This window comes from Lonchura striata, chromosome 29, assembly GCF_046129695.1.
Source record: "Lonchura striata isolate bLonStr1 chromosome 29, bLonStr1.mat, whole genome shotgun sequence".
Classification (NCBI taxonomy): Eukaryota; Metazoa; Chordata; class Aves; order Passeriformes; family Estrildidae; genus Lonchura; species Lonchura striata.
Window position 1 is genome coordinate 533,663 of NC_134631.1, and position 104,568 is coordinate 638,230.

Below are 104,568 nucleotides of genomic sequence, written 5' to 3' on the forward strand. Positions count from 1 at the left end.
CAAAAATCGGACGAATTTTAGGGATTTTACAATGATTACAATGATTTTACAGATTTTTTTCTGCATATTTTTGTGATTTTTTTCCCGATTTTTTACAAAATTTTTTCCATAGTTTTTTGGGAAAAAATTGGGAAAAAAGAAGAAAGAAGTGGGGAAAAAAAATTCGGAATTTTCCCAAAAAAAACCGCGCGAAAATCGGACGAATTTTAGGGATTTTATGATGATTTTACGGATTTTTTTCTGCATTTTTTGTGATTTTTTCCCGATTTTTTACAATTTTTTTTCCATATTTTCTGGGAAAAATTGGGAAAAAAAGAATAAAAAAAGTGGGGAAAAAATTCCGGAATTTTCCCAAAAAAATACGCGCGAAAATCGGGCGAACTTTGGGATTTTACGACGATTTTACAGATTTTTTTCTGCATATTTTTGTGATTTTTTTTGCGATTTTTTACAAATTTTTTCCATAGTTTTCTGGGAAAAAATTGGGAAAAAAAGAAGAAAGAAGTGGGGAAAAAATTCCGGAATTTTCCCAAAAAAAACCGCGTGGAAATCCGACGAGTTTTGGGGATTTTACGGCAATTTTACGGATGTTTTTCTGCGTTTTTCTGCATTTTTTTGTGATTTTTTTCGCAATTTTTTACAATTTTTTTCCATAGTTTTCTGGGAAAAAATTGGGAAAAAAGAAGAAAGAAGTGGGGAAAAAAATTCCGGAATTTTCCCAAAAAAAACCGCGCAGAAATCCGACGAGTTTTGGGGATTTTACGACGATTTTACGGATTTTTTCTGCATTTTTCTGCATTTTTTCGCGATTTTTTACAAATTTTTCCATAGTTTTTTGGGAAAAATTGGGGAAAAAAGAAGAAAGAAGTGGGGAAAAAAATTCCGGAATTTTCCCAAAAAAAACCGCGCGAAAATCGGGCGAATTTTAGGGATTTTTCGATGATTTTATGGATTTTTTTCTGCGTTTTTCTGCATTTTTTTGTGATTTTTTACAAATTTTTTACAATTTTTTTCCATAGTTTTCTGGGAAAAAATTGGGAAAAAAAGAAGAAAGAAGTGGGGAAAAAAATTCCGGAATTTTCCCAAAAAAAACCGCGCAAAATCGGACGAATTTTAGGGATTTTACGATGATTTTATGGATTTTTTTCTGCGTTTTTCTGCATTTTTTCGCGATTTTTTACAATTTTTTTCCATAGTTTTCTGGGAAAAAATTGGGAAAAAAAGAAGAAAGAAGTGGGGAAAAAAATTCCGGAATTTTCCCAAAAAAACCGCACAAAAATCGGGCGAATTTTGGGGATTTTACACTTTTTTTTTCCCGGTTTTTTCTCCATTTCTCTCCGTGTTTTTGCAATTTTCCCCAATTTATTCCAATTTTTTTTTCCATTTATTTCTTGGAATAAATCTGAAAAGGAGAAGGAAAAATCAAGAAAAAAATTCCGGAATTTTAAAAAAAAACCGCAGGAAAATCGGATGATTTTTGGGGATTTTCCGCCTTTTTTCTTGGTTTTTTTTACCATTTTTTTCCCCATTTTTTGGTTTTTTAAATGATTTTTTTCTCAATTTTTCTGAAAAAATCTGGACAATATTTCCCCATTTTTTCTGGGATTTTTTACATTTTTGGGGGATTTTTTGCCATTTTTTTCTGGGATTTTTGCCATTTTTTTCTGGGATTTTTCCCATTTTTTGGGAGATTTTTTGCCATTTTTTTCTGGGATTTTTTGGGAGATTTTTTGCCATTTTTTTTCTGGGATTTTTTCCCATTTTTTTCTGGGATTTTTTGGGGGATTTTCCCATTTTTTTCTGGGATTTTCTGCATTTTTTTCTGGGATTTTTCCCATTTTTTGGGGGATTTTTTCCCATTTTTTTCTGGGATTTTTCCCATTTTTTTCTGGGATTTTTGGGGGATTTTTCCCAATTTTTTTCTGCCATTTTTTCTTCATTTTTTCACAATATTTTTGCCATTTTTATACAATTCCTTTCCAAGTTTTTCTTGGAAAAAATTTGGTAAAAAAGAAGCAAAAATTGGTAAAAAAATGGCAAATTTTCCCAAAAAAAGCCACGGGAAAATCGCGCATTTTTGGGGGATTTTCCCTCCAAAAATCCCATTTTTTCCGGGGTTTTCCCCAATTTTTCCTGGTTTTTTTGTGTTTCTTTCCCTCCCAGTTCATCCCAGTTCATCCCAGTCCCCATTTCCCATCAATTTTCCCCTAAAAAATCTGATTTTTCCTGTTTTTTTCCCCAATTTTCCCCTTTTTTTCTCATTTTTTTTCCCATTTTTTGCTCCCAGTTTGTCCCAGTCCCCATTTCCCATCCATTTTCCCGCAAAAATCTGATTTTTTTCCCCATTTTCCCCCCGATTTTTCCCATTTTTTCACCGATTTTTTCCCCGTTTTTTGCTCCCAGTTTGTCCCAGTTTATCCCAGTCCCTCCCAGTTTGTCCCAGTTTATCCCAGTCCCTCCCAGTCCATCCCAGTTTGTCCCAGTTCCTCCCAGTCCCTCCCAGTCCATCCCAGTTCCCCCCAGTTCCCTCCCAGTCCCTCCCAGTTCCCTCCCAGTCCATCCCAGTATCCCCCAGTCCCCATTTCCCATCCATTTTCCCCCAAAAAATCTGATTTTTTCCCCATTTTTCCCCCGATTTTTCCCATTTTTTCACCGATTTTCTCCCCGTTTTTTGCTCCCAGTTTATCCCAGTTCATCCCAGTCCATCCCAGTTTGTCCCAGTCCCCATTTCCCATCCATTTCCCCCCAAAAATCTGATTTTTTCCCCATTTTTTCCCCATTTTCCCCCCGATTTTTCCCATTTCTTCACCGATTTTCTCCCCGTTTTTTGCTCCCAGTCCCTCCCAGTTTATCCCAGTTCCTCCCAGTTCCCTCCCAGTCCCTCCCAGTCCCCTCCCAGTCCCTCCCAGTTCATCCCAGTTCCCTCCCAGTCCATCCCAGTCCCTCCCAGTCCCTCCCAGTCCCTCCCAGTATCCCCCAGTTCCCATTTCCCATCCATTTTCCCCCCAAAAATCTGATTTTTTCCCCATTTTCCCCCCGATTTTTTCCCCGTTTTTTGCTCCCAGTTTGTCCCAGTCCGTCCCAGTCCCTCCCAGTTTATCCCAGTTTATCCCAGTTTGTCCCAGTCCCTCCCAGTCCCTCCCAGTCCCTCCCAGTATCTCCCAGTCCCCATTTCCCATCCATTTTCCCCACAAAAATCTGATTTTTTCCCCAATTTTCCCCCGATTTTTCCCATTTTTTCACCGATTTTCTCCCCGTTTTTTGCTCCCAGTTTGTCCCAGTTTGTCCCAGTTCCCTCCCAGTTTGTCCCAGTTTGTCCCAGTCACCCTCTGGTCGCCCTTGGCGGCGGCGTGGGGGACGATGATCGGCGCCTCGAGCTCGCCGGGCCCGATGATGGCGCCGCGGTTGCCCAGGGTGAAGACGGTGTTGCGGCTGCGCAGCGACGGCTTCGAGAAGAACCGTGGCCCCAAAAGTCAAGGAATTCACCCCAAAAATATCCCCAAATATCCCGGAAAAAATCCCGGAAAAAATCCCCAAAAAATCCCCAAAAAAATCCCCAAAAAATCCCATTAAAAACCCCCAAAACCACCCAAAAATACCCCAGAAAAACCATAAAAATCGTCCCAAAAATCCACCAAAATCATCCCAAAAAATCCTACAAAATCATCCCAAAAATCATCTGAAAAATTCCCCAAAATCATCCCAAAAATCATCCCAAAAATTCCCCAAAATTCCCAAAAATTCCCAAAAATCACCCCAAAAATTCCCAGTCCTGGGGCAGCCCCGGTGCTGCGCAGCGCAGCGACGGCTTCAAGAAGAACCGTGGCCCCAAAAGTCAAGGAATTCACCCCAAAAATATCCTCAAAATATCCTGGAAAAAATCCCGGAAAAAATCCCGGAAAAAATCCCCAAAAAATCCCATTAAAAACCCCCAAAACCACCCAAAAATACCCCAGAAAAACCATAAAAATCGTCCCAAAAATCCACCAAAATCATCCCAAAAAATCCCCCAAAATCATCCCAAAAATCATCTGAAAAATTCCCCAAAATCACCCCAAAAATCATCCCAAAAATCATCCCAAAAATTCCCAAAAATTCCCAAAAATCATCCCAAAAATCCCCAATCCTGGGGTACCCCCAGTGCTGCGGCTGCACAGCGACGGCTTCGAGAAGAACCGTGGCCCAAAAGTCAAGGAATTCACCCCAAAAATATCCCCAAAATATCCTGGAAAAAATCCCGGAAAAAATCCCCCAAAAAAATCCCGAAAAAATCCGCAAAAAAATCCACAAAAAATCCCATTAAAAAGTCCCAAAACACCCCCAAAATACCTAAAAATCATGCCAAAAATTCAAAAAAATCCTCCCAAAAATCCCGAAAAAATGTCCCAAAAATCATCCCAAAAATTGTCCCAAATATCCCCAAAAATCCCCAAAAATCATCCCAAAAATCGTCCTAAAAATCATCCCAAAAATCGTCCTAAAAATAATTCCAAAATCACCCCAAAAATCATCCAAAAGTCCCCAAAAATCATCCCAAAAATCATCCAAAAATCCCCAAAAATCATCCCAAAAATCATCCTAAAAATCCTCAAAATCCTCAAAAAAATCCCAAAAAATCCCCAACAAATCCTGAAAATTTCCCAAAAATACATAAAAATCCTCAAAATCATCCCGAAATTCCCAAATAAATCCCCAAAATTCCAAAAATCCTGAAAAATCTCCAGAAAATCCAAAAAAATTCCCAACATTTCCCCAAAAGTGCCAAAAATTTCCCAAGAATCCCCCAAAAAAATCCCAAAAATCCCCCAAAAAATTCCCCCCAAAAATTCCCAAAAATTCCAAAAACAAACCACCCAAAAATTCCCCAAAATTGCCCAAAAATTCCCCAGAAATTCCCATAAACCCAAAAAAAATCCCCAAAAATTCTGAATAATTCCCAAAAAAACCCCCAAAAAATTCCCAAAAAATCCCCAAAAAATCTTGAAAAATTCCCCAAAATCCCCAAATTTCCCAAATTTCCCAAAATTCCCCAAATTTCCCAAAATTCCATGTGGGATATCCTTCCGGGCCGTGTCCTCGAGTCCCATCAGGTCGTCCTTGTCGGCCACTTCCTCGTACTGCGGAAAAATTCCCAAAATTCCCAAAATTCCCCAAAATTCCCACATTTTCCAAGAGTTCCACAACGTTCCCAAAAACTGCCCCAAAATTTCCCCAAAAATTCCCCCAAATTCCCCCCAAAATTCCCAAATTTCCCCAAAATTCCCAAATTTTCCCCAAAAATTCCCACAAAATTCCCCTCAAAATTCCAAAATTCCCAAAATTCCCAATGGTTACCCAAAATTTCCCAAAATTCCCCAAATTTTCCCCAAAATTCCCAACAGTTCTCCCACATTCCCAAAAGTTGTCCCAAAATTCCCCCAAAATTCCCCTCAAAGTTCCCACATTTTCTCAAAAATCCCCAAATTCCCAAATTTCCCCCCAAATTCACAACAATTCCCCAAAATTCCCCAAAAAATTCCCAAAAGTTCCCTCAAAATTCCCAAAAATTTCCCACAAAATTCCCCAAGGTTCCCAAAATTTCCCCCAAAATTTCCCCCAATTTTCATAAAAATCCCCCTCAAAATTCCCAATTTTTCAAAAAATTCCCAAATTTTCCCAAAATTCCCCAAAATTGCCCCAAAATTCCCCTCAAAATTCCCAAATTTTCCCAAAAATTCCCCCAAATTCCCAGAAAATTTGGGGAAATTTGAGGAGAAAATTTGGGGAAAATTGAGGAAAATTGGGAAATAGTTGGGAAAATTTGGGGGAAATTTGGGAAAACTTTGTGAAAAGGTTGGGAAAAGTTGGGAAGAATTGGGAAAATTGAGAAAAAAAGGGAAAATGGTGGGAAAAATGAGGGGAAAAAAGTGAAAATTTGGGAAAAATTTGGAAAAGGTTGGGAAAACTTTGTGAAAAGTTGGCGAAACTTTGGGAAAACTTTGGGAAAATTTGGGAAAAGTTTGGGAAAATTGAGGGAAAAATCTTGGGAAAATGGAGGGAAAATCTTGAGAAAAATGGGGGAAAATGGAGGGAAAATGGCGGGAAAATGGGGAAAACGCTGGGGAAAGTTGGGAAAAGTTGGGAAAAGTTGGGGAAAAAAGGGAATATTGTGGGAAAATTCCGGGAAATTTGGGAAAATTGAGGGAAAATTGAGGGAAAATTGAGGGAAAATGGCGGAAAAATTGGGAAAATCTTGAGAGAAACGAGGGAAAATGGAGGGAAAATGGCGGGAAAATGGGGAAAACACTGGGAAAACGCTGGGAAAACGCTGGGAAAAGTTGGGAAAAGTTGGGGAAAAAAGGGAATATTGTGGGAAAATTCCGTGAAATTTGGGAAAATCTTGGGAAAATGGAGGGAAAATGGAGGGAAAATCTTGAGAAAAATGAGGGAAAATGGAGGGAAAATGGCGGGAAAATGGGGAAAACGTTGGGAGAACGTTGGGAAAACGCTGGGAAAAGTTGGGAAAAGTTGGGAAAAGTTGGGGAAAAAAGGGAATATTGTGGGAAAATTCCGGGAAATTTGGGAAAATGGAGGGAAAATCTTGGGAAAATGGAGGTAAAATGGAGGGAAAATGGAGGGAAAATGGCGGGAAAATGGGGAAAACGCTGGGAAAACGCTGGGAAAATTTGGGAATTTCAGGGAAATGTTGGGAATTGTCGGGAAGTGTCGGGAATTTGGGAAGGCGCACCTGGACCTTCATGAGGCGCGCGCTGTAGGAGCGGAAGTAGGAGAAGTGGACGCGGGCCACGGTGGCCACGTAGTGCTGGCGCAGCTCCTGCGCCGCCGCCCGCTCCTGCCCCAGCAGGAAGCGGTAGAAAAACCTGGAATGGCGCGGATTTCGGGGATTTGGGGGGTTTGGGGGGTTTTTGGGGATTTTATTGGGATTTTTGGGGAGTTTATTGGGATTTTTGGGGATGTTATTGGGATTTTTGGGGATTTTATTGGGATTTTTGGGGATTTTTTAGGAATTTTGGGGATGTTATTGGGATTTTTGGGGATGTTATTGGGATTTTTGGGGATTTTATTGGGATTTTTGGGGGATATTTTAGGAATTTTGGGGATTTTATTGGGATTTTTGGGGATTTTATTGGGATTTTTGGGGAATTTTCCAGGATTTATTGGGATTTTTGGGGATTTTTTGGGGATTTATTGGGACTTTTGGGGATTTTTCGAGATTTTTGGGGATTTTCGGGATTTTTAGGGAATTTTTGGGATTTTTCGAGATTTTTGGGGATTTTATTGGGATTTTTGGGGATTTTATTGGGATTTTTGGGGATTTTATTGGGATTTTTGGGGGTTTTATTGGGATTTTATTGGGATTTTTGGGATTTTTATTGGGATTTTTGGGGATTTTTTCAGGGATTTTGGAGGATTTTTTGAGGATTTATTGGGATTTTTGGGGAATTTTCCAGGATTTATTAGGATTTTTGGGGATTTTTTGGGATTTTTTAGGGATATTTGGGGAATTTTTAGGATTTTTCAGGATTTTTAGGGAATTTTGGGGGATTTTTGGGAATTTTTTGGGATTTTTGGGGATTTTTTGGGATTTTTGGGGAATTTTTGGGATTTTTCAGGATTTTCAGGGAATTTTTCAGGATTTTGGGGAATTTGGGGGATTTTGGGGGGTTTTGGGGGGTTTTTATTGGGATTTTTATTGGGATTTTTGGGGATTTTATTGGGATTTTTGGGGATTTTTTGGGGATTTTGGGGGATTTTATTGGGATTTTGGGGGATTTTTTAGGAATTTTGGGGATTTTATTGGGATTTTGGGGGATTTTTTAGGAATTTTGGGGATTTTATTGGGATTTTGGGGGGTTTTTATTGGGATTTTTGGGGATTTTTTGGGATATTTTGGGGATTTTATTGGGATTTTATTGAGATTTTTGGGGAATTTTCCAGGATTTATTGGGATTTTTGGGGATTTTATTGGGATTTTTGGGGGTTTTATTGGGATTTTATTGGGATTTTTGGGGATTTTTTAGGAATTTTGGGGGATATTTTAGGAATTTTGGGGATTTTTTGGGATTTTTCGAGATTTTTGGGGATTTCATTGGGATTTTTGGGGATTTTTATTGGGATTTTGGGGATTTTATTGGGATTTTATTGGGATTTTTGGGGATTTTATTGGGATTTTTGGAGATTTTATTGGGATTTTGGGGATTTTATTGGGATTTTGGGGATTTTATTGGGATTTTGGGGGATTTTTGGGGGATTTTATTGGGATTTTGGGGGATTTTTTAGGAATTTTGGGGATTTTTATTGGGATTTTTGGGGGATTTTTTAGGAATTTTGGGGATTTTTATTGGGATTTTTGGGGATTTTTTCGGGGATTTTTGGGGATTTTTTGGGATTTTTTGAGATTTTTGGGGATTTTTGGGGATTTATTGGGATTTTATTGGTATTTTTGGGGATTTTATTGGGATTTTTGGGGATTTTTTTCAGGATTTTTTGGGAATTTTCGGGATTTTTAGGGAATTTTCGGGATTTTTCGAGATTTTTGGGGATTTTATTGGGATTTTTGGGAGTTTTATTGGGATTTTATTGGGATTTTTGGGGATTTTTTAGGAATTTTGGGGATTTTATTGGGATTTTATTGGGATTTTTGGGGAATTTTCCAGGATTTATTGGGATTTTTGGGGATTTTTGGGGATTTTTATTGCGATTTTTGGGGATTTTTATTGGGATTTTGGGGATTTTATTGGGATTTTGGGGATTTTATTGGGATTTTATTGGGATTTTTGGGGATTTTATTGGGATTTTTGGAGATTTTATTGGGATTTTGGGGATTTTATTGGGATTTTTTAGGAATTTTGGGGATTTTATTGGGATTTTTTGGGATTTTTTCAGGATTTTTTTGGAATTTTCGGGATTTTTAGGGAATTTTTGGGATTTTTCGAGATTTTTGGGGATTTTATTGGGATTTTTGGGGATTTTATTGGGATTTTTCGGGATTTTTTCAGGATTTTTTGGGAATTTTCGGGATTTTTAGGGAATTTTTGGGATTTTTCGAGATTTTTGGGGATTTTATTGGGATTTTTGGGGGTTTTATTGGGATTTTATTGGGATTTTTGGGGAATTTTCCAGGATTTATTGGGATTTTTGGGGATTTATTGGGATTTTTGGGGATTTTTCGGGGATTTTGGGGGATTTTTTAGGAATTTTGGGGATTTTTATTGGGATTTTTGGGGGATTTTTTAGGGATTTTGGGGATTTTTATTGGGATTTTGGGGATTTTTTCAGGGATTTATTGGGATTTTTGGGGATTTTTGGGGGATTTTGGGGGATTTTTTAGGAATTTTGGGGATTTTTATTGGGATTTTATTGGGATTTTTGGGGAATTTTCCAGGATTTATTGGGATTTTTGGGGATTTTTCGGGGATTTTGGGTGATTTTTTAGGAATTTTGGGGATTTTTATCGGGATTTTTGGGGGATTTTTTAGGAATTTTGTGGATTTTTATTGGGATTTTTGGGGATTTGTTTTGGGATTTTTGGGGATTTTTGAGGATTTTTTGGGATTTTTGGGTATTTTTCTAGATTTTTTGGGATTTTTCGGGATTTTTGGGGAATTTTTTGGGATTTTTGGGGAATTTTGCAGAATTTTTTGGGATTTTTGAGTGGGAATTTTGGGCTTTTTTTTATTTCTTCTGAGAATTTTGGGTTAGAATTTGGGGATTTTTGGGTGGGAATTTGGGGATTTTTTTTTATTATTTCTGGGAATTATTTTGGGGTGGGAATTTGGGGATTTTTTGGGGTAATTCCTGGGGTTTTTGGGTTGGAATTTGGGGATTTTTGGGGTGGGAATTTGGGGATTTTTTGGGGGGGGAATTTGGGGGTTTTTTTGGGTGGTAATTTGGGAATTTTTGGGTGGGAATTTGGGAATTTTTTGGGGTGGAAATTTGAAAATTTTGGGTGGGAATTTGGGGATTTTTTGGGGTAATTTCTTTGATTTTAGGAGTGGGAATTTGGGGATTTTGGATGAGAATTTCGGGATTTTTTTAACGTAATCTCTGGGAATTTGGGGTGGGAATTTGGGGATTTTAGGGGTGGGAATTTGGGGATTTTTTGGGGGAAAATTTTGGGGGATTTTGGGAGAATTTCCTGACTTGGATTTTGGGTTAGAATTTGGGTGGAAATTTGGGGATTTTTGGGGTGGAAATTTGGGCATTTTTTTTTATTATTTCTGGGAATTTTGGGGTGGGAATTTGGGGATTTTGGATGAGAATTTCGGGATTTTTTTAACGTAATCTCTGGGAATTTGGGGTGGGAATTTGGGGATTTTTTGGGGGAAAATTTTGGGGGATTTTGGGGGAATTTCCTGACTTGAACTTGAGCAGGGAGTTCTGCGGGATCTGGTAATTCGTCATCGGCTTCCGGAAGGAGAAAATCTTCTGCAGCACGAACTCGCGGATCTTCGTCACCGCCTGCGGAAATTCGGGAAAAATTCGGGAAAATTCGGGAAAATTTGGGAAAAATTTGGGATTTTGGGAATTTAGAGAATCCCAGTTTGTCCCAGTTTGTCCCAGTTTGTCCCAGTTTGTCCCAGGCCCCATTGGCAGCACGAACTCGCGGATCTTCGTCACCGCCTAAGGAAATTCGGGAAAATTTGGGAAAATTTGGGAAAAATTGGGAAAATTTTGGAATTTTTGTGTGGGAATTTGGGAATTTTTGGGGCAGGAATTTCGGGAATTTTTGGGTGGGAATCTGGGAATTTTTGGGTCAGAATTTTGGGACATTTGAGCGGGAATTTTGGGAATTTTTGGGTGGGAATTTGGGGGTTTTGGGGCAGGAATTTTGGGATTTTTTGGGTGGGAATTTTGGGGAATTTTTTCATTGGAATTTGGGAATTTTTGGGTGGGAATTTGGGGGATTTGGGGCAGGAATTTTGGAATTTTTTTGTGCAATTCCCGGGCCGCGATTTTTGCGATTTTTTTTGCGTAAATTCCCGAATTTTGGGGCCGCGACTTTTGCGATTTTTTTGCGTAAATTCCCGAATTTTGGGGCCGTGATTTTTGCGATTTTTTGCGTAAATTCCCGAATTTTGGGGCCATGATTTTTGCGATGTTTTTGCGTAAATTCCCGAATTTTGGGGCCGTGATTTTTGCGATTTTTTTGCGTAAATTCCCGAATTTTGGGGTCGCGACTATTGCGATTTTTTTGCGTAAATTCCCGAATTTTGGGGCTGTGATTTTCGGGATTTTTGGGCCGGAATTCCCGGGATTTTGGCACCTTGATGCGGAGCTTGTCCAGCACGTGCTGGACGTCGGCGCAGGCCAGCGTGTCGCGGAACGCTTCCTCCTTCACCGCCCCGATCTGCGCGTCCAGCGCCCGCAGCTGCTCCAGGAACTCCGGAGACGTCACCGGCGCCTCCAGGATCACGCTGGGCACGAGAAATGGGGTGAAAATGGCAAAAAATGGGAAAATTCCCATCAAAATCCAGCAAAAAATGGGAATTTTCCATTAAAATCCCATTGAAATCCCATTGAAATCCCATCAAAATCCCGCAGCTGCTCCAGGAACTCCGGAGACGTCACCGGCGCCTCCAGGATCACGCTGGGCACGCAAAATGGGGTGAAAATGGCAAAAAATGGGAAAATTCCCATCAAAATCCAGCAAAAAATGGGAATTTTCCATTAAAATCCCGTTAAAATCCCATCAAATCCCATTGAAATCCCATCAAAATCCTGCAGCTGCTCCAGGAACTCCGGAGACGTCACCGGCGCCTCCAGGATCACGCTGGGCACGAGAAATGGGGTGAAAATGGCAAAAAATGGGAAAATTCCCATCAAAATCCAGAAAAAAATGGGAATTTTCCATCAAAAAATGGGAATTTTCCATTAAAATCCCGTTAAAATCCCGTTAAAATCCCATCGAAATCCTGCAGCTGCTCCAGGAACTCCGGAGACGTCACCGGCGCCTCCAGGATCACGCTGGGCACGAGAAATGGGGTGAAAACGGCCAAAAACGGGAAAATTCCCATCAAAATCCAGCAAAAAATGGGAATTTTCCATTAAAATCCATCAAAAAATGGGAATTTTCCATTGAAATCCATCAAAAAATGGGTTTTTTCTGTCACAATCCCATTGAAATCCCATCAAATTCCATGGAGACTCCATTGAAATCCCGAAACATTCCATGGAAATCCCAAAAAAATCACACGAAAATCCCATGGAAATCCCAGGAAAATTCCATATAATCCTATGGAAATCCTATCAAATCCCATAAAAATCTCATTTAAATCCCATAAAATTCCATGGAAATTCCACTGAAATCCCACAAAATCCCAGGGAAATTCCGGCCTGCAGAAAAATCCCATTTTCCCATCCCAAAATCCCATTTTTTTCTCCCCAAACTCATTTTCTTTAGGAATTTTTTATCCAAAATCCCATTTTTTAAGAATTCTTTACCCAAAAACCCATTTTTGGGGAATTCTTTACCCAAAATCCCATTTTTTGGGAATTTCTCTCCAAAATCCCATTTTTTTTTAGGAATTTTCTCCCCTAAATCCCTTTCTTTGAGAATTCTCTCCCAAAATCCCATTTTTTGGTCCCAAAATCCCATTTCTTTCCCCCAAACCCCATTTCTTGGGATTTTTTTTCCCCAAAATTCCCATTTTTCCCCCCAAACTCCTGGTTATTTTGAATTCTCTCCTCAAATTCCATTTTTTCATCCCCAAACCCCATTTTCCTGTTTTTTTCCCCAAAAAATCCCATTTTTATGTCCCAAAATCCCATTTTTTGCTCCCAAAACCCCAATTTTTCCCCCCAAACCCCAATTTTTTTTCATTTTTCCCCAAAATTCCCATTTTTTTCCCCAAATTCCCATCTTTTTTCGTTTTCACCCCTGATCATGTCGAGGTCACCACCGTCCCGGGCCGCAGAAAAATCCCATTTTTGCTCCCCAAAATCCCATTTTTCTGCCCCAAACCCCCATTTTTTCCCCTGAAATCCCATTTTTTTGGGGGATTTTTTCCCCAAATTCCCGTTTTTTCCCCCAAAATTCCCATTTTCCCCTTTTCACGCCTGATCATGTCGGGGTCACCACCATCCCTGGCCACAGAAAAATCCCATTTTTGCTCCCCAAAATCCCATTTTTGCTCCCCAAAACCCCATTTTTTTTCCCCCAAACCCCATTTTTTTTTTATTTTTTCCCCAAAACTCCCCTTTTTCTCCCCAAAATCCCCGATTTTCCCACCTGATCATCTCGGGGGGCACCACCAGCTGCTCCAGCAGCCCCCAGCCCTGGCTACACAAAAATCCCATTTTTGCTCCCCAAAATCCCATTTTTCTGCCCCAAAACCCCATTTTTTTTCCCACAAATCCCATTTTTTTGGGGGATTTTTTCCCCAAATTCCCGGTTTTTCCCCCAAAATTCCCATTTTTTCCCATTTTCACGCCTGATCATGTCGGGGTCACCACCGACCCCGGCCGCAGAAAAATCCCATTTTTGCTCCCCAAAATCCCATTTTTGCTCCCCAAAACCCCATTTTTTTTCCCCCAAACCCCATTTTTTTTTTATTTTTTCCCCAAAATTCCCCTTTTTCTCCCCAAAATCCCCGATTTTCCCACCTGATCATCTCGGGGGGCACCACCAGCTGCTCCAGCAGCCCCCAGCCCTAGTTACACAAAAATCCTATTTTTGCTCCCCAAAATCCCATTTTTCTGCCCCAAACCCCCATTTTTTTCCCGCAAATCCCTTTTTTTTGGGATTTTTCCCCAAATTCCCGTTTTTTCCCCCAAAATTCCCATTTTTTCCCCTTTTCACGCCTGATCATGTCGGGGTCACCACCGACCCCGGCCGCAGAAAAATCCCATTTTTGCTCCCCAAAATCCCATTTTTTGCTCCCAAAACCCCATTTTTTTTCCCCCAAACCCCATTTTTTTTTTATTTTTTCCCCAAAATTCCCCTTTTTCTCCCCAAAATCCCCGATTTTCCCACCTGATCATCTCGGGGGGCACCACCAGCTGCTCCAGCAGCCCCCAGCCCTAGTTACACAAAAATCCTATTTTTGCTCCCCAAAATCCCATTTTTCTGCCCCAAACCCCCATTTTTTTCCCGCAAATCCCTTTTTTTTGGGATTTTTCCCCAAATTCCCGTTTTTTCCCCCAAAATTCCCATTTTTTCCCCTTTTCACGCCTGATCATGTCGGGGTCACCACTCCGCCCTGGCCGCAGAAAAATCCCATTTTTGCTCCCCAAAATCCCATTTTTTGCTCCCGAAACCCCATTTTTTTTCCCCCAAACCCCATTTTTTTTTTATTTTTTCCCCAAAACTCCCCTTTTTCTCCCCAAAATCCCCGATTTTCCCACCTGATCATCTCGGGGGGCACCACCAGCTGGTCCAGGAGCCCCCCGAGCCGCTCCCGGACCTGGCGCCGGTTCTGCAGCCGCAGGTTCATGGCCCCGGCCTGGCCCTGCAGCGCCCGGATCTCCCAGCTCAGCGAGCTCAGCGAGCTCTGGAAGGAGCCCAGCATCTCCTCCATGCGCTGCCAAAATTTGGGGATTTTTGGGGATTTTTTTCCGGGGGTTTTGGGGCTTTTTTGGGCTATTTTGGGGCTTTTTTTGGCAATTTTAGGGCATTTTTTGGGCAATTTTAGGGCTTTTTTTAGGGGTTTTAGAGCGATTTTTTTGGTGTTTTCTCACTTTTTTCGGGGAGCTTGGGGACATTTGGGGACAGTTTGGGGATTTTTGGGGATTTTTGGGGATTTTTTCCCGGGGTTTTGGGGCTTTTTTTGGCAATTTTAGGGCATTTTTTGGGCAATTTTAGAGCATTTTTTAGGGGTTTTAGAGCGATTTTTTTGGTGTTTTCTCACTTTTTTAGGGGAGTTTGGGGATTTTTGGGGATTTTTGGGGATTTTTTCCAGAGGTTTTGGGGCTTTTTTTGGCAATTTCTGGGCAATTTTGGGGATTTTTAGGGAGTTTTGGAGCCATTTGGAGCCATTTGGGGACAATTTGGGGACAATTTGGGGACATTTGGGGACATTTTGGGGCTGGGCTCTCCCAGCTCAGCGAGCTCTGGAAGGAGCCCAGCATCTCCTCCATGCGCTGCCAAAATTTGGGGATTTTTGGGGATTTTTGGAGATTTTTTTCCGGGGGTTTTGGGGCTTTTTTGGGCTATTTTGGGGCTTTTTTTGGCAATTTTAGGGCATTTTTTCGGCAATTTTAGGGCATTTTTTAGGGGTTTTAGGAGCGATTTTTGGGGTGTTTTCTGGTATTTTGGGGACATTTAGGGACACTTTGGGGACATTTAGGGAAAATTTGGGGATTTTTTGGGGATTTTTTCCCGGGGTTTTGGGGCTTTTTTTGGCATTTTTAGGGCATTTTTTGGGCAATTTTAGAGCATTTTTTAGGGGTTTTAGGAGCGATTTTTTTTGGTGTTTTCTCACTTTTTTAGGGGAGTTTGGGGATTTTTGGGATTTTTGGGGATTTTTTCCAGAGGTTTTGGGGCTTTTTTTGGCAATTTCTGGGCAATTTTGGGGATTTTTAGGGAGTTTTGGAGCCATTTGGAGCCATTTGGGGACAATTTGGGGACAATTTGGGGACATTTGGGGACATTTTGGGGCTGGGCTCTCCCAGCTCAGCGAGCTCTGGAAGGAGCCCAGCATCTCCTCCATGCGCTGCCAAAATTTGGGGACAATTTGGGGATTTTTGGGGATTTTTTTCCGGGGGTTTTGGGGCTTTTTTGGGCAATTTTGGGGCTTTTTTTGGCAATTTTAGGGCATTTTTTGGGCAATTTTAGGGCATTTTTTAGGGGTTTTAGGAGCGATTTTTTGGGTGTTTTGTCACTTTTTTAGGGGAGCTTGGGGACATTTGGGGACAATTTGGGGATTTTTGGGATTTTTGGGGATTTTTTCCCGGGGTTTTGGGGCTTTTTTTGGCAATTTTAGGGCTTTTTTTGGGGGGTTTTGGGAGCATTTTTAGGGGATGTTGGGGCTCCTTTAGGGGGTTTTGGGGACAATTTGAGAATTTTTGGGGATTTCTTGGGATTTTTTTCCCAGGGGTTTTAGGGGTTTTTTTGGCAATTTCTGGGCAATTTTGGGGATTTTTAGGGAGTTTTGGAGCCATTTGGGGACATTCGGGGACAATTTGGGGACATTTTGGGGCTGGGCTCTCCCAGCTCAGCGAGCTCTGGAAGGAGCCCAGCATCTCCTCCATGCGCTGCCAAAATTTGGGGATTTTTGGGGATTTTTGGGGATTTTTTTCGGGGGGTTTTGGGGCTTTTTTGGGCAATTTTTGGGCTTTTTTTGGCAATTTTAGGGCATTTTTTTGGCAATTTTAGGGCATTTTTGGGGCAATTTTAGGGCATTTTTTAGGGGTTTTAGGAGCGATTTTTTTGGTGTTTTCTCACTTTTTTCAGTGAGCTTGGGGACATTTTGGGGACAATTTGGGGACATTTGGGGACAATTTGGGGATTTTTGGGGATTTTTTGGGGATTTTTTCCCGGGGTTTTGGGGCTTTTTTTGGTAATTTTAGGGCTTTTCTGGGGGGTTTTGGGAGCATTTTTAGGAGATGTTTGGGCTCCTTTAGGGGGTTTTGGGGACATTTAGGGACAATTTGGGGACAATTTGAGAATTTTTGGGGATTTCTTGGGATTTTTTTCCCAGGGGTTTTAGGGGTTTTTTTTGGCAATTTCTGGGCAATTTTGGGGATTTTTAGGGAGTTTTGGAGCCATTTGGGGACATCTGGAGACATTTTGGGGACATTTGGGGACATTTTGGGGCTGGGCTCTCCCAGCTCAGCGAGCTCTGGAAGGAGCCCAGCATCTCCTCCATGCGCTGCCAAAATCTGGGGATTTTTGGGGATTTTTGGGGATTTTTTTCCGGGGGTTTTGGGGCTTTTTTGGGCAATTTTGGGGCTTTTTTTGGCAATTTTAGGGCATTTTTTGGGCAATTTTAGGGTATTTTTTAGGGGTTTTAGGAGCGATTTTTTTGGTGTTTTCTCACTTTTTTCGGGGATCTTGAGGACATTTGGGGACAATTTGGGGACATTTGGGGACAATTAGGGGATTTTTGGGGATTTTTGGGGATTTTTTCCAGAGGTTTTGGGGCTTTTTTTGGCAATTTTAGGGCTTTTTTGGGGGGTTTTGGGAGCATTTTTAGGAGATGTTGGGGCTCCTTTAGGGGGTTTTGGGGACAATTTGGGGACATTTGGGGACAATTTGGGAACAATTTGGGGACAATTTGGGGATTTTTGGGGATTTTTTTCCGGGGGTTTTGGGGCTTTTTTGGGCAATTTTGGGGCTTTTTTGGGCAATTTTAGGGCATTTTTGGGGCAATTTTAGGGCATTTTTTAGGGGTTTTAGAGCGATTTTTTTGGTGTTTTCTCACTTTTTTAGGGGAGTTTGGGGATTTTTGGGGATTTTTTGGGGATTTTTTCCAGAGGTTTTGGGGCTTTTTTTGGCAATTTTAGGGCTTTATTGGGGGGTTTTGGGAGCATTTTTAGGAGATGTTGGGGCTCCTTTAGGGGGTTTTGGGGACATTTACGGACAATTTGGGGACAATTTGAGAATTTTTGGGTATTTCTTGGGATTTTTTTCCCAGGGGTTTTAGAGGATTTTTTGGCAATTTCTGGGCAATTTTGGGGATTTTTAGGGAGTTTTGGAGCCATTTGGGGACATTTGGGGACATTTTGGGGCTGGGCTCTCCCAGCTCAGCGAGCTCTGGAAGGAGCCCAGCATCTCCTCCATGCGCTGCCAAAATTTGGGGATTTTTGGGGATTTTTGGGGATTTTTTTCCGGGGGTTTTGGGGCTTTTTTGGGCAATTTTTGGGCTTTTTTTGGCAATTTTAGGGCATTTTTTGGGCATTTTTTAGGGGTTTTAGGAGCGATTTTTTGGGTGTTTTGTCACTTTTTTCGGGGAGCTTGGGGACATTTGGGGACAATTTGGGGATTTTTGGGGATTTTTTGGGATTTTTTCCCAGGGTTTTGGGGCTTTTTTTGGCATTTTTAGGGCATTTTTTGGGCAATTTTAGAGCATTTTTTAGGGGTTTTAGGAGCGATTTTTTTTGGTGTTTTCTCACTTTTTTAGGGGAGTTTGGGGATTTTTGGGGATTTTTTCCCGGGGTTTTGGGGCTTTTTTTGGCAATTTTAGGGCTTTTTTTGGGGGGTTTTGGGAGCATTTTTAGGAGATGTTGGGGCTCCTTTAGGGGGTTTTGGGGACATTTAGGGACAATTTGGGGACAATTTGAGAATTTTTGGGGATTTCTTGGGATTTTTTTCCCAGGGGCTTTAGGGGTTTTTTTGGCAATTTCTGGGCAATTTTGGGGATTTTTAGGGAGTTTTGGAGCCATTTGGGGACATTCGGGGACAATTTGGGGACATTTTGGGGCTGGGCTCTCCCAGCTCAGCGAGCTCTGGAAGGAGCCCAGCATCTCCTCCATGCGCTGCCAAAATTTGGGGATTTTTGGGGATTTTTGGAGATTTTTTTCCGGGGGTTTTGGGGCTTTTTTGGGCAATTTTGGGGCTTTTTTTGGCAATTTTAGGGCATTTTTTGGGCATTTTTTAGGGGTTTTAGGAGCGATTTTTTGGGTGTTTTGTCACTTTTTTCGGGGAGCTTGGGGACATTTGGGGACAATTTGGGGATTTTTGGGGATTTTTTGGGATTTTTTCCCAGGGTTTTGGGGCTTTTTTGGGCAATTTTAGGGCTTTTTTTGGGCAATTTTAGGGCATTTTTTAGGGGTTTTAGGAGCGATTTTTTTTGGTGTTTTCTCACTTTTTTAGGGGAGTTTGGGGATTTTTGGGATTTTTGGGGATTTTTTCCAGAGGTTTTGGGGCTTTTTTTGGCAATTTCTGGGCAATTTTGGGGATTTTTAGGGAGTTTTGGAGCCATTTGGAGCCATTTGGGGACAATTTGGGGACAATTTGGGGACATTTGGGGACAATTTGGGGCTGGGCTCTCCCAGCTCAGCGAGCTCTGGAAGGAGCCCAGCATCTCCTCCATGCGCTGCCAAAATTTGGGGACAATTTGGGGATTTTTGGGGATTTTTTTCCGGGGGTTTTGGGGCTTTTTTGGGCAATTTTGGGGCTTTTTTTGGCAATTTTAGGGCATTTTTTGGGCAATTTTAGGGCATTTTTTAGGGGTTTTAGAGCGATTTTTTTGGTGTTTTCTCACTTTTTTCGGGGAGCTTGGGGACATTTGGGGACAATTTGGGGATTTTCGGGGATTTTTTGGGATTTTTTCCCGGGGTTTTGGGGCTTTTTTTGGCAATTTTACGGCATTTTTTTGGCAATTTTAGGGCATTTTTTAGGGGTTTTAGAGCGATTTTTTGGGTGTTTTGTCACTTTTTTTGGGGAGCTTGGGGACAATTTGGGGATATTTGGGGATTCTTTGGGATTTTTTTCTGGGTGTTTTGGGGCTTTTTTTGGTAATTTTGGGGCTTTCTATGTAGAGGTTTTAGGATCATTTTTCAGGGATTTTTGGGGCTTTTTAAGGGGATTTTGGTGCCTTTGGGGGACATTTTGGGACACTTTGGGGACATTTTGGGGACAATTGGGGCCATTTTGGGGCCATTTGGGAACACCTGGGGACACCTGCGGCCATTTTGGGCCATTTTAGTGACATTTGGGGACATTTTGGTGCCCCTTGGTGCCACTTGAGGACACCTGGGGACATTTGGGGACACCTGGGGCCTCTTGGGGACAATTGAGGCCACTTGGGACAATTTTAGTGACATTTGGGGACGCTTTGGTGACACCTGGGGACATTTGGGGACAATTGAGGCCACTCAGGCACCACTTGGGGCCACTTTGGGGACATTTTGGTGCCGTTTTGGGGCCATTTGGCGACACCTGGAGACCCCTGGGAACACTTGGGGACACCTGGGGACATTTGGGGACACTTCGGAGACATTTTGGGGACATTTGGTGACACCTGGAGACCCCTGGTGACCCTTGGGGACCCCTGGTGCCACTTGGGGACATTTTGGTGCCACTTGGGGACATTTGGTGACACCTGGGGACACCTGGTGACAATTTGGGGACATTTGGTGCCATTTTGGTGCCATTTTGGGGCCATTTGGTGACACCTGGGGACACCTGGTGACAATTTGGGGACATTTGGAGCCACTTGGTGCCATTTTGGGACCATTCTGGGGCCATTTGGTGACCCCTGGTGACCCCTGGGGACCCCTGGTGCCACTTGGGGACATTTTGGGGACATTTGAGGCCATTTTGGGCCATTTTCGGGCCACCTGGGGACACCTGGTGACAATTTGTGCCCATTTGGTGCCATTTTGGTGCCACCTGGGGACATTTGGGGCCATTTTGGGCCATTTTGGGGCCACTTGGGGACACCTGGTGACACCTGGTGACAATTTGGGCCCATTTGGTGCCATTTTGGTGCCATTTGGTGACACCTGGAGACCCCTGGTGACCCTTGGGGACCCCTGGTGCCACTTGGTGCCATTTTGGTGCCACTTGGGGACATTTGGTGACACCTGGGGACACCTGGTGACAATTTGGGGACATTTGGAGCCCCTTGGTGCCATTTCGGTGCCATTTTGGGGACATTTGGCGACACCTGGTGACCCGTGGTGACCCCTGGTGCCACTTGGGGACATTTTGGGGACATTTGAGGCCATTTTGGGCCATTTTCGGGCCACCTGGGGACACCTGGTGACAATTTGGGCCCATTTGGTGCCATTTTGGGGCCATTTGGTGACACCTGGGGACACTTGGTGACAATTTGGGCCCATTTGGTGCCATTTTGGGGCCACTTGGGGACATTTGGGGCCATTTTCGGGCCACTTGGGGACACCTGGTGACACCTGGTGACAATTTGGGGACATTTGGAGCTCCTTGGTGCCATTTTGGTGCCATTTTGGTGCCATTTGGTGACACCTGGAGACCCCTGGAGACCCCTGGTGCCACTTGGGGACATTTTGGTGCCATTTGGGGACATTTTGGGGACATTTGGTGACACCTGGGGACACTTGGTGACAATCTGGGGACATTTGGAGCTCCTTGGTGCCATTTTGGTGCCATTTTGGGGCCATTTGGCGACACCTGGTGACCCGTGGTGACCCCTGGTGCCACTTGGGGACATTTTGGGGACATTTTGGGGACATTTTGGGCCATTTTCGGGCCACCTGGGGACACCTGGTGACAATTTGTGCCCATTTGGTGCCATTTTGGTGCCACTTGGGGACATTTTGGGGACATTTGGGGCCATTTGGGGCCATTTTCGGGACACCTGGGGACACCTGGTGACAATTTGGGGACATTTGGTGCCATTTTGAGGCCATTTGGTGACACCTGGGGACACTTGGTGACAATTTGGGGACATTTGGAGCTCCTTGGTGCCATTTTGGGACCATTCTGGGGCCATTTGGTGACCCCTGGAGACCCCTGGTGACCCTTGGGGACCCGTGGTGCCACTTGGGGACATTTTGGTGCCACTTGGGGACATTCTGGGGACATTTGGTGACACCTGGGGCCATTTTGTTCCCACTTGGTGACACTTCGGGGACATTTGGTGACACCTGGGGACACTTTGGGGACAATTGAGGCCACTCAGGTGCCATTTTGGGCCATTTTGGGCCATTTGGAGACACTTGGGGACACCTGGGGGACACTTGGTGACAATTTGTGCCCATTTGGTGCCATTTTGGTGCCACTTGGGGACATTTTGGGGACATTTGGGGCCATTTTGGGCCATTTTCGGGCCACCTGGGGACACCTGGTGACAATTTGGGCCCATTTGGTGCCATTTTGGTGCCATTCTGGGGCCATTTGGTGACACCTGGGGACACTTGGTGACAATTTGGGGACATTTGGTGCCATTTTGGTGCCACTTGGGGACATTTGGGGCCATTTTCGGGCCACTTGGGGACACCTGGTGACACCTGGTGACAATCTGGGGACATTTGGAGCTCCTTGGTGCCATTTTGGTGCCATTTTGGTGCCATTTGGCAACACCTGGTGACCCGTGGTGACCCCTGGTGCCACTTGGGGACATTTTGGGGACATTTGGGGACATTTGGGGCCATTTTCGGGCCACCTGGGGACACCTGGTGACAATTTGGGCCCATTTGGTGCCATTTTGGTGCCACTTGGGGACATTTGGTGACACCTGGGGACACTTGGTGACAATTTGGGGACATTTGGAGCCCCTTGGTGCCATTTTGGGACCATTCTGGGGCCATTTGGTGACCCCTGGTGACCCCTGGTGCCACTTGGGGACATTTTGGTGCCACTTGGGGACATTTTGGGGACATTTGGTGACACCTGGGGACACCTGGTGACAATTTGGGGACATTTGGAGCCCCTTGGTGCCATTTTGGTGCCATTTTGGTGCCATTTGGTGACACCTGGTGACCCGTGGTGACCCCTGGTGCCACTTGGGGACATTTTGGGGACATTTTGGGGACATTTGGGGACATTTGGGGCCAGCACTGACCTCCAGGATGGCGTCGCAGGCGCTGATCTGGTTGTGGAGCTCCGCGATGTTCTCGCTCTCCCGGATGTCTGAGACGTCAAGGGACACTTGGGGACAAATTTGGGGACATTTGGGGACATTTTGGGGACATTTGGGGACATTTTGGGGATGAATTTTTGGGGATTTGGGGGCGTTTTGGGGCATTTTGAGGCGGTTTTGGGGCATTTTTGGGTGTTTGGTGACACTTTGGGGACATCGGGGACACCCTGGGGACACCTTGGGGACATTTTGGGGACACGTTTTGGAGCCAAATTTGGGGATTTTGGTGCTGAATTTGGGGATTTTGGTGCCAAATTTGGGGATTTTGGTGCCGAATTTGGGGATTTTGGAGCCAAATTTGGGGTATTTGGAGCCAAATTTGGGGATTTTGGAGCCAAATTTGGGGGATTTTGGAGCCAAATTTGGGGAATTTGGAGCCAAATTTGGGGATTTTAGAAATTTGGGGATTTTGGAGCCAAATGTGGGGATTTTGGAGCCAAATTTGGGGATTTTCGGGGATTGCGCCCTTGGGGACATTGGGGACATTTTGGGGACATTTTGGGGACACCTTGGAGACAAATTTTTTGGGATTTTGGGGTGTTTTGGGGCATCTTGAGGCAATTTTGGGTCATTTTGAGGCAATTTTGGGTCATTTTGAGGCAGTTTTGGGTCATTTTGAGGCGGTTTTGGGGAATCTTGAGGCGGTTTTGGGGCATTTTGAGGCAGTTTTGGGGCATTTTTGGGGGTTTGGTGACACTGGGACACTTCTGGGACACTTCGGGGACATTTGGGGACATTTTGGGACAAATTCTGGGGACAATTTTGGGGGATACAGTCCTGGATCGAGGCCCTCTCCACCTCCTGCAGCTCCAGCTCCACCTGCCGGGAATACTGGCGCAGGTCCACGCCCTGAAAGGGAAATTTGGGGAGTTTTGGGACATTTTGGGGACTTTTGGGGATTTTTGGGGATTTTTTTGGGATTTTTGGGGATATTTTGGGGATATTTTGGGGAGGAGCCACTCACGGTCTGCAGCGCCTCCTGCACCAGGGCGTCCTCCAGGTTCTGCTGGATGTGCACTGGGAAAAATGGGAAAAATTGGGAAAAATGGGAAAAAATTGGGGAAAAACGGGAAGAATCGGGGAAAAATTGGGGGAAAATTGGGTAAAATTGGGGAAAAATTGGGGAAAAATTGGGGAAAAATTGGGGACAATGGGAAAAATTGGGGAAAAATGGGAAAAATTGGGGGAAAATAAGAAAAATTGGGGAAATATTGGGAAAAATGGGAAAAATTGGGGGAAAATTGGGAAAAATGGGAAAAAATTGGGGAAAATGAGAAAAAATTGGGGAAAACAGGAAAAATTGGGAGAAATGGGAAAAATTGGGGAGAAACAGGAAAAAATTGGGGTAATGGCCCCGCCCCCTCATTACGCATTAATAACCCTGTCTCCCTAATGACCACACCCCCTCATTAAGCATTAATGACCCTGTCCCCTTAATGGCCACGCCCCCTCATTAAGTATTAACGACCTTTTCCCCATAATGGCCACGCCCCCTCATTAAGCATTAATGACTGTCTCCCTAATAACCACGCCACCTCATTAAGCATTAATGACCCTGTCCCTGTAATGGCCCCGCCCCCTCATTAAGGACTAATGACCCTATCCCCATAATGGCCATGCCCCCTCATTAAGCATTAATGACCTTTTCCCCATAATGGCCATGCCCCCTCATTAAGTATTAATGACCTTTTCCCCATAATGGCCATGCCCCCTCATTAAGCATTAATGACCTTTTCCCCATAATAGCCACGCCCCCTCATTAAGTATTAATGACCCTGTCCCCATAATAGCCATGCCCCCTCATTAAGTATTAACGACCTTTTCCCCATAATAGCCACGCCCCCTCATTAAGTATTAATGACCTTTTCCCCATAATAGCCACGCCCCCTCATTAAGCATTAATGGCCCTGCCCCCTTAATGGCCACGCCCCCTCATTAAGTATTAATGACCTTTTCCCCATAATAGCCACACCCCCTCATTAAGAATTAATGACCTTTTCCCCATAATGGCCACGCCCCCTCATTAAGCATTAATGACTGTCTCCCTAATAACCACGCCACCTCATTAAGAATTAATGACCCTGTCCTGTAATGACCACGCCTCCTCATTAAGCATTAAAGACCCTGTCTCCCTAATAACCACGCCCCCTCATTAAGCATTAATTACCCCATTCCCTGCCATGGCCCCGCCCCTCCCCTTGACCCCGCTCCCTCATTGGCCCGCCCCTCCCTTGGCCCCGCCCCTTTCCTTGACCCCGCTCCCTCATTGGCCCGCCCCTCCCCTTGGCCCCGCCCCTTTTCATTGACCCCGCTCCCTCATTGGCCCGCCCCTCCCTTGGCCCCGCCCCTTTCCCTGGCCCCGCCCCTCTCACCGTCCAGCTCCGCCCCCTCCAGCTCCAGCTCCTCCTCCAGCTCCGCCTCCAGCGGCGCCTCCATCGCCGCCCCCTGCGGCACAGCGGCCCCGGTGAGCGCCTAACGCCGACCCCTGGCGGCTCCTCCCAAAAAACCCCAAAACCGCCCCAAAAAAACCCCCAAAAACCCTCCCGGGATCCCCCCTCCCCTCAAACCTCCCCCGCCGCCGGCGCCACCTCCGCCTGCGCCGCCATCTTGCCGAGGCGCGGCGCGTGACGTCACTTCCGCTTTCTCCCCCTCCTTCTTCCTCTCCGGCACAGCCCCGCGCCGGCCGCAGCCATGGTGAGCTCCGGGCGGCATCCGCCGCCATCGGCGAGCGGGGCGGGCGGCGGGCGGCGAGGAGGGCGCGGGGCGATGGCGGCGGCGCCGGGGGAGGCGGCGGGGCGGGAAGGGCGCGGCGGAGAGCGGCGATGGCGGCGGCAGGGAGGCCAATGTCCGACCCCCCCCCCCCCCCCGCCATCTCTCCTCAGGTGTCATGGCGGCCCTCGCGCCCCTCACGGCGCGCTCGGCGCGAATCGGCCCCAAAATGTCCCACAAAATGTCCCACAAAATGTCCCCAAAGAGGCCGGAATTGTCCCAAACCGCCCCGAAAATGTCCCCGAGCCCTTAAACTGTCCCAAATCCCTTTCCGCGTGTCCTCGATCCCCTCAAAACTGCCCCAAATCCCCTCAAAAGTGGCTCCAAGTCTGGGCAAAGGGACTCAAAATCCCCCAGAATTGTCCCCAAGTCACTAAAAGTGTCCCCAAAATGTCCCCAAATCCCTTTCAAATGTCCCAAATCCCTTTCAAATGTCCCCAAGTTCCTAAAAGTGTCCCCAAAATGTCTCAAATCCCTCTCAAATGTACCCAAATCCCTCAAAATCTCCCCAAAGTGTCCCAAATCCCTTTCAAATGTCCCCAAGTTTGTAAAAGTGTCCCCAAAATGTCCCAAATCCCTTTCCATGTGTCCCTAAGTCCATAAAAGTGTCCCCAAAACCCTTTCAAATGTCCCCAAGTCCCTTAAAGTGTCCCCAAAATGTCACAAATCCCTTTCAAATGTACTCAAATCCCTAAAACTGTCCCCAAAATGTCCCCAATCCCTTTCCAAGTGTTCCTAAATCACTAAAAGTGTCCCCAAAATGTCCCAAATCCCTTTCCAAGTGTCCCCAAATCCCTAAAAATGTCCCCAAAATGTCCCCAAGTCTCTTTTAAATGTCCCCAACTCTCTAAGTGTCTCCAAAATGTCCCAAATCCCTTTCAAATGTACCCAAATCCCTAAAAGTGTCCCCAAAATGTCCCCAATCCCTTTCCAAGTGTCCCTAAATCGCTAAAAGTGTCCCCAAAATGCCCCAAATCTTTTTCAAATGTCCCCAAGTCCCTAGAAGTGTCCCCAAAATGTCCCCAAGTTTCTTTCAAATGTCCCCAAATCCCTTTCAAATGTCCCTAAACCCCTAAAAGTGTCCCCAAAATGCCCCAAATCCCTTTCCAAGCGTCCCAAATCCCCCCGAAAGTGTCCCCAAGGTGTCCCCAAGCCCCTCCAGGTGTCCCCAGCCCCCCCAAATCCGCCTGAAATTCTCCTCGATCCCCCCAAAAACCATCCCGGGGCTGTCCCCAAGTGTCCCCAGATGTCGCCAAGTGTCCCCTCAGTCCCTGGTGATCCCCAGTGTCCCCCTCATGTCCCCACTGTCCCCTCGGTGTCCCCAATGTCCCCTCACTGTCCCCACTGTCCCCTCACTGTCCCCGCAGTCCCTGGTGCTCCCCAATGTCCCCATTGATGTCCCCAATGTCCCCTTGGTGTGATCCCAGTGTCCCCTCGGTCCCTGCTGTCCCCAATGTCCCTGCTGATGTCCCCACCGTCCCCTCGGTGTCCCCAATGTCCCCTCAGTCCCTGCTGTCCCCAATGTCCCCTCACTGTCCTTGATGTCCCCAATGTCCCCTTGATGTCCCCAGTGTCCCCAATGTCCCCTCACTGTCCCCAATGTCCCCTCACTGTCCCCATTGATGTCCCCTCAGTCCCTGCTGTCCCCGATGTCCCCTCACTGTCCCCAATGTCCTTAATGTCCCCTCGGTGTCCCCACAGTCACTCGTGATCCCCTCAGTTCCTGCTGTCCCCGATGTCCCCAATGTCCCCTCACTGTCCCCAATGTCCCCTCACTGTCCCCGATGTCCCCTCACTGTCCCCAATGTCCCATCACTCCCCAGTGTTCCCTCACTGTCCCCACTGTCCCCTCATTGTCCCCTCGCTGTCCCCAATGTCCCCTTGGTGTCCCCTTGGTGTCCCCAATGTCCCCTCACTGTCCCCAGTGTCCCTGATGTCCCCTCACTGTCCCCGATGTCGCCTCGGTGTCCCCAGTGTCCCCAATGTTCCCTCACTGTCCCTGATGTCCCCTCACTGTCCCCAGTGTCCCCAATGTCCCCTCGGTGTCCCCTCACTGTCCCCAATGTCCCCTCGATGTCCCCTCACTGTCCCCAATGTCCCCTCGGTGTCCCCTCGGTGTCCCCAATGTCCCCTCGGTGTCCCCTCGGTGTCCCCGCAGTCTCTGGTGATCCCCTCTGTCCCTGCTGTCCCCGATGTCCCCTCGGTGTCCCCTCGATGTCCCCTCGGTGTCCCCAATGTCCCCTCGGTGTCCCCTCGGTGTCCCCGCAGTCTCTGGTGATCCCCGAGAAGTTCCAGCACATCCTGCGGGTGCTGAACACCAACATCGACGGGCGGCGCAAGATCGCCTTCGCCATCACCGCCATCAAGGTGACACCGCGGGGACACCGCGGGGACAGGGACACAGACACCGTGGGGACAGGGACGGGGACACTGACAGAGACACTGCGGGCACAGGGATGGGGACACCGTGGGGACAGGGATGGGGACACCGTGGGGACAGGGACAGGGACACCGCGGGGACAGGGATGGGGACACTGCGGGGACACTGCGGGGACAGGGACACAGACACCGTGGGGACAGGGACACAGACACCGTGGGGACAGGGATGGGGACACCGCGGGGACAGGGATGGGGACACTGACAGAGACACCGCGGGGACAGGGATGGGGACACCGTGGGGACAGGGATGGGGACAGGGACAGAGACACTGACAGAGACACTGTGGGGACAGGGATGGGGACACTGACAGAGACACCGTGGGGACAGGGACGGGGACAGGGACAGGGGCACTGTGGGGACACTGACGGGGACAGGGACAGGGACACCGTGGGGACAGGGATGGGGACACCATGGGGATAGCGACAGGGACACCGTGGGGACAGTGACACAGACACCACGGGGACACCGTGGGGACAGTGACAGGGACACTGTGGGGACAGTGACACAGACACCATGGGGACACCGTGGGGACAGTGACAGGGACACTGTGGGGACAGGGACGAGGACACTGTGGGGACAGTGACACAGACACCATGGGGACACTGACAGGGGATTGGGGACACTTTGGTGGTAGTCTGAGGGGGTTGGGGACACTGACAGGGGGATGGGGACACTGACAGGGACACCGTGGGGACAGGGATGGGGACACCATGGGGATAGTGACAGGGACACCGTGGGGACAGTGACAGGGACACTGTGGGGACAGTGACAGGGACACTGTGGGGACAGGGACGAGGACACTGTGGGGACAGTGACACAGACACCATGGGGACACTGACAGGGGATTGGGGACACTTTGGTGGTAGTCTGAGGGGGCTGGGGACACTGACAGGGGGATGGGGACACGATTGGGGACACTGCCAGGGACACCGTGGGGACAGGGATGGAGGCACCACGGGGACAGGGACGGGGACAGGGACGGGGACACCGTGGGGACAGGGATGGGGACACTGGCAGGGACACCGTGGGGACACCGACAGGGAATTGGGGACACGATTGGGGACAATGCCAGGGGATGGGGACACTGCCAGGGGGTTGGGGACACGATTGGGGACACTGCCAGGGGGGTGGTGACACTGCCAGGGTGGTGATGACACTGCCACGGGGTTGGGGACACGATTGGGGACAATGCCAGGGGGGTGGTGACACTGCCAGGGGGTTGGGGACACGATTGGGGACAATGCCAGGGGGGTGGTGACACTGCCACGGGGTTGGGGACACGATTGGGGACAATGCCAGGGGGATGGTGACACTGCCACGGTGGTGGTGACACTGCCACGGGGTTGGGGACACGATTGGGGACACAGCTGTGGGGTGGTGACACTGCCAGCATTGGGGACACTTCGGTGACACTCTGAGGGGGTTGGGGACACTTTTGAGGGCCATGGTGACACCTGGAGGGGTTTGGGGACACCTCGGTGGCCTTGCGGGGCTGCCACCCCGTTTTTGTCACCGTTGTCACCCCGTTTGTCCCCGCAGGGCGTGGGGCGGCGCTACGCCCACGTGGTGCTGCGCAAGGCCGACATCGACCTGACCAAGCGCGCCGGGGAGCTCACCGAGGACGAGGTGGCACCTTGGGGACATCTGGGGACACTTTGGGGACACCTTGGGGACACTTTGGGGACACCTTGGGGACAATTCCAGAGGGTTTGGGGACAATTCCAGGGGGTTTTGGGGAGGTTTGGAGTGGATTTGGCTCCGACATCGACCTGACCAAACACGTCAGGAGCTCACCGAGGACGAGGTGGCACCTTGGGGACATCTGGGGACACTTTGGGGACACTTTGGGGACAATTCCAGAGGGTTTGGGGACAATTCCAGAGGGTTTGGGGACAATTCCAGGGGTTTTGGGGAGGTTTGATGGGGTTTTGGGGAGGTTTGGAGTGGATTTGGGGCCGACATCGACCTGACCAAGCGCGCCGGGGAGCTCACCGAGGACGAGGTGGCACCTTGGGGACATCTGGGGACACTTGGGGACACCTTGGGGACACTTTGGGGACAATTCTGGGGGGTTTGGGGACAATTCCTGGGGGTTTGGGGACAATTCCAGGGGTTTTGGGGAGGTTTGATGGGGTTTTGGGGAGGCTTGGAGTGGATTTGGGTCCGACATCGACCTGACCAAACACGTCAGGAGCTCACCGAGGACGAGGTGGCACCTTGGGGACATCTGGGGACACTTTGGGGACACTTTGGGGACAATTCCAGAGGGTTTGGGGACAATTCCAGAGGGTTTGGGGACAATTCCAGGGGTTTTGGGGAGGTTTGATGGGGTTTTGGGGAGGTTTGGAGTGGATTTGGGTCCGACATCGACCTGGCCAAGCGCGCCGGGGAGCTCACCGAGGACGAGGTGGCACCTTGGGGACATCTGGGGACACCTTGGGGACAATTCTGGGGGGTTTGGGGACAATTCCAGGGGATTTGGGGTGGTTTGAGGGGTTTTTGGGGAGGTTTGAGGGGGTTTTGGGGAGGTTTGGAGTGGATTTGGGTCCGACATCGACCTGGCCAAGCGCGCCGGGAGCTCACCGAGGACGAGGTGGCACCTTGGGGACACTTTGGGGACAATTTGGGGACATTTTTGGTGGCCATGGGGACACTTTGGGGCCATTTTGGGATTTTTTGGTGATGATTTTTGTGCTATTTGAGCCATTTTTGGTGTTATTTGGGTGCACATTTTGAGTTTTTTGCCCCAGTTTTGGGTTTCTCTGTCCCGCTGTTTTTTGGGACACTTTGGTGACATTTTGGTGACAATTTGGGGACATTTTGGGGACACTTTGGGGACACTTTGGGCTGAGTTTTGAGCCATTTTTTGTGCTATTTCAGCCATTTTTTCTGCGATTCAGGTGCAGTTTTTTGGGGGTTTTTGCCCCAATTTTGACATTTTCAGTCCCACTGTTTTTTGGGACACTTTGGGGACATTTTGGGGACAATTTGGGGACAATTTGGGCTGTTTTGGGCCATTTTTTGTGCTATTTCATCCATTTTTTCTGTGATTCAGGTCCAGTTTTTGGGTTTTTTTGCCCCAATTTTGACATTTTCTGTCCCACTGTTTTTTGGGATAATTTGGGGACATTTTGGGGACATTTTTGGTGGCCATGGGGACACTTTGGGGCCATTTTGGGATTTTTTGGTGTTCATTTTTATGCTCTTTGAGCCATTTTTGGCATTATTTGGGTGCACTTTTGGGGTTTTTTGCCCCAATTTTGGGTTTCTCTGTCCCGCTGTTTTTTGGGACACTTTGGGGACAATTTGGGGACAATTTGGGCTGTTTTGAGCCATTTTTTGTGCTATTTCAGCCATTTTTTCTGCGATTCAGGTGCAGATTTTGGGTTTTTTTGCCCCAATTTTGACGTTTTCTGTCCCGCTGTTTTTTGGGACAATTTGGGGACATTTTGGGGACAATTTGGGGACATTTTGGGCTGAGTTTTGAGCCATTTTTTGTGCTATTTCAGCCATTTTTTCTTCAATTCAGGTGCAGATTTTGGGTTTTTTTGCCCCAATTTTGACGTTTTCTGTCCCGCTGTTTTTTGGGACACTTTGGTGACAATTTGGTGACAATTTGGGGACACTTTGGGCTGTTTTGAGCCATTTTTTGTGCTATTTCAGCCATTTTTTCTGCGATTCAGGTGCAGTTTTTTGGGGGTTTTTGCCCCAATTTTGACATTTTCAGTCCCACTGTTTTTTGGGACACTTTGGGGACATTTTGGGGACAATTTGGGGACATTTTGAGGACACTTTGGGGACATTTTGAGGACACTTTGGGCTGTTTTGGGCCATTTTTTGTGCTATTTCAGCCATTTTTTCTGTGATTCAGGTCCAGTTTTTGGGTTTTTTTGCCCCAATTTTGACATTTTCTGTCCCACTGTTTTTTGGGATAATTTGGGGACATTTTGGGGACATTTTTGGTGGCCGTGGAGACACTTTGGGGCCATTTTGGGATTTTTTGGTGTTCATTTTTATGCTCTTTGAGCCATTTTTGGCATTATTTGGGTGCACTTTTTTGGTTTTTTGTCCCAATTTTGGGTTTCTCTGTCCTGTTTTTTGGGACACTTTGGGGACACTTTGGGGACAATTTGGGGACATTTTGGGGACATTTTGGGGACATTTTGGGGACATTTTGGGGACACTTTGGGCTGAGTTTTGAGCCATTTTTTGTGCTATTTCATCCATTTTTTCTGTGATTCAGGTCCAGTTTTTTGGGCTTTTTTGCCCCAATTTTGACATTTTCTGTCCCGCTGTTTTTTGGGACAATTTGGGGACATTTTGGGGATATTTTGGGGACATTTTGGGGACATTTTGGGGACAATTTGGGGACAATTTGGGCTGTTTTGAGCCATTTTTTGTGCTATTTCAGCCATTTTTTCTGCGATTCAGGTGCAGATTTTGGGTTTTTTTGCCCCAGTTTTGACATTTTCTGTCCCGCTGTTTTTTGGGACACTTTGGGAACATTTTGGGGACAATCTGGGGACACTTTGGGCTGTTTTGGGCCATTTTTTGTGCTATTTCATCCATTTTTTCTGCGATTCAGGTGCAGTTTTTGGGTTTTTTTGCCCCAATTTTGACATTTTCTGTCCCGATGTTTTTTGGGACACTTCGGGAACATTTTGGGGACACTTTGGGCTGAGTTTTGAGCCATTTTTTGTTGTATTTCGTATTTCATCCATTTTTTCTGCGATTCAGGTGCAGTTTTTTGGGGGTTTTTGCCCCAATTTTGACATTTTCTGTCCAGCTGTTTTTTGGGACACTTTGGGGACATTTTGGGGACATTTTGGGGACACTTTGGGCTGTTTTGGGCCATTTTTTGTGCTATTTCAGCCATTTTTTCTGCGATTCAGGTGCAGATTTTGGGTTTTTTTGCCCCAGTTTTGACATTTTCTGTCCCGCTGTTTTTTGGGACACTTTGGGAACATTTTGGGGACAATCTGGGGACACTTTGGGCTGTTTTGGGCCATTTTTTGTGCTATTTCAGCCATTTTTTCTGCGATTCAGGTGCAGTTTTTGGGGTTTTTGCCCCAATTTTGACATTTTCTGTCCAGCTGTTTTTTGGGACAATTTGGGGATAATTTGGGGACACTTTGGGCTGAGTTTTGAGCCATTTTTTGTGCTATTTCAGCCATTTTTTCTGCAATTCAGGTGCAGATTTTGGGGTTTTTGCCCCAATTTTGACATTTTCTGTCCCGCTGTTTTTTGGGACACTTTGGGGACATTTTGGGGACAGTTTGGGGACACTTTGGGCTGAGTTTTGAGCCATTTTTTGTGCTATTTCAGCCATTTTTTCTGCGATTCAGGTGCAGTTTTGGGGGTTTTTTGCCCCAATTTTGACATTTTCTGTCCCACTGTTTTTTGGGACACTTTGGGAACATTTTGGGGACAATCTGGGGACACTTTGGGCTGAGTTTTGAGCCATTTTTTGTGCTATTTCAGCCATTTTTTCTGCCATTCAGGTGCAGTTTTTGGGGTTTTTTGCCCCAATTTTGACATTTTCTGTCCCGCTGTTTTTTGGGACAATTTGGGGACAATTTGGGGACATTTTGGGGACCCTGTGACATCCGTGTCCCCTGTCCCCAGGTGGAGAGGGTGATCACCATCATGCAGAACCCCCGGCAGTACAAAATCCCCGACTGGTTCCTCAACAGGCAGAAGGACGTCAAGGACGGCAAATACTCCCAGGTGTGTCCCAAAATCTCCCAAATTTTCCCCAAAACGTCCCCCCAAAACGTCCCCTGGCTGCCACACCTCCCCCAACTCCTTTTCCCCCATTTCCCCTTTTTTATCCCCATTTTCCCCTCTACTTTTCTCATTATTTTGCATTTTACGCCCATTTTTCCTGCCTTTATTTTCATTTTTTCTCCACGTTTTTCTCTTTTTTTCCCCTTTACTTCATGTTTTTTACAATTTTACCACAATTTCCCCCCATTTTTTCAAATTTTCTCCCCATTTTATCCTCATTTTTTCCCATTTCCCAATTTTTCCCAATTTCCACATTTCTCCTTCCATTTCCCCCCATTTTTTCCCATTTCTCCCCCATTTTTTCCCATTTTCCCCCTTTTTTCTCAATTTCCCCCATTTTCCCCAATTTTTTTCCCATTTTTCCCCCATTTCTCCACAATTTCCCCAGTTTTTCCCCAATTTCCCCCATTTTCCCCCTTTTTTTCCCATTTCTTCCCTTTTTTCTCAATTTTCCCCATTTCTCCCCCATTTTTTCTCATTTCCCCCATTTTTCCCCAATTTCTCCACAATTTCCCCATTTCCCCCCATTTTTTTCCCATTTCCCCCATTTTTCCCCTATTTCCCCCCATTTTTCCCCATTTCTCCCCCATTTTTTCCCCTTTTCCCCCTTTTCCCCATTTCCTCCCTTTTTTCTCAATTTCCCCCATTTCTCCCCTCATTTTTCCCATTTCTCCCCATTTTTCCCCCATTTCTCCACAATTTTCCCATTTTTTCCCCGTTTTTTCCCATTTCCCCAATTTTTCACAATTTCTCAATTTTTTCCCTATTTTTCCCCCATTTCCCCCATTTCTCCCTCATTTTTTCCCATTTTCCCCCTTTCCTCCCTTTTTTCTCAATTTCCCCCATTTCTCCCCCCCTTTTTCCCATTTTCCCCAATTTTCTTCCAATTCCCCCCCTTGTTTTTCCCAATTTCACTCCAATTTTCCCATTTCCTCCCTAAATTTGCCCAATTTTCTCCCATGTCTCCCCCCATTTTTTTCCCCCCCGTTTTCCCAATTTTCACTCCAATTTTCCCATTTCCCCCGAATTTTCCCAAATTTCCCCAATTTTTTCCCATTCCCCCCCCTTTTTTCCCCTCTATTTTTCCCAATTTCATGTTTTTTTCCTTTTCCCCTGTTTTTCCCAATTTCCCCCATTTTTCCCTTTTCCCATTTCCCCATTTTCCCCAATTTCCCCCCATTTTTCTCCCTGTTTTTCCCAATTTCACTCTGAATTTTCCCATTTCCCCCCCAAATTTCCCCAATTTTTTCCCGTTTCCCCCATTTTTTCTCCAATTTTCCCAATTTCTCCCATTCTCCCACCCGTTTTCCCCCCTTTTTTCCCATTTTTCCAGTTTCCCCCATTTTTCCCAATTTTTCTCCCTGTTTTTCCCAATTTCACTCCAATTTTCCCATTTCCTCCCCAAATTTCCCCAAATTTCCCCGAATTTGCCCAAATTTGCCCAAATTTTCCCCATTTCCCAGGTCCTGGCCAACGGGCTGGACACCGTTTTACCTCATTTTCCCCCAATTTTCCCCATTTTTTCCCATTTCCTCCCCAAATTTTCCCCAAATTCCACCAAATTTCCCCAAATTTTCCCCAAATTTCCCCGAATTTGCCCAAATTTGCCCAAATTTTCCCCATTTCCCAGGTGCTGGTCAATGGGCTTGGACAACATTTTACCTCATTTTCCCCCAATTTTTCCCCATTTTTTCCCATTTCCTCCCCAAATTTTCCCCAAATTTCCCCAAATTTTCCCCAAATTACCCGAATTTGCCCAAATTTGCCCAAATTTTCCCCATTTCCCAGGTCCTGGCCAATGGGCTGGACAACGTTTTACCTCATTTTCCCCCAATTTTTCCCCATTTTTTCCCATTTCCTCCCCAAATTTTCCCCAAATTCCACCAAATTTCCCCAAATTTTCCCCGAATTTGCCCAAATTTCCCCAAATTTTCCCCATTTCCCAGGTCCTGGCCAACGGGCTGGACAACATTTTACCTCATTTTCCCCCAATTTTTCCCCATTTTTTCCCATTTCCTCCCCAAATTTTCCCCAAATTCCACCAAATTTCCCCAAATTTTCCCCAAATTCCCCGAATTTGCCCAAATTTGCCCAAATTTTCCCCATTTCCCAGGTGCTGGCCAACGGGCTTGGACAACTTTTTACCTCATTTTCCCCCAATTTTTCCCCATTTTTTCCCATTTCCTCCCCAAATTTTCCCATTTCCTCCCCAAATTTTCCCCAAATTTCCCCAAATTCCACCAAATTTCCCCGAATTTCCCCAAATTTGCCCAAATTTTCCCCATTTCCCAGGTCCTGGCCAATGGGCTGGACAACGTTTTACCTCATTTTCCCCCGATTTTCCCCATTTCCTCCCCAAATTTTCCCCAAATTTCCCCAAATTCCACCAAATTCCACCAAATTTCCCCGAATTTGCCCGAATTTGCCCAAATTTTCCCCATTTCCCAGGTCCTGGCCAATGGGCTTGGACAACATTTTACCTCTTTTTCCCCCCATTTTCCCCCATTTTTTCCCATTTCCTCCCCAAATTCCACCAAATTTCCCCAAATTTTCCCCAACTTTCCCTGAATTTGCCCAAATTTCCCCAAATTTTCCCCATTTCCCAGGTCCTGGCCAACGGGCTGGACAACATTTTACCTCATTTTCCCCCCATTTTCCCCCATTTTTTCCCATTTCCTCCCCAAATTTTCCCCAAATTTCCCCAAATTTTCCCCAAATTTCCCCAAATTTTCCCCAAATTACCCGAATTTGCCCAAATTTGCCCAAATTTTCCCCATTTCCCAGGTCCTGGCCAATGGGCTGGACAACGTTTTACCTCATTTTCCCCCAATTTTCCCCCAATTTTTCCCATTTCCTCCCCAAATTTTCCCCAAATTCCACCAAATTTCCCCGAATTTGCCCAAATTTGCCCAAATTTCCCCAAATTTTCCCCATTTCCCAGGTGCTGGCCAACGGGCTGGACAACGTTTTACCTCTTTTTCCCCCAATTTTTCCCCATTTATTCCCATTTCCTCCCCAAATTTCCCCAAATTTTCCCCGTTTTCCAGGTCCTGGCCAACGGGCTGGACAACGTTTTACCTCATTTTCCCCCAATTTTCCCCCATTTTTTCCCATTTCCTCCCCAATTTTTCCCCAAATTTCCCCAAATTCCACCAAATTTCCTCAAATTTCCCCAAATTTCCCCAAATTTTCCCCATTTCCCAGGTCCTGGCCAACGGGCTTGGACAACGTTTTACCTCATTTTCCCCCAATTTTCCCCCATTTTTTCCCATTTCCTCCCCAAATTTTCCCCAAATTTTCCCCAAATTTCCCCAAATTTTCCCCAAATTTCCCCAAATTTGCCCAAATTTGCCCAAATTTTCCCCATTTCCCAGGTCCTGGCCAACGGGCTTGGACAACATTTTACCTCATTTTCCCCCAATTTTTCCCCATTTTTTCCCATTTCCTCCCCAAATTTCCCCAAATTCCACCAAATTTCCCCCAAATTTCCCCGAATTTGCCCAAATTTGCCCAAATTTTCCCCATTTCCCAGGTGCTGGCCAATGGGCTGGACAACGTTTTACCTCATTTTCCCCCAATTTTCCCCCATTTCCTCCCCAAATTTTCCCCAAATTTCCCCAAATTCCACCAAATTTCCCCAAATTCCACCAAATTTCCCCGAATTTGCCCAAATTTGCCCAAATTTGCCCAAATTTTCCCCATTTCCCAGGTGCTGGCCAACGGGCTGGACAACAAACTGCGCGAGGACCTGGAGCGCCTGAAGAAAATCCGCGCCCACCGCGGCCTGCGCCACTTTTGGGGGTAAATCCGGGGATTTTGGGAAAATCCCGACTGAAATCCACAATTTTTGCCCCAAATTTTCCCGAATTCCCCGGAATTCACCCCGATTTTTCCCCGCAGGCTGAGGGTGCGGGGGCAGCACACCAAGACCACCGGGCGCCGCGGAAGAACCGTCGGCGTCTCCAAGAAAAAATGAGGAGAAAAAGGGGAAATTGGGGAATTTCGGGAATGCCGGGAATAAAAGAGGAGAATTCGGGAGAGTGTGAGTGGAGTTTTGGGGGGAAAACGGGGGGAAATGGGAAAAATGGGAAATAATGAGGAAAAATGGGGAAAAATGAGGAACAAAATGTGGAAAATTAAGGGGAAAATTGAGGGGAAAATGGGAGAAAATGAGGGGAAAAATGGGGAAATTTGGGAAAATTTGGGGAAAATGGGAAAATTGGAGTGAAATTGGGAAAAATGGGGGAGAAAATGAGAAAATGGGGAAAAAATGAGGGGAGAAATGGGAAAAACAAGGGGGGGAAATGGGAGGAAATTGGGCGAATTTGGGGAAATTTGGGGAGGAAATGGGAAAATTGGAACAAAAATTGGGGAAAATGGGGGAGAAAATGAGAAAATGGGGGGGGGAAAAGAAGGGGGGGAAATGGGAGAAAATTGGGCAAATTTGGTGAAATTTGGGAAAATTGAGGGAAAAAATGGGGAAAAATGAGGGGGAAAATGGGGGAAAAAATGAGGGGAAAATGGGGAAAATTGGGAAAATGAGGAAAAGGGGAAAATTAAGGGGAAAATGGAAAAAAATGGGGAAAATTGAAGGGAAAATGGGAAAAATGGGAAAAATGAGGAAAAAAATGGGGAAAATAAGGGGAAAATGGGGGAAAATGGGGAAAAAATGGGGAAAAATGAGGGAATAAAGGGGAAATTTGGGAATTTTGGGAATCCCGGGAATAAAAGATTTCAGGAGCATCCGAGTGGAAATTTGGGGGGAAAATGGGGAAAAATGAGGCAAAAAAACTGGGGGGAAATGAGGAAAAAATGAGGGGGAAAATGGGGAAAATTGAGGGGAAAATGAGGAAAAACACTGCGGAAAATTGAGGAAAAAATGAGGGGAAAATGGGGAAAAATGAGGAAAAAATGGGGGAAAATTAAAAAATGGAGAAATTTGAGGAGAAAATGCGAGAAAATGGGGAAAAATGAGGAAACAAACGGGAAAAATGGGAAAAAATGAGAAAAAAATGGGGAAAAAACGGGGAAAATTGGAAAAAAGGGAAAAATGGGGAAATTTGAGGGAAAAAATGGGAAAAATGGGAAAAAATGGGGAAAAAAACGGGGAATATGAGGGGAAAATTGGAAAAAAGGGAAAAATGGGGAAATTTGAGGGAAAAAATGGGAAAAATGAGGGGGAAATGGGGATAATGAATTTATTTTGGGGTTAGAAGTGGAGGTTTTGGGGAAAAATGAGGAAAAAAGGGAAACAAGGAAAGAAGAGGAAGAAAAATGAAGTTTTTTAGAATTTGGAATTTTGGAGATTAAAAATGGATTTTTGGGGATTAAAAATGGATTTTTTCTAAATTAAAACCGCATTTTTTTCTAAATTAAAAATTAGGATTTTTTCGGAATTAAAAATTGATTTTTTCGGACTTTAAAATGATTTTTTTTATAAATAAAAATGGATTTTTGGGGATTAAAAATTGACTTTTTAGGAATTAAAACCGAATTTTTTCTAAATTAAAAATTGGGATTTTTTTTCTGAATTAAAAATGGAATTTTTCGGAATTAAAAGTGAATTTTTGGGAAATAAAAACGAATTTTTTGGGATTTAAAAGTGGATTTTTGGTATTTAAAAACTTTTTTTTGGGAATTAAAAATGGGTATTTTTTAAATTCAAAGTGGATTTTTTCCAAATTAAAAATTGATTTTTTTTTAATTTAAATATGATTTTTTGGGAATTTAAATTTGGTCTTGGGGACTTATAAACGGATTTTTGGGTATTAAAAATGGATTTTTGGGAATGGAAATTTGATTTTTTTAAAATTAAAAATGGAATTTTTTTGGGGGGAAAAATGGGATTTAGGGAATAAATGGGATTTTTTGGGGATTTTTTGGGAATTTAAATTTGGTTTTTGGGAATTAAAAATGGATTTTTGTGAATGGAAATTTGATTTTTTTTTAATTAAAAAGGAATTTTTTTGGGGGGGAAATGGGATTTAGGGAATAAATGGGATTTTTTGGGGAAAAATTGGATTTTTTTGGGGGAGAAATGTGATTTTTAGGGAAAAATGGGATTTTTTGAGGGGGGGAAATGGGATTTTTAGGGAGGGAAAAAATGGGATTTTTTTGGGGGGAAATATTGGAATTTTTGGGGGGGCGGAATTGGGATTTTTTTGGGGGGAAAAACGGGATTTTGGAAGCCCCAAAATTTGGGAAAATAAACCCGGAAGTGGCGGGCGGAGATTTGCCCTCAACAAAGATGGCGGCGGCCACGTCCGCGCTGCGCGCCCTCGCTCAAAATGGTGCCGCCCTCGACAGAGATGGCGCTGCCCACAGCAAAGATGGCGCCCGCGCTTCACTCAATACCCGCCTTGCCCTACACCAAGATGGCGCCTCCGCCCTCAACCCCTTCCCCGCGCCGCCTCGCTCTGATTGGCCACGCTTTGCCCGCGCTTCATCGCGATTGGCTGCGCCTGGGGAAGTGGGCGTGGCGCGCGCACGCGGTGGCGATGGCGGGCGGCGTGTCCGGGGTGAGTGAGGGGAAGGGAGGGAAGGGAGGGGGAAAATGCCCAAATTCGGGCGGATTTTGGGGGTCCCCGGGGGATTTTTGGGGGGTCCTGAGCTGAGGGTGCTTCCCCCGCAGAGGACGGACCCGTTCCCCGGGCCGGCGCCGGTGCCGCGGGCCGGAGTGAAGCGGTTCCTGCGGGAGAGCGGCGAGAGAGCGGTACCGGGGAATTGAGTGAACCGGGGGATGAGGGGTTTGGGGGGAAAAGAGTGAATTTGGGGGGGAATGAGGGGATTTTGGGGGGAATGAGGGGATTTGGGGGGTCCTGAAGGGATTTTGGGGGGAATGAGGGATTTTTATAGGAAATAGGAGAGATTTTGGGGAATCCTGAGGGGATTTTGGGGGAATCCTGAGGGGGTTTTATGGGAAATGAGGGGATTTTGGGGGAAATTAGGAGATTTTGGGGGGAAATGAGGAGATTTTGGGGGGTCCTGAAGGGATTTTGGGGGGGTCCTGAGGGGATTTTGGGGGGGAAATGAAGAGATTTTGGGGGGAAATGAGGAGATTTTGGGGTAGGGAAATGAGGGGATTTTGGGGGGCAATTAGGGGGTTTTATGGGAAATAGAGGAGATATTTTGGGGGAAATGAGGAGATTTTGGGAGGAAATGAGGGGATTTTGGGGTCCTGAGGAGATTTTGGGGGGAAATGAGGAGATTTTGGGGGAAAATGAGGGGATTTGGGGGGGTTCTGAGGGGATTTGGGGGGTTCTGAAGGGATTTTTGGGGGAAATGAGGAGATTTTGGGGGGTCCTGAGGGGATTTTGGGGGGAAAGAGTGAATTTGGGGGGTCCTGAAGGGATTTTGGGGGAAATGAGGAGATTTTGGGGGGAAATGAGGAGATTTGGGGGGGAAAGAGTGAATTTGGGGTTCCTGAAGGGATTTTGGGGGGTCCTGAAGGGAGTTTGGGGGGAATGAGGGATTTTTATGGGAAATAGGAGAGATTTTGGGGAATCCTGAGGAGATTTTGGGGAATCCTGAGGGGATTTGGGGGGTCCTGAGGGGATTTTGGGGGGTCCTGAGGGAGTTTGGGGGTCGTGAGGGGATTTTATGGGAAATAGGAGAGATTTTGGGGGATCCTGAGGAGATTTTGGGGGGTTCTGAGGGAATTTTGGGGGAATGAGGGGGTTTGGGGGGAAATGAGGAGATTTTGGGGGAAATGAGGAGATTTTGGGGGGAAATGAGTGAATTTGGGGGGTCCTGAGGGGATTTGGGGGGAATGAGGAGATTTGGGGGGAAATTAGGAGATTTTATGGGAAATGAGGGGATTTGGGGGGAAAAGAGGGGATTTGGGGGGTCCTGAGGGGATTTTGGGGGGAATGAGGACATTTTGGGGGAAATGAGGGGATTTGGGGGGAAATGAGTGAATTTGGGGGGTCCTGAGGGGATTTGGGGGGTCCTGAAGGGATTTTGGGGGGAATGAGGGATTTTTATGGGAAATAGGAGAGATTTTGGGGAATCCTGAGGGGATTTTGGGGGTTCTGAGGGGATTTTGGGGGGGTCCTGAGGGAGTTTGGGGGTCCTGAGGGGATTTTATGGGAAATAGGAGAGATTTTGGGGGTCCTGAGGAGATTTTGGGGATCCTGAGGAGATTTTGGGGGAATCCTGAGGGGATTTTGGGGAAATGAGGGGATTTGGGGGGAAATGAGGAGATTTTTGGGGAAATGAGTGAATTTGGGGGGTCCTGAGGGGATTTGGGGGGTCCTGAAGGGATTTTGGGGGGAATGAGGAGATTTTATGGGATATAGGAGAGATTTTGGGGAATCCTGAGGAGATTTTGGGGCGAAATGAGGAGATTTGGGGGGAAATGAGGGGATTTTGGGGGGAAATGAGGGGATTTTGGGGGGAAATGAGGGGATTTTGGGGTCCTGAGGGGATTTGGGGGGAATGAGGAGATTTGGGGGGTCCTGAGGGGATTTTATGAGAAATAGGAGAGATTTTGGGGGATCCTGAGGAGATTTTGGGGGTCCTGAGGGGATTTTGGGGGTCCTGAGGGGATTTTGGGGGGGAAATGAGGAGATTTTGGGGGGAAATGAAGAGATTTTGGGGGGAAATGAGGAGATTTTGGGGGTCCTGAGGAGATTTGGGTAGGGAAATGAGGGGATTTTGGGGGGCAATGAGGGGGTTTTATGGGAAATAGAGGAGATATTTTGGGGGAAATGAGGAGATTTTGGGGGAAATGAGGAGATTTTGGGAGGAAATGAGGGGATTTTGGGGTCCTGAGGAGATTTTGGGGGGAAATGAGGAGATTTTGGGGGACAATGAGGGGATTTGGGGGGTCCTGAGGGGATTTTTTTGGAATTGAGTGAATTTGGGGGGAAATGAGGGGATTTTGGGGAATCCTGAGGGGATTTTGGGGAATCCTGAGAGGATTTGGGGAATCCTGAGGGGATTTTGGGGAATCCTGAGGGGATTTTGTGGGAAATGAGGAGATTTTTGGGGGATCTGGGTGGAATTCGGGGGAATTTTGGGGAGAATCTGAGTGGAATTGTGGGGATTTTGGGGGAATCTGGGTGGAATTTTTGGAATTTTGAGGGAATTTGTGTGGAATTTTCGGAATTTTGGGGGAATGGTGTGATTTTGGGGAATTTTGGGGGGGTCTGGGTGGGATTCTGGGAATTTTGGTGGGGTCAGGGTGGGAATTTTTGGGAATTTGGTGGGATCTGGGTGGAATTTTGGGGAATTGGGGGAATTTTGGGGGGATCTGGGTGGAATTTTGGGAATTTTGAGGGAATTTGTGTGGAATTTTCGGAATTTTGGGGGAATGGTGTGATTTTGGGGAATTTTGGGGGGGTCTGGGTGGGATTCTGGGAATTTGGTGGGATCTGGGTGGAATTTTGGGGAATTGGGGGAATTTTGGGGGGATCTGGGTGGAATTTTGGGGGGATCTGGGTGGAATTTTGGGAATTTTGGGGTGCTGACCCCTCGCCCCCAGCCCCGCGCCGTCGCCCCCCGGCTCCGCTGGCAGCTGAAAAATTTGGGAATTCGGGAAAAGTCGGCGGCGGAGAAAGCGGCGAGATGGGAAAAGCTGCTGCCCGAGGAGCCGGGGTGAGATTCCCGAATCCCGAAATCCCAAAATCCCGAGTTCCCCAATTCCCGAATTCCCCAATTCCCGAATTCCCAAAAATCCCGAATTCCCGAAATCCCGAGTTCCCAAAAATCCCGAATTCCCAAAATCCCAAATTCCCCAATTCCCGAAATCCCCAATTCCCGAAATCTCCAATTCCCCAATTCCCGAATCCCGAAATCCCAAAATCCTGAGTTCCCCAATTCCCGAAATCCCCAATTCCCGAATTCCCAAAAATCCCGAATTCCCAAAATCCTGAATTCCCCAATTCCCAAAATCCCCAATTCCCGAATTCCCAAAAATCCCGAATTCCCAAAAATCCCGAATTCCTGAATTCCCAAAATCCCGCATTCCCCAATTCCTGAAATCCTGAATTCCCGAAATCTCCAATTCCCCAATTCCCGAATTCCTGAATTCCCAAAATCCCGAGTTCCCCAATTCCCGAAATCCCCAATTCCCGAAAATCCCGAATTCCCAAAATCCTGAATTCCTGAAATCTCCAATTCCCCAATTCCCAAAATCCTGAATTCCCAAAATCCCGAATTCCCAGAATCCTGAATTCCCCAATTCCCGAAATCCTGAATTCCCGAAATCTCCAATTCCCCAATTCCCGAATCCCGAAATCCCAAAATCCCGAGTTCCCCAATTCCCGAATTCCCAAAAATCCCGAATTCCCCAATTCCCAAAATCCTGAATTCCCCAATTCCCGAAATCCCCAATTCCCGAATTCCCAAAATCCTGAATTCCCCAATTCCTGAAATCCTGAATTCCCGAATTCCCGAAAATCCCGAATTCCTGAATTCCCCAATTCCCGAGATCCTGAATTCCCGAAATCTCCAATTCCCCAATTCCCAAATTCCTGAATTCCCAAATTCCCCAATTCCTGAATTTCCAATTCCCCAATTCCCAAAATCCCGAATTCCCCAATTACTGAATTCCCAAAATCCTGCATTCCCCAATTCCCAAATTCCCAAAATTCTGAATTCCCGAATTCCCAAAATCCCCAATTCCCAAAATCCCCAATTCCCAAAATTCTGAATTCCCCAATTCCCAAAATCCCCAATTCCCAAAATCCCGGAACCATCCCGAAATTCTGGAGTGATCCCAAATCCCCAAACAATCCCAAAATTTTGGGGAGAAAAAAGGGAATTTTAGGGGGGAAAAAGGGAATTTTAAGGAGAAAATGGAATTTTTGGGGGCTAAAAAAGGGAATTTTGAGGAGGAAAAGGGAATTTTTGGGGTTAAAAAAGGGAATTTTCGGGGTTAAAAAAGGGATTTTTTTTGAGGAATAAAATAGGAATTTTTTGGGGGGAGAAAAAATGGAATTTTGAGGAGAAAAAGGGATTTTTTTTGGGAAAAAAGGGAATTTTGAAGAGGAAAAAAAAGGAGATTTTGGGGGCAGAAAAAGGGAATTTTTGGGGCAGAAAAAGGGAATTTTTGGGGCTAAAAAATGGAATTTTGAAGAGAAAAAAAGGCAATTTTTGGGGATAAAAAAGGGATTTTTCGGGGCTAAGAAAGGGAATTTTTGGGGTTAAAAAAGGGAATTTTGAGGAGAAAAAGATAATTTCTTGGCGGGCTAAAAAAGGGAATTTTGAGGAACAAAAAGGGAATTTTTTGAGGAGGAAAAAGAGAATTTTATGGGGAAAAAGGGAATTTTGAGGTGAAGAAATGTATTTTTGGGAGAGAAAAAAAGGTGATTTTCGAGGAGAAAAAAAGAAAATTTTTAGGGGAGAAAAGCAGATTTTTGAGGGAAAAAAAGGAAGTTTTGGGGAGAAAAAAGGGAATTTTTGGGGTTAAAAAAGGAATCATTTTTGGGGCTAAAAAGGGATTTTTGTGGCTAAAAAAGGGAATTTTTGGGGTTAAAAAAGGGAATTTTGAGGAACAAAAAGGGAATTTTTTGGGTGGAGAAAAAAATGGAGTTTTGAGTTGAAAAGGGGAATTTTTGGGGCTAAAAAAGGGAATTTTTGGGGCTAAAAAAGGGAATTTTGAGGAACAAAAAGGGAAGTTTTTAAGGAAAAAAAAGGAATTTTGAGGAGAAAAAAGGGAATTTTGAGGAGAAAAAGGGAAATTTTGTGGGGAGAGAAAAGGGAATTTTCAGGAACAAAAGGGAATTTTTGGGGAAAAAAATGGAATTTTGAGGAGAAAAAGAGAAGTTTTTTTGGGAAAAAAGGGAATTTTTGGGTCTAAAAATAGGAATTTTTGGATCTGAAAAAGGGAATTTTTGAGGAGAAAAAGGGAATTTTTGGGGCTAAAAAAGGGGATTTTTGGGGCTAAAAAAGGGAAATTTTGGAGCAAAAAAAAGGGAAATTTTGAGGAGAAAAAGGGAATTTTTGGGGCTAAAAAGGAATTTTTGGGTCTAAAAAAGGGGATTTTGGGGGTTAAAAAAGGAATAATTTTTGGGGCAAAAAAAGAGGGATTTTTTAGGAGAAAAAGGGAATTTTGGGGGCTACAAAAAGGGAATTTTTGGGGCTAAAAAAGGGGATTTTGGGGGCTAAAAAAGGAATAATTTTTGGGGCTAAAAAAGGAATAATTTTTGGGGCAAAAAAAGAGGGAATTTTTAGGAGAAAAAGGGAATTTTTGGGGCTAAAAAAAGGGAATTTTTGGGGCTAAGAAAGGGGATTTTTGGGGCTAAAAAGGGGATTTTGGGGGCTAAAAAAGGGGATTTTTGGGGCTAAAAAGAGGGAAATTTTGAGGAGAAAAAGGGAATTTTTGGGGCTAAAAAGTAATTTTTAGGTCTAAAAAAGGGGATTTTGGGGGTTAAAAAAAGAATAATTTTTGGGGTTAGAAAAGGGAATTTTTGGGGCAAAAAAAGAGGGATTTTTTAGGAGAAAAAGGGAATTTTTGGGGCTAAAAAAAGGGAATTTTTGGGGCTAGAAAAGGGGATTTTGGGGGCTAAAAAAGGAATAATTTTTGGGGTTAAAAAAGAGGGAATTTTTAGGAGAAAAAGGGAATTTTTTAGAAGAAAAAGGGAATTTTTGGGGGCTACAAAAAGGGAATTTTTGGGGCTAAAAAAGGGGATTTTTGGGGCTAAAAAAGGGGATTTTGGGGGCTACAAAAGGAATGATTTTTGGGGTTAAAAAAGGGGATTTTGGGCCGGGCAGGTTCCTGGAGGCGGAGCCGGGGCAGGAGCCGGCGCGGATCCCGCAGAGCGAAATCGTCCGGAACGTCGACATCGGCAGCGGCGCCAAGGTGGGAAACGGGGAGAAAACGGGGGAAAACGGGAAAATGCCAAAAAACGACACTTTGGGGAAAAATGGGGATTTTGGGGAAAAATGGGATTTTGGGGGGGAAATGGGGATTTTGGGGGGAAAATGGGAATTTGGGGGGGAAATGGGGATTTTGGGGGAAAAATGGGGATTTTGGGGGGAAAAATGGGGATTTTGGGGGGAAAAATGGGGATTTTGGGGGGAAATGGGGATTTTGGGGGAAAAATGGGGATTTTGGGGGGAAATGGGGATTTTGGGGGAAAAAAGGGGATTTTGGGGGGAAAAATGGGGATTTTGGGGGGAAAAAGGGGATTTTGGGGGAAAATGGGGATTTTGGGGGGAAAATGGGGATTTTGGGGAAAAAAGGGGATTTTGGGGGGGGAAATGGGGATTTTGGGGGAAAAATGGGGATTTTGGGGGAAAAAATGGGGATTTTGGGGGGGAAAATGGGATTTTGGGGGGAAAATGGGGATTTTGGGGGAAAAATGGGGATTTTGGGGGAAAAATGGGGATTTTGGGGGGGAAATGGGGATTTTGGGGGGGAAAAATGGGAATTTTGGGGGGAAAATGGGGATTTTGGGGGAAAAATGGGGATTTTGGGGGGGAAATGGGGATTTTGGGGGGGAAAAATGGGGATTTTGGGGGGGAAATGGGGATTTTGGGGGGGAAAAAATGGGGATTTTGGGGGAAAAATGGGGATTTTGGGGGGAAATGGGGATTGTGGGGGGAAAATGGGGATTTTTGGGGGGAAAATGGGGATTTTGGGGGGAAATGGGGATTTTGGGGGGAAAATGGGAATTTTGGGGGGGAAATGGGGATTTTGGGGGGAAAATGGGGATTTTTGGGGGGGAAAAATGGGGATTTTGGGGGGAAAATGGGGATTTTGGGGGGGAAATGGGGATTTTGGGGGGGAAATGGGGATTTTGGGGGGGAAATGGGGATTTGGGGGGAAAAATGGGGATTTTGGGGAAAAATGGGGATTTTGGGGGGAAAATGGGGATTTTGGGGGAAAAATGGGATTTTGGGGAAAAAATGGGGATTTTGGGGGGAAAATGGGAATTTGGGTGGGAAATGGGGATTTTGGGGGGAAATGGGGATTTTGGGGGAAAATGGGAATTTTGGGGAAAACATGGGAATTTGCATGGGAAAGTGGGAATTTTGGACAGAAAAATGGGAATTTTGGGGGGGGAAAATGGGATTTTTTTGGGGGAAAAAAGGGAATTTGGGAGAGAAAAAATGGGAAGTTTGGGGGAAAAGCAAGGATTTTGGGGGGAAAAATGGGAATTTTGGGGGGAAATTTGAATTTTGGATGGAAAAATGGGAATTTTGGGGGAAAAATGGGAATTTTGGGGGGAAATGGGGATTTTTGGGGAAAATGGGAATTTTGGGGAAAAAATAGGAATTTTGGGGGAGAAAAATTGGGATTTTGGGGGGGGAATGGGAATTTTGGGGGGAAATGGGAATTTGTGGGAAAATGGGAATTTTGGGGGAAAAAATGGGAATTTTGGGGTAAAATGGGAATTTTTGGGGAAAATGGGGATTTTTGGGATTGTTGGGAGTTTTGGGAATTTGGGGAATTTTGGGATTTCTGGGAATGTCAGGAATTTTGGGAATACTGAGAACATTGGGAATTCTGGGAATCTTGGGAATGTCGGGAATTCCGGATGTTTTGGGGATGTTGGGAATTCTGGGAACGTCAGGAATGTTGGGAATTCTGGGAACGTCAGGAATGTTGGGAATTCTGGGAATGTTGGGAATTCCAGGAATGTTGGGAATGTTGGGAATTCTGGGAACGTCAGGACTTTTGGGAATTCTGTGAATATTGGGATTTCCGGAAACGTTGGGAATTCCGGGAACATTGGGAATTTTGGGAATGTTGGGAATTCCGGGAATTCTGGGAACGTCGGGAATTCTGGGAATGTTGGGAATTCCGGGAATTTTGGGAATGTTGGGGATGTCGGGAACGTCAGGATTTTTTGGGAATGTCGGGAATTCCGGGCACGTTGGGAATGTTTGGAATCCCGGGAATCCGGGCGCTGATCCGGGTCTCTCCCAGCGCTTTGAGCTGCGCCTGGAGCAGTTCGGGCCCTACCGGCTGGACTACGACCGCACGGGCAGGTGAGCACCAGTATGGACCAGTATAGACCAGTATGGACCAGTATGGACCGGTACAGAGCAGTACGGACCAGTATGGACTGATAGAAACCAGTACGGACCAGTATAAACCAGTACAGACCAGTACGGACTACGACTGCACCGGCAGGTGAGCACCAGTATAGACCAGTATAGACCAGTATAAACCAGTATGGACCGGTATGGACCAGTATAAACCAGTATGGACTGATAGAAACCAGTATGGACTGATAGAAACCAGTACGGACCAGTATAAACCAGTACAGACCAGTACGGACTACGACCGCACCGGCAGGTGAGCACCAGTATAAACCAGTATAAACCAGTATGGACCGGTACGGACCGGTACGGACCAGTACGGACCAGTATGGACTGATAGAAACCAGTACAGACCAGTATAAACCAGTACAGACCAGTACGGACTACGACCGCACCGGCAGGTGAGCACCAGTATAAACCAGTATAAACCAGTATAAACCAGTATGGACCGGTACGGACCAGTATAGACCAGTATAGACCAGTATGGACTGATAGAAACCAGTACGGACCAGTATAAACCAGTACAGACCAGTACAGACTACGACCGCACGGGCAGGTGAGCACCAGTATAGACCAGTATAGACCAGTATAGACCAGTATGGACCGCTATAAACCAGTATGGACCAGTATGGACCAGTATAGACCAGTATAAACCAGTATGGACTGATAGAAACCAGTACGGACCAGTATAAACCAGTACGGACCAGTACAGACTACGACCGCACGGGCAGGTGAGCACCAGTATAGACCAGTATAAACCAGTATGGACCGGTATGGACCAGTATGGACCAGTATAAACCAGTATGGACCAGTATGGACTGATAGAAACCAGTACGGACCAGTATAAACCAGTACAGACCAGTACGGACTACGACCGCACGGGCAGGTGAGCACCAGTATGGACCAGTATAGACCAGTATAAACCAGTATGGACCGGTATGGACCAGTATGGACCAGTACGGACCAGTACAGACTACGACCGCACGGGCAGGTGAGCACCAGTATAGACCAGTATAGACCAGTATAGACCAGTACGGACCGGTATGGACCAGTATGGACCAGTACGGACTGATAGAAACCAGTATGGACTGATAGAAACCAGTACAGACCAGTATGGATTGATACAGACCAGTATGAACCAGTATGGACTGATAGAAACCAGTATAAACCAGTACAGACCAGTACGGACTACGACCGCACCGGCAGGTGAGCACCAGTATAAACCAGTACGGACTGACACAGACCAGTATGGACTGGTACAGACCAGTATAAACCAGTACGGACTGATAGAGACCAGTATAAACCAGTATGGACCAGTATAAACCAGTACAAAATGACACACAACAGTATGGACTGGTACAGACCAGTATAAACCAGTACGGACTGATAAAGACCAGTATAAACCAGTATGGACCGGTTTGTACCAGTCCCTCCCAGTCCCTCCCAGTCCCTCCCAGTTCCTCCCAGTCCCTCCCAGTCCCTCCCAGTCCCTCCCAGTTCCCTCCCAGTCCATCCCAGTTCCTCCCAGTCCCTCCCAGTCCCTCCGAGTCCCTCCCAGTTCCCTCCCAGTCCCTCCCAGTTCCCTCCCAGTCCATCCCAGTTCCTCCTAGTCCCTCCCAGTTCCCTCCCAGTCCCTCCCAGTCCATCCCAGTTCCTCCCAGTCCCTCCCAGTTCCCTCCCAGTCCCTCCCAGTCCCTCCCAGTTCCTCCCAGTCCCTCCCAGTCCCTCCCAGTCCCTCCCAGTTCCTCCCAGTCCCTCCCAGTTCCTCCCAGTCCCTCCCAGTCCATCCCAGTTTGTCCCAGTCCCTCCCAGTCCCTCCCAGTTCCCTCCCAGTTCATCCCAGTCCGTCCCAGTCCCATCCCAGTCCCCCCCAGTCCCTCCCAGTAAATCCCAGTTTGCAGGTATCTCTTACTGGGAGGCCGCCGGGGTCACGTGGCCGCCCTGGACTGGGCCCAGCGGCGCCTCCTGAGCGAGTTCAGCGTGGGAGAACCAGTGAGCGACCTCAGGTGGGACTGGTTTGTACTGGTTTGTACTGGGAGGGACTGGGAGGAACTGGGAGGGACTGGGAGAACCAGTGAGCGACCTCAGGTGGGACTGGTTTGTACTGGTTTGGACTGGGAGGGACTGGGAGGGACTGGGAGGGACTGGGAGAACCAGTGAGCGACCTCAGGTGGGACTGGTTTGTACTGGTTTGGACTGGGAGGGACTGGGAGGGACTGGGAGGGACTGGGAGGGACTGGGAGAACCAGTGAGCGACCTCAGGTGGGACTGGTTTGTACTGGGAGGGACTGGGAGGGACTGGGAGGGACTGGGAGGGACTGGGAGAACCAGTGAGCGACCTCAGGTGGGACTGGTTTGTACTGGGAGGGACTGGGAGGGACTGGGAGAACCAGTGAGCGACCTCAGGTGGGACTGGTTTGGACTGGGAGGGACTGGGAGGGACTGGGAGGGACTGGGAGGGACTGGGAGGGACTGGGAGGGACCTCAGGTGGGACTGGTTTGTACTGGGAGGGACTGGGAGGGACTGGGAATGGACTGGGAGGGACTGGGAGAACCAGTGAGCGACCTCAGGTGGGACTGGTTTGGACTGGGAGGGACTGGGAGGGACTGGGAGAACCAGTGAGCGACCTCAGGTGGGACTGGTTTGTACTGGGAGGGACTGGTTTGGACTGGGAGGGACTGGTTTGGACTGGGAGAACCAGTGAGCGACCTCAGGTGGGACTGGTTTGGACTGGTTTGTACTGGGAGGGACTGGGAGGGACTGGGAGAACCAGTGAGCGACCTCAGGTGGGACTGGTTTGTACTGGGAGGGACTGGGAGGGAACTGGGATGAACTGGGAGGGACTGGGATGGACCTCAGGTGGGACTGGTTTGTACTGGGAGGGACTGGGAGGGACTGGGAATGGACTGGGAGGGACTGGGAGGAACTGGGAGAACCAGTGAGCGACCTCAGGTGGGACTGGGCAAACTGGGAATGGACTGGGATGAACTGGGAGGGACTGGGATGGACCTCAGGTGGGACTGGTTTGTACTGGGAGGGACTGGGAGGGAACTGGGATGAACTGGGAGGGACTGGGAGGGACTGGGAGGAACTGGGAGGGAACTGGGAGGGACTGGGATGAACTGGGAGGAACTGGGAGGGACCTCAGGTGGGACTGGGGGAACTGGTTTATACTGGGAGGGACTGGGAGCAAGAAACGGGGAAAAAATCGGAGAAGAAACGGGAAAAATCGGGAAAAAATGGGAAAAATCTGATTTTTTGGGGGAAATGGGGACTGGGGGATACTGGGAGGAACTGGGAGGGACTGGGATAAACTGGGACAAACTGGGAGCAAAAAACGGGGAAAAAATCTGGGAAGAAACGGGAAAAATCGGGGGGAAAATGGGAAAAAATCGGATTTTTGGGGGGAAATGGGGACTGGGGGATACTGGGATGGACTGGGATGGACTGGGACAAACTGGGATGGACTGGGATAAACTGGGAGGGAACTGGGAATGGACTGGGAGGGAACTGGGAGGGACTGGGTCCATTTTTCCCCCCCAAACCCCTGTAATTTTCCCAAAATCCTGGTTTTTCACCCCAAAATCCCGTTTTTTCCCCGAAAAATCCGGTTTTTCCCCCCAAACCCCTGTGATTTTCCCAAAATCCCGGTTTTTCAACCAAAATCCCATTTTGTCCCCCAAACCCCCGTAATTTTCCCAAAATCCCGTTTTTTCCCCCCAAAATCCCGTTTTTTCCCCCAAAATCCCGTTTTTTCCCCCAAACCCCCGTAATTTTCCCAAAATCCCGGTTTTTCCCCCCAAAATCCCATTTATTCCCCCCAAACCCCTGTAATTTTCCCAAAATCCCGGTTTTTTCCCCCAAAATCCCGTTTTCCCCCCCCAAACCCCTGTAATTTTCCCAAAATCCCGTTTTTTCCCCCCAAAATCCCATTTATTCCCCCCAAACCCGTGTAATTTCCCCAAAATCCCATTTATTTCCCCCAAACCCGTGTAATTTTCCCAAAATTCCGTTTTTTCACCCCAAAATCCCGTTTTTTCCCCCCAAACCCCTGTCATTTCCCCAAAATCCCATTTATTCCCCCCAAACCCCTGTCATTTTCCCAAAATCCCGTTTTTTCCCCCCAAAGTCCCATTTATTCCCCCCAAACCCCTGTAATTTTCCCAAAATCCCATTTTTTCACCCCAAAATCCCGTTTTTCCCCCCAAAATCCCATTTTTTCCCCCCAAACCTGTGTAATTTTCCCAAAATCCCGTTTTTTCACCCCAAAATCCCATTTATTCCCCCCAAACTCCTCTAATTTTCCCAAAATCCCGTTTTTTCACTCCAAAATCCCGTTTTTCCACCCCAAACCCGTTTAATTTTCCCAAAATCCCGTTTTTTCCCCCCAAACCTGTGTAATTTTCCCAAAATCCCGTTTTTTCACCCCAAAATCCCGTGTTTTCCAGGTGGCTGCACAGCGAGTCGCTGCTGGCGGTGGCGCAGCGCCGGCTGCACATCTACGACAGCCAAGGCCTGGAGATCCACGTGCTGCCCGAATTCCTGGGAATTCTGCACCTGGAATTCCTGCCCTGGCACTTCCTGCTGGCTGCCGTGGTCAGTCCGGGGAAAAAAACCCCAAATTTGGGGAAAAAACGGCCGATTTTGGGCAAAAATCGCCATTTTTAGCTGCATTTTTCCCATTCTTGTCTGATTTTTGCCCGTTTTTGGCTGATTTTGGAGGAATTTTCTGGGTTTTTTCACCTGGAATTCCTGCCCTGGCACTTCCTGCTGGCTGCCGTGGTCAGTCCGGGGAAAAAAAACCAAAATTTGGGGAAAAAACTGCCGATTTTGGGCAAAAATCGCCATTTTTAGCCATTGGTTTACCATTTTTGGCTGATTTTTGCCCATTTTTGCCCATTTTTGGAGGAATTTTCTGGGTTTTTTCACCTGGAATTCCTGCCCTGGCACTTCCTGCTGGCTGCCGTGGTCAGTCCAGGGAAAAAAACCCAAAATTTGGACAAAAAACGGCCGATTTTGGGCAAAAATCGCCATTTTTAGCTGCATTTTTCCCATTCTTGTCTGATTTTTGCCCATTTTTGGCTGATTTTGGAGGAATTTTCTGGGTTTTTTCACCTGGAATTCCTGCCCTGGCACTTCCTGCTGGCTTCTGTGGTCAGTCCCGGGAAAAAAACCCCAAATTTGGGGAAAAAACAGCCGATTTTGGGCAAAAATCGCCATTTTTAGCCATTGGTTTACCATTTTCGGCTGATTTTTGCCCATTTTTGGAGGATTTCCTGGGATTCTGCACCTGGAATTCCTGCCCTGGCACTTCCTGCTGGCTGCCGTGGTCAGTCCGGGGAAAAAAACCCCAAATTTGGGCAAAATTGGGGCGATTTTGGGCAAAATCCAGCAATTTGAGGGACTTTTTAAGCATTTTGGTTGATTTTCCCTTGGATTTTGTCCATTTTTGGGCCATTTTTTGGGTGCTCCGGAATTTCCTGGGAATTCTGCTCCTGGAATTCCCGTTCCTCCCCATTTTTTCCCTGTTTTCCCCCCGTTTTTTCCCATTTCCCCCCATTTTTTCCCATTTCCCCCTGTTTTTTCCCATTTCCCCCCATTTTTTCCCATTTTCCCCCATTTTTTCTCGTTTCCCCCCGTTTTTCCCCGTTTTCCACCCGTTTTCCTTGTTTTGCCCCTTTTTCCCCCTTTTTTCCCCGTTTTTTCCCCGTTTCCCCCTTTTTTTCCCGTTTTCCCCCCTGTTTTCCCCTTTTTTCAGTTTTCCACCTGTTTTTCCCATTTTCCCCATGTTTCACCCCGTTTTTCCCATTTTCCCCTTGGTCACACCCCGTTTTCCCTGTTTGTTTTTCCCATTTTTCCCATTTTCCCCGGGTCTCACCCCGTTTTTCCCGTGTGTTTTTCCCATTTTCCCCATTTTTCACCCCGTTTTTCACCCCGTTTGATTTTCCCATTTTCCCCTTTTTTCACCTCGTTTGATTTTCCCGTTTTCCCCGTTTTTTCACCCCGTTTTTCACCCCGTTTGTTTTTCCCGTTTTCCCTGTTTTTTCAGCCCGTTTGTTTTTCCCGTTTTTCCCGTTTTTCACCCCATTTGTTTTTCCTGTTTTCCCCCCGTTTTCCCCGTTTTTCAGCCTGTTTGATTTTCCCATTTTCCCCGTTTTTCCCCCCATTTTCCCCGTGTGTTTTCCCCGTTTTTCAGCCCTTTTTTCCCGTTTTCCCCGTTTTGCCCCCCGTGTGTTTTTCCTGTTTTTCCTGTTTTCCCCGTTTTTCCCCCCGTTTTCCCGTGTGTTTTTCCCGTTTTTCACCCCGTGTGTTTCCCCCCGTTTGTTTTTCCTGTTTTCCCCCGTTTTCCCCGTGTGTTTTCCCCGTTTTTCCCCCATTTTTCCCGTTTTCCCCGTTTTTCACCCCGTTTTCCCCGTGTGTTTTTCCCGTTTTTCCCGTTTTCCCCCCGTTTTCCCCGTGTGTTTTTCCTGTTTTTCCCCCCGTTTGTTTTTCCCGTTTTCCCCGTTTTTCCCCCCGTTTTCCCCGTTCGTTTTTCCTGTTTTCCACCCCATTTGTTTTTCCCGTTTTTCCCGGTTTTCGCCCCATTTGTTTTTCCCGTTTTTCCTGGTTTTCGCCCCATTTGTTTTTCCCGTTTTCCCCGTGTTTTCCCCCCGTTTTTCCCGTTTTCCCTGTTTTTCCCCCAGTTTGTTTTTCCCGTTTTCCCCTTGTCCTCCCCCCGTTTTTCACGTTTCGTTTTTCCCGTTTTCCCCATTTTTCCCCCCATTTGTTTTTCCCGTTTTCCCCGTTTTTCACATGTTTCGTTTTTCCCGTTTTCCCCGTTTTTCCCCCCGTTTTCCCCGTGTGTTTCCCCCCGTGTGTTTTTCCCGTTTTCCCTGTTTTTCCCCCCGTTTTCCCGTGTGTTTTTCCCGGTTTTCACCCCCTTTAATTTTCCCGTTTTCCCGGTTTTCCCCTTGTTCTCCCCCCGTTTTTCACATGTTTTGTTTTTCCCATTTTCCCCATTTTTCCCCCTGTTTGATTTTCCCATTTTCCCCATTTTTCACCCCGTTTTTCCCCCCCGTTTGTTTTCCCTTTGTCCTCCCCCCGTTTTTCACGTTTTGTTTTTCCCGTTTTCCCCGTTTTTCACCCTGTTTGATTTTCCCGTTTTCCCCGTTTTTCAGCCCGTTTTTCCCCCCGTGTTTTTTTCCCGTTTTCCCTGTTTTTCCCCCCGTTTTCCCCGTGTGTTTTTTCCGTTTTTCCCCCCGTTTGTTTTTCCCGTTTTCCCCATTTTTCCCCCCGTTTGTTTTTCCCGTTTTTCCCGTTTTTCCCCCCTTTTGTTTTTCCCGTTTTCCCCATTTTTCCCCATTTTTCCCCCTGTTTGTTTTTCCCGTTTTCCCCATTTTTCCCCCCGTTTGTTTTTCCCGTTTTCCCCATTTTTCCCCCCGTTTGTTTTTCCCGTTTTCCCCGTTTTTCCCCCCATTTTCCCCGTGTGTTTTCCCCGTTTTTCACCCTGTTTTTCCCGTTTTCCCCATTTTCCCCCCGTGTTTTTTTCCCGTTTTCCCCGTTTTTCACCCCGTTTGTTTTTCCCGTTTTCCCCTTGTCCTCCCCCCGTTTTTCACGTTTTGTTTTTCCCGTTTTCCCCGTTTTTCCCCCTGTGTGTTTTTCCTGTTTTCCCCGTTTTTCCCCCCGTTTTCCCCGTGTGTTTTCCCCGTTTTTCCCCCCGTGTGTTTTCCCGTTTTCCCCGTTTTTCCCCCCGTTTTTCCCCCCATTTTCCCCGTGTGTTTTCCCCGTTTTTCCCCCCGTTTTCCCCGTGTGTTTTCCCCGTTTTTCCCCCCGTTTTCCCCGTGTGTTTTCCACGTTTTCCCCCGTTTTTCCCGTTTCTCCCATTTTTCCCCCCGTTTTCTCTGTGTGTTTTCCCCGTTTTCCTCGTTTTTCCTGTTTCTCCCATTTTTCCCCCCGTTTTCCCCGTGTGTTTTCCCCGTGTGTTTTCCCCGTGTGTTTTCCCCGTTTTTCCCCCCGTTTTTCCTGTTTTCCCTGTTTTTCCCTCGTTTTTCCCGTTTTCCCCATGTGTTTTCCCTGTTTTCCTCATTTTTCCCGTTTCTCCCATTTTTCCCCCCATTTTCCCCGTGTGTTTCCCCCGTTTTTCCTGTTTTCCCCGTTTTTCCCCCCGTTTTCCCCATTTTCCCCCCGTTTTCCCCATTTTTCCCCGTTTTTCCCCCCGTTTTCCCCGTTTTTCCCCGTTTTCCCCGTTTTCCCCCGTTTTTCCCGTTTTCCCCGTTTTTCACCCCGTTTTTTCCCCTCAGAGCGAGCGGGGGCTGCTGCGCTTCGTGGACGTGTCCGAGGGCCGAGCGCTGCCGGCGCTGCGAACGCGCTGCGGCCGCGCCGCCGCCGCCGCCCAGAGCCCGGCCAGCGCCGGCGTCCTGCTGGGACACGCCAACGGTGAGGAAAATGGGGCAAAAACACGGGAAAACGGGAAAAAACGGGGAAAAAATGGGAAAAAACGGGGAAAAACGGGGAAAAAATGGGGAAAAAACGGGGAAAACGGGGAGAAAACACAGGGAGAAATGGCCCAGAGCCCGGCCAGCGCCGGCGTCCTGCTGGGACACGCCAACGGTGAGCAAAATGGGGCAAAAACACGGGAAAACGGGAAAAAACGGGAAAAAAATGGGAAAAACGGGGAAAAACGGGGAAAAAACGGGGAAAAACGGGGAAAATGGGGAGAAAACACAGGGAGAAATGGCCCAGAGCCCGGCCAGCGCCGGCGTCCTGCTGGGACACGCCAACGGTGAGGAAAATGGGGTGAAAACACGGGAAAACGGGAAAAAATGGGAAAAAATGGGAAAAACGGGGGAAAAACGGGGAAAAAACGGGAAAAAACGGGAAAAAACGGGGAGAAAACACAGGGAGAAATGGCCCAGAGCCCGGCCAGCGCCGGCGTCCTGCTGGGACACACCAACGGTGAGCAAAATGGGGCAAAAACACGGGAAAACGGGAAAAAACGGGGAAAAAATGGGAAAAACGGGGGAAAAACGGGGAAAAAACGGGAAAAAACGGGGAAAAAATGGGGAAAAAATGGAGAAAAAACGGGGAAAAAACGGGGAGAAAACACAGGGAGAAATGGCCCAGAGCCCGGCCAGCGCCGGCGTCCTGCTGGGACACGCCAACGGTGAGGAAAATGGGGCAAAAACACGGGAAAACGGGAAAAAACGGGAAAAAAATGCAAAAAAACAGGGAAAAACGGGGAAAAATGGGGAAAAAATGGGGAAAACGGGGAGAAAACACAGGGAGAAATGGCCCAGAGCCCGGCCAGCGCCGGCGTCCTGCTGGGACACGCCAACGGTGAGGAAAATGGGGCAAAAACACGGGAAAACGGGAAAAAACGGGAAAAAAATGTGAAAAAACGGGGAAAAACGGGGAAAAAACGGGGAAAAACGGGGAAAAAACGGGGAAAAAAACGGGAAAAAACGGGGAAAACCGGGAGAAAACACAGGGAGAAATGGCCCAGAGCCCGGCCAGCGCCGGCGTCCTGCTGGGACACGCCAACGGTGAGGAAAATGGGGCAAAAACACGGGAAAACGGGAAAAAACGGGAAAAAAATGGGAAAAATGGGAAAAACGGGGAAAAATGGGGAAAAAATGGGGAAAAAATGGGAGAAAACACAGGGAGAAATGGCCCAGAGCCCGGCCAGCGCCGGCGTCCTGCTGGGACACGCCAACGGTGAGGAAAATGGGGCAAAAACACGGGAAAACGGGAAAAAACTGGAAAAACGGGGAAAAACGGGAAAAAAACGGGGGAAAATGGGAAAAAACGGGGAAAAAACGGGAAAAACGGGGAGAAATGGCCCAGAGCCCGGCCAGCGCCGGCGTCCTGCTGGGACACGCCAACGGTGAGGAAAATGGGGTGAAAACACGGGAAAATGGGAAAAAATGGGAAAAAAATGGGAAAAACGGGAAAAAACGGGGAAAAAATGGGGAAAAAACGGGAAAAACGGGGAGAAAATACAGGGAGAAATGGCCCAGAGCCCGGCCAGCGCCGGCGTCCTGCTGGGACACGCCAACGGTGAGGAAAATGGGGCAAAAACACGGGAAAACGGGAAAAAACGGGGAAAAATGGGAAAAACGGGGAAAAAATTGAAAAAAATGTGAAAAAACGGGGAAAAAATGGGAAAAAACAGGGAAAACGGGGAGAAAACACAGGGAGAAATGGCCCAGAGCCCGGCCAGCGCCGGCGTCCTGCTGGGACACGCCAACGGTGAGGAAAATGGGGCGAAAACACGGGAAAACGGGAAAAAACGGGAAAAAATGGGAAAAACGGGGAAAAACGGGGAAAAAATGGGGAAAATGGGGGGAAAACACAGGGAGAAATGGCCCAGAGCCCGGCCAGCGCCGGCGTCCTGCTGGGACACGCCAACGGTGAGGAAAATGGGGCAAAAACACGGGAAAATGGGAAAAAACGGGAAAAAAATGCAAAAAAATGGGAAAAAACAGGGAAAAAACGGGGAAAAAATGGGGAAAATGGGGGGAAAACACAGGGAGAAATGGCCCAGAGCCCGGCCAGCGCCAGCGTCCTGCTGGGACACGCCAACGGTGAGGAAAATGGGGCAAAAACACGGGAAAACGGGAAAAAACGGGGAAAAATGGGAAAAAACGGGGAAAAACGGGGAAAGAATGGGAAAAAATGGGGAAAAATGGGGAAAACACGGGGAAAATGGGGAGAAAACACAGGGAGAAATGGCCCAGAGCCCGGCCAGCGCCGGCGTCCTGCTGGGACACGCCAACGGTGAGGAAAATGGGGCAAAAACACGGGAAAACGGGAAAAAAATGGGAAAAAACGGGAAAAAACGGGGAAAAATGGGGAAAAAACGGGGAAAAAATGGGGAAAAATGGGAGAAAACACAGGGAGAAATGGCCCAGAGCCCGGCCAGCGCCGGCGTCCTGCTGGGACACGCCAACGGTGAGGAAAATGGGGCAAAAACACGGGAAAACGGGAAAAAACGGGAAAAAAATGTGAAAAAACTGGAAAAACGGGGAAAAAATGGGAAAAAATGGGGAAAAAACGGGGAGAAAACACAGGGAGAAATGGCCCAGAGCCCGGCCAGCGCCGGCGTCCTGCTGGGACACGCCAACGGTGAGGAAAATGGGGCAAAAACACGGGAAAACGGGAAAAAACGGGGAAAAAATGGGGAAAAATGGGGAAAAAACGGGGAAAAAACGGGAAAAACGGGGAGAAAACACAGGGAGAAATGGCCCAGAGCCCGGCCAGCGCCGGCGTCCTGCTGGGACACGCCAACGGTGAGGAAAATGGGGCGAAAACACGGGAAAACGGGAAAAAACGGGGAAAAAATGGGAAAAAACGGGAAAAAACGGGGAAAAAATGGGAAAAAACGGAAAAAACGGGGAAAAAAACGGGAAAAAACGGGGAAAACCGGGAGAAAACACAGGGAGAAATGGCCCAGAGCCCGGCCAGCGCCGGCGTCCTGCTGGGACACGCCAACGGTGAGGAAAATGGGGCAAAAACACGGGAAAACGGGAAAAAACGGGAAAAAAATGGGAAAAATGGGAAAAACGGGGAAAAAATGGGGAAAAAATGGGAGAAAACACAGGGAGAAATGGCCCAGAGCCCGGCCAGCGCCGGCGTCCTGCTGGGACACGCCAACGGTGAGGAAAATGGGGCAAAAACACGGGAAAACGGGAAAAAACGGGAAAAAAATGGGAAAAAACGGGAAAAAACGGGGAAAAATGGGGAAAAACTAGGAAAAATGGGGAAAAAACGGGGAAAAAATGGGGAGAAAACACAGGGAGAAATGGCCCAGAGCCCGGCCAGCGCTGGCGTCCTGCTGGGACACACCAACGGTGAGGAAAATGGGGCAAAAACACGGGAAAACGGGAAAAAACGGGAAAAACGGGGAAAAAACGGGAAAAACGGGGAAAAAATGGGGAAAACACAGGGAGAAATGGCCCAGAGCCCGGCCAGCGCCGGCGTCCTGCTGGGACACGCCAACGGTGAGGAAAATGGGGCAAAAACACGGGAAAACGGGAAAAAACGGGGAAAAAATGGGAAAAACGGGGAAAAAATGGGGAAAAAACGGGGAAAAAATGGGGAAAAACGGGGAGAAAACACAGGGAGAAATGGCCCAGAGCCCGGCCAGCGCCGGCGTCCTGCTGGGACACGCCAACGGTGAGGAAAATGGGGCAAAAACACGGGAAAACGGGAAAAAACGGGAAAAAAATGGGAAAAAACGGGAAAAAACGGGGAAAAATGGGGAAAAAACGGGGAAAAAACGGGGAAAACGGGGAGAAAACACAGGGAGAAATGGCCCAGAGCCCGGCCAGCGCCGGCGTCCTGCTGGGACACGCCAACGGTGAGGAAAATGGGGCAAAAACACGGGAAAACGGGAAAAAACGGGAAAAAAATGTAAAAAAACGGGGAAAAACGGGGAAAAAATGGGGAAAAACGGGGAAAAAATGGGGAAAATGGGGGGGAAACAGGGAGAAACAGGGAAACGGGGAAAAATGGGGGAAAACTCGGGGAAAACACGGGATACAGGAAAAAACAGGCAGGAAATGGGGAAAAAAACCAGGGGAAACGGAAAAAACAGGCGGAAAACACGGGGAAACCAGGAAAAAAGGGTGGGAAACACGGGAAAACGGGCGGGAAACGGGAAAAATGGGGAAAAAACGGAGAAAACAGGAAAAAAAGGCAGAAAACGAGGAATAAACAAGGGGAAAAACCTGAGGAAATGGGAAAAACGGGGGGAAAAAAACAGGGAAAAAAGGGAGAAAATGGGGGAAATGGGAAAAAATGGGAAAATGAGAAAAAACGGGGGGAAATGGGAAAAAACGGGGGGAAATGGGGGAAAATGGCTGAAAATGGGGGGGAAATGGGAAAAAATGGGAAAAAATGGAGGGAAACGGCGGGAAAATGGGAAAAAATGGGGGCAAAAATGGGGAAAAACGTGGGAAAATTGGGAAAACCAGGAAAAAATGGGGGAGAAAGAGGAAAACCAGGGTGGAAATGTGAAAAAAAATGGAGGGAAAGGGAAAAAAATGGGGTAAATTGGGAATTTTGGGAATTCCTGACGGGATTTGGGAGATTTTATTGGATTTTGGGGGTTCCTGGTGGAATTTTGGGTATTTTATCGGATTTTGGGAGGTTCGCAATGGAATTTTGGGGGAATTTCTTTGGATTTTGGGGATTTGGTTGGATCTGGGATCTCTCTGATGGAATTTTTGGGGGATTTTAGGAAAATCCTGCTGGATTTGGGGAGATTCCCGTTGGGATTTTGGGAGGTTCCCAATGGAATTTGGAATTTTGGATATTTTATTGGATTTTGGGAGGTTCCAAATGGAATTTTGGGGGAATTTCTTTGGATTTTGGGAGGTCCCCAATGGAATTTTTGGGGGAATTTCTTCGGATTTTGGGAGGTCCCCAATGGAATTTTGGGGGAATTTCTTCGGATTTTGGGAGGTCCCCAATGGAATTTTTGGGGGAATTTCTTCCGATTTTGGGAGGTCCCCAATGGAATTTGGAATTTTGGATATTTTATTGGATTTTGGGAGGTTCCAAATGGAATTTTGGGGGAATTTCTTCCGATTTTGGGAGGTCCCCAATGGAATTTTGGGGGAATTTCTTCGGATTTTGGGAGGTCCCCAATGGAATTTGGAATTTTGGATATTTTACTGGATTTTGGGAGGTCCCCAATGGAATTTTGGGGGAATTTCTTCGGATTTTGGGTGTTCCTGCTGGAATTTGGGACTTCCCACTTGGATTTGGGAGATTTCCTCGGATTTCCGGAAAATCCTCTTGAATTCGAGGGAGGAAATTCCGGGGAAAATTCCACCAAATTCCGACAACTTTCCTCAGAGTGGCGGGGGGGACGTTTCTTTGAAATTTCATGGAATTTTCACCATTTTCACCCCAAATTCCCGGGATTTTTTTTGATTTTGGGGATTTTCTGGGTGTTTTCGGATTTTTTTTGGTTTTTCCTTTTTCCCAAAATCCCGTTTTTTTGCCCCAGGAATGGTTTCCATGTGGACGCCCACGGTGGAGGAGCCGGTGCTGCGGCTGCTGGCGCACCGCGGCGCCGTGCGCGGCCTCGCCGCCGACGCCGCCGGCCGGTGCGCGCAATTCCCGGAATTCCCGGAATCTGGGGGGGTTCCAGGGATTTGGGGGGGGTTTGGCCGGAATTCCGGGAATTTGGGGGGGATTTCCAGGGATTTTGGGGGGAGTTTGGCCGGAATTCCAGGGATTTTGGGGGGATTTCCATGGATTTGCAGGGGTTTTGGGGGAATTTCCAGGGATTTGGGGGGGTTTTGGCCGGAATTCGGGGAATTTTGGGGGGATTTCCATGGATTTTGGGGGGATGTCCATGGATTTGGGGGGGTTTTGGCTGGAATTCCGGGAATTCCAGGAATTTGGGGGGGGTTCCCGGGGATTTGGGGGGGGGGTTTGGCTGGAATTCCGGGAATTTTGGGGGGATTTCCGTGGATTTGGGGCTTTCTGGGGGAATTTCCATGGATTTTGGGGGAATTTCCATGGATTTGGGGGGATTTCCATGGATTTTGGGGGAATTTCCATGGATTTGGGGGGATTTCCATGGATTTTGGGGGAATTTCCATGGATTTTGGGGGGATTTCCATGGATTTTGGGGGGGTTTTGGGGGAATTTCCAGGGATTTTGGGGGGGTTTTGGCTGGAATTCCAGGAATTCGGGGCTTTTTGGGGGGATTTCCATGGATTATGGGGGGGGTTTGGCCGGAATTCCGGGAATTTGGGGAATTTTGGGGGGATTTCCATGGATTTGGGGCGTTTTGGGGGAATTTCCATGGATTTTGTGGGGATTTCCTTTGATTTGGGGAATTTCCATGGATTTGGGGGGATTTCCATGGATTTTTGGGGGGATTTCCATGGATTTTGGGGGGAATTTCCATGGATTTGGGGGAATTTCCATGGATTTGGGGGGATTTCCATGGATTTTGGGGGGATTTCCATGGATTTTGGGGGGATTTCCATGGATTTTGGGGGGAATTTCCATGGATTTGGGGGGATTTCCATGGATTTTGGGGGGATTTCCATGGATTTTGGGGGGAATTTCCATGGATTTGGGGGGATTTCCATGGATTTTGGGGGGATTTCCATGGATTTTGGGGGAATTTCCATGGATTTTGGGGGGATTTCCATGGATTTTGGGGGGATTTCCTTTGATTTGGGGGGGTTTGGCTGGAATTCCGGGAATTCGGGGAATTTTGGGGGGATTTCCATGGATTTTCTGGGTATTTCCATGGATTTTGGGGGATTTCCATGGATTTTGGGGGGATTTCCATGGATTTGGGGGGATTTCCATGGATTTTGGGGGAATTTCCAGGGATTTGGGGGGATTTCCATGGATTTGCAGGGGTTTTGGGGGAATTTCCAGGGATTTGGGGGGGTTTTGGCCGGAATTCCAGGAATTCCGGGAATTTGGGGGGGAATTCCATGGATTTGGGGGGGTTTTGGCCGGAATTCTGGGAATTCTGGGGATTTTTGGGGGGATTTCCATGGATTTTGGGGGGATTTCCATGGATTTTGGGGGAATTTCCATGGATTTGGGGGGGTTTTGGCTGGAATTCCGGGAATTTGGGGAATTCTGGGGGGATTTCCATGGATTTTGGGGGAATTTCCAGGGATTTGGGGGGGGTTTGGGGGGATTTCCATGGATTTGTGGGGGTTTTGGCCAGAATTCCAGGAATCCCGGGAATTTTGGGGGGGTTCCATGGATTTTGGGGGGAATTTCCATGGATTTTGGGGGGATTTCCATGGATTTTGGGGCAATTTCCATGGATTTGGGGGAATTTCCATGGATTTTGGGGGGATTTCCAGGGATTTGGGGGGGTTTTGGCCGGAATTCCGGGAATTTTAGGGGGAATTTCCATGGATTTGGGGCTTTTTGGGGGAATTTCCATGGATTTGGGGGGGGGTTTGGCCGGAATTCCAGGAATTCGGGGAATTTTGGGGGGATTTCCATGGGTTTTGGGGGAATTTCCAGGGATTTGGGGGGGTTTTGGCCGGAATTCCGGGAATTTTGGGGGGATTTCCATGGATTTTGGGGGGATATCCATGGATTTGCAGGGGTGTTGGGGGAATTTCCAGGGATTTGGGGGGGTTTTGCCTGGAATTCCAGGAATTCGGGGAATTTTGGGGGATTTCCATGGATTTTGGGGGATTTCCATGGATTTGCAGGGGTTTTGGGGGATTTCCATGGATTTGGGGGAATTTCCATGGATTTTGGGGGGATTTCCATGGATTTTGTGGGGATTTCCATGGATTTTGGGGGAATTTCCATGGATTTGGGGGGATTTCCATGGATTTTGGGGGGATTTCCATGGATTTTGGGGGAATTTCCATGGATTTTGGGGGAATTTCCATGGATTTGGGGGGATTTCCATGGATTTTGGGGGAATTTCCATGGATTTTGGGGGGATTCCCATGGATCTGGGGGGATTTCCATGGATCTGGGGGGGTTTTGGGGGAATTTCCAGGGATTTGGGGGAGTTTTGGCTGGAATTCCGGGAATTCCGGGGAATTTTGAGGGGATTTCCATGGATTTTGGGGGGATTTCCTTTGATTTGGGGGGATTTTGGGGGGATGTCCATGGATTTGGGGGGGTTTTGGCTGGAATTCCGGGAATTCCAGGAATTTGGGGGGGGTTCCCGGGGATTTGGGGGGGGGGTTTGGCCAGAATTCCGGGAATTCGGGGAATTTTGGGGGAATTTCCATGGATTTTGGGGGGATTTCCAGGGATTTGGGGGGGTTTTGGCCGGAATTCCAGGAATTCCGGGAATTTGGGGGGGGTTCCCGGGGATTTGGGGGGGGTTTGGCCAGAATTCCAGGAATTTGGGGCTTTTTGGGGGGATTTCCAGGGATTTTGGGGGAGGTTCCCAGGGATTTGGGGCTTTTTGGGAGGATTTCCAGGGATTTGGGGGGGTTTTGGCTGGAATTCCGGGAATTTGGGGAATTTGGGGGGGATTCCCAGGGATTTGGGGGGGGGTTTGGCTGGAATTCCAGGAATTCAGGGAATCTGGGGGGGTTCCATGGATTTTGGAGGGATTTCCATGGATTTGTGGGGATTTTGGCCGGAATTCCAGGAATTTGGGGCTTTTTGGGGGGATTTCCATGGATTTTGTGGGGATTTCCATGGATTTGCAGGGGTTTTGGGGGAATTTCCAGGGATTTGGGGGGGTTTTGGCTGGAATTCCGGGAATTCCGGGAATTTGGGGCTTTTTGGGGGGATTCCCGTGGATTTGGGGGGATTTCGGGCACATTTTGGGGTGGATTTTTCTCCAATTTGGGGCAGATTTTGGGTGGATTTTGGGGTGAATTTTGGGTGGATTTTGGGGTGATTTCGGGTGGGTTTTGGGGTGGATTTTTCTCCAATTTGGGGCAAATTTCGGGTGGATTTTGGGGTGAATTTTGGGTGGATTTTGTGGTGATTTCGGGTGGGTTTTGGGGTGAATTTTTCTCCAATTTTGGGGCAAATTTCGGGTGGATTTTGGGGTGAATTTTGGGTGGATTTTGTGGTGATTTCGGGTGGGTTTTGGGGTGAATTTTTCTCCAATTTTGGGGCAAATTTCGGGTGGATTTTGGGGTGAATTTTGGGTGGATTTTGTGGTGATTTCGGGTGGGTTTTGGGGTGAATTTTTCTCCAATTTTGGGTGAATTTTGGGCGGATTTTGGGCGGATTTTGGGTGAATTTTCCCGGGTTTTGGGCTCCCCCGCAGGCTGCTGGCCACGTCGGGGCTGGACCGGAAAATTCGGATTTTCGACCTGCGGACTCTGGGGGTCCTGCGGGAATGGGGGGTCCCGGCGGGGGCGGCGCCCCTCGACTTCAGCCAGAGGGGGCTGCTGGCGGCCGCCTGCGGGGACCTGCTGCAGGTCAGCCAAAAACGCCCCAAAAATACCCCAAAACACCCCAAAAATACTCCAAAAATATCCCAAAATACACCAAAAACGCCCCAAAATACACCAAAATACCCCAAAAATACCCCAAAACACCCCAAAATACACCCAAAACACCCCAAAACACCCCAAAACACACCCAAAACACCCCAAAATACACCAAAAACACCCCAAAACGCCCCACAATACCCCAAAACCGCCCCAAAATACCCCAAAACGCCCCAAAATACCCCAAAACACCCCAAAAATACCCCAAAACACCCCAAAATACCCCAAAAATATCCCAAAACACCCCAAAATACACCCAAAACACCCAAAAATACCCCAAAACACCCAAACATACCCCCAAAATACCCAAAAAATACCCCAAAAACACCCAAAAATACCCCCAAAACACCCCAAAACACCCCAAAATACCCCAAAACACCCAAACATACCCCAAAAATACCCCCAAAACAACCTAAAATACCCGAAAAATACCCGAAAATACCCCAAAAATACCCCCAAAATACCCAAAAATGCCCCAAAATACCCCAAAATACACCAAAAACACCGAAAACACCCCAAAACTACCCCAAAACACCCCAAAATACCCAAAAATACCCCAAACGCCCCGAAAACACCCCAAAACACCACAAAATACACCAAAAACGCCCCAAAAATACCCCAAAACACCCCAAAACTACCCAAAAACACCCCAAAATACACCAAAAACGCCCCAAAATACCCCAAAAACGCCACAAAATACACCAAAAACACCCCAAAATACACCGAAAACACCCCAAAATACACCAAAAACGCCACAAAATACCCCAAAAACGCCCCAAAATACACCGAAAACACCCCAAAAATGCCCCAAAACACCCCAAAAATACCCCAAAACACCCCAAAATACACCAAAAACGCCACAAAATACACCAAAAACACCCCAAAATACACCAAAAACACCCCAAAATACACTGAAAACACCCCAAAAATGCCCCAAAACGCCCCCAAAACATCCCAAAAATACCCAAAAATGCCCCAAAATACCCCAAAAACACCCCAAAAGACCTCAAAATACACCAAAAACGCCCCAAAATACCCCAAAATACACCAAAAACGCCCCAAAATACACCAAAAACACCGAAAACACCCCAAAACACCCCAAAATACCCAAAAATACCCCAAACGCCCAGAAAACGCCCCAAAACACCACAAAATACACCAAAACCACCACACAAACACCCCAAAATACACCAAAATACACCAAAAACACCCAGAATACCACCAAAAACACCCCAAAAATGCCCCAAAATACCCCAAAACACTCCAAAACACCCCAAAATACACCAAAAACACCGAAAACACCCCAAAACTACCCCAAAACATCCCAAAATACCCCAAAAACGCCACAAAATACCCCAAAACACTCCAAAACACCCCAAAATACACCAAAAACACCGAAAACACCCCAAAATACCCCAAAAACGCCACAAAATATCCCAAAACACTCCAAAAATACCCCAAAAATGCCCCAAAATACCCCAAAACACTCCAAAACACCCCAAAATACACCAAAAACACCCCAAAACTACCCCAAAATACCCCAAAACACCCAAAAATACCCCAAAAACACCCCAAAATACCCAAAAAATACCCAAAAACACCCAAAACACCCCCAAAACGCCCAAAACCACCTCAAAAATACCCCAGAAATACCCCAAAAACACACCAAAAAACGCCCCAAAATGCTCCAAAATACCCCCAAAACACGCCAAAAACACCCAAAATACCCCAAAAACAACCCAAAATCCCCATTTTTCCCCAATTTTCCCATTTTTTGGCAGATTTACCCCAAACTGGACTCGCTGTCCCCTCCCATTCCTGGCCCCAGATTCCCCAAAATCCCCATTTTTCATCCAAAAATAATCCCCATTTTTTGACCTAAAATCCCCATTTTTCCTTTCAAAATCATCTTTTTTCCCAAAAATCTCCATTTTTCCTCCCAAAATCCCCATTTTTCACCCCAAAATCCTCTTTATCCCCCCCAAAAAATCCCCATTTTCCAGCAGAAAATCCCCATTTTTCCACCAAAAATCCCCATTTTTTTCTTTTCAAAATTCCATTTTTTCCACCCAAAATCATCTTTTCTCCCAAAAATCTCAATTTCTCCCCCCTAAAATCCCCCTTTTCCACCCCAAAATCCTCTTTATCCCCCCCAAAAAAATCCCCATTTTCCCCCACAAAATCCCCATTTTTTGACCTAAAACCCCATTTTTTCACCCCAAACCCCCATTTTTTTTCCCTGTAAACCCCCAAAATCCGCAATTTTCCCATTTTTCCCATTTTTTGCCAGATTTACCCCAAACTGGACTCAATTTCTGCTCCCCGCCCATTCGTGGGGCACCGTCTGCCCGGCCCCAGATTCCCCAAAATCCCCATTTTTCCCCAAAAAATTCCAATTTTTCACCCCAAAATCCCCATTTTTTTTTTCCCAAAATCATCTTTTTTCCCAAAAATCTCAATTTTTCCACCCAAAATCCCAATTTTTCACCCCAAAATCCCCTTTACCCCCCAAAAAAATCCCCATTTTCCCCCACAAAATCCCCATTTTTCCCCCCTAAAATCCCCATTTTTTCCCCTGTAAATTCCCAAAATCCCCAATTTTGCCGCAAAATCTCCATTTTTCCTCCAAAAATCCCCATTTTTCACCCCAAAATCCCCTTTACCCCCCAAAAAAATCCCCATTTTCCCCCACAAAATCCCCATTTTTTGACCTAAAACCCCCATTTTTTCACCCCAAACCCCCATTTTTTTTCCCTGTAAACCCCCAAAATCCCCATTTTTCCCCAATTTTCCCATTTTTTGGCAGATTTACCCCAAACTGCACTCACTGTCCCCTCCCATTCCTGGCCCCAGATTCCCCAAAATCCCCATTTTTCATCCAAAAATAATCCCCATTTTTTGACCTAAAATCCCCATTTTTCCTTTCAAAATCATCTTTTTTCCCAAAAATCTCCATTTTTCCTCCCAAAATCCCCATTTTTCACCCCAAAATCCCCTTTACCCCCCCAAAAAAAATTCCCCATTTTCCCCCATAAAATCCCCATTTTCCCCCCTAAAATCCCCATTTTTTCCCCTGTAAATTCCCAAAATCCCCATTTTTTGCCCCAAAATCTCCATTTTTCCTCCCAAAATCCCCATTTTTCACCCCAAAATCCCCTTTACCCCCCAAAAACAATCTCCATTTTCCCCCATAAAATCCCCATTTTCCCCCATAAAATCCCCATTTTTCCCCCTAAAACCCCCATTTTTTCACCCAAAACCCCCATTTTTTTTCCCTGTAAACCCCCAAAATCCCCATTTTTCCCCAAATTTCCCATTTTTTGGCAGATTTACCCCAAACTGGACTCGGTTTCTACTCCCCGCCCGTTCCTGGGGCACCGTCTGCCCGGCCCCAGATTCCCCAAAATCCCCATTTTTCATCCAAAAATAATCCTCATTTTTTGACCTAAAATCCCCATTTTTCCTTTCAAAATCATCTTTTTTCCCCAAAATCTCAAATTTTCCCCAAAAAATCCCAAATCTCCCCCCCCAAAAATCCCCTTTACCCCCCCAAAAAAATCTCCATTTTTCCCCCTAAAATCCCCATTTTTCCCCCTAAAATCCCCATTTTTTCCCCTGTAAATTCCCAAAATTCCCATTTTTTGCCCCAAAATCTCAATTTTTCCTCCCAAAATCCCCATTTTTCACCCCAAAATCCCCTTTACCCCCCAAAAACAATCTCCATTTTCCCCCACAAAACCCCCATTTTTCCCCATAAAATCCCCATTTTCCCCCCTAAAACCCCCATTTTTTCACCCCAAACCCCCATTTTTTTTCCCTGTAAACCCCCAAAATCCCCATTTTTCCCCATTTTTCCCATTTTTTGGCAGATTTACCCCAAACTGGACTCAATTTCTGCTCCCCGCCCGTTCCTGGGGCACCGCCTGCCCGGCCCGGCCCGGGGGCTCCGGTTCTGCCCCTTCGAGGACGTGCTGGGGGCCGGACACGGGCTGGGCTTCAGCAGCATCCTGGTGCCAGGTGCGGTTTGGGGCAAATTCCCGCGATTTTGGGAAAATTCGGGATTTTTAGGTGAAAATTTGGGGGTTTTAGGTGAAAATTTGGGGATTTTAGGTGAAAATTTGGGATTTTTGGGTGGATTTTTGGGGTTTTTTGGGTGGGTTTGGGGCCGGGCACGGGCTGGGCTTCAGCAGCATCCTGGTGCCAGGTGCGGTTTGGGGCAAATTCCCGCGATTTTGGGAAAATTTGGGATTTTTAGGTGAAAATTTGGTGATATTAGGTGAAAATTTGGGATTTTTGGGTGGATTTTTGTGGTTTTTGGGGAGTTTTGAGGCTGGGCTTCAGCAGCGTCCTGGTGCCAGGTGGGGTTTGGGGCAAATTCCCGCGATTTTGGGAAAATTCGGGTAAATTTTGGGTGAAAATTTGGTGATTTTAGGTGAAAATTTGGGGATTTTAGGTGAAAATTTGGGGATTTTAGGTGGATTTTTGGGGGTGTTTTGGGGCCGGGCACGGGCTGGGATTCAGCAGCATCCTGGTGCCAGGTGGGGTTTGGGGCAAATTCTGGCGATTTTGGGAAAATTTGGGAAATTTTGGAGAAAATTGGGGGATTTTAGGTGAAAATTTGGGGATTTTAGGTGGATTTTTGGGTGGGTTAGGGGCCGGGCACGGGCTGGGCTTCAGCAGCATCCTGGTGCCAGGTGGGATTTGGGGCAAATTCCCGCGATTTTGGGAAAATTCGGGATTTTTAGGTGAAAATTTGGTGATTTTAGGTGAAAATTTGGGGATTTTAGGTGAAAATTTGGGATTTTTGGGTGGATTTTTGGGGTTTTTTTGGTGGGTCTGGGGCCGGGCACGGGCTGGGATTCAGCAGCATCCTGGTGCCAGGTGGGGTTTGGGGCAAATTCCCGCGATTTTGGGAAAATTCGGGATTTTTAGGTGAAAATTTGGGTGAAAATTTGGGGATTTTAGGTGAAAATTTGGGGATTTTAGGTGAAAATTTGGGATTTTTAGGTGGATTTTTGGGGTTTTTGGGGAGTTTTGAGGCTGGCCTTCAGCAGTGTCCTGGTGCCAGGTGGGATTTGGGGCAAATTCCCGCGATTTTGGGAAAATTCGGGTGAAAATTTGGGGATTTTAGGTGAAAATTTGGGATTTTTGGGTGGATTTTTGGGGTTTTTGGGGAGTTTTGAGGCTGGCCTTCAGCAGTGTCCTGGTGCCAGGTGGGATTTGGGGCAAATTCCCGCGATTTTGGGAAAATTCGGGTGAAAATTTGGGGATTTTAGGTGAAAATTTGGTGATTTTAGGTGAAAATTTGGGATTTTTGGGTGAATTTTTGGGGGGTTTTGGGTGGGTTTGGGGCCGGGCACGGGCTGGGCTTCAGCAGCATCCTGGTGCCAGGTGGGGTTTGGGGCAAATTCCCGCGATTTTGGGAAAATTCGGGTGAAAATTTGGGGATTTTAGGTGAAAATTTGGGGTTTTTAGGTGAAAATTTGGGGTTTTTAGGTGAAAATTTGGGGATTTTAGGTGGATTTTTGGGGGTGTTTTGGGGCCGGGCACAGCTGGGGCTTCAGCAGCATCCTGGTGCCAGGTGGGATTTGGGGCAAATTCCCGCGATTTTGGGAAAATTCGGGATTTTTAGGTGAAAATTTGGGGGTTTTAGGTGAAAATTTGGGGATTTTAGGTGAAAATTTGGGATTTTTGGGTGGATTTTTGGGGTTTTTGGGGAGTTTTGAGGCTGGGCTTCAGCAGCATCCTGGTGCCAGGTGGGGTTTGGGGCAAATTCCCGCGATTTTGGGAAAATTCGGGAAAATTTGGGTGAAAATTTGGTGATTTTAGGTGAAAATTTGGGGATTTTAGGTGAAAATTTGGGGATTTTAGGTGGATTTTTGGGGGTGTTTTGGGGCCGGGCACAGCTGGGGCTTCAGCAGCATCCTGGTGCCAGGTGGGGTTTGGGGCAAATTCCCGCGATTTTGGGAAAATTCGGGATTTTTAGGTGAAAATTTGGGGATTTTAGGTGGAAATTTGGGATTTTTGGGTGGATTTTTGGGGTTTTTTGGGTGGGTCTGGGGCCGGGCACGGGCTGGGATTCAGCAGCATCCTGGTGCCAGGTGGGATTTGGGGCAAATTCCCGCGATTTTGGGAAAATTCGGGATTTTTAGGTGAAAATTTGGTGATTTTAGGTGAAAATTTGGGATTTTTAGGTGAAAATTTGGGATTTCTGGGTGGATTTTTGGGTGGGTTTGGGGCCGGGCACGGGCTGGGCTTCAGCAGCATCCTGGTGCCAGGTGGGATTTGGGGCAAATTCTGGCGATTTTGGGAAAATTCGGGATTTTTAGGTGAAAATTTGGGGATTTTAGGTGAAAATTTGGGGATTTTAGGTGAAAATTTGGGATTTTTAGGTGGATTTTTGGGGTTTTTGGGGAGTTTTGAGGCTGGGATTCAGCAGCATCCTGGTGCCAGGTGGGGTTTGGGGCAAATTCCCGCGATTTTGGGAAAATTCGGGGGAAAATTTGGGATTTTAGGTGAAAATTTGGGGATTTTAGGTGAAAATTTGGGGATTTTAGGTGAAAATTTGGGGATTTTAGGTGGATTTTTGGGGTTTTTTGGGTGGGTTTGGGGCCGGGCTTCAGCAGCATCCTGGTGCCAGGTGGGATTTGGGGCAAATTCCCGCGATTTTGGGAAAATTCAGGGGAAAATTTGGAATTTTTAGGTGAAATTTTGGTGATTTTAGGTGAAAATTTGGGATTTTTGGGTGGATTTTTGGAGGTTTTTGGGTGAATTTTGGGCAATCCTGGCTGGAGTTTGGGAATGACTTCCGGTGGAATTTTGGGAATTTTTGTTGGATTTTTGGGAATTCCTGATGGAATTTTGGGAATTCCTGGTGGATTTTTAGGAATTTCTAGCAGATTTTTGGGATTTCCTGATGGAATTTCGGGAATTCCCAATGGATTTTTGGCAATTTCTGGCAGATTTTTGGGAATGTTTGGTGGGTTTTTGGGAATTCCTGGCAGGTTTTTGGGAATTCTTGGCAGGTTTTTGGGAATTCCTGACAGAATTTTGGGAATTCGTGATGTATTTTTGGGAACTTCCAATGGAATTTTGGGAATTCCTGGTGGAATTTTGAGAATTCCCAGTGGATTTTTGACGATTCCTGGCAGATTTTTGGGAATTTTTGGTGGATTTTTTTGAAATTTTTTTGGAATTTTTTTGGATTTTTGAGAATTCCCGGCGGAATTTTGGGATCCCCGGCCTCGGGATCCCCGAATTTCCCCCGGACCCCCCAAATTTTGGGAATTCCAGGGGCGGGGGAGCCGAATTTCGACGCTCTGGAGCTGAACCCCAACCGCAGCCGCCGGCAGCGCCAGGAGTGGGAGGTGAAGGCGCTGCTGGAGAAGGTGAACAGCCCCAAAATCCCCCAGATTCACCCCAAAATCCACCCCAGATTCACCCCAAAATCCACCCCAAAATCCCCCAGATTCACCCCAAAATCCACCCCAGATTCACCCCAAAATCCCACAAATTCACCCCAAAATTCCACACCAAAATCCCCCAAATTCACCCCAAAATTCCATCCCAAAATCCACCCCAGATTCACCCCAAAATTCCATCCCAAAATCCACCCCAGATTCACCCCAAAATTCCACCCCAAAATCCCCCAGATTCACCCCAAAATCCACCCCAGATTCACCCCAAAATTCCACTCCAAAATACCCCAAATTCACCCCAAAATTCCACCCCAAAATCCCCCAGATTCACCCCAAAATTCCACCCCAAAATCCCACAAATTCACCCCAAAATTCCACCCCAAAATCCCCCAAATTCACCCCAAAATTCCATCCCAAAATCCACCCCAGATTCACCCCAAAATTCCACCCCAAAATCCCCCAGATTCACCCCAAAATCCACCCCAGATTCACCCCAAAATTCCACACCAAAATCCCCCAGATTCACCCCAAAATTCCATCCCCAAATCCACCCCAAAATTCCACCCCAAAATCCCCCCGATTCACCCCAAAATCCACCCCAGATTCACCCCAAAATTCACCCCAAAATCCCCCAGATTCACCCCAAAATCCACCCCAGATTCACCCCAAAATTCACCCCAAAATCCCCCAGATTCACCCCAAAATCCACCCCAAATTCACCCCAAAATTCCACACCAAAATCCCCCAGATTCACCCCAAAATCCACCCCAGATTCACCCCAAAATCCACCCCAGATTCACCCCAAAATTCCATCCCAAAATCCACCCCAGATTCACCCCAAAATTCCACACCAAAATACCCCAGATTCACCCCAAAATCCACCCCAGATTCACCCCAAAATCCCACCCCAAAATCCCCCAGATTCACCCCAAAATCCACGCCAGATTCACCCCAAAATTCCACACCAAAATACCCCAAATTCACCCCAAAATTCCATCCCCAAAATCCCCAATTTCACCCCAAATTCACCCCAAAATCCACCCCAAATTCACCCAAAATCCCCCAAATTCACCCCAAAATCCACCCCAAATTCACCCCAAAATACCACAAATTCACCCCAAAATTCCACACCAAAATCCCCAAAATTCACCCCAAAATTCCATCCCAAAAATCCCCAAAATCCACCCCAAAATCCCACAAATTCACCCCAAAATCCTCCCACAAATTCACCCCAAAATTCCACCCCCAAATCCCCAAAATCCACCCCAAAATTCCATCCCCAAAATCCCACCAATTCACCCCAAAATTCCACCCCAAAATCCTCGAAATTCACCCCAAAATTCCATCCCCAAAATCCCCGAAATTCATCCCAAAATTACATCCCCAAATTCCCCCCAAAATTCCCACACCAAATCCCCAAGAATCATCCCAAAATTCACCCCAAAATCCCATCCCAAAATACCCCAAATTCACCCCAAAATTCCATCCCAAAATACCCCAAATTCACCCCAAAATTCCATCCCAAAATCCCACAAATTCACCCCAAAATCACCCCAAATTCACCCCAAAATCACCCCAAATTCACCCCAAAATTCCACCCCAAAATTCCCATAGATTTCCCCAAATTCCCTTGCTTTTATCCCAAATTCCTGTGTTTTTTCCCAAATTCCTGTGTTTTATCCCAAATTCCTGTGTTTTTTCCCAAAATCCCCGTTTTTCACCCCAATCCCTGTCTGTTTTTCCCAAATTCCCCGTTTTTCACCCCAATCCCCTCTGTTTTTCCCAAAATCCCCATTTTTCCCCCCAATCCCCCGTTTTTCCCAAAATCCCCGTTTTTCCCCCCAATCCCCCCCGTTTTTCCCAAAATCCCCGTTTTTCCCCCCAAATCCCTGTCTATTTTTCCCAAAATCCCCGTTTTTCCCCCAATCCCCCCCGTTTTTCCCAAAATCCCCGTTTTTCACCCCAATCCCTGTCTGTTTTTCCCAAAATCCCCGTTTTTCACCCCAATCCCCCCCGTTTTTCCCAAATCCCCCGTTTTCACCCCAATCCCTGTCTGTTTTTCCCAAAATCCCCGTTTTTCCCCCCAATCCCCCCCGTTTTTCCCAAAATCCCCGTTTTTCACCCCAATCCTCCTCGTTTTTCCCCCAAATCCCCTCTGTTTTTCCCAAATTCCCCGTTTTTCACCCCAATCCCCCCCGTTTTTCCCAAAATCCCCGTTTTTCACCCCAAATCCCCTCTGTTTTTCCCAAATTCCCCGTTTTTCACCCCAATCCCCCCCGTTTTTCCCAAAATCCCCGTTTTTCCCCCCAATCCCTCTGTTTTTCCCCAAATTCCCCGTTTTTCCCAAATTCCCCGTTTTTCACCCCAATCCCGTGTTCCAGATCCCCGCGGAGCTGCTGACCCCGGACCCGGCCCAGCTCGGCCGCCTGGACCCGGCGGGGCCGGAGCAGGACAGCCAGAGAGCGCAGAGCCTGGTGGGAAAAACACCCCAAATACACCCGAAATACACCCGAAAACACCCCAAACACACCCGAAATACACCCAAAATACACCCCAAATACACCCGAAATACACCCCAAACACACCCCAAATATCACACAAAATACACCCGAAAACACCCCAAACACACCCCAAATACACCCGAAATACACCCCAAATACACCCCAAATACACCCCAAACACACCCCAAATATCACACAAAATACACCCGAAAACACCCCAAACACACCCCAAATACACCCCAAATACACCCGAAATATCACACAAAATATCACCCGAAATGCACCCAAAATACACCCGAAATGCACCCAAAATACACCCGAAATATCCCCGAAATACACCCCAAATACACCCCAAATATTGCCCCAAATACACACAAAATACACCCGAAATATCCCCAAAATACACCCAAAATATCCCCAAAATACACCCGAAACACACCCCAAATACACCCCAAATACACCCCAAACACACCCCAAATATCACACAAAATACACCCGAAAACACCCCAAACACACCCCAAATACACCCGAAATACACCCCAAATACACCCCAAATACACCCCAAACACACCCCAAATATCACACAAAATACACCCGAAAACACCCCAAACACACCCCAAATACACCCCAAATACACCCGAAATATCACACAAAATATCACCCGAAATGCACCCAAAATACACCCGAAATGCACCCAAAATACACCCGAAATATCCCCGAAATACACCCCAAATACACCCCAAATATTGCCCCAAATACACACAAAATACACCCGAAATATCCCCAAAATACACCCAAAATATCCCCAAAATACACCCGAAACACACCCGAAACACACCCGAAATACACCCGAAATACACCCGAAATACACCCGAAATATCCCCAAAATACACCCAAAATATCACACGAAATACACCCGAAATACACCCAAAATACACCCAAAATATCACACAAAATACACCCGAAATATCCCCAAAATACACCCCAAATACACCCCAAATACTGCCCCAAATACACCCGAAATATCGCCCCAAATACACCCAAAATACACCCCAAATATTACACAAAATACACCCGAAATATCACCCCAAATACACCCCAAATATCACACAAAATACACCCGAAATATCCCCAAAATACACCCGAAATACACCCGAAATACACCCGAAATGCACCCAAAATATCACACAAAATACACCCAAAATATCGCCCCAAATATCCCCAAAATATCAGCCAAAATCACCCAAAATACACCCAAAATATTGCACAAAATACACCCAAAATACACACAAAATATCAGCCAAAATACACCCAAAATACACCTGAAATCACCCGAGATTTCACACAAAATATCCCCAAAATATCGCCCGAAATCACACAAAATATCCCCAAAATTTCAGCCAAAATCACCCAAAATACACACAAAATCTCCCCAATATAGCCCCAAATTCCCAAATCCCGAATTCCCAAACCCCAATTCCCAAAATTCCCAAATCCCCAATCCCCAAACCCCAAATCCCGAATTCCCAAATCCCCAATTCCCAAATCCCCAATTCCCAAACCCCCAATTCCCAAACCCCCAAATTCCCAAATCCCAAATCCCCAATTCCCAAATCCCCAATTCCCAATTCCCAAATCCCAAACCCCAAATCCCAAATCCCAAACCCCAAATCCCCAATCCCCAAATCCCAAATCCCCAATTCCCAAATCCCAAATCCCAAACCCCAAATCCCAAATTCCCAATTCCCAAATCCCCAAATCCCAAATCCCCAAATCCCCAAATCCCCAATCCCCAATTCCCAATTCCCAAATCCCCAAACCCCAAATTCCCAAATCCCCAAATCCCAATTCCCCAATCCCCAAACCCCAATCCCCAAATCCCAATTCCCAATTCCCAAATCCCAAACCCCAAATCCCAAATTCCCAATTCCCAAATCCTGAATTCCCAATTCCCAAATCCCAAATCCCCAAATCCCCAAATCCCCAATTCCCAAATCCCCAATCCCCAAATTCCCAATTCCCAAATCCCCAAATCCCAAATCCCAATTCCCGAATCCCCAATTCCCAATCCCCAAATCCCAATCCCCAATCCCCAATTCCCAAATTCCCAATCCCCAATTCCCAATCCCCAATTCCCAAATTCCCAATCCCGAATTCCCGAATTTCCCGCAGGGTTTGGACTCCGGCTCCCGGCCCCGGCGGCGCCGCGGGGGGAGGGACCCGGAACGGCACGAGAGGCTCAGGGTGGGGAGGCGGAAGAGCCGGGGGAATTTGGGGAAATTTGGGAAATTTGGGGGAAATTTGGGGGATTTGGGGAATTTGGGGAATTTGGGGGGTTTCGTGGGAATTTGGGGGGAAATTTGGGGGAGTTTAATGGGAATTTTGGGGGATTTTGGGGGGATTTTATGGGAATTTTAGGGGGATTTTGGGGGAAATTTGGGGGAATTTTAGGGGATTTTATGGGGAAATTTTAGGGGGATTTTGGGGGAATTTTAGGGGGATTTTAGGGGATTTTATGGGGAAATTTTAGGGGGATTTTATGGGAATTTTGGGGGATTTTGGGGGAATTTTAGGGGGATTTTGGGGAAATTTGGGGGAATTTTAGGGGATTTTATGGGAATTCTGGGGGACTTTTGGGGAGATTTTAGGGGAAATTTGGGGGGATTTTAGGGGTAATTTGGGGGGATTTTAGGGGATTTTATGGGGAATTTTATGGAAATTTTTGGGAAATTTTATGGGAATTTTGGGGGAAATTCGGGGAAATTTCATGGGAATTTTGGGGGAAATTAAGGGGAATTTTATGAGAATTTTTGAGGGGATTTTATGGGAATTTTGGGGGGATTTTAGGGGAAATTTGAGGGAATTTTGGGAAATTTTGCTGGAATTTTATGGGAATTTTGGGGGAAATTTAAGGGAATTTTGGGGGAATTGTATGAGGAGTTATTGGGAATTTTTGGGAAATTCAGAGGATTTTTAAAGAATTTTTGGGGAATTTTGTGGGAATTTTGGGGGGAATTTTGGGGTGATTGTATGAGAATTTTGGGGGAATTTCATGGGAAATTTGGGGGATTTTAGGGGAATTTTTGGGGAATTTTATGGGAATCTTAGAAGAATTTAGTGGAAATTTTTGGAGATTTTAGGGGAATATTGGGGAAATTTTAGGGGTAATTTGGGGGGATTTTAGGGGAATTTTGGGGTATTTTATGGGAATTTATAAGAATTTTTATGGGGAATTTTGGGGATTTTTTTGGGAATTTTAATGAGGAGTCACTGGGGATTTTTGGTGGAATTCTTGGGGATTTTTTGGGGAATTTTGGGGATTTTTATGGGGAGGTTTTGGGAATTTTGGGGAGATTTTTGGGATGGTTTTGTGATTTTTTTGGGAATTTTGGGGTCCTAAACCCCTTTTTTCCCCCAAAAAAAATTTTTTTTAAAGGGATCTGAATTTTTGGGAGGGGTTCCCAGGGAATTCCCGGGATTTTGGGAATTCCCAAAATTTCGGGAGGGGTCCCAAATTCCCGATTTTTCCCCCAGGCCCACATCCGGCAGAGTTTGGAGCAGAAGGAGAAGGAGAAAAACGAGGAGGAGCCCCCCAAAAAAAAGAGGAAAATGGAGGGGAAGATTCCCAAAAAATCCGGGAAAAAAATGGGAGAAAACCTCCAAAAATCCGGGAAAAAAATGGGGGAAAATCCCAAAAAATCCGGGAAAAAAATGGGAGAAAATCCCAAAAAATCCGGGAAAAAAATGGGAGAAAATCCCCAAAAAATGGGAGAAAATCCCCAAAAAATGGGAGAAAATCCCCAAAAAATGGGAGAAAATCCCCAAAAATCCGGGAAAAACATGGGAGAAAATCCCAAAAAATCCGGTATAAAAATGGGAGAAAATCCCCAAAAATCCGGGAAAAAAATGGGGAAAAATCCCCAAAAAATGGGAGAAAAATCCCCAAAAAATCTGGAAAAAGGGGAAGGAAATGCCCCGAAAAATGGAAAAAAATTTGGGGGAAAAAACCCCAAAATTGGGCAAAACCCGGGGGGAAAGCCCAAAGTGAGGCGGGGGGGGCCGGGCCCCAAATTTGGGGGAACGGCCCCGAAATTGGGGGGGTCCCCCCCAAAAAAGGGGGCCCTGGACAGGTTCAAGAAATAAATTTTGGGGGGCAGCGAATTCGGGGGGTCCGGACGTGGTTTTGTCCCCGATTTTGGGGGTCCCCAAAGGGTCCCCGGCCCAAATTTTGGGGTCTCATCCCCAATTTTGGGGTTCCCATCCCAAATTTTGGGGGTCCCCAGTGTCCCCTCCCAATTTTGGGGTTCCCATCCCAAATTTTAGGGGGTCCCATATGTCCCCTCCCCCAATTTTGGGGTCCCTCCCAAATTTTGGGGGTCCCCTCCCTAATTTGGGGTCCCCAAAGTGTCCCTGTCCCAAATTTTGGGGTCCCCTCCCCAATTTTGGGGGTCCCCCATGTCCTCTCCCCATTTTGGGGTTCCCATTCCAAATTTTGGGGTCCCCAAAGTGTCCCCGTCCCAAATTTTGGGGTCCCATCCTAAATTTTGGGGTCCTCGTTCCAATTTTGGGGGTTCCCCGTGTCCCCTCCCCAATTTTGGGGTCCCTTCCCCAATTTTAGGGTCCCCATTCCAATTTTGGGGGTCCCCAATGTCCCCTCCCCATTTTTGGGGTGCCTGTCCCCAATTTTTGGGGTCCCCAATGTCCCCTCCCCCCCAATTTTGGGGTCGCCTCCCCATTTTTGGGGTCCCTGTCCCAAATTCAGGGTCCCCTCCCCAATTTTGGGGTCCCCTCCCCAATTTTGGGGGTCCCCAATGTCCCCTCCCCAATTTTGGTGTCCCTGTCCCAAATTTTGGGGTTCCCTCCCCATTTTTGGGGTTTCTCCCCCATTTTTGATGTCCCTGTCCCCATTTTTGGTGTCCCCTCCCCATTTTTGGTGTCCCTGTCCCCATTTTTGGGGTCCCCATTTGAAATTTTGGGGTCCCCTCCCCATTTTTGGTGTCCCCCTCCCCATTTTTGGTGTCCCTGTCCCCATTTTTGGGGTCCCCTCCCCATTTTTGGGGTCCCCTCCCCATTTTTGATGTCCCCGTCCCCATTTTTGGGGTCCCCTCCCCATTTTTGGTGTCCCTGTCCCAAATTTTGGGGTCCCCTCCCCAATTTTGGGGTCCCGGTGCCCCTCCCCCCCCCCCAGGAGCCGCTCGGTGTCACCGGTACCGGGAATTTATTGGGGTGACATCGGGTGACAGCGGGTGACATTCCTGTCACCGTGCCAGGTCTGGGTGACATCCGGTGACAGCGGGTGACATCAGGTGACAGCTCCAGGTGGCAGCAGGTGACAGCCGTGTCACCGTGCCAGGTCTGGGTGACATCCGGTGACATCCAGGTGACATCAGGTGCCAACTCCAGGTGACTCCGGGTGACAGCTGTGTCACACCCGTGTCACCGTGCCAGCTCCGTGTGACACCTCCAGGTGACACCCGTGTCACCGTGCCAGCTCTGTGGGTGACATCCATGTCCTTGGGTGACATCCGGGTGACATCGGTGTCACTGTCCCAGCGTCACGGCCGTGTCACCGTGCCAGCTCCAGGTGACATCCGGGTGACATCGGTGTCACCGTCCCAGCTCCGTGTCACACCCAGGTGACATCCGTGTCACTGTCCAGTGGCCCTGGGTGACATCCGGGTGACATCCGCGCCGGTGTTCCGTGTCCCCAGGTGACACCTCCAGGTGACACCTCCAGGTGACATCGGTGTCCCCGTGCCAGCTCCGTGTCCCCGTGTCACACCCGTGTCACCGCACAGGGTCCGTGTCCCCGTGTCACACCCGTGTCACTGTGCCAACTCCGCGTGTGACATCCGTGTCCTTGTGTGACATCCAGGTGACATCGGTGTCCCCGTGCCAGCTCCGTGTCCCTGTGTCACACGCGTGTCACTGTGCCAGCTCCGTGTCACACCTCCAGGTGACACCCAGGTGACATCGGTGTCCCCGTGCCAGCTCCGTGTCACTGTGCCAGCTCTGGGTGACACCTCCAGGTGACACCCGGGTGACATCGGTGTCCCCGTGCCGGCTCCGTGTCCGTGTGCCAGCTCTGGGTGACACCTCTAGGTGACACCCAGGTGACATCGGTGTCCCTGTCCCAGCTCCGTGTGACACCTCCAGGTGACATCCAGGTGACATCGGTGTCACCGTGCCAGCTCCGTGTCCCTGTGTCACACGCGTGTCACTGTGCCAGCTCCGTGTCCGTGTGTCACGTTCGTGTGACACCTCCAGGTGACATCGGCGTCCCCGTGCCACACCCGGGTGACATCGGTGTCACTGTCCGGTGACATCCGGGTGACATCCGGGTGACATCTGTGCCAGTGTCCGGGTGACATCGGCGTCCCCGTGCTGGCTCCGTGTCCCTGTGTCACACGCGTGTCACCGTGCCAGCTCTGTGTCACACCTCCAGGTGACACCCGGGTGACATCGGTGTCCCCGTGCCGGCTCCGTCTCCCTGTGTCACACGCGTGTCACCGTGCCAGCTCTGTGTCACACCTCCAGGTGACACCCGGGTGACATCGGTGTCCCCGTGCCGGCTCCGTCTCCCTGTGTCACACGCGTGTCACCGTGCCAGCTCCGTGTGACACCTCCAGGTGACACCCGGGTGACATCGGTGTCCCCGTGCCGGCTCCGTGTCCGTGTGCCAGCTCTGGGTGACACCTCTAGGTGACACCCAGGTGACATCGGTGTCCCTGTCCCAGCTCCGTGTGACACCTCCAGGTGACATCCAGGTGACATCGGTGTCACCGTGCCAGCTCCGTGTCCCTGTGTCACACGCGTGTCACCGTGCCAGCTCCGTGTGACACCTCCAGGTGACATCCAGGTGACATCGGTGTCACTGTGCCAGCTCCGTGTCCCTGTGTCACACGCGTGTCACCGTGCCAGCTCCGTGTCCGTGTGTCACGTCCGTGTGACACCTCCAGGTGACATCGGTGTCCCCGTGCCACACCCGGGTGACATTGGTGTCACTGTCCGGTGACATCCGGGTGACATCTGTGCCAGTGTCCGGGTGACATCAGCGTCCCCGTGCTGGCTCCGTGTCACACCCGTGCCACACCCGGGTGACATCGGTGTCACCGTGCTGGCTCCGTGTCACACCCGTGTCACACCCGGGTGACATCGGTGTCACCGTGCTGGCTCCGTGTCACACCCGTGTCACACCCGGGTGATATCGGTGTCACCGTGCCAGCTCCGTGTCCCTGTGTCACACGCGTGTCACTGTGCCAGCTCCATGTCACACCTCCATGTGACATCCAGGTGACATCGGTGTCACCGTGCCAGCTCCGTGTCCCTGTGTCACACGCTTGTCACCGTGCCAGCTCCGTGTGACACCTCCAGGTGACATCGGTGTCACCGTCCCAGCTCCGTGTCCGTGTATCACACCCGTGTCACTGTGCCAGCTCCGTGTGACACCTCCAGGTGACATCCAGGTGACATCGGTGTCCCCGTGCCGGCTCCGTGTCCGTGTGCCAGCTCCGGGTGACACCTCCAGGTGACATCGGGTGACAGCCGTGTCACTGTCCCATCTCTGTGTCCTCGTGTCACATCTCTGTCACCGTGCCAGCTCCGTGTCCGTGTGTCACACGCGTGTCACCGTGCCAGCTCCGTGTGACACCTCCAGATGACACCCAGGTGACATCGGTGTCCCTGTGCCAGCTCCATGTCCGTGTGCCAGTTCCGTGTGACACCTCCAGGTGACATCCAGGTGACATCGGTGTCACTGTCCCATCTCCGTGTCCCTGTGTCACACGCGTGTCACCGTGCCAGCTCCGTGTCCCTGTGTCACGTCCGTGTGACACCTCCAGGTGACATCGGTGTCACCGTGCTGGCTCCGTGTCACACCCGTGCCACACCCGGGTGACATCGGCGTCACCGTGCTGGCTCCGTGTCACACCCGTGCCACACCCGGGTGACATCGGTGTCACCGTGTCCCCCCCCCCCCCACATTTTGGGGGGTTCGTCACCCCCCGGGGGGGGGCGTGTCCCCACCTGTGACGTCATTGCTCCATGACGTCACCCCCATCCCCAGGGGGATTTCCCATGATGTCACTACCCTATGACGTCACACCCCCGTGATGTCACACCCCTGTGATGTCACACCCCGTGATGTCACACCCCCGTGACGTCACCCCCAAACACGGGGGGGGGCGGGGTCTGCAGAAGGGGGGGATTCCCTCACTTATGACGTCACACTCCCGATGACGTCACTCCCCATGACGTCACACCCCCAACCTCTGTATCCTCCCCCAGACACGAGGTTTGGGGGGGGAGGGGAGGTTCCCCCATAATGACGTCACTCCCCTCACCTATGACGTCACACCCCATGACGTCACACCCCAAATGTCTGTACCCTCGAGACACGAGGTTTGGGGGGGATCCCATCCCTATATGGGGGGGTGTCCCCCTTCATGACGTCACTCCCCTCATCGATGACGTCACTCCCTATGACGTCACACCCCCAACCTCTGTATCCCCCCAGACATGAGGTTGGGGGGGGTGGGGGGATCCCATCCCCTTATGGAGGGGGGGTTTCCCCCACCATGACGTCACTCCCTCATTGATGACGTCACTCCCCATGACGTCACACCCCCAGCCTCTGTATCCCCCCAGACATGAGGTTGGGGGGGGGATCCCATCCCTATATGGGGGGGGGGGTTTCCCCCTTCATGACGTCACTCCCCTCACCTATGACGTCACACCCCCAACCTCTGTATCCCCCCCGAGACAAGGTTTGGGGGGGGGGAGCACCCCATCCCCTTATGGAGGGGGGGGTGTCCCCCACCATGACGTCACTCCCTCACCTCTGACGTCACTCCCCATGACCTCACACCCCCAACCTCTGTATCCCCCGAGAGACGAGGTTTGGGGGGGGGGTGTCCCCCTTCATGACGTCACTCCCCATGACGTCACACCCCCAACCTCTGTATCCCCCCAGACACGAGCTTTGGGGAGGGGGGGGGGGAGCACCCCATCCCCTTATGGGGGGGTGGGGTTTTCCCCACCTCTGACGTCACCCCCTCACCTCTGACGTCACCCCCTCACCTCTGACGTCACTCCCCATGACGTCGCACCCCCAACCTCTGTATCCCCCAGAGACAAGGTTTGGGGGGGGGGGGGGAGCACCCCATCCCCTTATGGAGGGGGGGTGTCCCCCACCATGACGTCACTCCCCTCATTGATGACGTCACTCCCCTCATTGATGACGTCACTCCCAAATGACGTCACACCCCCAACCTCTGTATCCCCCCAGAGACAAGGTTTGGGGGGGGGATCCCATCCCTATATGGGGGGGGTTCCCCCTTCATGACGTCACTCCCCATGACGTCACACCCCCAACCTCTGTATCCCCCCAGACATGAGGTTGGGGGGGGGATCCCATCCCTATATGGGGGGGGGGGGTTCCCCCTTCATGACGTCACTCCCCATGATGTCACACCCCCAGCCTCTGTATCCCCCCAGAGACAAGGTTTGGGGGGGGGATCCCATCCCTATATGGGGGGGGGGGTTTCCCCCTTCATGACGTCACTCCCCTCACCTATGACGTCACACCCCCAACCTCTGTATCCCCCCAGAGACAAGGTTTGGGGGGGGGGGAGCACCCCATCCCCTTATGGAGGGGGGGGGATGTTTTCTCCCTTCATGACGTCACTCCCCTCATTGATGACGTCACTCCCAAATGACGTCACACCCCCAACCTCTGTATCCCCCCAGAGACAAGGTTTGGGGGGGGGATCCCATCCCTATATGGGGGGTGTCCCCCTTCATGACGTCACTCCCCATGACGTCACACCCCCATCCTCTGTATCCTCCCCCAGACACGAGCTTTGGGGGGGGGATCCCATCCCTATATGGGGGGGGGGGTTTTCCCCCTTCATGACGTCACTCCCCTCACCTATGACATCACACCCCCAACCTCTGTATCCCCCCCGAGACAAGGTTTGGGGGGGGGGAGCACCCCATCCCCTTATGGAGGGGGGGTGTCCCCCACCATGACGTCACTCCCCTCATTGATGACGTCACTCCCCTCATGGATGACGTCACTCCCCATGACGTCACACCCCCGACCTCTGTACCTCCCCAGAGACGAGCTTTGGGGGGGGGGGAGCACCCCATCCCCTTATGGAGGGGGGGGGGATGTTTTCTCCCTTCATGACGTCACTCCCCTCACCTCTGACGTCACTCCCCATGACGTCACACCCCCAACCTCTGTATCCCCCCAGACACGAGGTTTGGGGGGGTGTCCCCCTTCATGACGTCACTCCCCATGACGTCACACCCCCATCCTCTGTATCCCCCCAGACACGAGGTTTGGGGGGGTGTCCCCCTTCATGACGTCACTCCCCTCATTGATGACGTCACTCCCAAATGACGTCACACCCCCAACCTCTGTATCCCCCAGACACGAGCTTTGGGGAGGGAGGGGGGAGCACCCCATCCCCTTATGGAGGGGGGGTGTCCCCCACCATGACGTCACTCCCCTCATTGATGACGTCACTCCCCATGACGTCACACCCCCAACCTCTGTATCCCCCCAGACACGAGCTTTGGGGAGGGGGGGGGGGGAGCACCCCATCCCCTTATGGATTGGTTTTTTTTTTTTTCCTCCCTTCATGACGTCACCCCCCTCCCCTCTGACGTCACCCCCTCCCCTCTACCGTCACTCCCCCCCCCCCCTCCCCACCCCCACCCCGCCAGCGCCTCCCGCAGCCGACACCGCATCACCCCCGGCCGCCCCGCGCACCCCCGGCCCAGCATCTCCCAGAGGCGCCGCATCCCCTCGGGCCGCACCCGGTGCGCGCTGAACAGCGCCCCCCGCAGGCAGCAGCGCTCCGCCGGCGGCCCCGCCGCTCCGCCGAAGCGCGCCGAGTGCCGCGGCGCCACGCCGCCCTCCGCCGCCGCCGCCCCGACCCACGCGTCCTCCGGCAGCGCCGCCGGCAGCCGCCGCCCCGCCGCCAGCACCGCGCCCGCCGCCGCCGCCGACAGCACGTACGCGGCGCCGCTGCAGTACCGCGGGTACCGGCGGCGCGGGTACACCCCACGCGGGACGTGGTGGCGGCTCCGCGGGTCCCGCTTGGGCTCCACCCGCCAGTGGACGCGGCCGAGGTAAAGGCGAGGCGGCGGAGAGCGCCACGCGGCCAAAAAGGCGGAGAGCGCCGGGATGTTGAGGAAAGAATCGTCGTCCGCCTTGAGGAGGAACGGCGATTTCCCGCAGCAGGCGAGAGCCCAGCGGAGCAGCAGCTGCGTTTTGATGGTTAAGTTGCCGTAGGTGTCGGTGAAGTCGCCCTGTAAAACGTCGCCGTGCCGCCGCCACTCGGCCAGCAGCTCCGGTTGGTCGCGGGGATCCTCCGGGGAGCCCAGCACGAACACGGTGCGGGCGGGCGGAGCGCCGGTGTCGCCCCGGGATGGGTCCCACGGGCCGCCCCAGGTGTCGCGGACGGCGGCGCGGTGCTGCCGGTGAGCCGGGGCGCTGGGGACCAGCGTCAGCAGGAACGGGCCCGGGGATGAGCACGGCGCCGGGGCCAGCAGGACTCGGGGGGTGAGCGGGGAGCCGCCGGGAGCAGCGGGGAGGACGCCGGAGCCCCCCGACAGGAGACCCACGCAGCCGGGGGGGGTTTGGGGAGCGCCGGTTCTGACCGCGGGACCACCAAGGAGAACCCCGGGACCTCCAGTTCCAACACCCGGACCCCAAATTCCAATCCCGGCACCTCCAGTTCCAACCCCGGGACCCCCAATTCCAACCCCGGGACCCCCAATTCCAATCCCGGGACCTCCAATTCCACCCCCGGGACCTACAAATCCAACCCCCGGACCCCCAATTCCAACTGCAGGACCCCCAATTCCAACCCCCGGACCCCCAATTCCAACCTCAGGACCCCCAATTCCACCCCCGGGACCCCCAATTTGAACGTCAGGCCCCGCAATTCCAACCCCGGGACCCCCAATTCCAACCCCCGGACCCCCAACTCCAACTGCAGGACCCCCAATTCCAACTGCAGGACCACCAATTCTATCCCCGGGACCCCCATTTCCACCTGCAGGACCCCCAATTCTACCCCCGGGACCCCCATTTCCAGCCCAACCCTCGACCCTCGAGCTGCCGTTCAGGACCCCCGGCCCCCATTTCCCAGCGCCCCCCCGCTCATCCCCAACCCCCGCGCCCCCCTCCCCAAGCCACGCCCCCTCTCCCCCAAGCCACGCCCCTTCTCCCCCAAGCCACGCCCCCTCTCCCCCAAGCCACGCCCCCCCGTCCCCACGCCCCCCATTCACCCCCTCGCCCCCCCAACTCCCACCCCCCGCGCCCCCCACGCCCACCCCCCGCTTTCCCCCGTCCCCCCACGCCCCCCACGCCCCCCGCCCCTCCTCGCAGGCCGCCAGGGCCGCCGCCAGCAGCTCCTCGCCCGCGCCGCTGCCCTGCAGCCACAGCAGCGCCAGCGCCAGCGCCGCCAGCGCCGCCCGGGCCGCCCTCCGCCGCCACCTGCGCCGCCTCGGGCCCATCCCGCAGCCCTCCCCGCGCTCCTCTCACCTCCGGCGGGCCCCAAAAACCCCCAAATCCGCCCCAAAATCCACCCCCGGGGGAGGGGGGGGGGGCGCGCTCGGGCGGCGGGCGGCGCGCGGGGAGGGGGCGTGGCCACGGCGGGATAATTAGCATAAACGGGGCGGTGGGCGGGGCTTAGAGGAGGGGGCGTGGTTTGGGGCTGCGGCGCATGCGCAGAGCGGAGGGGGCGTGGCTCGAGGCGTTGGGGCCGCGCGCGGAGCGGAGGGTGAAGAACGGGGGGGGGGCGAGGGGGGATTTTGGGGGGATTTTTGGGGATTTTGGGGATTTTTGGGGGTCCCGGGAGGGTCTTGGGGTCCCCCTGGGAATGCGGGGGGGTCCTGGAGGGGCCTTGGGGGGGTTTGGGTGGGGCAGGAGGAGATTTGAGGGGGGGCCGCGAGGGAATTTGGGGGTTCTGGGGGGAATTTTGGGGGTCCCGGAAGGATTTTTGGGGGTCTCGAGGGGATTTTGGGGGTCCCGAGTGGGTTTTCGGGGGTCCCGAGGGGAATCTGGGGATCCTGAAGGGGTTTGGGTGGTTACGAGGGGAATTTGGGGGTCCCCTGAGGATTTTGGGGGTCCCGAGAGGATTTTGGGGGTCTTGGGAGGGGTTTTGGGGGTCCTGAGGAGAATTTGGGGGTCCTGAATGAATTTTTGAGGGGTCCTGAGGGGATTTTGGGGGGTCCCAAAGGGATTTTGGGGATCCCGAGGGGATTTTGGGGGTCTCGAGTAGAATTTTGGGGAGTCCCGAGGGGATTTTGGGGATCCAGAGAGGAATTTTGGGGGTTCCCAAGGGATTTTGGGGGACCTCAGAGGATTTTGGGGGTCCCGAGCGGATTTTGGGGGGTCCCGAGGAGATTTTGGGGGGTCCCGAGGAGAATTTGGGGGCCTTGAGGGGATTTTGGGGGTCCTGAATGAATTTTGGGGGTCCCGAGGGGATTTTGGGGGGTCCCGAGGAGAATTTGGGGGCCTTGAGGGGATTTTGGGGGTCCTGAATGAATTTTGGGGGGTCCCGAGGGGATTTTGGGGGGTCTCGAGGAGAATTTGGGGGTCCTGAGGGAAATTTGGGGGTCCCCAGAGGAATTTGGGGGGTCTTAAGGGGATTTTGGGGGGGTCCCGAGGGGAATTTGGGGGTCTCGAGGGGAATTTGGGGTGTCCTGGGTGGGGTTTGGATTTTTGGGAATTTGGGATTTTTGGGGCTTTGGATTTTTTGGGGGCTCCTGGATTTTGTTTTTTTTGGGGGGGGTCTCTGAGGGGTCACGGGAGATTTTGGGGGTGCGGGGGGTGACCCCAAACCCCCCCCAGCCCCCCAAAATCGCCCCCAAATTCCCCCCCAGCCCCCCAAAATCGCCCCCATGGCGGAGCCGCTGCAGAAGAAGCTCCAGGCGGAGCTGGAGAAATACCAACAGCTGCAGAAAGGTGAGCCCAAAATCCCCCAAAATCACCCCAAAAATCTGCCCTGGGAGCCCCAAAATCACCCCAAAAATCACCCAAAATCACCCCCAAAATCTGCCAAAATCACCACAAAAAATCTGCCCTGGGAACCCCAAAATCACCCCAAAAATCACCCAAAATCACCACAAAAAATCTGCCCTGGGAGCCCCAAAATCACCCCAAAAATCACCCAAAATCACCCCAAAAATCTGCCCTGGGAACCCCAAAAATCACCCAAAATCACCCCCAAAATCTGCCAAAATCACCACAAAAAATCTGCCCTGGGAACCCCTAAAATCACCCCAAAAATCTGCCCTGGGAACCCCTAAAATCACCCCAAAAATCTGCCCTGGGAGCCCCAAAATTACCCCAAAAATCCCCCAAAATCACCCCAAAAATCTGCCCTGGGAACCCCAAAATCATCCCAAAAATCACCCAAAATCACCCCCAAAATCTGCCAAAATCACCCCAAAAATCTGCCCTGGGAACCCCTGAATTCACCCCAAAAAACCCCACAAAATTCTGCCCTGGGAACCCCAAAATCACCCCAAAAAATTCCTCCTGGGAGCCCCAAAATTATCCCAAAAATCTGCCCTGGGAACCCCCAAAGTCACCCCAAAAATCCCCCAAAATCCCCCCAAAAATCTGCCGTGGGAACCCCAAAATCACCCCAAAAAATTTCTCCTGGGAGCCCCAAAATCACCCCAAAAATCTGCCCTGGGAACCCCAAAATTCCCCCAAAAATCCCCCAAAATCACCCCAAAAATCTGCCATGGGAACCCCCAAAATCACCCCAAAAATCACCCAAAATCACCCCAAAAATCTGCCCTGGGAACCCCCAAAATCACCCCCAAAATCTGCCAAAATCACCCCAAAAAATCTGCCCTGGGAACCCCCAAAATCACCCCAAAAAATTCCTCCTGGGAGCCCCAAAATTACTCCAAAAATCTGCCCTGGGAACCCCAAAATTCCCCCAAAAATCCCCCAAAATCACCCCAAAAATCTGCCCTGGGAACCCCCAAAATCACCCCAAAAATCCTCCTGGGAACCCCCAAAATCACCCCAAAAATCACCCAAAATCACCCCCAAAATCTGCCAAAATCACCACAAAAAATCTGCCCTGGGAACCCCAAAAATCACCCCAAAAAATTCCTCCTGGGAGCCCCAAAATCACCCAAAAAATCCTCCTGGGAACCCCAAAAATCTGCCCTGGGAACCCCAAAAATGCCCCCAAAAATCCCCCCAAAAATCTGCCCTGGGAACCCCAAAAATACCCCCAAAAATCTGCCCTGGGAACCCCAAAAATCCCCCCAAAAATCCCCCAAAATCACCCCAAAAATCTGCCCTGGGAACCCCAAAATCACCCCAAAAATCACCCCAAAAATCTGCCCTGGGAACCCCCAAAGTCACCCCAAAAATCCCCCAAAATCACCCAACAAATCTGCCCTGGGAACCCCAAAAATCCCCCCAAAAATTCCCAAAAATCACCCCAAAAATCTGCCCTGGGAACCCCAAAAATCCCCCCAAAAATCCCCCCAAAAATCACCCCAAAAATCTGCCCTGGGAACCCCAAAAAAACCCCCAAAAATCACCCCAAAAATCCCCCCTGGGATCCTCCAAAATCCCCCCAAAATTTTGGGGGGATTTTGGGGTTCCCCTGACCCGTTTTTGGGGGGATTTTGGGGTCCCCATGAACCCCGATTTTGGGGGATTTTGGGAGGATTTTGGGGTGCCCCTGACCCCGAATTTGGGGGGATTTTGGGGTGCCCCTGATCCCGATTTTGGGGAATTTTGGGGTGCCCCTGACCCCGATTTTGAGGGGATTTTTGGGGAATTTTGGGGTCCCCATGAACCCCGATTTTGGGGAATTTTGGGGTGCCCCTGACCCGTTTTTTTGAGGGGATTTTTGGGGGATTTTGGGGTTCCCCTGACCCGTTTTTGGGGGGATTTTGGGGTCCCCATGAACCCCGATTTTGGGGGATTTTGGGGGGATTTTGGGGTGCCCCTGACCCCGAATTTGGGGGGATTTTGGGAGATTTTGGGGTGCCCCTGACCCCGTTTTTGGGGGATTTTGGGGTTCCCCTGACCCCAATTTTGGGGGGATTTTGGGGGATTCTGGGGTCCCCCTGACCCAGATTTTGGGGGATTTTGGGGTCCCCATGAACCCCAATTTTGGGGGATTTTGGGAGGATTTTGGGGGATTTTGGGGTTCCCCTGACCCCGATTTTGAGGGGATTTTTGGGGGATTTTGGGGTGCCCCTGACCCCGATTTTGGGGGGATTTTTGGGGGATTTTGGGGTGCCCCTGACCCGTTTTTGGGGGGATTTTGGGGGATTTTGGGGTTCCCCTGACCCCGATTTTGGGGTGCCCCTGACCCGGATTTTGGGAGGATTTTGGGGTGCCCCTGACCCGTTTTTTGGGGGGATTTTAGGGTTCCCCTGACCGATTTTGGGGTGCCCCTGACTCGGATTTTGAGAGGATTTTGGGGTTCCCCTGACCCCGATTTTGGGGTGCCCCTGACCCGGATTTTGAGAGGATTTTGGGGTGCCCCTGACCCGGATTTTGGGGGGATTTTGGGGTTCCCCTGACCGATTTTGGGGTGCCCCTGACCCGTTTTTGCGGGGATTTTGGGGGATTTTGGGGTGCCCCTGACCCGTTTTTGGGGGGATTTTGGGGTGCCCATGAACCGGGATTTTGGGGTGCCCCTGACCCGTTTTTTGGGGGGATTTTGGGGTGCCCCTGACCCGTTTTTTGGGGTCCCCAGAGCTGGGCCGGGCGGTGGCGGCGCGGCAGAAGTTGGAGACGCAGCTGACGGAGAACAACATCGTGCAGGAGGTGGGGAGAGAACGGGCCAAAAACGGCCCAAATTGACCCAAAAATAACCCAAAAATAACCCCAAAACTGCCGAAAAATAACCCCAAAACTGCCCAAAAATAACCCCAGAAAGAACAACAAAACTGCCCAAAAATAACCCAAAAATAACCCCAAAACTGCCCAAAAATAACCCCAAAACTGCCAAAAATAACCCCAGAAAGAAACACAAAACTGCCCAAAAATAACCCAAAAATAACCCCAAAACTGCCCAAAAATAACCCCAAAAAGAACAACAAAACTGCCCAAAAATAACCCAAAAACAACCCCAAAACTGCCCAAAAATAACCCCAGAAAGAACCACAAAACTACCCAAAAATAACCCCAAAACTGCCAAAAAGAACTTCAAAAAGAACAACAAAACTGCCCAAAAATAACCCAAAAATAACCTGAAAATAAACGAAAAATAACCCCAAACTGCCCAAAAATAACCCCAGAAAGAACAACAAAACTGCCCAAAAATAACCCAAAAATAACCCCGAAACTGCCGAAAAATAACCCCAAAACTGCCAAAAATAACCCCAAAAATAACCCCAAAACTGCCCAAAAGAACTTCAAAAAGAAACACAAAACTGCCCAAAAAGAACCCAAAAATAACCTGAAAATGACCTCAAAATAACCCCAAAACTGCCCAAAAATAACCCCAAAAATAACCCCAAAACTGCCAAAAAGAACTCCAAAAAGAACAACAAAACTGCCCAAAAATAACCTGAAAATAACCTGAAAATAAACCAAATATAACCCTAAACCTGCCCAAAAATAACCCCAGAAATAACCCCAAAATTGCCCAAAAATAACCCCAAAACTGCCAAAAAATAACCCCAAAACTGCCCAAAAATAACCCCAGAAAGAACAACAAAACTGCCCAAAAATAACCCAAAAATAACCAAAAATAACCCAAAACTGCCCAAAAATAACCTCAAAAAGAACAACAAAACTGCCCAAAATTAACCCAAAAATAACCTGAAAATAAACCAAAAATAACCCCAAAAAGAACCACAAAAATGTCCAAAAATAACCCCAAAAAGAACAACAAAACTGCCCAAAATTAACCCAAAAATAACCAAATATAACCCAAAACCTGCCCAAAAATAACCTCAAAAAGAACCACAAAACTGCCCAAAAACACTGCAAAAATAACCCTAAAATAAACCAAAAATAACCCAAAAATAACCCCAAAAATAACCCCAAAACTGTCCAAAAATACCCTAAAATAAACCAAAAATAACCCCAAAAATAATGCCAAAACTGTCCAAAAATAACCCCAAAACTGTCCAAAAATAACCCCAAAACAACCCCAAAAATAACTCCAAAACTGCCCAAAAATAACCCCAAAACTGCCCCAAAAATACCCTAAAATAAACCAAAAAATTACCCCAAAATAGCCCAAAAATAACCCCAAAACTGCCCTAAAAATAACCCCAAAAATACCCTGAAACTATCCCAAAAATAACCCCAAAACTGCTCCCAAAATTCCCTAAAAATACTCTGAAACTGCCCCAAAAATACCCTCAAAACTGACCCAAAAATATTCCCAAAATTCCCAAAAAAACCCCAAACCCCCCAAAATCTACTCCAAAAATTCCCCGAAAAAATACCCCCAAAACACCCCAAAAACACCCCAAAAATAACCCAAAAAATTCCTTGAAACTGCCCCAAAAATTCCCAAAAAAACCCCAAAACTGCCCAAAAATTCCCCCAAAGTTGCCAAAATTCCCTTTTTCCCCCAAAATCCCCTTTTCCCAAAACCCCTCTTTTTCCCCAAAAAAAATCCCATTTTTTACCCTTTTCCCCCCAAAAAAATCCAAATTTTTCTCAGAAAAATTCTCTTTTTTCTCCCAAAAAACTCCTTTTTTATCCCTTTTTCCCAGAAAAAGATTTCTCCATTTTTCCCAAAAACTTCTCATTTTTCCCCAAAAAAATTTCTCTTTTTTATCCCCAAAAAATCCCTTTTTCCCCCTCAAAAATCCCATTTTTTACCCCTTTTTCCCATTATGAATCCCAGAAATTTTTCCCAAAACATTCTCTTTTTTCCCTAAAAAAATTCCCTTTTTTTCCCTTAAAAAATTCCCTTTTTTTGCCCCTTTTTCCCCCAAAAAATCCCATTTCTTATCTCCCTTTTCCTCAAAAAGAATCCCAAAATTTTTCCCAAAAAATTCTTTTTTCCCCAAAAAATTCCATTTTTTAATTCCTTCTCCCCCCAAAAAAATTCCAATTTTCACAAAAAATTCTCATTTTCTCCCCACAAAAATCCCAATTTTTTACCCCATTTTCTCTCCCAAAAAATCCCATTTTTTATCTCTTTTCACACGAAAAAATCATTTTTTATCCCTTTTTCCCCAAAAAAATCCCATTTGTTACCCCTTTTTCCCCAAAAAAAACCATCCAATTTTTCCCCAGAAATTCTCTATTTTCCCCCAAAAAAATCCCTTTTTCCCACCAAAAATCCCAATTTTTACCCTTTTTCCCCAAAAAATTTGAATTTTTATCTATTTTTCCCCAAAAAAAAATCCCAATTTTTACCCCTTTTTCCCAAAAAAAATCCCAATTTTCCCCCTTTTTTCCCCCAAAAATCCCAATTTTTACCTCTTTTTTATCCCAAAAAAATTCTCATTTTCCCCCCAAAAAAATCCCATTTCCCCCCATTTTTTTCCCCAAAATCCCATTTTTTCATCCATTTTTCCCTCCAAAATTCCCATTTTTCCCCATTTTTCCCCATTTTCCCCATTTTTCCCCATTTTCCCCTTTTTTTCCTGTTTTTCCCCCTTTTTTTCCCTTTTTCTCCACTTTTTTTCCCCTTTTTCCCCTTTTTCCCCCAAAAAATTCTCATTTTTCCCCCAAAATCTCATTTTTTCATCCATTTTTCCCTCCAAAATTCCCAATTTTTCTCCATTTTTTCCCCATTTTCCCCCTTTTTTCCCCATTTTTCCCCATTTTCCCCCTTTTCTCCCCCATTTTTCCCCATTTTGCCCCTTTTTTCCCCAAAATCCCATTTTTAAATCCCAAAAATCCCATTTTTTCCTCCCCAGAACCCCTTTTTCTTTCTCCCCAAAAATCCCATTTTTTAAATCCCCAAAATCCCATTTTTTCATCAATTTTTCCCTCCAAAATTCCCATTTTTCCCCATTTTTTTCCCCATTTTCCCCCTGTTTTATTTCCCCATTTTTTCCCCATTTTCCCCCCATTTTCCCCATTTTTTAAATCCCAAAAATCCCATTTTTTCCTCCCCAAAATCCCATTTTTTAAATCCCAAAAATCCCATTTTTTCCTCCCCAAAATCCCATTTTTTCATCCATTCTTCTCTCCAAAATTCCCAATTTTTCCTTTTTTTTCCACATTTTTTCACCATTTTTTCCACTTTTTCCCCCATTTTTTTCCCCTTTTTTTTTCCATTTTTCCACTTTTTCCCACATTTTTCCCCCATTTTTCCCCTCAAAAATTTCCAATTTTTCTCAATTTTTCCCCAAAATCCCTTTTTTTTTCCCCCCCATTTTTCCCCATTTCTTTCCCCATTTGCCTCTTTTTTCCCCAAAAATCCCATTTTTCCCCATATTTCCCCCTTTTCCCCCCCAAAAATCCCATTTTTCTCCCCAAATTCCCCTTTTTGCCCAATTTTGGCCGTTTTTGCCCCAAAAAGGAGCTGCAGCTGCTGGACGAGTCCAACTCCATCTTCCGCCTGCTGGGCCCGGTGCTGCTGCCGCAGGAACTGCGCCATGCGCGGGAGCACGTCGGGAAACGGCTGCAGTACATCACGGGGGAGCTGTGAGTTTGGGGTGAAAAACCGGGATTTTGGGCAAAAATGGGAAAAAAGTGAAAAAACTGGGAAAAACGGGGAAAAAACAGGGAAAAAACAGAAAAAAATGGGGAAAAATGGGGAAAAATGGGGGGAAATGGAGGGGAAACGGCTGCAGTACATCACGGGCGAGCTGTGAGTTTGGGGTGAAAAACTGGGATTTTGGGCAAAAACGGGAAAAAGTGAAAAAACGGGGAAAAACGGGGAAAAAACGGGGAAAAAATGGGAAAAAATGGGGAAAATTGGGGAAAAATGGGGGGAAATGGAGGGGAAACGGTTGCAATACATCAGAGGGGAGATGTGAGTTTGGGGTGAAAAACCCCGATTTTGGGCAAAAATGGGAAAAAGTGAAAAAACGGGGAAAAACGGGGAAAAAACGGGGAAAAAATGGGAAAAAATGGGGAAAATTGGGGAAAAATGGGGGGAAATGGAGGGGAAACGGCTGCAGTACATCAGAGGGGAGATGTGAGTTTGGGGTGAAAAACCGGGATTTTGGGCAAAAATGGGAAAAAGTGAAAAAACTGGGAAAAACGGGGAAAAAAATGGGGAAAAAATGGGGAAAAATGGGGAAAATTGGGGAAAAATGGGGGGAAATGGAGGGGGAACGGCTGCAGTACATCACGGGCGAGCTGTGAGTTTGGGGTGAAAAACCGGGATTTTGGGCAAAAATGGGAAAAAGTGAAAAAACGGGGAAAAAATGGGAAAAAAACAGAAAAAAATGGGGAAAAAATGGGGAAAATTGGGGAAAATGGGGGGAAATGGAGGGGAAACGGCTGCAGTAGATCACGGGCGAGCTGTGAGTTTGGGGTGAAAAACCGGGATTTTGGGCAAAAACGGGAAAAAGTGAAAAAACGGGGAAAAACGGGGAAAAAATGGGGAAAAACGGGGAAAAAATGGGGAAAAAACAGAAAAAAATGGGGAAAATGGGGGGAAATGGAGGGGAAACGGCTGCAGTACATCACGGGGGAGCTGTGAGTTTGGGGTGAAAAACCGGGATTTTGGGCAAAAATGGGAAAAAGTGAAAAAACGGGGAAAAACGGGGACAAAACCAGAAAAAAATGGGAAAAATTGGGGAAAAATGGGGAAAAATGGAGCGGAAATGGAGGGGAAACGGCTGCAGTAGATCAGAGGGGAGATGTGAGTTTGGGGTGAAAAACCGGGATTTTGGGCAAAAATGGGAAAAAGTGAAAAAACGGGGAAAAAATGGGAAAAAAACAGAAAAAAATGGGGAAAAAATGGGGAAAATTGGGGAAAATGGGGGGAAATGGAGGGGAAACGGCTGCAGTAGATCACGGGCGAGCTGTGAGTTTGGGGTGAAAAACCGGGATTTTGGGCAAAAACGGGAAAAAGTGAAAAAACGGGGAAAAACGGGGAAAAAATGGGGAAAAACGGGGAAAAAATGGGGAAAAAACAGAAAAAAATGGGGAAAATGGGGGGAAATGGAGGGGAAACGGCTGCAGTACATCACGGGGGAGCTGTGAGTTTGGGGTGAAAAACCGGGATTTTGGGCAAAAATGGGAAAAAGTGAAAAAACGGGGAAAAACGGGGACAAAACCAGAAAAAAATGGGAAAAATTGGGGAAAAATGGGGAAAAATGGAGCGGAAATGGAGGGGAAACGGCTGCAGTAGATCAGAGGGGAGATGTGAGTTTGGGGTGAAAAACCGGGATTTTGGGCAAAAATGGGAAAAAGTGAAAAAACGGGGAAAAAATGGGAAAAAAACAGAAAAAAATGGGGAAAAAATGGGGAAAATTGGGGAAAATGGGGGGAAATGGAGGGGAAACGGCTGCAGTAGATCACGGGCGAGCTGTGAGTTTGGGGTGAAAAACCGGGATTTTGGGCAAAAACGGGAAAAAGTGAAAAAACGGGGAAAAACGGGGAAAAAATGGGGAAAAACGGGGAAAAAATGGGGAAAAAACAGAAAAAAATGGGGAAAATGGGGGGAAATGGAGGGGAAACGGCTGCAGTACATCACGGGGGAGCTGTGAGTTTGGGGTGAAAAAACGGGATTTTGGGCAAAAATGGGAAACAGGGGAAAAACGGGGAAAAAATGGGAAAAAATGGGAAAATTGGGGAAAATGGGGGGAAATGGAGGGGAAACGGCTGCAGTACATCAGAGGGGAGATGTGAGTTTGGGGCGAAAAACCCTGATTTTGGGCAAAAATGGGGAAAAAATGGGAAAAATTGGGAAAACATGGGGAAAATTGGCAAAAAAAAAGGGGGAAAGGGAGCAAGAATGGGGGAAAATGGAGATAAAAAGGAGAAAAGGCTGGAGAGCATTGGGGAAAAAAATGGGGAATTTGGGCAAAATGGCGAAAAAACTGAAAAAATGGGGAAAATTGGGAAAATATGGGGGGAAAAAACAGGAAAAAATTGGGAAAATGGGGGGAAATTGAGGAAAAAAGGGGAAAAGGCTGGAGTGCATCACAGGGAGATGTGGGTTTGGGGTAAAAAAACACGATTTTGGGCAAAATGGGAAAAATTTGGGGGAAAATGGGGAAAATTCCCATTTTCCAAAAAAAATCCCCATTTTCCCCCACAAAATCCCCATTTTTTCCCCAAAATTTCCCTTTTCCCCCCCCAATTCATTTTTTTCCCCAAAATCCCATTTTTTCCCCCAAAATCCCTGTTTTTCACCCAAATCCCCATTTTCCCCCAAAAAAAATCCCATTTTCCCCCAAAAATTCCCGTTTTTCCCTCTTAAAATCAATATTCCCCCCCAAATTCCCATTTTTTCTCTCCCAAAATTCCCTTTTTTTCCCATAATTCAAATTGTTTTTCCCAAATTCCCTTTTTCCCCCAAAAAATTCCCATTTTTCCCCCAAAAATCCCCATTTTTTTCCCTAAAATCAATATTTTTCCCCCAAAATCCTGTTTTTTCCTTCTCGAAATTCCCTTTTTCCCCCCATAATTACCTTTTTTCCCAAAATTCCCATTTTTCCTTCCAAACCCCCATTTTCCCCAAAAAAAATTCCATTTCCCCCCAAATCCCCATTTTTCCCCCAAAATCCCCTGTATCCCCTAAAAATTCAATTTTTTCCCAAAATCCCATTTTTCCCTCCAAATCCCCATTTCCCCCCACAAATTCCCATTTTTTCCTATCCAAAATCCCCATTTCCCCCCCATAATTCGAATTCTTTTTTCCCAAAATCCCCATTTTTCCCCCCCCCAAAAAAATCTCCATTTTTTCCCAAAAAATCCCCAGTTTTCCCCCCTAAAAATCTCCATTTTTCCCCCTAAAAATCTCCATTTTTCCCCCTAAAAATCTCCATTTTTCCCCCTATAAATCCCCATTTCCACCCCAAAAAATCCCCATTTTCCCCCCCTAAAAATCCCCATTTTTCCTATCCAAAATCCCCATTTTCCCCCCATAATTCAATTTTTTTTTCCCAAAATCCCCATTTCCCCCCATAATTCGAATTTTTTTTCCCCAAAATCCCCATTTTCCCCCCATAATTCAATTTTTTTTCCCCAAAATCGCCATTTTCCCCCCATAATTCAATTTTTTTCCCCAAAATCCCCATTTTCCCCCCATAATTCAATTTTTTTTCCCAAAATCCCCATTTTCCCCCCAAAATCCCCATTTTCCCCCCAAAATCCCCATTTTCCCCCCAAAATCCCATTTCCCCCCATAATTCAATTTTTTTTCCCAAAATCCCATTTTCCCCATAATTCAATTTTTTTTCCCAAAATCCCCATTTTCCCCCCATAATTCAATTTTTTTTTCCCCTCCAAATCCCATTTTCCCCCATAATTCAATTTTTTTTCCCCAAAATCCCCATTTTCCCCCCATAATTCAATTTTTTTTCCCCAAAATCCCCATTTTCCCCCCAAAATCCCCATTTCCCCCCATAATTCAGTTTTTTTTTTCCCAAAATCCCCATTTTCCCCCCATAATTCAAATTTTTTTTTTCCCAAAACCCCATTTTTCCCCCCCCAAAAAAATCCCCATTTTTCCCCAAAAAATCCCCATTTTTCCCCAAAAAATCCCCATTTTCCCCCCAAAAATCCCCATTTCTCCCCAAAAAATCCCCTTTTTCCCCCATAATTCAATTTTTTTTCCCAAAATCCCCATTTCCCCCATAATTCAATTTTTTTTTTTTCCCAAAATCCGGGTTTTTCTCCCCGCTCCAGGTCCCGCTGCGAGCAGCAGTCGCAGGAGCTGCAGCGGCGCTCGGAGCAGCAGCGGCAGCTCCTGGGCCGGCTGCAGCAGGAGCTGCAGGCCCGGCCCTGAGCCCCAAATTTGGGGAAAACCCCCCAAAATTTGGGGAAAACCACCCAAAAAAATCCCGGACCCGAAAATCCCCAAAAATCCAAAACAATCCAAAAAAATTCCCATTAAATTCCAAGAAAATCACCCCAAAATCCGAATTTTTGTCTTATTTTTATGATTAATTTCCAGATTTTTTTAGGAATTTTGGGAGTCCTGAGCACCCCAAAATTTGGGGAAAACCACCCAAAAAAATCCCGGACCCGAAAATCCCCAAAAATCAAAAAAAATCCAAAAAAATCCCCATTAAATTCCAATAAAAACACCCCAAAATCTGAATTTTTGTCTTATTTTTATGATTAATTCCCAGATTTTTTTGGGAATTTTGGGAGTCCTGAGCACCCCGAAATTTAGGAAAACCACCCAAAAATCCCAGACCCAAAAATCCCCATTAAATTCCAAGAAAAACACCCCAAAATCTGAATTTTTGTCTTATTTTGATGTTCAATTCCCAAATTTTTGGGGCATTTTAGGGACTCTGAGCACCCCAAAATTTGGGGACACCCAAAAAAATCCCGAACCCGAAAATCCCCAAAAATCCCAAAATATCCAAAAAAATCCCCATTAAATTCCGAGAAAATCACCCCAAAATCTGAATTTTTGTCTTATTTTTATGATTAATTCCCGAATTTTGGGGGTCCTGAGCACCCCAAAATTTGGGGAAAACCACCCAAAAATTCCAGACCCAAAAATTCACAATAAAGTCCAAATAAAACACCCCAAAATCCGAATTTTTGTCTTATTTTGATGTTCAATTCCCAAATTTTTTGGAATTTTAGGGACTCTGAGCACCCCAAAATTTTGGGGATCCTCCAAAAATCCCAAAAAATCCCCATTAAATTCCGAGAAAATCACCCCAAAATCCGAATTTTTGTCTTATTTTTATGATTCATTCCCAAATTTTGGGGGAATTTTGGGGGTCCTGAGCACCCCAAAATTTGGGGAAAACCCCCAAAAAAATCCCGATCCCAAAAATCCCCAAAAATCCCCAAAAATCCAAAAAAATCCCCATTAAATTCCAAGAAAAACACCCCAAAATCTGAATTTTTGCCTCATTTTGACGTTCAATTCCCAAATTTTTGGGAATTTTAGGGACTCTGAGCACCCCAAAATTTTGGGGATCCCCCAAAAATCCCAAAAAATCCCCATTAATTTCCAAATAAATCACCCCAAAATCCGAATTTTTGTCTTATTTTTATGATTAATTCCCAAATTTTGGGGGAATTTTGGGAGTCCTGAGCACCCCAAAATTTGGGGAAACCACCCAAAAAATCCCGATCCCAAAAATCCCCAAAATTCCCATTAAATTCCAAGGAAATCACCCCAAAATCTGCGGGTCTGCCCGGCAACTGGTGAGTCATCAGCGCCGCTCGCTCTGATTGGCTGACTGTTCTCCTCCGCGTTCTCTGATTGGCTGACTCTTCTCCACCGCGTTCTCTCATTGGCTGAGGAGAGGCCCGGCAGTGCAGAGAAGGAACGGGAGAGATCCCGCCCCGAGCACCGGCACGGGGACAACAGACCCAGCCTGGGCACAGGGAGGGAATTTATTACCAACCAAACCACGGCAGCACCAGGAGAAGGGAAAGAAATCCCTCCAGCACCTTCCCCCACCCAACGGGGATCACCCACAACAGGGTTATCCACCATGGAGAGACGGGGACATCCGAGTTTAGACCACAGCCAATTTTATTGAGTGTACCAGGTGTTTATACAGGGATTTACTTGTATGGTGCCTATATAGGGCTCTGTTTTTGGTAACAATTTCCCATTGGTTACACATTCTTCGTGACATCAGGTCACCTGGGAACATTTATCTTATCACAAAGTCTCACACCATGTTGCTTGGTCAGTCTTCTTGCCCAGAGAGACTTAAACTGTGTCTGTGTCTCCCACAGTTTCTGCTCAGTCAGGCCTCAGATGTCGGGCCCCTTTATCAGCTCCATTGCTTTACTCTCTGTTTTATTCCCCATACGGGGACACCAGGGCTCTGCCCCACGGGGGTCACTGGGGATCATCCAGCCCAGATCCTCCCATGGGGGATGGAGCTGCAGGAGCGCACCAAGCTCTTCCCTCACTCTCTTCCCTCACTCCAAGCTCTTCCCTCATTCTCTTTCCTCACTCCAAGCTCTTCCCTCATTCTCTTTCCTCACTCCAAGCTCTTCCCTCATTCTCTTTCCTCACTCCAAGCTCGTCCCTCACTCTCTTCCCTCACTCCAAGCTCTCCCCTCACCCTCTTCCCTCACTCCAAGCTCTTCCCTCACTCCAAGCTCTTCCCTCACTCTCCTCCCTCACTCCAAGCTCTTCCCTCACTCTCCTCCTTCACTCCAAGCTCTTCCCTCACTCTCCTCCCTCACTCCAAGCTCTTCCCTCACTCCAAGCTCGTCCCTCACTCTCCTCCCTCACTCCAAGCTCGTCCCTCACTCTCCTCCCTCACTCCAAACTCTTCCCTCACTCTCTTCCCTCACTCTCCTCCCTCACTCCAAACTCTTCCCTCACTCTCTTCCCTCACTCCAAGCTCGTCCCTCACTCTCCTCCCTCACACCAAGCTCTTCCCTCACTCTCTTTCCTCACTCCAAGCTCTTCCCTCACTCTCTTTCCTCACTCCAAGCTCTTCCCTCATTCTCTCCCCTCACTCCGAGCTCTTTCCTCACTCCAAGCTCTTCCCTCACTCCAAGCTCTTCCCTCACTCTCTTCCCTCACTCCGAGCTCTTTCCTCACTCCAAGCTCTTCCCTCACTCTCCTCCTTCACTCCAAGCTCTTCCCTCACTCTCCTCCTTCACTCCAAGCTCTTCCCTCACTCTCCTCCCTCACTCCAAGCTCTTCCCTCACTCGGGGCACTCACAGGGCTTCCCTTACCGGTGCCTCCGTTGGTGCTGGGTCAAGTTTGATCTGTGTGAGAAGCTCTTCCCACACTCCCCACACTCGTAGGGCCTCTCCCCAGTGTGGATCCTCTGGTGCTGGATCAGGCTGGATCTCCAGCTGAAACCCTTCCCACATTCCAAGCACTTGTGGGGCTTCTCCCTGCCATGAGGCTTCTCCACCAGCTCCGAGCTCCGCCTGGATCTCCGCCCGCCTTCCTGGCTCAGGGGGGCTCTTTCCTCCCCACAGCTCCCTGGGCTGGGTTTGCAGCTCCTCCTCCTGCAGCATCTCCGGGGCTTTTCCTCCTCCTCCATCCAGCCAAGCCCACGTAATTAAAAATCCTGGTTTGAGGGAAAAAAACAACAGAAGAGCTCCTTGGACTGGAGGTTCCACCTTGCCCAAG

At 48.1% G+C, this 104,568-nt stretch overlaps 4 protein-coding genes and 2 long non-coding RNA genes across 6 annotated transcripts; 4 read left to right on the plus strand and 2 right to left on the minus strand.

Moving 5' to 3' along the window:
• Window positions 1-3,239: 3,239 nt before the first annotated feature.
• On the minus strand, window positions 3,240-25,120 carry VPS52 (VPS52 subunit of GARP complex). The gene is made up of 11 exons (XM_077788919.1): window positions 25,076-25,120; window positions 24,881-24,953; window positions 23,473-23,525; window positions 23,282-23,357; window positions 22,431-22,498; window positions 14,347-14,522; window positions 11,267-11,417; window positions 10,361-10,461; window positions 6,728-6,860; window positions 5,060-5,117; window positions 3,240-3,460 (listed from the first exon to the last, which is right to left on the minus strand). Exons 1-11 carry the CDS (start codon window positions 25,112-25,114, stop codon window positions 3,240-3,242), a joined length of 1,149 nt encoding a protein of 382 aa, XP_077645045.1. The 5' UTR covers window positions 25,115-25,120.
• On the plus strand, window positions 25,083-37,541 carry RPS18 (ribosomal protein S18). Its single transcript, XM_021547676.3, has 6 exons — window positions 25,083-25,202; window positions 27,546-27,644; window positions 29,256-29,342; window positions 33,342-33,443; window positions 37,213-37,304; window positions 37,404-37,541. Exons 1-6 carry the CDS (start codon window positions 25,200-25,202, stop codon window positions 37,477-37,479), a joined length of 459 nt encoding a protein of 152 aa, XP_021403351.1. The 5' UTR covers window positions 25,083-25,199; the 3' UTR covers window positions 37,480-37,541.
• Window positions 37,542-39,998: 2,457 nt separating this feature from the next.
• LOC110480018 (uncharacterized) lies at window positions 39,999-43,003 on the plus strand. Its single transcript, XR_002467037.2, has 3 exons — window positions 39,999-40,021; window positions 40,135-40,215; window positions 42,988-43,003. It is a non-coding gene; the product is annotated as an uncharacterized LOC110480018 (long non-coding RNA).
• A 32-nt stretch (window positions 43,004-43,035) lies between these two features.
• Window positions 43,036-80,535, plus strand: WDR46 (WD repeat domain 46; the record flags this gene model as incomplete). Its single annotated transcript, XM_077788920.1, has 13 exons — window positions 43,036-43,100; window positions 46,221-46,308; window positions 48,382-48,443; window positions 50,399-50,503; window positions 52,947-53,094; window positions 56,778-56,913; window positions 62,492-62,591; window positions 66,230-66,383; window positions 70,325-70,472; window positions 73,749-73,843; window positions 76,255-76,347; window positions 78,547-78,618; window positions 79,909-80,535. Coding segments are annotated over 13 exons (1,875 nt in total), but the record flags the coding sequence as incomplete, so codon positions are not given.
• A 1,040-nt stretch (window positions 80,536-81,575) lies between these two features.
• Window positions 81,576-83,486, minus strand: LOC144247660 (uncharacterized). The gene is made up of 2 exons (XR_013341252.1): window positions 82,525-83,486; window positions 81,576-82,324 (listed from the first exon to the last, which is right to left on the minus strand). It is a non-coding gene; the product is annotated as an uncharacterized LOC144247660 (long non-coding RNA).
• A 5,588-nt stretch (window positions 83,487-89,074) lies between these two features.
• Window positions 89,075-102,487, plus strand: PFDN6 (prefoldin subunit 6). The gene is made up of 5 exons (XM_077788978.1): window positions 89,075-89,171; window positions 90,277-90,358; window positions 93,138-93,208; window positions 96,882-97,006; window positions 101,171-102,487. The coding sequence occupies exons 1-5, from the start codon at window positions 89,115-89,117 to the stop codon at window positions 101,268-101,270; spliced, it is 435 nt and encodes a 144-aa protein (XP_077645104.1). The 5' UTR covers window positions 89,075-89,114; the 3' UTR covers window positions 101,271-102,487.
• Window positions 102,488-104,568: the final 2,081 nt, after the last annotated feature.

Coding starts and splice junctions, on each gene's coding strand:
- RPS18 (XM_021547676.3), top strand. Junction 29,343..33,341: donor GGGAGCTCACCGAGGACGAG/GTGGCACCTTGG, acceptor CCCTGTCCCCAG/GTGGAGAGGGTGATCACCAT. Junction 37,305..37,403: donor GGCCTGCGCCACTTTTGGGG/GTAAATCCGGGG, acceptor TTTTCCCCGCAG/GCTGAGGGTGCGGGGGCAGC.
- VPS52 (XM_077788919.1), bottom strand. CDS start 25,114: ATGGCGGCGCAGGCGGAGGTGGCGCCGGCGGCGGGGGAG. Junction 23,358..23,472: donor TGCAGGAGGCGCTGCAGACC/GTGAGTGGCTCC, acceptor TTTCCCTTTCAG/GGCGTGGACCTGCGCCAGTA. Junction 22,499..23,281: donor GAGGGCCTCGATCCAGGACT/GTATCCCCCAAA, acceptor TTGACGTCTCAG/ACATCCGGGAGAGCGAGAAC.
- PFDN6 (XM_077788978.1), top strand. CDS start 89,115: ATGCGCAGAGCGGAGGGGGCGTGGCTCGAGGCGTTGGGGCCGCGCGCG. Junction 89,172..90,276: donor GGCCGCGCGCGGAGCGGAGG/GTGAAGAACGGG, acceptor ATTCCCCCCCAG/CCCCCCAAAATCGCCCCCAT. Junction 93,209..96,881: donor AGAACAACATCGTGCAGGAG/GTGGGGAGAGAA, acceptor TGCCCCAAAAAG/GAGCTGCAGCTGCTGGACGA.